At 39.0% G+C, this 144,179-nt stretch overlaps 10 protein-coding genes, 2 long non-coding RNA genes, 1 other non-coding gene and 1 pseudogene across 16 annotated transcripts; 10 read left to right on the top strand and 4 right to left on the bottom strand.

Moving 5' to 3' along the window:
* The first annotated feature begins 6,430 nt into the window (after window positions 1-6,430).
* LOC109157789 (probable RNA helicase SDE3) lies at window positions 6,431-11,002 on the top strand. 4 transcript variants are annotated; one of them, XM_019305651.1, is made up of 6 exons: window positions 6,431-6,621; window positions 6,792-6,907; window positions 7,353-8,193; window positions 8,279-8,449; window positions 9,080-10,540; window positions 10,633-11,002. In XM_019305651.1, the coding sequence occupies exons 3-6, from the start codon at window positions 7,408-7,410 to the stop codon at window positions 10,873-10,875; spliced, it is 2,661 nt and encodes an 886-aa protein (XP_019161196.1). In that variant the 5' UTR covers window positions 6,431-6,621; window positions 6,792-6,907; window positions 7,353-7,407; the 3' UTR covers window positions 10,876-11,002. The 4 variants fall into 4 exon arrangements, with proteins under 4 accessions (XP_019161196.1, XP_019161260.1, XP_019161370.1 ...); XM_019305715.1 differs by having other exon boundaries at window positions 6,431-6,672; XM_019305825.1 differs by lacking the exon at window positions 6,792-6,907.
* A 2,202-nt stretch (window positions 11,003-13,204) lies between these two features.
* Window positions 13,205-14,833, top strand: LOC109167977. The gene is made up of 3 exons (XM_019317068.1): window positions 13,205-13,216; window positions 14,274-14,628; window positions 14,757-14,833. Exons 1-3 carry the CDS (start codon window positions 13,205-13,207, stop codon window positions 14,759-14,761), a joined length of 372 nt encoding a protein of 123 aa, XP_019172613.1. The 3' UTR covers window positions 14,762-14,833.
* Window positions 14,834-16,570: 1,737 nt separating this feature from the next.
* On the top strand, window positions 16,571-17,080 carry LOC109167892. The gene has a single exon (XM_019316990.1). The coding sequence runs from the start codon at window positions 16,571-16,573 to the stop codon at window positions 17,078-17,080; it is 510 nt and encodes a 169-aa protein (XP_019172535.1).
* A 78-nt stretch (window positions 17,081-17,158) lies between these two features.
* Window positions 17,159-18,100, top strand: LOC109167831. The gene has a single exon (XM_019316920.1). It carries the CDS (start codon window positions 17,159-17,161, stop codon window positions 18,098-18,100), a length of 942 nt encoding a protein of 313 aa, XP_019172465.1.
* A 10,416-nt stretch (window positions 18,101-28,516) lies between these two features.
* Window positions 28,517-48,792, bottom strand: LOC109165042. Its single transcript, XR_002051482.1, has 4 exons — window positions 48,781-48,792; window positions 39,122-39,125; window positions 28,794-28,895; window positions 28,517-28,592 (listed from the first exon to the last, which is right to left on the bottom strand). It is a non-coding gene; the product is annotated as an uncharacterized LOC109165042 (long non-coding RNA).
* A 567-nt stretch (window positions 48,793-49,359) lies between these two features.
* On the bottom strand, window positions 49,360-51,181 carry LOC109164352 (non-specific lipid-transfer protein-like protein At5g64080). Its single transcript, XM_019312962.1, has 4 exons — window positions 50,765-51,181; window positions 50,650-50,676; window positions 50,488-50,547; window positions 49,360-49,786 (listed from the first exon to the last, which is right to left on the bottom strand). The coding sequence occupies exons 1-4, from the start codon at window positions 51,102-51,104 to the stop codon at window positions 49,548-49,550; spliced, it is 666 nt and encodes a 221-aa protein (XP_019168507.1). The 5' UTR covers window positions 51,105-51,181; the 3' UTR covers window positions 49,360-49,547.
* A 1,389-nt stretch (window positions 51,182-52,570) lies between these two features.
* LOC109164193 (non-specific lipid-transfer protein-like protein At2g13820) lies at window positions 52,571-54,549 on the top strand. The gene is made up of 4 exons (XM_019312950.1): window positions 52,571-52,978; window positions 53,087-53,122; window positions 53,360-53,425; window positions 54,165-54,549. The coding sequence occupies exons 1-4, from the start codon at window positions 52,654-52,656 to the stop codon at window positions 54,374-54,376; spliced, it is 639 nt and encodes a 212-aa protein (XP_019168495.1). The 5' UTR covers window positions 52,571-52,653; the 3' UTR covers window positions 54,377-54,549.
* A 6,289-nt stretch (window positions 54,550-60,838) lies between these two features.
* On the top strand, window positions 60,839-60,911 carry TRNAR-CCU. The gene has a single exon. It is a non-coding gene; the product is annotated as a tRNA-Arg (tRNA).
* An 8,764-nt stretch (window positions 60,912-69,675) lies between these two features.
* LOC109164932 lies at window positions 69,676-86,605 on the bottom strand. The gene is made up of 3 exons (XR_002051454.1): window positions 86,518-86,605; window positions 83,290-83,297; window positions 69,676-69,688 (listed from the first exon to the last, which is right to left on the bottom strand). It is a non-coding gene; the product is annotated as an uncharacterized LOC109164932 (long non-coding RNA).
* Window positions 86,606-90,927: 4,322 nt separating this feature from the next.
* Window positions 90,928-91,621, bottom strand: LOC109167566 (RNA-binding protein FUS-like). The gene is made up of 2 exons (XM_019316635.1): window positions 91,298-91,621; window positions 90,928-91,182 (listed from the first exon to the last, which is right to left on the bottom strand). Exons 1-2 carry the CDS (start codon window positions 91,619-91,621, stop codon window positions 90,928-90,930), a joined length of 579 nt encoding a protein of 192 aa, XP_019172180.1.
* Window positions 91,622-94,520: 2,899 nt separating this feature from the next.
* LOC109164842 (non-specific lipid-transfer protein-like protein At2g13820) lies at window positions 94,521-96,066 on the top strand. The gene is made up of 3 exons (XM_019313417.1): window positions 94,521-94,902; window positions 95,159-95,230; window positions 95,884-96,066. Exons 1-3 carry the CDS (start codon window positions 94,602-94,604, stop codon window positions 96,009-96,011), a joined length of 501 nt encoding a protein of 166 aa, XP_019168962.1. The 5' UTR covers window positions 94,521-94,601; the 3' UTR covers window positions 96,012-96,066.
* Window positions 96,067-98,542: 2,476 nt separating this feature from the next.
* On the top strand, window positions 98,543-101,379 carry LOC109164099 (late embryogenesis abundant protein D-34-like). The gene is made up of 3 exons (XM_019312892.1): window positions 98,543-98,894; window positions 100,100-100,405; window positions 100,967-101,379. The coding sequence occupies exons 1-3, from the start codon at window positions 98,574-98,576 to the stop codon at window positions 101,126-101,128; spliced, it is 789 nt and encodes a 262-aa protein (XP_019168437.1). The 5' UTR covers window positions 98,543-98,573; the 3' UTR covers window positions 101,129-101,379.
* Window positions 101,380-123,436: 22,057 nt separating this feature from the next.
* On the top strand, window positions 123,437-124,082 carry LOC109167421 (annotated as a pseudogene).
* An 18,066-nt stretch (window positions 124,083-142,148) lies between these two features.
* Window positions 142,149-142,835, top strand: LOC109167349 (F-box/kelch-repeat protein At3g23880-like). Its single transcript, XM_019316387.1, has one exon. The coding sequence runs from the start codon at window positions 142,149-142,151 to the stop codon at window positions 142,833-142,835; it is 687 nt and encodes a 228-aa protein (XP_019171932.1).
* The last annotated feature ends 1,344 nt before the right edge of the window (window positions 142,836-144,179 follow it).

The following is a 144,179-nucleotide window of genomic DNA, read 5'->3' as shown; positions in this document are numbered from 1 at the left end:
CATGGTCTCAGCCAAGGCCAACTACTTTCGACCTTGTACCATGGTCTCAGCCAAGGCAAACTTTCGACCTCTCAAGGTCGAACTTTCAACCTCCTTGTACCATGGTCTCAGCCAAGGCCGACTTTCGACCTCATCTCGACCAAGGTCCAAGGTTGAACTTTCGACAAACTCTTGACCAAGGTCGAACTTTCGACCTCCTCTCGACCAAGGTCCAACTTTCAAGTGACTTTGGAAAAATGATATCGAAAGTTGGCATAACTTAGCTCGCAAGGCTTGCCAACTCAAGCTTGAATCAAGCCTTTTTTACCTCAATTTAAGATTTGATTTGCAACAATCCCCCACATGAATGAAAAAATTGATTTCAGGGTATTTTGAAATCGGAAACAACTATGTTCAAACGGCCGATCCCTACATAGGATAGGTAGGGGGTACCGCACCCTTTGAACCTTCCCTTGTGAAGCCATGTTTACTCTACTGGCTATACGGTAGAACGCGATGTCTTTGAACTGACTGCCGTTTGTGTAGACGATGACATATCTCACACAGGAACCTCTCAACCATGCTCTGTTCTCATGAGTGTGCTCATTTTGGTTGTGGGTCACCGTTCCTGGTTCTGCGAGAGTTTCTAAAGAATTGTGCCCATCAATTCTCCTTTGAAGCGACCCTCACTTCTCTCTTACATAGGTGATTCTTTCTCGAGTATCCCGCATACTCACATATGTCGACCGACATTCGAATCATTAAAGCATCAACGTGCTAGCCTCGTGCCGGAGTCACTGTTTCTAACGAGGAGTGGTAGGGAGTTCGAGACCCCCACAGTGACACGCTCCGTTCCATAATTTAGTTGTCCCATTGAACCTAGGTGCCAGCTAGGTTGCGTATCCACTATAGAACTTTTAGTCCAAGGGCTTTAGACCCATTCCTCGTTCCAACTTCTCCATAACCATTTGTTTACCCTCGGGTTAGCGAGTTAGCGGCCGCTACGTTATCTTTTGACATCACGTAGTCAATAGAGATAACCCCTGTTGTGAGAAATTGCTTAATGGTATTATGTCTACGACTCACACACACAAATTGGACATACGAGTTTACCTCTAGGAACATTCCCGGGAAAATGGCATAGCCATTCAGCCTACTCGCTCGCGACACGAGTGTAAGGCTCTCAGCTTAATTAGATCCCGTCATGGATCTCAGCTATCACAAATCGTTTTGAGAATTTCCATAAAACCAACTGCACTGGCCTACGTAAACACGTAGCCTTTAATGGACTTAGCGTCCTTTGATATCTTTTTAACGTGATATACTTTCCAAATACAGCTAGATATCCCACGTAGTGCAGTCCAGAGTACGAGCATACCTTAAGTATCTCATAACTCACACTATTGTCTTCTAGTGCGCAACACTAGGGTTACTCGTATGTCTACCGAGTTCGTTAACCGCAAAGGCAATATCCGGCCTTGTACAACACATTAGATACAATTAAACTACCAATAATCTGAATGTATTCTCCATGAGAAGTACAATCTTCGTGATTATTGGCTAGTTGTATGTGAGTATCTAACGGTATCCAAGCCACTTGATTATCATCCTTGCAAAGATTCAATCAACTCAATGAGATTGGCTTAACACGAGACCATACGGTCTTCTCACGATTTCAATCCCGAGGATTAAATCTACCAAACCCATGCCCTTCACATTAAATATCAAATTTAACATGTTCCTGGTAGAATTGATCATTACTACCTACGATGAGTTCATCATTTATAAACAAACAGTGATATCCCCGTCTATCGTATGTTATACATAGACACACTTTCACTTTCGTTTATACTAAACTTGTTGGTCATCATTGTATGATCAAAACCTCACATGCCAAATACTAAGGCAATTGTTTCGAACCATACAATGATCTTACCAATTACACACTTTCTTTTCACAGCGTGGACCCACAAACCCTCAGGTCGTTCCATGTCTACTAAGAAAGCGATCCATCCATTTCGATGAACTTCCAAGTCTTGCTAAACGGCTGTGGCAAGTATCATTCTAATGGATTTCATTCTCATCACAAGAGAATATTTATATCGAAGTAACCGTGGCACTCGCGTTGCATGTAATCTACAGTTACAAGCCCGGCCATTATACTTCAATATATCCAATCGGTTTTATCTTCCGCCTAGTGATCCACTTAGGATCCAGAGGTTTTTACAACTCGGAGGAAGAACAACCAATTCCAAGTATGATTCTCGAAGATAGAATCTACTTCACCTCGGTAGCCTCTCTCGGGTTGGTCCTCCTGTAGAAGTCACCACTTCTACATACGTTCGAGGCTTATTTTCTAACAACCATGTCAGAAAATCTGGTTCATTTTCTAGTAAGCAAGTCAGAATATCACATCACACTCTAACATGTGCGTCAGAAAATATGGACCAAAGGATTTTTCAATCCTAGCTCTTTTGCTATGTCTAGCTTTGAGCTCGGGTTCTCTTTCATACCCTCTAACCATAGCTACGTTGAAAGTTCATTTCAGCGTGCTAGGTCCTTTATATTGGACCTTCACAGAAATACATCTTCAAAGAACGATGAATTTATTGATTCAATTTATCGTGTTCTTATGTACATCCAAACTATAGGACTCGTGTACTAAGAACCAATACACACCTTTGACAAGACACCCCCACATTTCAGGCATTAGTAGGAAAACTTCCTACGTACCCACAATTCGTAAGAATTTCATGCGGGTAACCTTATTTAAAATGTACTTACTTGTCCAAAGTATTGTCTCACCCTACATACTTTCAGGAAGACCCGAACTTATCAACGTCTTGATAGTTATGTTCGGCAACAACGTTCGATTGAGGTGAATACCGTGTCGTACGCTTGAGTACGATACCAACGCTTGCGCAGAAATCACCAATAGGTGTTTCATATTCACTACATCGATCGTTCATAACCACATTAATCCACGATTAATTTGGTTTTCTCTTTTATTCTTATAAAGAATAAACTTGTGCTACGCGTTAGCACATCTCGTAGGTGCGAACAGATCAGCACTTACGAATCCATTTGGGATTGACCGAAAGGTCAAAACCACGAATCAATGCGACAATGCAAGCGACTTAGCTATAGCATCGATGCCGAAGTAATTTACACGAATCGTGTAGTTACCACCAAATTGTCACAGATTAAAGCTTATACTTAAGCTTAATCAACTCGTAATTATATTGCATAATTACTCTTACAATTATGTGTTGACAATTCCAAAGCTAATTACATTTTCCAAGCACTCCACGAGTCCTAAGTAATTAGCACAACGAAGATTAAAGCTAATCTTAAGTGCTAAAGTAATTAGCACTTTCCAATGCAATTTAGTTTGCATTCTCCGTTAGTGCTACGAAAGCACTATTCAACAAATCATTATTTGTCTCAAATTTAATTTCACACTAGTACAATTTGGTATCAAGTTAATTATAACACAATTAACAAGAACAAATCAACCAAATTTCCAACTAGTTGAATCAGACTTATATAATCGTACCCAAAATATTATTTAAAATATTCAACAATTGAGCTGTGACGCTCACGATTATATAGCTATCCCAATTTTTGACAAATTGATTCTACTTTGAAATCTGTATCGTTCAACATGAACTAGAACCAAAGTCCTTACGAGATTTCAAACATGTAACATGCTTGTTACATTCCGTTTCGTCCGTTAAGCCATTCTAGCAATTTTTTTTTTCATATAATGCTACGTGATGCTTAAAGAATCCTTATTGAATCTTTTATATATTAAAAAATATCACACAAGAATACTTTAAAATATACAAGGTTCAATACACACAAATGGAACAATTCATTTTATTCAATAATAAAATGTATCACAAGGATACTACAACATTTTTATTCAAAATAAATAAATAGGAAAATACATTGGAAGCAAATTCCTTATTCCTATCTCGTAGTAGTCCTTCAACCCGTGTGCCTTGTTCCATTTTCCAATCGTCCACTCCACGAAGGGTGGTCCATAGCGCATATCGGGCGTACCTCGGTTGTGACCTCACTCGTCCAACCATCCACATGTTTTAAACATAGCAAAATTATCCTCAACCTTTTCACCAGGATGACGGTTCGCTTCATAGTGGCATTTCTCCTTCTTCTCATAATCTTCTAGAAAGCTAAGCTTCCGCTTGCCTTTCCTTTGATTACAGTTGAAGTCATTGGTCACACTACCATAGTCCTCAGACCATGTAGTGGTCACATAAACACTGGATCCTTCGTGGCTTTCAGCCGATCCATTAGGCATCACAATAGGTACCACTTGTGTGCCATTAGCCACTAGTCTACCGGATCGTGAACCGAAGTTCTCCGGAGCACTATCGTGTGATTTAGCAACTCCCACGGAAACATCATTTCCAACGTTGCTGCCATCAACGGGCATCTCAGAATGTGCAACATCGTTGTCGTTCCGATCATTTGAATGTGCACCACAAGCAACATTCACAGTTCCAATACTCTTGGAATCCATCGACTTGTTCATTATCAAAATAAATAAGGTTTTAAGATTGTTGGGGATAATGAACCAAATCGATTTAATATCCCGAAATAATATTTATATATACACACAAAAATATATAAAATATTATTGGATATATATCCGAAATATATATATACACACAAATATATATATATATATATATATATATATATATATATATATATATATATATATATATATATATATATATATATATATATATATATATATATATATATATATATATATATATACGGACCCAAATGTTATATATATACATATATCTACGAAAAAGATATACCGATATATATCAACAAAAAATTAGAACTTATAATCCTCAGATTATAATTCCAATCCAACGACTATATCAAATAAAGAGTGAGGATTTTTGCTTAGAAGCATAATCCAAACCGAAAGAAGGAGGAGATTGGCTCGTGTTTGGGTATAGAATTTTTAGCGCGAATCAAGAGATCACTCTTTCCTTAAAACCTTATTTGCCAACTCCCAAAAGTGCTAGGAGCGTTGTGGCCTAGGTTTCCCAGGATAAAACGTGCTACGGTTCGACGGTTGAGCACCCAAACGAGCGAACCCGACGAACTAGAGCAAAGCCTTGAACACAGTTAGGCAAAGAAAGGAGTAGGAGCAGAGTATTTTGGAGCTAAAACCGTGCAAGTGTGTATGCTTTCTTCTTGTTCTCTCTTGTGTAAAAAATCTGCTGTCCAACTCCCTTCTTATATAGGAGATGAAGGATCAATAGCATTCAAGTTGGCATTTAACAAATGATTTGTAACACCTGAAACAGCCACCATTAAGTGAGATTAAATTCAAATTTTAAAATTGGAATTAATCGACAATTAATTCCGTAACATATGAATTTAATCGCTCAGGTGCTGGTGCTGGTCCCTCTTTTGTGTTACTTTCGGCCTCCCAAGGTCGAACTTTCGACCTTGTACCATGGTCTCAGACAAGGCCAACTTTCGACCTCCTTGTACCATGGTCTTAGCCAAGGCCAAAAATGATAATGAAAGTAAGTTGGCATAACTTAGCCTGCAAGGCGTGCCAACTCAAAGTTTAGGATTTGATTTACACTCCCCTTGCGCGCAAGAGAGGGCTATGTTATACAATTTAATAAAACTCTAAAGGACTCTTGTATAAATAGTGGGACAAATCCGCTTCCCAAACCAATGTGGGACAAAAGCTCACTTTCTCAATGGGTCTACTTTGAGAATCAATATCTCATTCACTCATTATCCGTTTTGAGCGTATAATATAGCAATCTCTTCGTCTCACTACGAAGAACTCGAATCCACTTTGACCCGACCCAAATTGAAAGTGAACCCCACTGATAATTCTACTACAAAATAGCTACTTAAAATGTCATTTTAATGTTATTTTTCCAACATATTATAACTACTAACTATAGTTCTGATCCGTCTTCACTTCATTCCAGGTTAGGTTGTCATTCATTTTAGTACTGAATGTTGATATAAACACCATTGTTCCTAGGAAAATGGAAAAGTATTAGTATAGATTAGTAATTAAGCAGTAATTTAAAATAGGATGGTATACTTACAGCTGGATATTGACATGATTCTATTATTTTTCAACAACTTAATGTGAAAACATTTAATTTTTCGACAATCAATATTACCTAAAACAGTGTCGTTTTTATTGGACGCTTTATTATAGAGTTAAATTATATTAGATATATTTATCCCGTGTGGGACGATATCTAGTCAATAAAATATTTATAACACTTTTTTTTGGAATATTACTAACCTCCCACATGAAAAAGGTCATTACATAACATCCAAGCATAAGGTGCTTGACAAATATTTATAACACTAAAAATCATTTTTTGAGTTTTCATAAGAAACTTAATTTAGAATCAAATTACGCTAAAACCCTATTTTATTAAACTCTCTCATTAACATTCAAACTCACTACTCACTTCTGAGTTCTGATCAAAATATGGAGGTCCACCGAGATATTCTCTGAGATACCCAGGGAGTCTCCCGTCTCGTATGCTATCAAATTCTCACGCCTGCCCGTTGCCAGTACTCCGTTCTTCACGGCTCACACAATCTGTACTTCTTCTACACACAATTCTACTCTTTGAGAGAGAGAGTGAGAGATTGGTAAGCTCGGCTTCATGACCCCTAACCTCTTTTTTTCCCCTTAATTTTTTTTTTATTATCTCAGATCATCAATGCAAGAACATTAGTGATTAAATTCGTGTGTTTTCATTTTGTTTTAGTGAAAAACGGTTTCGAACTTTGAAGAAACATGGGTGAACTGTGACATTTTTTTGTCCAGCCCTGGATTTGAAGTTCTTACCCTTTTATTAACTAATCTTATAAAACCCAAATCGAGGTGCCGTGCGTTGTTCTCAACCTTGAATAATTTCATAATTTCTTGCTTCAGTTTATGCTACATGTCTACATTTCTGTTTTAATTTTCATTTGAATTTACTTTCTATTATGTACTTGTGTTTATAAAATGATTTTTTTTGAGGGTTGGGAAGGAGATGGATGAATGTGTATATATAGGGGAGAGATCATGTAAATCCATAGGGAATTGTGGTATGTTGAAGTTGAATTTGAAGTTTTGTGGCATTTTGTTTTGTTTTAATTTGATGTTTGGTTAGTGTCACGTTCTCTTGGCTGAAGAGCAAGAGAGATTTAAAAAATGGTTTTTATTTCTGAAACTGTGTGCTGTTAGGACATTCTCAAACTAATGTTAGTTTTGTTAAAAAATATGCTCTTGAGAGTTTAGACTATGACTTGAAATTTATTCGTTGCTATATGGGTAATTCCAGTTGAAGCGAGCAGAACTTTGCCTGCAAGGGGTAATTGAATTGTCATCTAGGGTTCATGGGTACAGTTGATGATAAATCAGATGATGAGTATTCTGTAATTGGTGATAAAGGAGATCTTGGGCACATTGACATTGAGGAACATAAATCTTCTGGTAGCTATGACCCAAATGGAGAGAATGAGAAATTTGCAATATCCATTCCATTTCCCTTGGTAAATGGAAGACCCACATCAGGCTCTGTAGGAGAAAGAATTGTCAATTCAATCACAGTAACGAGTACTACAGAAGACCCGCTGGAGTTATCAATTAAGATATATGACTCAAAACCTGAGGATTCGTTCACACTTTCTTTGATGGAACCTCCAACAGAAAATTCTAATGCAGAGTATATTGAAGAATTCATGGAGTCCTTTAGTGTGGAGGACAAAACATTGATGCCAGGAAAGATTTTTATGGTTTGGCTCTCTTGCAAACCCAAGGAAATTGGGTTGCACACATCAGCTGTACACTTTAATGTGGGTGAGGAGACAATAGAGCGACTGGTTTTTGTCTTGGCAGAGGACAAGGTTTGCCAGTCCTTGGTTTCAAAGAGGCCATACCACAGAGCAAGGAAGAAGAAAGTTGAGGTTTTCTCTGGTGATGGCTTTATTTTGGGCTCTCGTCCTTCAAGGGCTTCAAATCGGCCCTTCAAAAACCGGCTTCCTGAATATCCAATTCCAACAGAAATCATAGAGCTGGTAGAGAAAAATCAGAGGCCTGATGCTATCATAGAAGGTTTAAGGAAGGAAAACTATTTCGATTATTTCAGAACATTATTAGCAATTGAAGAAATGAAAATTAAGGTATACATTATTGCTTTGAAATTTGAATTACACATGAAAATGTTCTTAATTTACTTGGTATTAAACTTTGTACTTCTTTCATCAGCAAGATATGAGGGAGTATGATATGGAGTGTGTGACCATGAAGCATAGGGGCATGCAGTTTTTATCCCTTGAGGTCCCAGGTCTGGCAGAGAGAAGGCCTTCACTTGTTTATGGAGACTTCATTTTTGCACAGCCAGCATATCAAGATGCTAGTGGGATGAAACCTTATCAGGTGCTTTGTGCTTATAAATACATTCCATTCTTACTTTGGCTTTTTAAAGATTCCCTAAGTGTATAACAGATTAACACATAGATGCAGTTTACATGGTAGTGCAGTTATAAAAGTCAAAGACATGCTCTAAGTTTCAGGACATTTTATATTCTGGTATTTGTGCAATTATTTTGCTGCTCTTTTCCATGCTCCTCTGTTTTATTAATCTGCCTCACTCCCTTCCCTAGAAACCTGTTGGAGGAAAAGTAAAACCTACTTGATTTTATTGTAATTCTCTCTCTCTCTCTCTCTCTCTCTCTCTCTCTCTCTCTCTCTCTCTCTCTCTCCTGTTTTAACTTTTCTATTTACTTATGCACTGCTCCTAACATTTCTAAGAATTAACTGTAGTAATAATCGGTGCACAGTTTCTGATGTTTCTGGTAGTCTCTACTTTCTCAACATAGTGTAAACATGCTTTCTATTGCATTGTGCCTTTTTCACTATAAACATCTAAGTTTATTAAATCCAAGTCCCCACACCTAAGAATAAAATGTGAATGGGGTGGGAGGACGGCAGGGGTGTGCTAGGAAACCAACTAGTATCTGCAAAATTCTTCTCATACAAATTCAACTTTGTTGGTTTCTTTAACAGGGCTATATACATCGAGTAGAGGCTGACGAAGTGTTTTTAAAATTTGACAAAGATTTTCATGCAAGGCATAGAGTGGGTAATGTCTATAATGTACAATTCACTTATAATCGGATTGGTGTGCGGAGGATGATTCAAGCCATTGAATCTGCAAATAGCTTGACAAAGGAAGTTCTCTTCCCTTCTGAAGTATATGGAAGGAGAAATATTCCAACCACTCCGCTGAAACCAATATCATGTATGCTTAATGAAGAGCAGATGAGGGCTGTTGAGAAAATTCTTGGTTGTAGAGGAGGTCCTGCTTACGTTATCCACGGGCCTCCTGGCACCGGGAAAACAAAGACACTTATAGAAGCTATCCTTCAGCTATACACTGGGAGAAACAATGCTAGAATTTTAGTTTGTGCTCCATCAAATAGTGCTGCAGACAGTATACTGGAGAAACTTCTCAATGAACAGGCAGTTGAACTCCAGCACCATGAAATTTTAAGGCTTAATGCGATCACGCGTCCTATCGATGACGTCTGTCCTGATCACCTCGAGTTTTGCTTTGTTGAAGATGAAACTTTTAAGTGCCCCCTTCTGAGGGACCTGATTCGTTATAGGATCATAATATCAACCTATGCTAGTACCTATCTTCTTTATGCAGAAGGCATTAAGCGAGGGCAGTTCTCTCATGTTTTCTTAGATGAAGCAGGACAGGCTTCAGAGCCTGAGACCATGATTCCTCTTTCACATCTTTTAAGGAAGGAAACTGTGTTTGTTCTTGCTGGTGATCCTTTGCAACTTGGTCCTGTTGTTTTTTCGAAAGATGCTGAAAATTGTGGTCTTGGGAAGTCATTCATGGAAAGGATTTACGAAAGCCCAATATATAGAGGTGAAAATTATAGTACTAAATTAGTGAGAAACTATCGGTGCCATCCAGCAATTCTGAAACTTCCATCAGAAATGTTTTATGGAGGGGAGTTAATCCCATGCAAAGAAGAATTAGAAGATGATGAAAGGCCATCCAGGGCTGGGGTTGATCTCCTTCCTAACAATGAGTTCCCTTTGCTTTTCGTTGGAGTACAAGGTTTTGATGAGAGGGAAGGAAGCAATCCCTCATGGTTTAATAGGATCGAGGCTAGCAAAGTTGTTGAAATCGTCAGAAATCTAGTTGAAGACAATGGATTTAGAGAGGAAGATATTGGAGTGATAACACCTTACCGGCAACAAGTGCTCAAGATAAAAAATGTTCTTGAGAGTTTTGATTGGAATGGCATAAAGGTTGGCAGTGTGGAACAGTTCCAAGGTCAAGAACGAGAAGTGATCATTATATCTACAGTTCGTTCAACTGTGAAACATAATGAATTTGACAAAATTCACTACTTAGGATTTTTGAGTAACCCTAGAAGATTTAATGTAGCCATCACTCGAGCCAAATCATTGCTTATTGTTATCGGGAACCCTCACATCATTTGCCAGGTAATTTCATACCTTAAAAATATACATGCTGTGGATATATGAAGTGTAAACCTTATTATGTGTTCCGTTATGAGATGCTTAATATATTGCAGGATCCACACTGGAACAAGCTTCTGTGGTATTGTGTCGAAAACAAATCCTATACAGGTTGCTTTTTGCCTGCGAGACAGGAAAGTGTAGATGATGAATCTGTTGGAGGGAGAAATAATGAGACAAATGATCAGTTTTTTGATGGTAGGGGAGATACTGAGCTTATTAAGCATGAAGCCAATGGCTGGGAAGATCTCCCACCACCTGTTACTGATCAAAATGAATGGGAAGATGGTTGGAAATAACTCTAATGGTGAGAGAAATTAGGTTTACTTTTGGAAGGAGTAACTGCTTGTGGATGCTCTTCTGCACAAATCTCAACAAGATAAACTGCTATATATTGTTCTATGCTTCAAGTATTTTTTTTTATTATTATTTTTATGACTAAAATATGAACCTGCTTTTGTCAAGGTCGGTAAATGGCAATGCTATAGCTTAAGAGCATCTCCAATAGTGTATTGGTTTTTTTTTTTTTTTTTTTTTAAATATATTTTTAGGTGCAAGTTAGGAGAGAGAAGAGGGAAAGAGAAGAAGGAAAAAAAGGAAAAAAAAAATAAAAATACTGAGATGTCAGGATCTTGTAGAATTAAAAATTGTGGATTCTTTTTTCTCTCCTGAGTCTCACAAAAAACCATTTCTCATGCAAATTTAATTTCTTATTTCTCCTCTTTCATCTAAATAATCATTTCTCATCTGTAACACATCAAAAAGACTAAGAAAAAGCGCATTGATGTTGATGCTCTAATGCCTATATAATAGTTATTCATCAGATTTTGGAAACATTCGTTATTTGTTTGAAGTTGAACCTATGTTTATATATGTGTGTGCGCGTTGTGGAGCGACAAGATTATGTGAGAATAGGGTCTAATGTGAAAAATGAAAATTATTTGATGGATGATATCAAGACTTAATTGAAAAATAAGGTGGTATTTTTGTAAATATGTATTCCCTGTCCCATTTATGTGTTTGGTTCGTTTAATGAGGTTTGACTGAAGTTATTTTTAATTTAACTAGTATGATACCCGTGCGATGCACGCCTAGAAATTTGTAGTTAATGTTTTTTTTTTCATTGTTAAAGTATATTATGTATATATATTGTAAATAATGAAATTGACAGTTACATACGTTCATTAGAAATAATTATTATATAAATAAATATCATGGCTTTTAATACACTATTTTTATATATGGTAATTAATTTCATAAATACAATAAAAATTCTTAATTGCAGGGAGACTTTTGCGACATTCCAATCTGCCAAATAATTTTAAAATAATTTATTACATCATTTCAAACCTTTTAATAGGTTTTATATATATATATATATATATATATATATATATATATATATATATATATATATATATATATATATATATATATATATATATATATATGTAATTATGGAATTGACAGTTACATACATTCGTATACAAATAATTATTATAGAAATAAATATCCTGCCTTTTAATAGACTATTTTTATATATGGTAATTAATTAATTTCATAATTACACATAAAAATTTCTAAATGTAGGGAGACTTTTGCGACATTCTAATTTGTCAAATAATTTTAAAATAATTTATTATATCATTTCAAACCTTTTAATATGTTATTTTTAAATTAATATATTAATAGTATTCAAAAAAAATATATTAATATATATAATTAAATTATTCTACCCAATTATATATATCATTCCTAAATACGATCCTAATAACTATATGTGATGTACGATATATATGTATATAATAATATACAAATATAGTATTATCCTATTATACATATATGTAATTATGGAATTGATAGTTACATACGTTCATATGAAAATAATTATTATATAAATAAATATCATGCCTTTTAATAGACTATTTTTTATATTTTTATATATAATAATTAATTTCATAATTACAAATAAAAAAAATCTAATTACAGGGAGATTTTTGCGACATTCCAATCTGCCAAATAATTTTAAAATAATTTATTATAACATTTCAAACCTTTTAATAGGTTATTTTTAAATTAATATATATAATTAAATTATTCTACCCAATTAGGCATATCATTCCTAAATCTGATCCTAATAACTATATATGATGTACGATATATATGTATATATTTTTGGAATAATATATATGTATATAATAATATATAAATATAATATTATTTGGCATTCAAAAAAAAAATATAATATTATTTTATAATATCTACATGTAATTATGGAATTGACAGTTACATACGTTCATATGAAAATAATTATTATATAAATAAATATCATGCCTTTTAATAAACTATTTTTATATATGGTAATTAATTTCATAATTACAAAAAAAAATACAATATGAAAAAGTAATGTAAATCTTTAATGTAAAAAAAATACACAGAATTTCTCCACAAGAAATAACTTAGAAATAGAAAAAAAAAAAAAAAAAAAGAGAAGTAATTTTACCACTGCATAATTGTAACAACAACCGAATTGATCCTGACTCTTATTAATCGACATTGCATATGGGACAATTAAAGAGAATTGTATTCTTTGAAATTTAAAAGGCAATCTCAAGTCTGATAGAGTTAATGACATTCTTGGTATCAATACTTTCTCACCTACTGCTTCTAGAAAATACCTTTACTTCCATAACATGGTTTCCAAGTTTAGTAATGACTAATGACCATCCTTAGCTTTGCCATTATATAAACCAATTGAGTGGTCTATTCACATGTTAGGATAAACGAAGAAGTAATAAAATAAAATTCAAAGGATTTTCAAAAAAAAAAAAAAAACATTCAAAGGAAATTAAATTGTCTTTTGCCTACATTTTTATAAAACATAAAAAAATATTGTTAGAAAAATTAAATAAATAAACAAATAGTATTGTGTTTTGTTTAAAGTGTTTAACCACCAACACGTATTTATGATATTCTTATCCTAAATACTGCTCAGTAAACGGCAAATTATATTATGCACCGAGGTGCATAATCGATTATGCACCGCGCGTCTTTTTTTTTAAATGAAAATTAACAGTGTTTATTTTCGCCGTTTCGCACCCTTTTGCAAAAAGTAACTCTGTTATTCAGTGTCATTTTGTATACACTGCAGTTTCAGTTGAACACAACTACAGTTTCATTTCGATATAACTATAGTTTCATTCGATATTTATAGGCTCAAATATGTGAAAATGTTATTTAATTTTATTTTATATACACTATAATTTTATTAAAACACAACTACATGATCATTTTGATATAATTACAGCTTCATTGTACAATATACACTCAAATATGTGAAATGTTACTCAGTTTCAGTTTATATACACTGCAGTTTCATTTCACTATAACTACAGTATCATTTTGATATAACTGCAGTGTCGGTTTGGATATATTGTAGTGTCAATTAGTGTTCAATACACCAAACAAACGGACTCCGTTAACTCTAACGGCGGGCCGTTTCTTTACTTAAAGAAACGGCGCCGTATATGGGCCGCGGTGCATAATCGATTATGCACCGCGGTCTATAATATAACAACTGTCAATAAACCATTGAGCTAAGCATGTGTGAGTGTATTTATGATATTCTAATTGTACAACACGTGTTTTGAGCCAATATTATTATTATTATTATTATTATTATTATTATTATTAAAAGATAAATCAAACCAAATCCCTACCCAAACCAAATCCCCACCCAATTAACAATTCGTCATTCTCAGTTTCAGAAGCGCAGAAGGCCGACGACAAAGTTTGTGGTTCGACTGTGGCTGGCAACGATGGCAACGGCGGCTGGCAACATGGTGGTTGTTCTGGGCGTGGCTACGTAGACGAACTTCGTGTGACGAATGGCGCCGATTTGGTCATTATGAACAGCGACGAACTGGGCTGGTTTAGGGTGAGATTGCGGAAGGCGGTGAGGGCGATGTCGTCTGGCAGATGGCAGGTGGCAGTAATTCCGACGGCGTCGGGCAGCAAAGGGTGTCGACCTGAAAAGTATGAAATTGGCAGTGGTAATATATTTCTTGAAATGTATGATTTATATAGTGGTAGTAAAATTCATTAGATAAGATGTATATTAGGTAAAATAGTCTAATCAGAGAAACCACCGTGTATACTGATACAATGTTATATTTGGCAGATTGAAATAGTGCAGAAATCTCTCCACGGTTTATTGTCGCAGATTGGATCAATTTATTTTAATGAGAGGAATTTTATTTGTAATTATAGACTTAATTACTATATAATATATGTCATGTGTATACTGAATGAATTTTAATTTGTAATTTGTAATATTACAAAAATACCCCTAAGTTTTGGGGGAAAAAATTTTGTGCCAACCATTTTGCTTTAATATATATAGTGATAGAGATTTTTCATAGCATTAAATTTAGTATTAGTATACAAAATTTATATATTTAGAAATTACATTAAAAGTACTATTAAACATAAAAAATTGAATTTAAAAATAAGTAAAAAATACTAAAGAAAATAAACAAAGAAAAAATAGTTGATTTGACCAAATTTTTTATAACATTAAATTTAGTATTAGTATACAAAATTTATATATTTAGAAATTACACTAAAAGTACTATTAAACATAAAAAATTAAATCAAATTTAAAAATAAAAAAAAAAAAACAAAAAGAGTTGATTTGACCGGTGAATAGTAAGTAGGGCAGATAAAATGAGACTATGAGAGTATAATTTTATGAGAGAAAAAACATCATATCTGTTCATAACTAAAACATCATATCTGTTCACAACTACAAGAATCAATACTAATTCCACCGAGACTTGAAGCCATGCACAATCTCCACCTAAAAGAACAACTTGGTGCTATTAAACCACAAGGTCATTAGCTCATCATATTGTTAAATATGCAATTGTTTAAAGGAAACATGTGGTGTTTGAATATATTGTTTTGGCCATGAAGACATAAGGAAGACCAAAAATGTAGCGTTTGCTTATGAAAGCATAGGGAAGACTACACGTGCATTGTTTTGGATATTGTTTTTTACTTGCATTATTTTAAGCTAAATATATACAAGGTTGTAAAAATCGCGCCGATTAATCGGTGCCTGACCGCATCGAGAAATACCGAAATTGGCCTCCTCCGCAGTCGGACACCTAGGCGACTAGGAGGCGACGCCTAGCCGGTCAAACCGTCGCACCCCCTCCCCCCTCCCCACTCCCTCCAAATTTTTTTAGGGTGATTCGTGATTTTTCGCGACTTTAGACCAGAAGCTGCCTTGCCTCTCCAGTCTTCTATACAGTTCACTGCACGCTGCCTCCGCTCAGATTAGATCAGTCCTACACCTCTGCCTCCGCTCAGATTAGATCAGTCCTACACCTCTGCCTCCACTCCACTAGTTTGCCTAGATGCCTCTGCGTCCGCCTCCAGCAATCCGCCAAACACTAGATGGACTGAGTTGAGAGGAAACTGAGGAAAGAAGACGCTGTTAGAGGAGCTGAGAAGGTCGCCGATTTCGCACCCGAAGAGATGTACGCTAGAAAAAATAGGGATGACAATTTCAATCCGCCTCGCGGATATCCATCTGAATCCATCCCGCATGGATCGTTTTTTTTTTTTTTTTTTTTTGGGTGGTAGTGGGTGGTAGATCTTAAAAAAAAAAAAAAAAAAAAAAAAAAGTAATGCCGCAGCGGGTCGGGTTGGATTCGGGTGTTTTGCACAAAACTCACCTAAAATCTCACCCGACCCACCATGTGTTTCTATATATATAAATAATATTAAAATAAGTACTAAGGGTGGAATTGATTATGTTATGTGTAACCTCGGTGTCCTATAATTTTTTGGTTAATGGCTCACGCAGTGACACGGTTACACCCACTCGTAGTTTGAGACAGGGAGACCCTCTGTCCCCTTATCTTTTCATTATCTGTGCGGAAGGTCTCTCTTTATTATTGCAACTGGCGCAGGCTTGGGGTTCTATTCATGGTTGCAGGGTTGCTAAAGGTGCCCCCTATTTCTCATTTATTTTTTGCTGATGATAGTTTGTTATTTTTCAAAGCCAATGCCCAGGAAGCCAGTGAGATTAAAAATTGTTTATCTGTATATGAGAATTTGTCTGGGCAGGTAGTTAATTATCACAAATCCAGTATATGCTACGGCAAGAATACTAGTGAGTTTGACAGGAATGAAGTGGCACAAATCTTAGGTGTAGTCCAGGCTCCTAACTTTGGGAAATACTTGGGACTTCCCTCATTTGTTGAAAGGAATAAGAAAGCGGCTTTCTCGTATATTAAGGAAAAAATCAGACACATGATTGGATCATGGAATAAGAAACTGTTATCAGGCAAGGAAATCTTGTTGAAAAGTGTAGCACAATCCATGTCTACCTTTTCAATGAGTATTTTTTTGCTACCTATGACTGTGTGTACGGCTATTGAGAGAGTTATGAACCGCTATTGGTGGGGGACTGGTAATGATCAGGGGATACACTAAAACGCATGAGACAAACTATGTATCCCAAAGAAGCATGGAGGTCTGGGCTTTAAGGACCTCTGGGCATTTAATTTAGCCATGCTTGAAAAGCAGGCGTGGCGGCTACTTACCAAACCAGAATCCTTGGTGGCTTCTATTTATAAGGCTAGATATTACCCCAAGAATTCGCTTTTTGAGGCAGAAATGGGCAACAACCCCAATTTTTGCTGGCGAAGTATTATGGTAGCGAAGAGCCTAATTTGTAGTGGGGTCAGGCGCAGGATTGGAAATGGTGAGACCACACTTATATGGGCACATCCGTGGATACATAATGATCAGGAACCTATGGTACAGACAGAGATGCCTATGCAATTGGCAGAGGCGAAATTTGTGGGCTTAATTGACCAGGATACTGGTACATGGGATCATTCAATACTCACTGATTTATTCCAACCTACGGATGTTGAGAATATTAAAAAGATACATGTTTCCCAAGAATATGAGGACTCTTGGTATTGGCATGGAGACCCAAAAGGAATCTACTCAGTTAAGAATGGGTATAGGCGCATTATTGGAAATTATGAGCACAGTGATGAGGCATTTGATAAATGGCTCACCCTGTGGAGTCTCAAAATCCCGCCGAAATGGAAAACTTTTTTATGGAGGGCAATTAGTGATATCCTCCCAATCACTACAAATTTGATTATAAAGAGGGTGGATGTGGATCCAAAATGTGCCATGTGTGGGATCGTTCAAGAGGATACTATGCATGCTTTGGTGTTATGTGACTTTGCGAAAGCCATATGGGAACAATCTACCCTTCCAATCCCCAATATTGTGACGAATGTTTTTCACATTTGGTTTTCTAATCTTCTAAATATTCTAGACTTTAATGGAATATTACATGCAACAGCAATCTTATACCATATTTGGAGAGCACGGAACGGAGCAGTGTGGGATGCCGTCCTGCCACGACCAACAAAACTGTTAACCATGGCGGCCGTGACCATGCATGCATGGCGCAACTGTGAAACCCCGTGAATCCAAATTCTATTTGAGGATTAATTAAGTAATTAATCCTAACTTAATTGATAATTTATTCCTAAAATCCTGAAAATTCAATAGTCGGGGACTAGTAATTGACTAGTCAGCCCAAGTCAATGAGTTGTACTTAAAGCTTTGTGAATAGTTCCCTTGTCCCCTTACACTTTTCCATCTTAGTAAGGGTAATGAAAACATTTCACCTCATGATTGTATCCCAAGCTAACCTAGAGTCATCTTTCATTCTTTCCCTAACACTCTCAAAACAAAAGCTCCTTATTCTCACTAGAATTTAGCTAGCTTCTTCTTCAAGCCAAGTTTGGGCATTCCAAGATCTTCAAAGTTGGTCTCCAAGATTCCACCTTTCTTACTCTTGAGCATATAGGAGGGTAAGATCTTTGGTCCTTTAGTGTTTTTAGTACCTTTTAAGGTGTCTTTTTCTAAAGATGAAATCTTTGTTGCCTTTTGGTGTGTTTGTGAAGTAGAAGTTGAAGGAGAACCTTGTTAGAAGCTTGTAAAGGTGTGATAAGTGAAGGCTTAAGCTACAAGAGGTAACCCATGCTTTACAAAATCTATTTTACTTACCTATATGATGATTTCTTGGATTCTACTTGTGATTTTGCTATGAAATGTGAGTGTTGATGCATTGTCTTGTGAAAATGCATATCTAGAGCTTGTTATTAGGGTTCTTGTATGCCATTGCTTGGCTATTCCTTTGATTCAACTTAATTAAACTTAATTAAGCAAGATAACTAACCTCCAAAACATAACAAAACACAGCGGAAGTCTATATAAGCCAGAAAAAGGGAGTGCTATGCCACACTCACACCATTGTGAACGCACAGGAAAAGACCATCAACAACAATCTAAAGTATTGTTCAACATAAGGGGCACACAGGCCCAAAACACCACTAAAACTGTCTGGGAGACTAAACTAGTCATCTCTAACGCGCTCGCCGACTACTCGGAACCTAAAAAGCACATAAATAAATGGGACGACGCTCGGTCAGCAAATAATGCTGGTAACCCATCAATACGCGTCAATAGCATATATAGATAGTTATTACAAAATCATTTTCGAAACGGAATACAGTATATATATCAGTTCAAAATCATCAAGAGAGAAGTCAACCACAATGACTCTATACCACTCATAACAAGGATAAGGGAACACATCCCAAAACACATCAAGGAGTGACAACAATAACAAAAGTAAGACTCAAGGCGTATTCTACCATCACTCAATAGAATATCACCCGACATGCTCAACAAATGAGGATAAAGGAACACACATCGGCAACACATGTGTAACACCCCAGGTTTTCAAGACATTTAAAACTTATATAGCAAGGATAACATCTCATTAAATCCCAAAGTATAACATAAGCGTACGGGGTGCTATGCCACACCTGGGCTAGAGAAACCAGGTGCACATGCTATCTAACTAATATCCTCCGAAATATAAATGCATAACATGGCACGCAGGCCGAAAGGGAAGCTACTCTACTTCTACGCTCCAGTCTAGCGCGCTCCAGTGCTCTAATCCTCTGTGCCTGAAAGCCAAATACATCTGTTCAGCGAGAGATGCTGGTAACCCACTCCAACGCGTTGAAATACAATACATATAGAGATATATATAGGTATACAAAAAACCATTTTGAGCATGAAGATATATCCTACGAACTCTAGCTTTTAAAACCGGGAATGACTCGACAGATAAGGCTAGACACAAGCAACAGTTATAACAAGCGTATACAATCCACAACAGGCAAGACAGATAAAGCTGAGCACAATTAATAATCATAACCCAACATAACAATCCCCAGCATAAGTCCCGTAGTCACATCCCCCAAGATACTCATAATCACCACTCATCCATATCTCATCACATAGCACACTTTGTTGGCGCCACAGGACCAATCGCATGCCCATACATGAGGGTCAGCGCATATAGCTCTGACACGACCCCGCAGCACCCTGCCCCGTATCGCAACACGGAGGGGTCGATCGCAACCGACCGATGAACCGCAGCTCATCATAGTTTGATCGCAACCAAACAGTGGACCGCAGCCCAAGAGAATGTCATCTGACCGCAGCCAGGAAATATGAACCGCAGCTCATGTAGAAACGTTTGATCGCAACCAAACGGTGGACCGCAGCCCAAGAGTGTAAATCTGACCGCAGCCAGCTTCTGAACCGCAGCTCAGGAATAACCAATCCAATCGCAACCGGATTGGGGTATCATGCACACATAACACATAGCAAGCACATGCAACCCACATTATCACATTGGGAAGGGGGAGAAAACGTATAACGAAACCTATGCGTGATCCTTCACATACTAAGAATAATCCTAAGGGGTTCATACTTCTTCCACCTAGGTCAACGGGATACCAATTCAACTAGCATGCAATATATAAGACTCATACAACCTACGAACGGTACCCGAAATATCAAACTAGACATAGGCACGATAGACGGAGTCCGTTGGGACACCACGGGGATCGGGGAAACATCAAACGGGGAAGCCGGGGTCCCGAATGGGGGAGATTTCCAGCGGGTAGCCGGTGGGTGGGGGGCCACCCGCCGGCTGCCCGCCGGTAAGCACTGTTCCGGGCAGCGGGTCGCCGGCGGGCAACTGCCCGCCCGCCGGCTGCCTGCTGCCGGAGACGTCCCTTCTGGCCGCGGGTAGGTGGCGGGTCCCCTACCCCCCACTGACTCTTTACACACAAAACGCCCCGGGAACCATTGTGGAACCCGAAACCATGCTTAGACACTTTACAACGCAATTAACGATCAACACGTAGACAATTAACGGATCAAATACGAGAAACATACGGCACAACCTATCATGCTTTTCTAAACATAATCGACACCCAAACATGCGATTTCCCCACCCGATACACCAAGAATAATATCATACGATACAACCTAGGGTTCTAATCACTTTTATACCAACAAGAATACGATTCGTCTTCTAATTACAAGATTTGGTAAGAATATCACATAAGCATCAAGAACATCACACAAGCATCAAGAACGTCAACAAGAACATCAACCTAGGGTTCTAATTACTTTTACATCAACAAGAATACGGTTCGTCTTCTAATTACAAGATTCGGTACAAATAACACATAAGCATCAAGAACGCCATACAATTATCAAGAACGACATATAATCATCAAGAACTCCACATAATTATCAAGAACACCATAATTATCAAGAACCTCTCATCATCAAGATCACCCATGGAATTATCCCATCAATCATCAATAATAATAACACAAATCATCAATACACAATAATATGGGGAAATCCTACGGGGGAAATCATAGCTATGAAAATAGGTTTTGTTGAGACATGGGTTACCTCTTAGCCTTAATTAATTCCTTGGCTATGAAGGATCTTTCTTTAAGCTTTCTTGCTTTCTTGATTTCTTCTAAGGGGATTCTTGGAGCTCTTTTGGGGTGGTGGGGCGTTATTCTTGTGGTGGGAATTCTAGGTGCCTCCTAAGTTCCCTATTTATATACCTAGGGGTCTTATTTTGGGGTCTAATCCTTTTGGGATTAGGGGTTGGGTTTAGAGATGAGGGCCCACGGACTATGGTGGGCCTTTTTCCCTAATTAATCATTATAATTTATCTTTTCTCTTGGGCCATTGATTAATTAATTAATTGGTTTTGGGGGTCGTAACACGGGGCGTTACAACATGCCTTCGTGACATAACTCATCACGAATAGAGAAACACACATTGGCAACACATGCCTTCGTGACATCACACATCACGAATTCAATAATCCTTCCTTATGCCCAATTCCAACCTTATGGCTACCCCCAACCTTATAGCTAGTTCCAACCATTACCTCCAGGACGCCTATACATCCAAGTCTAACCTTATCCCTCCGGGAACCGTCGTTCCCATTCGCCAACGACCGCCAACAATTTCCACCAATTCATAGTATACGAGGGTACCGATCACAACACACGACCAAGCCCTCCCAAAACACGTGAACCCGACACACAGGTCACAAACTCCATAATCACGTCATGGCCACCACGAGGACCACTGCCGTACCTTGGTGACTAATGTCCCATTCCATTAATCGTGCAATCCAGGTACAGCCAAACAGGAATCAATCAATGGATCACACAAAGATATGAAACCATACTCAACAAGGAAATGATCACAATCCGACAACAATGATGATCAACACAAGTTATCATCCACAATAAGAAAGAACAAACCACACACGCTAGCATTTCAACATCGAACTAGCATGATTATCAAACGGGTAAACAAAACATAGTTCTGAAGAACACACAAGACTCATCATGGTTCAACGAATCACAAGGTTGAACACTTAGCACGATTCAAGACACAAAAACCTACATGGATTCGTACCATATAGTTCTAGACATACGAAACATCAAGAAGACGCTCAAATAGCCCAACAAAAGAACATCGGGGAGTCAAAACATCAATTACCGAGTCAAAAGAATCACGGGGAACAAATCCCCAACAACCAACATATATGTACCCGCGGGTGGGGCCACGGGTGGACCCCCACATGTGGTTCCGCCCGCGGGAACCACCTTCCCAAGGCCTTGTACCCCACGGGTGGGGCCGCGGGTAGAGCTCTGCCCGCCGTTCCGCCCGCGGGTACACGTCATGTACCAAAATTATCCCTTCGGGGATTTTCAACACCAAGACCAAATTCAAGTCCAAAACACCCAAAATCTCACAAAATACAACAATATGACTTGAATCAAAGGAATAACCAAGCAATGGCATACAAGAACCCTAATAACAAGCTCTAGATATGCATTTTCACAAGACAATGCATCAACACTCACATTTCATAGCAAATTCACATGTAGAATCCAAGAAATCATCATATAGGTAAGTAAAATAGATTTTGTAAAGCATGGGTTACCTCTTGTAGCTTAAACCTTCACTTTTTACACTTTAACAAGCTTCTAACAAGGCCCTCCTTCAATTCCAACTTCAAGAACACACCAAAGACCATAAAGATTTCATCTTTAGAAAAAGATACCTTTAAAAGCACTAAAAACACTAAAGTACCAAAGATCTTACCCTCCTAGATGCTCAAGAGTAGGAAAGGTGGAATCTTGGAGACAAACTTGGAAGATCTTGGAATGCCCAAACTTGGCTTGAAGAAGAAGCTAGCTAAATTCTGGAGAGAAGGAGGAGCTTTTGTTTTGAGTGTGTTAGGGAAAGAATGAAAGATGACTCTAGGTTAGCTTGGGATACAATCATGAGGTGAAATGTCTTCATTACCCTTACTAAGATGGAAAAGTGTAAGGGGACAAGGGAACTATTCACAAAGCTTAGAGTACAACTCATTGACTTGGGTTGACTAGTCAATTACTAGTCCCCGACTATTGCATTTTCAGGATTTTAGGAATTAAATTATCAATTAAGCTAGGATTAATTACTTAATTAATCCTTAAGTGGAATTTGGATTTACGGGGTGTCACAGTTATAGTTGGTATCAGAGCATAGGTTTGAGCCTAGGATGCTAGAGTCTAGACTTTATAAGAGGCTAAGTGTGGTTTGAGACCCTAAGTGGACCTTTAAGTATCTAAGAATTTAGGACTTAGGACTTATAGGACGCGTGGTGAGGTTGTAAGTTCTTATATCGTTTTCTGTTGTGTTGTCTGTGCTTTGTTTTCTTTTTAAGCTTTGGTTTTCTTTAGTTAAGGCAGCAGGTAAGGGTGCGGGCCCTAAGTTGCCTCCCGTTATCGTGCTGTTTCTGTAGAAGTCAAGGATGGCACCATCGAGACGTCGTGCAAGGTCTTCAGAAGCTGCCACCAACGGGCAGTTAGCTAAAAGCCTTCATCAACTGACGCAAGTCACCCAGATGCTGAGCAACGCCCTCCTCAACAACAACCACCCTCTTCAGAATGAGAATCGCGACGTAGTGCACCAAGTTTCAAGTCTCCGTCCTCCGGTCTTCGCCGGTGAGGAAGATCCCGCAGCGCTGGATGAGTGGATCCGGATGTTTGATAAGATCTTTGAGGTAGTGGAGTGCCCGAAGGATCACTAGGTGGAGTTGGCTACGTTCTACCTTCGGCAAGAAGCGGACTCATGGTGGATGCTTGAAAGGCTAGCTTGTAGACAAGATCCGGAGTTCAGTTGGGAAAACCTGAAGGTTAAGTTATGTGAGCGGTTCTATCCTGCTCAAGTCAAGGAGGCATACCTTTGTGCAGTTGACCTCTACCGGGTACAGCAAGTTCAGAAAGGAATCCAAGAGAACCGTAAGAGGAAGCTTGAAGGAAGTGTTACATCTGTGGTTAGGAGTGTGATGGCTACCGGTGCCGAACCATCAAGAAGTCTACCAAGAAACGGCTCTAGGAGAGGTAAGGCTCCCCAACCAACCCGGAACAACAAGGCTAAGGGAAGGCGCTCCGTTTCCAAGAAGTGTGGAAGTGACCACCCCGGCGTAGACTGCCTAGGGAAACCGATAGAGTGCTTTGCTTGTGGCAAGAAGGGTCATCGGTCCTTTGAGTGCAGGACTAAGAGGAAGACTTCAGCGGGCTCAAAACCAGTTGGTAGTGTGAGACCCCGGTCGGGAAGCAAGCACCGAAGTGGAAGCAACAATGGACTCAGTGGGAGTAGCATCCACGGCCTGTGTACGAAGTGGGGACCTCGGCAAGGCAAGATCCACAATCGTGAGGTTGATTCAAGTGGGAACCGTTGAAGTAAGTTCTTGTACCCTTTTGTTGCACCTCCCTTTGTCTATGTTTCCTTCCTTGTGTGTTAGCTTCGGGCGTTAGCCAGTTCAAGAGTCACCCTTGACCCTCCTTAATCTTTTCTTTCCCCTAAACAAATCCAATCAACCTTTTTGCCAAGTGAACTTTTTCTTCCGAACCTTGTTCTTGTTTTCTTTCCAAATCACCTTGTGCAAGACGGCGGTGTCATCAGCTTATGAAGAAATCTGGCAAGGTCTAAGAGTTAAGCCGCGTCTGAGTCGTGGTAGAAAGCCTTCAATTCGACAAGCTTAGTGATCAGCGCCAAGCCGGAGCTTCGCCGGAAGTCGAGAACCCTTTCTTCTCTTGAAGCAGATCTTCCTCTCTTGCCCTCGTCAAATCCCTTGCCCCTTCTCGAGAAATCCTTCCTATCTTTTCAAATCCCGTTCTTGTTTTCTTCTTGATTTGACTCTGCTCAAGGTTACAACCTCATCTTTCCTAAGTTGTGACTTTGAAAATCTTGATTCCCTTCCTAATCAGCGCTATTCTTGAGCTTAAACCGGATACCCTCCGTGTGGAAATCCTTTTCAAACTCTCTTAACCCTCGCTTGGTTACTTACTTCCTAAGTTGTAGCCCTGTTTACCTTTCTTCTCTTCTTAACCAATGTGATCTTCGAGTTTTCAAACCTTAAAACCCTTCACTCTAATCTTTTCCGTTGAATCGAATCTCTTCTTGTAAGCCCTCTTCTCCCTGAGTTACCTTTCTCCGTTGTTACCATTCCTGCTTTGGACCTTTCATCCGAACCGAAGTTTTGAAGTTTTCAAGCGTTTCCTTGCGGTGAGTTGGGGGTTGTGTGTTTATGCAAGTGTTAAGTTAGCAGCCTGCATCAAGATAGCCAAGAGCTAGGAAGAAGGAAATCATGCTCGTGTTTTGGAGCTGGCAATTGCAGCCTTTGTCTGGAAGTGACGAATCAAGTTCAAGCGGATGCCGAGCTCAAGTTGTGTAGTGTGAGTACCTTGCTTCCTTGGTTGAAGAAGTCAGCGGAGAACAGTTGAAGACGCTATCTTGGTTCTTTGATCCCGTGTGATCTAGCTTAGGGTTCTTGTGGTGCCAGTTTTGGTTGTAGCTTGTTCCTTAGTTGGGACATTAGTTTTGGGTAGATCGGTGGCTAGCTTTAAGCAGGGAGTTAAGCTTAAGGTAGAATTAGTTTTCCTTTCCGGTAAATCTTCTATCTATCACCTTATCTTCTTTCTTGCCTTACCTTTGTGAAATCTCAGCTTATTTCTAAGCCTTGTCATTCGTTTTTTTAACCGATGGTTTCGGAGTTGAAATTCGTTGTGTCCAAGCCTATCAATCTTACCACCTTAATTTGAACCCTTGGTTCCTCTAACCTTGGTTAGTGGCGAACACCTTTATTGTCTAAAACCTCCTTTGCAACCTACCTCTTAAGCTTTGTCACCCGTTTCGCAAGCCGATCATGTTGTTGTGCTAGCTTGTTTCTTCTCTCGTTTGTTGTTGCTGTTTAGTAGTTGTTGTTGGTTGGCTGTGCTTAGTTGTTTTCTCTTGTTTACCTTGGTGGTTAGTTTGTTGTTTGGGTAGTTGGTATAGTTGTTTTGCCAAGTTAGAATTCAGTTGTTTGAGTTTAGGCGTGGTTTAGAAGGCTTTTAGTTGTCGTGTTTTAGCCTTAGCATTATATTGCTCAAGGAATTTCTCTTGTGATCTTTTAAAATCTTGCAATGTCTTGACTTCTTGACCATTTTACACCTTTTTGAATTCTTGAAGTTTTGGTCAAAAGATGTTCTTGACTCTCTTGTCAAATTGTTGTTTCATGTTGCCGTTTTGTTTGAATTCGTCGTACCCAAGCTTCGGGGACGAAGCTTCTTTTAAGGGGGAGAGGATGAGACACCCAGTGAATCCAAATTCTATTTGAGGATTAATTAAGTAATTAATCCTAGCTTAATTGATAATTTATTCCTAAAATCCTGAAAATTCAATAGTCGGGGACTAGTAATTGACTAGTCAACCCAAGTCAATGAGTTGTACTTAAAGCTTTGTGAATATTTCCCTTGTCCCCTTACACTTTTCCATCTTAGTAAGGGTAATGAAGACATTTCACCTCATGATTGTATCCCAAGCTAACCTAGAGTCATCTTTCATTCTTTCCCTAACACTCTCAAAACAAAAGCTCATCCTTCTCGTGGGGAGTGGTTCCTGCGGGCGGAACCACGGGTGGGGGTCCACCCGTGGCCCCACCCGCGGGTACATGATGTTAGTTGTTGGGGATTTGTTCCCCGTGATTCTTTTGGCTCGGTAATTGATGTTTTGACTTCCCGATGTTCTTTTTTGGGCTATTTGAGTGTCTTCTTGATGTTTCGTATGTCTTGAACGTAATGGTAGGAATTCATGTAGGTTTTGGTGTCTTGAATCGTGCTAAGTGTTCATCCTTGTGATTCGTTAAACCATGATGAGTCTTGTGTGTTCTTCAGAACTATCTTTGGTTTACCCATTTGCTAAGCATGCTAGTTTGATATTGAAATGCTAGCGTGTGTGGTTTGTTCTTTCCTAATGTGGATGATAACTTGTGTTGATCATCGTTGTTGACGGATTGTAATCCTTCCTTGATTGAGTATGGTTTCATATCTTCGTTGTGATCCGTTGATTGATTCCTATGATGAGGTGTGTGTTGTCTATACCTGGATTGCACGATTAATGGAATGGGACATTAATTACCAAGGTACAGAAGTGGTCCTCGTGGTGGCCTTGAAATGATATTATAGAGTTGTTTTATGGGCTTCAGGCTCACTTGTTGGCGGTTGTGTGATTGAAATGAATGGTACCCTCGTATACCACTTGTTGGAGGAAATGTTTGCGGTTGTTGGCGGTAGAATGACGGTTTCCAGAGGCATAAGGTTGGACTCAGAAGTACAGGGGATTCTCAGAGGTAACGGTTGGAACTGTAATAAGGCAGGGGTAGGCATAAGGTTAGAACAGGGCATAAGGTTGGAACATGTGACATGTAGTGTCACGGTGGCATGTGTTGCCAATGTGTGCTTGCCAATATTTTCTGATGAGCATGTTGAGTGGTATTCTACTTTGTGATCAGTAGAATACACCTCGAGTTGTACTTGTTGTTGTTGTTGTCTTTGCCTTGATGTTTTCTGCTTTGTGATCAGTAGATTACATCTTATGCGTGTTGAGTGTTCCGTTGTTGCTCGTGTCTTGATGTTGTCTTGGGATGTTGATTCCCGTGTCTGATTTGAGAGTGGAATAGAGTCTTTGCAGTCGACTTCTCTCTTGATGATTTTAAACTAATATATACTATATTCCGTTTCGAAAATGATTTTGTATTAAACTATCTATATATATGCTATTGACGCGTATTGATGGGTTACCAGCATTATTCGCTGACCGGGCGTCGTCCCATTAATTCTGTTCACTTTCATATCATTTGAAAAAAACCACAATGGATTGCTGGCATTAAAAGTTACAAGCAACATCATTATACGATCAATCCAAGAAATAGTAAACGTGGAAATACGTTAAGAAAATACTTGAATGTTTTTTAGCTGTCCTCGCTGAATGCCGAATTGGAGTTATATCAACAAATTCTTTGACATTACTTTGATCTTCTGTAGAATCATTTTCTTGTTCATGTGTAGGAGACTCTTGTTTAGCTGATAAATACTTAACAAAACACACGTTCGTTTTCCTAAAGTTCATCCTACCGTCTATTTGAGCCATCTAAGATTGATGCAACAGTTCAGTTTTGAGGAAGCATAATCTGAAGATATAACAGAGTAACAGATAGAACACTTTGAATTCTGAACAATATCAGAAAAGATATCCCAAATTTTACAGGAATGTGTTGCTTCCATGCAATGTTAAGGGCAGTTTTTAGAAAATGCATAAGATAGTTTTGTCTAAAAGTGTTCAAGATAAGGTGAAAGCTAAATGAAGAAAAAGCAAAAGACAAAAAGCATACCAGTTCTTTGTTTCACATAAATGCAGACAGCTTTTGGGAAAAGAACTTTCTGGACTAAGCATAAAAGATCTGACAAATCTGGAGAATCAACTTGAAGTGAGCCTGAAAGGTATTTGAACGAGAAAGGTAAAGTACTTGTCTACTTGGCAGATATCTAATTTCATCAATTTAATGAACAATCCTAAACAAATCCTTGTTTCTTGTAGGAGCAAATTTTGGCTGATGAGATCAAGGAAACCAAAAGGTGTTGTTGGATAGATACTGGAATGATCCATTCTACATTGTACTTATGCTTATGCTGAATATAAGACTCTTGTCCAATGCAGGAAAGTCTTGTTCATCAAGAAAACATAGAACTCTGTAAGAACCTAAATCTCATTTGTCAAGAGAATACAGAATTGCAGAACAAGTTAATTGCTGTAAGAACCTAAATCTCATTTGTCAAGAGAATACAGAATTGCAGAACAAGTTAATTGCTGGAAAGTATTGTCATAATTGAGCATTGACACTATAACATGCTAGAATTGCACTAGCCAGCACTGTGGCAGCTATTAGTCTACATCAACAAGATGCATAGCAAGGTGATATTTTTGGGAATTATGCTTCTAACTTGGATAAAAGACTGAAGTTAGCCAAGTATGATAGCCATCAGATTCAGCTTTGCTAGTACACGAAACAGCTTTGCTAGTGTTAGTAATAATATATAGTTGTGTTATACTATATAGTTTATATGTTTGTGGCTGTTATTTAATTGGCTAATCTAGTCTATTGTATAGGAGCTTTTAGTGGTAGCTTTCCTATAGGACTCTAAGTTTGTAATCTCTTTCCTGATTCAATGAGAATTGTTATTCATCCGCTCATCTGTTATCAGTTAGCGTTAGGCTTGTTATCTTATCCAAAATTTTCTCCTTCTCCCTACCATGTCAACAAATTCCTCTGAACGTACAGTGATAACCACCACAGTCCTTACTCAAACCACCACAAATTCCTTGAATGTTGCGCATCACTATGTCTCAATAAAATTAACCAACCGAAATTTTCTCTTCTGGCGTACCCAGATAATACCATTCTTGCATGGGCAGGGATTACTAGGCTTCATCGACGGTGGCTCTCCCTGTCCTCCGGCGACAATCCCTGCGGCGACGCAACCAGCTGACTCCGGCGCCACCGCTGCTGGTTCGACGGTCGAGAATCCGGCACACGCCGCCTGGATTAAACAGGATCAATCGATCCTGTCTCTCCTGATCTCGTCACTCTCCGACGAGGTTATGCCACTCGCTGTTGGCCGGGAAACTTCTCGCGACATATGGCTCTCCATCAACGAGACACTGGCATCATCCACGAGAGCCCGGTGTCTCAATTTGCTTGGTCAATTCCAGACTCTCCAGCAAGGCAACAGCTCGGCCTCGGAGTATCTCGGGAAGGCGAAGATGCTTGTTGAGGCATTGTCTCTCGCCGACCACCCTCTCTCCCTCGACGAGCATGTGTTGTATGTGCTACGGGGCCTCCGGTCGGAATTTCGGGCGATGGCCAATGCCCTCACGGTGACCGGAACTCCAGTCACCCTCTCCCAGCTTGGCGATCTTCTGCAGGCGCAAGACTTCATTCAGGCTGACGAATTCCCGCAGATGGATCACACCGGATCCACCCATTCTCCGATGGCGCTATACGCCGGGCGCGGCAGACAGTCCAGTGGTGGTTCTGGACATGGCGGCCGATAATCCTCCAACCATCGAGGTCGCGGAAGAGGGCGGCAGTCCGGCGGCGGTCGTGGACGAGGCAACCCGCACTGTCAGATCTGCAGAAGCCATGGGCATACTGTTGTGTACTGCTTCAAGAGGTACTCGGAACCGGCTCTGCATGCAAACGTGGCCGTCGCAGGTGGTTCGCCGGTGGACATACAGGCTGATGCTTGGTTCCCCGATACCGGCGCTTCCACGCATGCCTCACCGGACGAGCAGTTGGTCGGGCAGTCCGAGACCTATACCGGCAGCGACGTCCTAAAAGTGGGCAGTGGCGTAGGTTTGAATATCTCCCGAGTTGGTCATACTGTTATCCCATCTAGTTTTAAATTATTAAATGTGTCCAATATATTACTTGTTCCGAACCTATCATTATCTCTTTTATCGGTTTATCGTTTTACTAACGAGAACGATGTCTTTTTTGAGTTTCATAAGGATTCTTTTTTTTTTTGTGAAGGATTGCACTACTCGGGTAGTTCTTCTTAAAGGTTCCACGGTAGGCAGTTTATATAAATTGTTGGTGTCGCGGTCGCATTTTGCGTATTTCACGGCAAAAGCTTCGCCCTCAATTTGGCATCAACGATTGGGACACCTTCATAAGCAAGCCCTTCAACGAGTCCTAAAACACTGTCTGGTCACGTTAAATAAAGCATGTGCGTCAGAAGTCTGTTCGGCGTGTCAACTTGGCAAGTCGGCTCAGTCCCACTAGATAGAGTTTCTACTTCAAGTTTAAATATTTTAGATTTGTTGTATACGGATATCTGGGGTCCGTCCCCTGTTCTTTCAGATTTTGGCAACTGCTATTTTGTGTTATTCGTAGATGATTGTACACGGTTTTGCTAGTTTTATCCCTTACGGTTAAAATCAGAAATATATAAAGTCTTTGAATTGTTTCGGGTGATGGTAGAACGGTGGTTTTCCCGTTCTATCAAAGCCATTCAGTCGATCTAGGTGGCGAGTATTGTCGCCTTCACAAAATATTTGAATCTCTAGGCATTACACACAGACGATCGTGTGCCTATACCCACGAACAGAACGGGCGAGTTGAACGCCGGAATACACATATTGTCGAAACTGGTTTGGCCCTATTAGCCGAGAGCTCAGCCCCTCTAAAATATTGGGATTATGCTTTTGAAACAGCAACTCAATTAATTAATTGCTTACCTTCATCAGCTATCTCTTACCAAAGTCCTCATTTCCGTCTACACAAAACACCCCCGCAATACACCTTCTTTCGTGTCTTTGGGTGTAGGTGCTACCCTTATCTTAGTCCTTACAATCGGCACAAGATAGAGTACCGCTCTACACCCTGTGTCTTCCTAGGTTACCCAGTTTCATTTAGGGTATACCGTTGTATGGGCCTAACTACAGGGAAGATATTTATCTGTCGCCTTGTGCAATTTGATGAGTCGATCTTTCCGTTTTCTTTGCAGACTCCTTTGCGGATTGACTCCAGTACGAAGCCCGCTCCTGCACCCTGGGGAGCTATGCCTGTGGTAGTCCAAACCGGCAACCCTCCTGTTCTGGATGAAACGCCACTTGCACAGCAGCCATTACCTATGGCTGTTGAGGGACCACCCGCGGCTGTAGCTTCACGCGCCCAGCCACAGACGGAAGGGGCATGTCATGCGCACCAGGCACAAAAATCAGGGTACAAGCGAACATTTCTTCGCTCTTAACACCACTGTGGACCCCACTTGTTACTCCTAGGCCGTAGGCCACCCGCAGTGGCGGGACGCCATGGATCAGGAGTTTAATGCCCTCATGCATAACAACACATAGCAACTCATACCAGCTACTCCTAATATGAACATTATTGGGTGCAAATGGGTCTTCCGCACCAAGCGCAAGGCCGATGGGACCGTTGAGCGCTACAAAGCCCGTCTAGTGGAAAAGGGGTTCAATCAGGTGGCCGGAGAAGATTTCTTTGACACCTTTAGTCCCGTAGTCAAACCGACTACGGTTCGCATTCTATTTTCTCTTGCAGTGTCACACAAGTGGGTTCTGCGACAACTAGATGTCCACAACGCCTTTTTAAATGGGCACCTATCTGAAACAGTATATATGAAGCAACCCCCAGGTTATGAGGATCCCACACACCCAGGGCATGTTTGTCACCTCCAGCGCTCTCTCTATGGGCTCAAACAGGCACCTCGGTCCTAGTTCAATCGCTTGCACGAGTTCTTGACATCCACTGGTTTTCTGGCATCCAAAACCGATGTCTCACTCTTTTATTATATAGCAGGTGACTCTCGGGTGTACTTATTGGTCTATGTCGACGACATCATCATGATGGGCAACGACTCTGTGTTGATTGAGGCTCTCCTTCGTCAGCTGTCAGTGACTTTCAAGATTACGGATCTGGGCACGCCCAACTTCTTCCTGGGGATTGAGACGGTGTCATATTCTAATGGGCACATCCTTTCTCAGCGATGGTACATGAAGGACATTCTCACTAGTTCAGGAATGAAAGACTGTAAAGCCCTGGCAACCACCCCGGCTGCAGTCACACAACCTGCAACACCCTCTTTTGATCCCTTCAATAATCCGACACAGTACCGTCGGATCGTGAGGGCTCTACAGTACCTGACTATCACTCGGCCTGATCTCTCCTACTCCGTTAACAGATTGTGTCAGTTCATGCACTCTCCCACTCATGATCACTGGCACTGTTGAAGCGGGTTCTACGGTATATCAAGGGGACTCAGGACTACGGGCTCCGACTGACTCCATCACTGTCCTCCGATCTTCATGCTTTCACGGATTTTGACTGAGCTGGATGTCCTGTAGATCGCAAGTCCACCAGTGGCTACGCCGTGTTTCTCGGGGACAATCTTGTTTCATGGGTCTCCCGCAAGCAACGCACCGTGGCCAGGTCCTCCACTGAAGCCGAATACAAAGGGCTCGCTGATGTTTCTGCCGAGGTTACATGGGTTATCTCCTTACTGCATGAATTAGGGCTACACTCCGGCGCCCCGGCTACGCTTTGGTGCGATAATTTAGGCGCAACTTATCTAGCGGCTAATCCAGTTTTTCACGCCCGTACGAAACATGTTGAAATCAATTACCACTTCGTCCGGGACAAGGTCGCATCTGGGGATTTCATTGTTAACTTTGTCTCAACAAAGGATCAGCCGGCAGACATCTTCACCAAACCTCTTCCGGCTCCGCGTTTTCAGACTCTACGAGACAAACTCAATGTTGTCGCCCTCCAACCTTGTGTTTGAGGGGGTGTGTTAGTAATAAATATATAGTTGTGTTATACTATATAGTTTATATGTTTGTAGCTGTTATTTAATTGGTTAATCTAGTCTATTGTATAGGAGCTTTTAGTGGTAGATTTCCTATAAGACTCTAAATTTGTAATCTCTTTCCTGATTGAATGAGAATTGTTATTCATCCGCTCATCGCTAGTACACAATGTCCGTATTATCACAGATAATTCTGTAGACCTGTATACTATCAGGAGGAGCAGTATCAGTAAATTTAGGACAAATCAATTGCAGACAAGGACACTCTGCAAAATCTATTGCAGGCTTGTAGCAATCACATCAACTTAGCAAGGAGCCAAGGAGAGAGATTGTCCACAACTAAAGCACATTAGTGCAATCAAAGAACTAAGACAGTTAGTTCATAAGAATCTAGTAAGATATATTACTGCAAGCTCCCCAACTTAGGGAGAAAAGCAATCCAAAACTAAAAATACGTAGATGCAGTCATATGACTAATGAGAATCTATGGAAATATTTCACAGTGGACCAACAAAGAGGAAATACTCTGAAACAAAGTCTTTAATTCAAATAATTAAAATATAAATTCTATACACATGTTATGAGCTTTCATTTTTTTTTTAAAAAAAAAAAATTGCATTTGGCATTTCAAACACCACAAGACATCGAGTGCATTTAATAATTGATTACAGCATTCAGAAATACTAACAATGTTGCAAATTTCACGCAGAAGAAAGGACACATGTAAAAGGGTTTGAAGATGGAAATATTATACACAAGAAAACCAGGTTCAACATCCTTTACCTGCCAAAGCAAACTAATACAACCTAACAGATTAGTTCTCTAAGAGAACAACCCTAACATTATAAGCAACACAAATAAAGCATAATGGGCATTTAAATACTCAAAATCTGGTAAAGATAAATTAAAAATTAGCGGTCAGTGCACAAGCTTAGGAAATGTACCTGAACTAAAATCTACATTTAAACAGCCTCAACCTCAAATTCTAGTGCTTGAACTAATGGAAGTTCACTCTGTGGATAAGAAACAAAAACAAAAACAAAACAAAACAAACAAAATGAGAGAATGTCAGAAACTCTAAAAACTAGACCAACAACCAATAAGCTTATATTTACACAAACTAGCAGTGGTCTCGTAGGAATGGCGTACCTATGAAGGTTGCTGCTGATTTCCTGACCCAGAGAAACCCTTCCCTGTGGTCGTTGACCTTCAGTAGCCCTCCAGTAGAAATTAACCTACTAGAGTTGCGATTTCTTCACTTCCCAACGTACCTATGGAGGTTGGTGCTGATTTCCTGAACTATGGAGGTTGCGGCTTACGGCAGTGGTGAAGCACGAAAACCCTTTGCCGTGAAACTCTAAAAGTGAAAACAGAGATACCCTTTGCCGTGAAAAAAATGATGTCTTTAATCTTTATCTTTAATAATTTTTTAATTGAAAAGAGGGAAAAAAAACGCGGTTGTCTTCCATGAGTGAGGCGCCAAAATTTCAGCCAACAATTTTGTTTTAAATTAATTTATAAATTTATTGGTAGGGAATACCCCGACCGACATAGTGTTACCCCGACCCCAGTGCCTTCGTCCTTATCTTCTTGTCTTTGCAGGTTACAGGTCGGGTTACTTGTGAAGAACCCGGTTGGTTCCCGACCGGGTAATGCCCGATTGGCGTTGCCGACCACCGAGCGGTAGCCCTTTAGAGAGAGAGCTGGTGAGAAACACGTGGCGACTCTACGCGTTGACAGGCAGGGCACCCGGGAAGGCGACACGTGGTTGCTACGTGGGAGGCATGCCAGACGGCCGGATTTGTGTCTCCAGCTCCGCGGCTATAAATACCCGCGATAGCGACAGTGTGAGGGATTTTTGGACGATCGATAGTTTGTTGTTAGAGAAGCCCGACCGCAGTCAGTCGGTACTCAGAGCAACCATTTAGATTGTACTTAGGGCCTTCACTGTGATCAATAAGAGTTATTTAATTGCTTTATTTGGTCTCATGTTTATTTTATTACCGCATTACGTGGCAATTAGTACTATCATTTTGGCGTCGTCTGTGGGGAATCGTGCAAGCAAGCCAACGTTTGACGAGCACCTGGTCTCTTAGCAATCATGTATCCCTGGGCACAAAATCTCTTCGCCGACGATCAAGCGGATGCGGCTAGTTCATCCGATCATCAGCCGAGCCAGCAGCAAGGTCAGGCAATGGACCTCAATCTCAATCTCTCACCACCCCACCCGTCAAATACATACCCGGTTGCCCAACAGCCGGTGAACTACATTCAACCGGGATACCCAACACCCGGTCAGCAATACCAGCAGCAGCAGATGCAGTATCCCGGCCAGTACGCATACCCGGCTCCACCTCAACCGTACGGGTACTGGCCTGGTCAACCGATGTACTATACACCACTGGTTGGCTATCCACCACACACGCCTGCGTACATGGCTCCAGCCGCCGCCCCTCCAGTTTACCCGACCGCACATGTAGAGCCGCAGCATCAGCCCACTTCCCGGGCTCGACGCTCGGCTTGTTCGCGGTTGGGGTCGGGGGGGTGCTGATGCGATGGAAGTACCACGGCAGGCCCCTCAAGCACCGGAGGTTCCGACCCGAGCGGAGGACCCCGAAGAAGTTACACGGGCGGTAGCTTTTGATCGTCTCCGACCGGCGATGCGACAACGTTTGGGATCCCAAGACCAGAGCCGGCAGCCAGAAGATGTACAGATGCAGGAGGCTAGCCAGGAGGCTTCATCCGGGCATAGCGGGTCGAGATCTCACCGTCGGCGACGCGCTCGGGAGTCAGCCCAAGCCGCCCAGACGACCGAGCTCAACGAGACCCGAGGATTGCTCTATAACCTCCAGGCGGAGTTCGCTCGGTTCAGGAACGAGCACCCCGTGACACCCCCGGTCGACCAGTCATCTTTGTTGAGAACGCCCTTCACTGCGGAGGTAATGGCCCAGCCATACCCGCTCGACTTGAAGGTCTCCGGGGAGAAGAGTTATGATGGTCGTACGGACCCTGAGGTCCATGTCAACGATTTCTACGGCAACATGATGTTGAAGGGCGTATCAGACGCCGTAATGTGTAGGGCTTTCTATTCCACGCTCACTGGTCGGGCGGCGGAATGGTTCCGAACTTTGCAGCCGGGCTCAATTGCTGATTTCAACGCCCTGGCGATCAAGTTCGTGAGGAAGTTCATCACCTCCAAGGTGGTGAGGAAGCCCTATATGTATCTGGAAAAGGCCAAGCAGCTCGAAGGGGAGAGCTTAACCGATTTCCTCGTCAAGTGGAAGGCAGCGGTCGGGGAAGTCGAGCCAATGGACGACGCCACCGCTACCCACATGCTCCACATTTCCCTCCGGGCGGGTTATTTATTCAGGATTTCATCCTCCATCCCCCGGCCACGTACGAAGAGGCCCTTCGAAGGGTCACAGATTATGCCAACGTCGGCGAGGCGAACGCTGTGAAACGCTCGCAGGAGGTCGGGTCCTCGTCCCGTAAACCGGCCGGCCAGGCGGAACATCGATCGGGTGACGACCATCCCCGATCCCGCACCAGGCCTGGTGAGTTTACGGCCCTGAACCGATCCGCGGCGGAGGCCATGCAGTACGCCCAGTCTTGCAATCTCATCAAACTCCCCCATCCTGATCAAGACGGCCCTGACAAGAGTAAGCATTGTGCTTACCATCGATGTGCCGGGCATGACACTGAAGAGTGTATCGACTTGCGCCAATTGTTGGAAGATCTGCTCAATCTGGGGAAATTGGACAAGTGTGTAGGGAAGAGAGAATAAACAAAGAAGAATATCGATCGGAGAGATCATCGACGATCCCATCACCGCTCTGATCGTTCTGATCGTGATGGACGTTCCGATCGGTCGGGTCAGGACCGAAGAGATGATCGAAGAGATGACCGTCGAGATGACCGGCGAGATCCTGACCCCCCAACCAGTAGCCGACCGGCAGGCAAGCCGACCATCCACGTAATCTTTGGTGGATTGGATGACGCTTCCCGACCGAGGGATAACTGCCCGGTCGCCATAGTGGATTCCCGAGACACCGGGAAGAGGCAGAAAATGGAATCCATAACCTTCACCCTCGAAGATCAACCTTGTAGCGGTGACCACGGCATGGAGGCACTCGTGGTCACCATAGACGTGAAAGGGATGGACGTCTAGAGGCTTATGGTGGACACTGGGAGCAGTGTCAACGTCCTTTATTTGGACGTGTTCGAGAAGCTTGGGCTCGACAAGAGAGAGCTGACTCCGGTCGCTGTACCATTGTCGGGATTTACCGGGGCTCTTATTTACCCCGAGGGAAAAATCACGCTCCCAGTAGAGATCGGCACTTCCTCGAAGTCGATCAAGACGGAGTTGGAGTTCGTTGTGGTCAACCTACATTGCGTCCACAACATTATCTTGGGCCGACCCGCGATTATGAAGATTGGTGGGATAATTTCAATGCCCCACCTGTGCATGAAATTCCCCACCCCCAATGGGGTCGGTGTGGTCCGTGGCGATGTCCAATCCGCCCGGAAGTGTTACACCCGAGCGGTCAATAGGCGTGACTCCGGTCCGTCTTCCCGGGTGAACACGATTGCGAAGGAAGAATCCAAAAACCGGAAGGAACAACCCGAGCCTTCCGAGGAAATAGAAGAAGTTCCCCTGTCCGAGGACCGACCGGACAGGAAGATAAAGATTGGCCGGGCCCTCACTCCCGAGCTCCGAGCGGAAGTTTTGGCAATACTCTGAGAGTTTGCTGACATCTTTGCTTGGGGGCCCGAAGATATTCCCGGGATCGACCGGACGGTGATTTGTCATAAGCTAGCCGTCGATCCCGCAGCAAAGCCGGTCCTGCAGAAGACCCGGCACCTTTCATCCGATCACCGCGAGTTCGTCAGAAAAGAGGTCAAGAAAATGGCGGCGATCGAGCACATCCAACCGGTGATCTATCCCGAGTGCGTGGCCAACATAGTCCTTGTTCCTAAGCGCCCAGCTTGGAGGATGTGCATTGACTTCACCGACCTCAATAAGGCCTGTCCGCTCGACCCGTATCCGCTACCGAGCATCCACCAGATGGTCGACGAGACGGCCGGGGCCGAGTTGATGAGCTTCATGGATGCATTCAAGGGATATCATCAAATAATGATGCACCATGAAGATGAGAGCAAAACAGCCTTCGTGACCCCGGACGTGCTGTATTGCTACCGAGTGATGCCGTTCGGCCTCCGTAACGCGGGAGCGACCTATCTGAGGATGGTCAATATGCTCTTCGCCGATCTGTTAGGCCGAACGATGGAGGCGTATATTGATGATATGCTGGTCAAGAGTCGGGACCGATCCGACCACACTCGGGATCTCCGGGAGTGCTTCTAGATCATGAGGAAGTACCAGTTGAGGCTGAACCCAACCAAGTGCACATTTGCGGTTCAGACCGGGAAGTTCCTCGGCTATATGATGACCAAGAGGGGAATCGAGCCCAACCCGGCCAAAGTTAAGGCAATTCTGGACATGCAACCACCTTCAACCGTTCGGGAGGTCTAGCAATTGACCGGTCGGTTGGCTGCTCTCAGCCAGTTCCTCTCCAAATTAGCCGAGCGCGCTTTACCTTTCTTCAAGGTATTGCGTAAAGTTAATGGTTTCGTCTGGGATGATGACTGCCGAGCGGATTTCGACGAGCTAAAGGAGTATCTCATGTCACCAATAGTGTTGTCGAAGCCCGAGCTCAGGGAAGAGCTAGACGTGTACCTCGCCGTGTCCGATCGTGCAGTAAGCGCAGTATTGTGCCGAACCGATCCGGAAGGGGTCCAGCGACCGGTGTACTATGTAAGCCACGCGCTACATGGTCCCGAGCTCCGGTACTCCCGGCTTGAGAAGGTCGTCTACGCCCTATACATTGCCGCGAAGAAGTTGGCTCCCTACTTCCAGGGTCGAGCAATTCGCGTGTTGACCGATCAACCGATCGTGCCAGTCCTCCGAAATGCTTCATCATCCGGTCGCCTTGTCAAATGGGCGTTAATGCTGACCCAGTATGCGATAGAATACCGACCAAGACCAGCCATCAAAGGTTAAGCCCTTGCAGATTTCTTGGTCGAGTGCACCGCTCGGGATACCCGACCCCCCGAGGTCGTGGACCCTGAGGCCGAGTGGTGGTCCCTAGCTACTGATGGGTCGAGCAGCAAGAAAGGGGCAGGAGGAGGAGTGGTAGTCACGAGCCCGGAAGGATTCAAGGTCTATTTTGCCCTTATGTATCAGTTCCATCCGACCAACAATGAAGCCGAGTACGAAGCCTTTGTTAACGGCTTACAGTGTGCTCGGGACTTGGGGGCTGAATATATTCGGGCTCAAACAGATTCCGCGCTCGTGGTCGGGCAGGTTCTCAGGGATTATGAAGTGAATGGAGAACGATTACAGCTATACCGAGACCTGGCCATGGAAAAGCTTGCCCAGTTCCGGGGGTATACCGTCCGACACATACCCCGATTGGATAATACCGATGCGGACATCTTTTCCAAATTGGCCCAAGACGCCCCGGAACATATGTCGAAGATCGCTCGGATTTTGGTGATCCCAAGACACAGTATCCACCGATTGCCGGTTAATCCTATCCAACCGGCAGAAGACGATTGGACCACCGATCTGAAGGAGTTCCTTGAGCACGGTCGACTCCTAGACGACCCCCAGCGTGCTCGGAACGCCAAGCTTAGAGCCCCGAGGTTCCAAGTCTTGGACGGTCGTCTCTATAGGCGATCGTATGGAGGCCCTCTTATGCGCTGCTTGACCGCATTTGAGGCCGATCTTGTCATGAAGGAATTGCACTCGGGCATTTGTTCGTCACATCAAGGAGGCCGATCCTTAGCTCGTCGAATCATGCTGATCGGGTACTATTGGCCGTCCCTCCAGCTGGACTGTGAGAAGCTCGCTCGGGAATGTGAGACGTGCCAATTGTTTGCCCGGGTGCCTGGACGACCGGCTACCTTCTACCAACCGGTCACGACTGCAATTCCCTTCGCAAGGTGGGGGTGGACATTTTGGGACCCTTCCCTCAGCTTTCCGGCCGAAGAAAGTTCGTCATTGTCGCCATCGATTACTTCTCAAAATGGATCGAGGCCGAGCCGTTAGCCACGATCACCTCTTAGCAGTGTGCTCGGTTCTTATGGCGCAATGTGATTTCCCGCTTTGGTGTGCCCGTGCATCTCATCAGCGACAACGACCGCCAATTCGTAAGCCAATACTTCCAGAATTTCTTGGCCACGATCGGGACGACACACGTCCGGTCGTCGGTGGCTTACCCGCAGGGAAATGGACAAGTAGAGAACGCCAATCGGACAATTCTAGAGGGTCTGAAAAAGAAGCTACACTCGACTGGTCGTAGTTGGGCCGATGAGTTGCCATATGTTTTGTGGACTTATCGGACGACCCCGAGGGAAGCTACTTTGGAGACTCCTTTCGCCCTTGTCTACGGAGCAGAAGCCCGACTCCCGATCGAGGCATGGATCCCGACCGACCGCGAGCGAACTTACAATGCAGAGGAGAATGAACACTCGATGGTCGTGGATCTCGATGGGGTCGAGGAAAAAAGAGAGCTAGCCGCTCGGTGTATGGCCGAGTATCAGAAAAGAGTCAAGAGTTCAAAGGACGTTCGGGTTAACCCTCGGTATTTTCAGGTGGGAGATTACGTTCTACGTCGACGGGAGGCCAGTCAACCTTTGGAAGGCGGGAAGCTAGCTCAGAATTGGGAAGGGCCTTATATCATCAGTGCCGTAATCCGGTCGGGAACATACCGACTGGAGACAACAACCGGTTGGGTAATCGAGGGGACTTGGAATTTCGAGCACCTCGTTATGTTTAGGCATTAGCCTATTTTTTGTAATTTTAGACGAAGTGGTGGCTCGACCTACGAGTCGGTTCCGTTCGTCGTTTGTTTGAAAATTGTTGTATATATTTTTTTAACCGCCTGCGAGCGGGAAGGTTCAATGTATATACGATCGGTGATTGCTCGACCATTTGCACACGGCGGCCCGATCGGATTTTTTTCCTTACCTTCGTTAAACGCAGGTTAAGTCATCACCACGCTATCTCGACCGGGCGAATCCGTCGACCAGTCAAATGCGCTCCTCTTCGGCGGACATCTGGGTCACGCCACCGATCGGGAAAGCCAGAGCCCCGATCCGTCCAAATTCTTTCCACTATTGCACCCACTCGTGCCTCGAGTGCACAATAGTGTGGGGGCTAGGATGAAGGAAGTGCTATAGGCCCGTCGCTCGGGAACACCCCGACCGAAGAGGCTTAATAGTTTTCAAAAATCGACAAGGCCAGGATATCAGGTAAACCTGATCGGGTAGGCCAGCACAACGTCGAGGTTCCGGTCAAAAAATGCACGACTAGGCCATAAGGCCGCGAGGTCGGGCATTAGACCGATCAAAAGATACACGACCAGGCCATAAGGCTAAGAGGTCGGGTGTTGAACGAGTCGAATGATGTACGACCAGGCCATGAGGCCGCAAGGTCGAGCATTGGATGTTCGGCATGTGTGTAATTGAAAGTGAAAGAGCAAGGGAAACGAGCGGTACAAGTTGAACAAAAAGTAAATTTTATTAAATATAAAACGTGCCCGGTACAAACTCGGGACCGGGCTCCCGATTAAGTACATTACAAAGCGAAGAAGTCAAGTCTACTTCTTCGAAGGCTCCGCTTCGCTCGGGGTAGCTGCAGCAGACCCGCTCGGTTAGGCCGTCCTCGCCTTCGGGTCAAACGGCGCTGGCCCGGGGTCGGGAAGGTCCGGAGGAAGTGTGGTCAGGACCAGTTGAAGGTCTTCTCCTTCGAGCGCCTGTTCCATAATCTTTTGCGTCTTTTCACGCATCTTCCTCTGACCGGTCATAAACGCCCACCGCCCGAATGACCAGATTAGCTCATCCCCGACCGTTACACCCCGGACCGCCTTGAGGAACTGCGTGCCCGATTCGTTGTCCTGGAAAAGGAACCGGGCCAGCTCGTCCGGTTTGTTCAACCGGGCCTTCAATTCCGCAACCTCCCCGGTCGCCTGTTAGGCCACCGTCTTCAGCTCGGCAACCTCTCCGATCGCCTGTTGAGCGACCGTCTCGGATAGCTCCCGGTCCTCTCGGCTCTTCTTCAGATCCTCCTGGGCTTTTGTCAGCTCAGCCTGGAGGTCCTTCACTTCCTGTAGTCGCCGGTCGGCGACCTTCTTCAGAGCGGCGGCCTCGTTAGCCTGCAGGACCCGTCGCTGTAGGAGTTGGGTCGCTCGGGAGATCTACAGAGCACATACGATCGGGGTTAGCCCGAACGGGGTTACTTGCATAAAAAGATTAGAGGAAGGAAACGTTACCTCGGCCAAGTCGTAGCCGATCTTCTCGGCCACCTGGGTCGGGGTCAGCTTGCTCAAGTCCTCCTTGGCTGGCCCGGCGTTGCCGATTCGGGCGAGAATGGACGAGCCGTCCTTGCTTCCCCCGGTCGAGAGACTCGGGCTGCGCTGTTCCCGCCGGCGCTTCAGTGCGCCACTATCAGTTGCCCTTTTCTCGGGCACCTTTTCTTTGCCCTAGGCGACGGCCACCCGGGCAACCAGAACATCAGACGCGTCGACTACATAGCCTTCCGGCGTAGTGATGGTCGAGGCGCCCATCGGTCGGGCAAGGGGGATCTCCTTTTCCCCGGCCGGCTTAGTCTTTGGCCTCTTTTTGCCAAGCACGATCTTAGCCACCGGGGGTAGAGGGACGTCATCATCACCAAAACCGGCCATCTCTGCAAACAAATAAGAGAAAGACAGTTAGATCGGGAATTAAAGTCGTTCGGGGTGTTAAGGTCGGGGAGGAATGGTTAGTGTTAGACCTTTTGCTTTTCGTTTGCCCCGAGCGGGCGCCTTGGCGATCGTTACGCCCATTGGCTCGGGTTTATACTTCTCGGTCAGATCGTAGACCGGCTCGGGTAGTTCGGCCGCCTCGTAGCTCTCGGCCGTCTTGAAGATCTGGTTCTCGTAGATCTCGCCCGAGATCTTGGTGACCGCGTCCTTGAGGGCCTGTGTCTCGACCGGCACGACTTGTTTCTGGAAGCGTTGGCTCCAAACCCTCTCGACCGGGAGGATCCACGGGTCGTATTTAACCGAGAATATCCAGTTCTTCCACCCCGGTTGTTCCCGGGCAGGCCCTTGATCGAGCACATATCTGCTCGGGATTGGGTCATTAGAAACTCGCCCCCATACGTGGCCGCCAACACCTTCACCTGGTATACGAAGTTAAACAGCTCCATGGTGCAGGCCAAGTTGTGCCGACCGCATATCTGAGGAAAGCACGCGATCATCCGGTGCGCGTTCGGGCAGATCTGTCCGGGCACGACCTGGTAGTAGCCCAAGAACGCGGTGAGAAGGCTCAAGAAGGGGAAAGTGATCGGGGCCATCAGGGAGTCATAGTGCATCCCGATCCACTTTCCCCGGTGACGGTCTATAATGTTCCCGAGCTGGCGGCTGGTATCGAACTCGACCCGACCGCTGAGTGTTGCGGCGATCTTAGCCGCTTCTCCCTTTGTCAGCTTGCTCATCTAACCTTCCACGCTCTCGCTGTTAAGGAATTCAAATCCGTCCCCGGCCGGCGCTGCCTGCCCGGCCGGGTCTTCCTCGTTCGGCTCCGCAGCGTCTTCCCGGTCGCCCTCCTGGGGCTCGACCTGAGGGTAATCCCCAATTACCCTCGTAGGCGTTTCCCGAATGCCCTCGTTTGGGGAATTTCGTCCGCTCGTGGACGTTTCCCCGCTCTCACCGCTCGAGCTCCCCGATCCGCTGGAGCTCGATCCCGACGTCCCAGACGAGCTCGATGACCGTTGTTGCTCGGGGGCTCGCTCGGGAGTTTGTTGTGGTCGTTGAACGACCTCCGGCGAGTAAGACATTATATCTACCTCCTCGCTGGCTTGCTCGATCTCGTCGTCATAATCCGCGACTGATATATTCTGGCTGTCCGATTCTGACATTCTTTCTACCTAAAGGTCGGTCGGGATTAGTGTGGGGCTCGGAACGTTTGGGTCGAGGTTAGTCTTGCCCTACCAACCGCTATATGAAAACGTAAAGCGAGTAATAAAGCAGAAGGTTAGAGAGCTTACCGATTGAGGAGACTTTGAGAAGCTCAGAAGTTGGTTGCTCGACTGGTCTGCTAAAGTACTTCGCTCGGGACTCTCTGAGTATGTCGATCGATTCAGAAGATTGAGGAAAGTTCAAATGAGGGCCTCAAGGGCCTATTTATAGGAGAGCGTTTGGGCGGGAAACCAGTCCACTTGCGTGACGCGACCCGTGCTGATTCCGAGGCGACCGTTGCAGTCGCTGTAACACCCCGTGTTACGGCCTTCAATCCCGGATTAATTATTTAATTAATCCCGTTAATAATAATTAAATATGATTTAATTATGTTAGGTTCACCTTTAATTAATTAGTAAGGTCCACCATGAACCGTGGACCCTTGCCCGAATAAGAGTCTTAAGCCTGTTAGGAATAATGGAAGTAGGCCTTTTACTATTCAGATTATGATTAGGATCCTCTTTAATTAATATGGTCCACTATGGACCGTGGACCATTATCCCTAAACCAAACCCTAGCCCTATAAGGAATAGAATTAGTAAACGCATACCATTCAGGCCCTAACTAGGAATCTTAAATATATAAATAGGGAACTTAGGAGGCACCTAGAATCCCCACCACAATAATCTCTCACCACCCAAAGAGTTCCAAGAATCCCCTTAGGAGAAATCAAGAAATCAAGAAAGCTTAAAGAAAGATCCTTCATAGCCAAGGAATTAATTAAGGGTAAGAGGTAACCCATGTCTCAACAAAACCTATTTTCATAGTTATGATTCCCCCTTAGGGTTTCCCCCATATTATTGTGAATGGCGAGATCTGTTGATTATTATTGATGCTTGACGTGATGATCCCATGAGGGATCTTGATGATCTTGATATTGGGAGATTCTTGATAATTATGGTGTTCTTGATGATTATATGGAATTCTTGATGATCATGTGTTGTTCTTGATAATTGTGTGATGTTCTTGATGCTTATGTGTTATCCTTACCGAATCTTGCAATTAGAAGGCGAATTGTATTCTTGTTGACATAAAAGTGATTAGAACCCTAGGTTGTATCGTATGTTATGATTCTTGGATTGTGGGGTGGGGAAATCGCATGTTTGGGTGTTGATTATGTCTAGAAAAGCATGATAGATTATGTGCCGTTCGTTTCTCGTATTTGACCCGTTAATTGTCTACCTGTTGTCGTTAATTGCGTTGTAAGGTGTCTAAGCATGGTTTCGGGTTCCGCAATGGTTCCCGGGGCGCAAAAGTGATGAAAAGAGTCAGTGGGGGGTAGGTGGGGGGGTAGGGAACCCGCCACCTACCCACGGCCATGAAACACCGCCCGGCAGCGGGTAGCCGGCAGGCGGGCAGCTGCCCGCCGGCGACCCGCTGCCCGGAACAGTACTTTCCGGCGGGCAGCCGGCGGGTGGCCCCCCACCCACCGGCTACCCGCTGGAATTTCCCCCACCTTGGGTTCCCGGCTTCCCCGTTTGATGTTCCCCTGTTCCCCGTGGTGTCCCAACGGACTCCGTTTATCGTGCATATGTCTAGTTTGATGTTTCGGGTACCGTTCGTAGGTTTATGAGTCTATTATATTGCATGCTAGTTGAATTGGTATCTCGTTGACCTAGGTGGAAGGAGTATGAACCCCTTAGGACTATTCTTAGTATGTGATGGATCACGCATAGGTTTTGTTATGCGCTTTCTCCCCCTTCCCAATGTGTAATATGGGTTGCATGTGCTTGCTATGTGTTATGTGTGGGTGTTATCCCAATTCGGTTGCGATCGGATTGGTTATCCTGAGCTGCGGTTCAGAAGCTGGCTGTGGTCAGATTGATACTCTTGGGCTGCGGTCCACCGTTTGGTTGCGATCAAACGTTTCTATACGAGCTGCGGTTCGTCCTTTTTCCTGGCTGCGGTCAGATGACATTCTCTTGGGCTGCGGTCCACTGTTTGGTTGCGATCAAACACTATAATGAGCTGCGGTTCATCGGTCGGTTGTGATCGACCCCTCTGTGTTGCGATACGGGGCAGGGTGCTGCGGGGCCGTGTCAGAGCTATATGCGCTGACCCTCATGTATGGGCATGCGATTGGTCCTGTGGCGCCAACAAAGTGTGTTATGTGTTGTGACATGGACGAGTTGTGATTACGAGTGTCTTGGGGGATGTGACTATGGGATTTATGTTGGGGATTGTTTATGTTGGGTTGTGATTATTGTTTATGCTTTGCCTTATCTGCCTTATCTGTTGTGAACTGCATATGCTTGTTGTAACTGTTGCTTGTGTCTGGCCTTATCTGTCGAGTCATTCCCGGTTTTAAAACTAGAGTTCATAGGATATATCTTCATGCTCAAAATGGTTTTCGTATATCTATATATATCTCTATATGTATTGTATTTCAACGCGTTGGAGTGGGTTACCAGCATCTCTCGCTGAACAGATATATTTGGCTTTCAGGCAGAAGATTAAGTCACTGGAGCGCGCTAGAACTTGGAGTGTAGAAGTAGATAGTCTCCCTTTCGGCCTGCGTGCCACGTTTATGTAATCACACTTCGAGGATATTAGTTAGTTAGCCTGTGCACTTGGGTTCTCTAGCCCAGGTGTGGCATAGCACCCCGAACACTTGTATTATATCTTGGGATTTAATAAGATTCTACCTTTATTATAAGTTTTAAAAAGTCTTGAAAATCTAGGGTGTTACAGTCGCAGAGGCCGGCAGTCGTCGACACGTGGCAAGGGAGGGAATGACAGCTGGCCGGTCGGTTTGGTGGCTGACGGTTGGGCTTCTTCATCCCGTCCCGTTTTTTCCCGGACGGTCAAAAAGGCACAGGCTGGGGGGCTCTTAGTAGGGAATACCCCGACCGACATAATGTTACCCCGACCCCAGTGCCTTCGTCCTTTTCTTCTTGTCTTTGCAGGTTACAGGTCGAGTTACTTGTGAAGAACCCGGTCGGGAGCTCTTGGTAGGGAATACCCCGACCGACATAATGTTACCCCGACCCCAGTGCCTTCGTCCTTTTCTTCTTGTCTTTGCAGGTTACAGGTCGGGTTACTTGTGAAGAACCCGGTCGGTTCCCGACCGGGTAATGCCCGATTGGCGTTGCCGACCACCGAGCGATAGCCCTTTAGCGAGAGAGCTGGTGAGAAACACGTGGCGACTCTACGCGTTGACAGGCAGGGCACCCAGGAAGGCGACACGTGGTTGCTACGTGGGAGGCATGCCGGACGGCCGGATTTGTGTCTCCGGCTCCGCGGCTATAAATACCCGCGATAGCGACAGTGTGAGGGATTTTTTGGACGATCGATAGGTTGTTGTTAGAGAATCCCGACCGCAGTCAGTCGGTACTCAGAGCAACCATTTAGATTGTACTTAGGGCCTTCACTGTGATCAATAAGAGTTATTTAATTGCTTTATTTGGTCTCATGTTTATTTTATTACCGCATTAGGTGGCAATTAGTACTATCATTTATAAATCACACAAGTGAATTAAAAATCACTTCAATATTTTTTAGGCAAATGAAAACACATTTCAAGCAATAATTAAAATAAGCAATCAAATAGTTTAAATTTCAAATCTAAACAAAAATAAACATTAAAATAATTGAAATGTAAGATCTAATTTAAACTTTACCCTCGTCATCTTCGGATTGCTCAATATTATCATGCACTGACAGTGTCGGAAAAGTTGTCGGAAAATCACTGATTTCCAGTAATGACCTAAGCGACGACATGCAAGAGGGCTGCAACTCCTATCTCCTGTAGTCCTTCGAGAGATTAAGAGACAGAGCGAGGCAGAGAAGCAAGAGATGGTTGCAGGCTGGTCGGCGGCGGCTGCGATTATGATTTAGGGTTCACGAACGAAGAGTTTCTAAGCGGCGCCAAAAACGAAGTTTTGGTGGGAATTAGATTTTAGTGAATTTAGACATCAATACTGAGAGTAACAACATCTTTTCTATCAATAGTGAGAGTACACTTTTAAAATAAATATAAAATTAAAATTTCGTCATTAAATCATAAACCTTGCTAGAGTAATTTTTAACCCTCACAAAAACTATGCAAATAATACATTTAGTGAGGGGGTTTTCTACCCGTCACTAATTTTTTGTCGTTAAAACTTATTTTTCTTGTAGTGAATGGACCATTTCGATAATTAACTCTTTCATTCGGCAAAAGTTATTACTTTAGAAGAATATTTAGACCAATCACCCCAAACCTCTATATATAAATACTTTCTTTATTTGTAATTAGTGGAAGAACATTAAATATTGTAAAAACTCTGTATTAATTAAGAGGCCTCAAACACACTCCGTTAGCACCTACTATTCCTACTAATTAGTAACACATGGTCAAGATTTTCTTGTTCAACTAATCATCCTCTATTCACCTACATTTTGTTTAGATTCTTTACAAAATAGTATCCATTCTATACTTTTTCAAGCATTTTTAACACAAAAAAATCGAAATACCGAAATGATAAAAGAATATATGGTAGTTGGCTATATATACATCACTATAATATCAAAAAGATTTGTCAAAACCTCATCCAATATAATAGTAGAACTTGATTACAAAATAACGAACGATGCAAAAAGAATTCAAAAAAATTGCAAATAGAACATCAAAGAATTTATATGCAGTAGTAGTACATTTATAACCCAGCCAGAAAATTAAATGGGAAAAAAAAAAGTAAAGAAAAAGGACAAAAAAGATCAGTAAAACTTGAGAAGGCTTGCTCCAAGAGCTGCGAGAAGAAGAGAGAATGAAAGATTGATAGAAGGTGGGGCGGCATCTGGTGTCAAATCAGGCTTGAATCCTGGACTTGAAGTTGGGAATCCAGAGTTGGAGTTGTCTGTTGGAGTTGATGGTGTCAAGCCTCCTGTTGGTACATTATCTTCTACTGGTGGTGGTGGCGGCAGCGTCGGCGTAAATGGAAGAGGAAGACCTGAACCTGCAATTTATCATTATCATTAAAAGTCTTCCATTGTTGGGAGGGTGTCAGTGAATGCCAAATCTAGCACCAGGTGAATGAGGAATTGTTAGGCACATAGGCGAAGGCCAGTAAAGAATTTAAATGGCCAAGTTTAACACTCAACATCTCGAAAATGTGACGGCGGTCTAAAAGGAAATAAAGTTGGGTTTTCGCTACTAGCTCTAGCTTTTGACGTAATGGTAAGCGTTTGATCTTAACCAGTGGTATCAAAGGATTCAAAGCTAGATCACTAGTCCCAACACTAGTTGGTGGTAAGAGGGAAAATTGTTGGCCGGAGACCAATAAAGGCCAAGTCTGTCACCCAATGGAGAGAATTGTTGATCCTCCGTGTTTGAGGGGCTAGACTAGTTGCTATTGGGAGGGGGAATTGTTGGGTGCATAGAGGCAAGTAAAGAACCCGATGTGAGGAATTGTTGGGCCTGTTTGAGGGGTAATTGTCGGTGCTAGACTAGTTGGTGCTGAAAGGAGAAATTGTTAGACAGAGGTTAGTAAAGGTCAAGTCTAGCACCTGGTAAAAAAATAGGACGACCCAATAAATTAAGTTGCGTTTTCGCTACTAGCAAATACAATAACAACAAAGTAATTAATTGCAGGACTTACTTATAATAACCTGTGGACTTTTTAATTAAAGGGGAGAAGAAAAACAGAATTTAATTTACCTCCTCGAGGACTAGGTGATGTAGGTAAGGGTGATGAAGTTGGTCCAAGGGCTGCAGGCCCTGAAACATATATCATGTTTTAGAAACTAATCAATTATATATACTCAATCTGGTAAACAATTTTGATCCAATTCAAAATGGATAACTTAATATATATAGTACCTGGAGCTGGAAGAGGAGCAGCAGAAGCTGCATTTCAATCATGAAAACAACAGTTACAAATCCATCAGAAACACAAACTCAGAGATTATTTATTATAATGTCAAATTAAAATCACCTTTGCACTGGACAGGTACACCAGAAACACCACTGTTCCTACAAGCTTTAGGGAGAGAAATAGCCAATGTTCGGTTAATCGGAACACGAAAAGGAACATTTCCAGTGACAATGAGGCAAAGGCAATCTGTGCCATTGCTCATCAGATACTTGAGTGATTGGCAACAAGTAGAGGTTGGAGACGATGAGGCGCCGCCGCCATTTGTAAGGAAACTTAGGCAAGGAGTGAAGCTTTGCAGCATGGAGGCGCTGCAAGCCGTACTGATCTGCCCATCAACTCCCAAAACAAACACCACAAAACCAATAGCTAAAGCAGCAGGGATTAACCTTCTTATAACCATTTTTTTTTTTGGTTTTGTTTTGGAAGGAATTGAAATAAGTGTGTTTTCTAGGAGATTTTGGGTGGCCTGGGGAGGTAATTAAGCAAGGGGAAGTTGTGATTTGGTATGAAGAAATAGAAAATGAAGATTTATGGGTTTTATAGAAGGGAAAGGAAAATTCGTTAAATGAGAAAAGAAGGAAATAATTTAATTATTTAGATTCAATAATTGATTGGAAGTAGTTTAGGGGCTCAACTACCTTAACAAACTTCATGCGGCGAGACAGTTTGGTTAGGTGACCTTGCAGGAATTTTTGTTCTCTCTTTTTCTTGCGTGTTTCCGACAAACACATGCAAGCTTTGGACTGGTGACTTGCACACCTAATTAATCAAATTAAAATATGTAACATATGAATTGAAATACTTTTTGAAATATTATTTCCGTCTCATATAATTCAAATTAAAAAATGATAGAAACCATAAAAGAAAATAAGAAAATAAAAGTTAATTTGACAAATTCATAGTAAAAATGACGGGTAAAATAAAATAGGAACATGTTTTAATGAACGTAATAACAGTCAAATAAGGCTACCAAGAATGTGAAATTTGAGTAGTATAGTAGATGATTTTAATTCTCATTAATAACTTAAAGAGGTAGACTTAGGGTCTATTTGAAAACTCGCAAAATGACTTTCGAATTTTTAGTGTTTGGGTACTCAAAGAAAATGAAGTGGAAGAAGAATATTCATTTTAGTCAACTGAAAAAAGGTTCAATTTGACGAAAAATGTCTTTTTATTTTTTTAGTTGGAATACATTTTTCGGATTCTTTATTTTCCGTCTCTCTTCCACCTCTTCTTTTTAAAGTTAGTTTCCGGATTATTATTAGTACCACCATCACAACCGCCAAACCACTAAAATCACCACCACCACCATCACAACATATTATTATTATTATTATTATTATTATTATTATTATTATTATGTTCATTTTCAGAAAAATGAACTAAATAGGAAAAATGTGATTTCTTAACTTTTAGATAAACAGAGAAAGATAGTTCTAGAACTTTAGGTAACCTATGATTTTTAGTAATCATATTTTCCAACCTGAGCGGTCTCACAAGATACTCATCGTATAATATTTGATATTTTAATTAACAATTTTTTTTTTGATTACAAGGAAAGGGGACGCCCATACAAACTACGCCTACAACAAGGCTCGAAACCTAGACCTCTCACATAGGGGAGCAATCCGATACCAATGGACCATAAACCACTTGGTATATTTTAATTAACAATTGATAAATCATGACAATCACCCCAACAAAATCCTTTCAAAAAAAAAAAAAAAAAACCCCAACAAAAAGCTATTGAGAGTTAGCAAAGTTAGTTAAAGTTGTTGAACTTCAAAACCTACTCATGGCGGCCAATATTTCTCTCCCCTCTCTTTACGTCAAACTTTTCCCCTATAAATATCCCCGACCCATTATCTCCCTTCCTATCACAAACAAGAAATCCTTTTTAACAAATCATCAAAATCCATCCCTCACAACCGATACTCAAACTCAAAACAATGGCTATTCATCGTCTTAGTCCTTGCTTGGTTATTGTTGCATTACTACTCTTCCTAACTTCGCCCCTCAACGGCCAAATTGTCAATCTGCCCTGCTCTCCCTCAACACTCACAAGTTTCGCTCCTTGTTTGACTTTTGTCACAAGCAACTCCACATCACCCTCTTCAAGTTGTTGCAATATTCTCAAGTCTGTAACAAGCAATGGCACGTCTTGTCTTTGCTTCATTGCCTCTGGTGCTCCTTTTCAAGTTCCAATTAATCGAAACCTTACCCTTTCCCTTCCCCGTGCTTGTCAGATGCCCAGCATGGCCATCCAATGCAAAGGTTTTCACAAATTCTTATTTTCAAAACTATTTAATTTGTGTTTTTTTTTTTTCCTGTACTTGAATATTTATGTATTCATGGGTTTAATTTACTTTCTTCGAATTGTAGCTTCTGGAGTCCCTGGTGCGCCAAGTCCTGCTTCAAGTATGTTATCATTCGACAAATATTATTTTAAAATAGTCATATATTGCATAATAAAAAATATATATATATACATTATATCCAATTAGGTTAAAATGCACTTTTAATTTGGATTGAATTAAACATACCAACTACAGCTAGCTGAATATTAAAATAACCCATTAATGATATGATGATTGATGAAAATCAATACAAATTGCACATAAATTACTTTTTTGTTGACAAAGATTTGATGCACAGGTCCTGTTGCTGAGGTACCCACTTTGTCACCGAAACCGGCCCCTGGTCCTTCTAGAGACCCCACAGGTACTATGCAATCCTTTGTTTTATTTATTTATTTTAATTTTTTTTTTTTGTGCCTAACAAATTTTCAGGCAAATTTAAAAGTTTGAATGTCAACTTAGACATTGTAACTAGGCATGATTTTAAAGATTGAGTTAATGTCATCTGGGATCCTCTGAGTACAGTGATTTTGTCACGGTTAGTCTTAAATTTTCAAACTGATCACTAGTGGTCCTTCTACTTTCAAATTGTTACCATCACTAGTCTAAGTTAACACCCACGATCCTTCAATTTTGAAAATTTAACCAGCCGCTGGCTCTTGAAAGGACCACATGTGGTTAAAATTTGATAGTTGAAGGATCATGGGTAGTTAACTTTGACCACTGATTATAACAATTTGAAAGTCGAAGGGCCATGAATGGTAACAATTTGAAAGTTGAAGGACCACGGATGGTCTATTTGAAAATTTAAAACTAAATGTGACAAAATCAGTACAATCGAATGACCTTAGATAGTATTAACTCTTTAAAGATTCAAAAGTAAATAGCCTCATTAATTGAAACTATTACTTATATATTATTGTAGTTTATTAAAATAATGAATTAATTCGAATTTTAGTTACAACTTTACGAATTTAAATTAGTATATTTAAATTCGTAATTTGAGATTAAAATAATGTTTTTTTTGTTTGTTAAAAAAAGAAGAAGTTAAAGTTGATTAATAATTTACTCTTGCCATGTTTATTACTTTAATTTATCGATAGGTGATGCTGTTCCAAAGTCAATGTCACCAGCTGCAACACCAAAATCTGATGCTAATCCTTCTGATCAAACCCCACCGCCCTCGACAGCAAATTCCGGAACTCCGGCTAAAAATTCCGGCAATCCTCCGGCACCATCCGTTGCGTCGTTTATGAGTGTTTCACCTTTAATATCGCTGGTAGCATTTGGAGTGGTTACATTGAAGCTCTATTAATTTGAAATAATTTGTATTACTTTTTGTTTTGTTTGGCTACCTTGTTCTTGGAGCTTGGATTATACGATTGTTTTTATTATTATTTTTTATGTATTAATATTTAAAGGTTTGGATTAAGATAAAACTCTTTGCATTTGATTGGAAATAATTAAATATAATTGGTTTGTTCCTTATATGCAACTCCATAATCTTTTACTTTATTTTTAAGAAAAATATATTAAGCTTCAAAAAATATATATATATATCTACATACAATTCTAATAAGAGCCAATAATGTTAGGCCCTTAACTGAAATAAAAAAAATGTCAGTACTACTTGTTTCTTAAAATGAATGATTCATAGTATTTTGATTTTAGTATTTTTAATGATTTTCCTTATTTATCCTTTTATTATATTATTTTCTTTCCTTAAATAACCTTAAATTCCGTTAGTATAAACTTTATTAACGGAATATTCCGTTAACTATTTACTATTATTAACTTACTCATTAATTTCTATAAGAAAGGTCTTAGGTTCAAACCGCATTCCAATTAGAGTTAGCATAATTGTTAAACATATACTATGAATATGTTAAAATGTATTAAAAAATAAAATATAAAACTTAACATAAACTTTGGTCAAATAATTAGCCCGAGTAAATACATAGCATTCAATGATTATAAATCAGGAACTTTGATAATCATTTGATTTTCTTTCATTAAAAAAAATAATAAATTTAAGTTCAGTTTTTTTTTTTTTTTGTTTAATTAATCTTCTTTTGATTATTGAGAACAAAACTTAATATTTCAATTATGCTTTTAACATGCATGAAAACTTCTAAAGAAATTTGTAAGTTAATTTTTACTATATTATTATAATAATATCTATTGTAACCTTATATTTTGAATTATTTATTATCATCATCTATTGACAGCAATTGTCATTGACAAACTCTCAAAACAATTTGTCTCAACAATGAATGGAAATTTAAAAAAAAAAATCAATGATTTCATTATTGTGGATGAAAAGTATGTACGCCTACTATATTCAATTGTTATATTGTGGAACTGTGTCCACCTTGCAATGTGGACGCAGTTCTATGTTCATAATTATAAAACTATATATTCATAATTTTTGAACTCCATATTCATAATTATTGAACTCTATATTCACAATTACAGAACTCTATGTTCATAATTACTGAACTATATGTTCATAATTATAAAACTATATATTCATAATTTTTTAAATTGATATTCACAATTATTGAATCTCTATATTCATAATTACAGAACTATATGTTCATAATTATGTTCACAACTCTATGTTCATAATTATAGAACTGTATGTTCATAATTTTTGAACTATATATTCATAATTATAAACAGTTTTGGAACCGTGTCCACCTTTGTCCACCTTGCAAGGTGGACACGGTTCCATATCATAATTTTCCCACTTGATTGCTCTTATTGCTTAAATTAAAAAATAAATTAGTAGCTATAACAAAAAATAATGCATATGCATTTAATTAATTTAGAATTAGATGTCTCACAACACATGAAACATGTAGGGGAAAACTACCGCTACCAAATATCAACATGTGCTTGTAAGATAAAGAGTTCATAGCACAACTAAGATCTCAGTCATATACACAACAAGACAAATCTAAAACTTCATACACCATAATCTCATTGCATGATGAATCCCTCTATGATACTACCAATAACCCAATTGCACATGACACACTACCAATAAAAAAAAAAAAGACATGTACTGAAGATGAAAATAATAACAATGCTACCTAAAAGAGAATTAGAAAAATTTAAACCAAAAATAGTATTTATTTAGACTATCACTTTTAGACTTAGTACTTAGATTAGCATTATTACAAAGTTGCAAACATTTATTTTTGTGACAGTTATATATAATCAATCTCTCATATATTATTTTGCATTTATATACTTTAAATTACCGATTTAAATAAACAAATTTAACATTTATTTACCTATGCACAAACATCTTCTATATAATATTGCATTGATATACTTTGAAATACTTATTTAAAAATAAGTATTGGGCATTATCCTATTCGCGCAAAGCGCGTAAAAAAAACTAGTATATATATATATATATATATATATATATATATATATATATATATATATATATATATATATACTAATTTAATCTCAAATTACCAAAATTTCAAGAAAAGGCCCCTAAGGTATTAGTCTAATACATACGAAATCTCACTTTAGACTTGCTTCAAGCGATCAATAGTTATTGCGTGGACTGTGATCCACATAGCTGTGTGGACTACAGTCCAAAAACAATTGTCGTTTTGCTTAATTTTATTTTTTCTTGCGCTCAGCTGCAACATACATTTTTATAACTCATAATGTACATTATTTTAAAACACAATGTATATAATTCTAAAGCATAATGTACATTATATTACCTTATATATTTCATTATTCTAACACAAAATGTACATTATTCTAAAACATAATGTACATTATTTTAACACGTAATATATATTATTTTAAAAGATAATGTATATTATTCTAACACATAATATACATTAGTTTTAATTATAATATTCACGAAAATATTTTGGACCGTGGTCCACACAACTGGTCCACGTGGCCCACACAATAATTTGCCTCAAGCGATAAGGGCGCAAATTATGCCATGGAATCGTGTTCACCGAGAATGGTGAACACAAGGCAAAACGACGTCGTTTTTAGGCAAAAAAATAAAATTTCGCGGATGTGGAGTTAACGGCGCGCTTTTGATCAAATTATGAATTTTCTGTTATGAGATTATGAATTTTATGAAAATTCATAATCTCATAACAGAAAATTCATAATCGCATAACAGAAAATTCATAATCTTATAACAGAAAATTCATAATCTCATGGTTCCAAAGTGAATGTGTAGGCATGGTTCCAAAGTGAATGTGCAGGCATGGATTCATAATTTATGAATGTCCATGATTTCGGACAGGAATATGTAGGCATGGTTCCAAAGTGAATGTGCAGGCATGAATTCATAATTTATGAATGTCCGAAATTATGAATGTAATGAAAATTCATAATCTCATAACAGAAAATTCATAATCGCATAACAGAAAATTCATAATCTCATAACTGAAAATTCATAATCTCATAACAAAAAATTCATAATCTTATAACAGAAAATTCATAATCTCATGGTTCCAAAGTGAATGTGTAGGCATGGTTCCAAAGTGAATGCGCAGGCATGGATTCATAATTTATGAATGTCTGTGATTTCGGACGGGAATGTGTAGGCATTGTTCCATAGTGAATGTGCAGGCATGAATTCATAATTTATGAATGTCCGAAATCTTTGTTCACTTCAAATTTAAGTGAAACCGAAAAATGTGAAAATAAAGAAGAAAAGTCACGCAATTAATTAAGAAAGAAAAAAAAAAAAAGATAACGGTATACTAACACCGTTGGAACTGTGTTCACCATGAATGGTGAACACGGTTCCATGGCATAACGTCCCCGATAAAGGGGGCTTCTATTCCAACCATGAACATTTGGTGGATTGGATTTGGGCTGGACTCATTGTGCAGTACAACTATGTTGAGTCTTTGAAGTAATAGTTATATCGTAGATCGCATTCAAAAAAATTATATCGTAGATCAGGTTACATATAATGGTAAATTTTACTATGGATTCGCAAATTATGCTATGGACACGAGTCCAGAACGACATCGTTTTTAGGGAAAACGACGGCATTTCAGTAAAAAAATAATAATTTAATTTTGTCTTGTCGTTAACGACGTTATTCGTTTGTGGAATTATGAATGTACAGTTATGGAATTATGAATGTACAGTTATGGAAATATGGATGTACAGTTATGGAATGATGTAATTATGAACACAGAGCTCTGACATTATGAACTTACAATTATGAACATATAGTGATAAAATTATGAACATAGAGCTCTAAAATTGTGAGCATAGAGCTTCGAAAATTATGAATTTACAGTTATTGAATTATGAATGTACAGTTACGGAATTATGAATGTACAATTATGGAAGTATGAATGTACAGTTATGAAATTATGAACACTGAGCTTTGACATTATGAACTTACAATTATGAACATATAGTGATTAAATTATGAACATAGAGCTCTAAACTTGTGAACATAGAGCTTCGAAAATTATGAATTTACAGTTATTGAATTATGAATGTACAGTTACGGAATTATGAATGTACAGTTATGGAAGTATGAATGTACAGTTATGGAATTATGAACACAGAGCTCTGACATTATGAACTTACAATTATGAACATATAGTGATAAAATTATGAACATATGCTCCTATAACGAAGTGGTCTGAAATTAAAAAGAAAAAAAAAACTGGAAGATAACGGTGCCACTAACGGCACCGTTACTGTGTCCACAATGCATGCTGGACACGGGTCCATAGCGTAACGATTTCTATGGATTAGTGTGGACCATGGTCCAAAATGGTTCCGTTTCTTTTGATGAAAAATGACAACACTCGTTTCGTCTAACTAATTCTGTTTTTGTGACGTATTCAGTTTCATTTTATATACATTATAGTTTCATTACAACACAACTATACACCCAATAAGTGAGACATGTTATTGAATTTTATTTTATACACACTGTAGTTTTATTACAATACCACTAAAGTATAATTCTAATTCAACTACGGTTTCATTGAACAACATACACTCAAATATGTGAAACTTGTTATTTAGTTTCATTTTATACATACCATAGTTTCATTACAACACAAATAAAATATCATTCTAATTCAACTACAGTTTCATTTGACAATACACACTCAATATGTGAAACATGTTATTTTGTTTCATTTTAGATACACTGTAGTTTCGTTTTGTTCTAAGCACATCATAAATATGGGATTAATTAAGCATAACGGTTGCCGTTTCTTTTTACTTAAAGAAACATCGTCGTTTTTTAACCATGGTTCACATAGTTGTATGGCCTATGATCCACCGTATAACAATTAGCATGTAACATGTGCCCTAACACATCCCTGTAATTTATACATATACATTTTCTTCAATTCAACTTAAATTTATTTCTATATTTTCTTTTTGTACAAATGAAATTAATGTATATATATATATATATATATATATATATATATATATATATATATATAAAATTCAGTTCCCATGTTGTTGGGTGTTTTCCGCGCAGTTAAATCTGAACTATTCATATTGTCTAAATCAACATACAGAATTAACACTGATTAAAAAATACGGTGACACAATTTGGTCTTTTCAAGTTCATGGCTGTTATGTACTAGTGTATTCTAGTTTTGTTTTTGCTTCTAATTAGCTACTTCCATTTGCCCACGTGATACAGTAGATACTCTATTGGATCCAAGTATTTTATTCTTCCAAAGTCATCTTAATAAATTCTTCAAAATCACCAACTATTTTCTTCTTTTTCTAAATTTGCCCTAGTATTTCTTGATTCACAAAATAGAATAAAATGAGTTCAATTAGGGCACTTTCCACCAACAATTTAGCCATAATCCTCAATCAAAATATCACTACGACTTACCAATGAATCAAGTCCCTAAATGTGATCCAATAAGCTACCCTTTTGGACATGAATCTAATGGGTAGGTTATGAATGTGAACCCAAAACTCGGATAGTTATGAGGTTCTCATTTTCACGAAGTCATTACATAATTACCAATTCTTCTTAATTCATCCTTAAGGATATGAGAAACATCAATCTTGTGAAAGAATTAGAGCAAACACAAGTTATATTGCAACTCTGGTGCACTCACACATTTTCCTGGATTCCATGTCACCGCTAAGCTATCATCCAAGATATGGAACTAGATTGTCTATAAGTCAAAATGTTTCTTGCAACTGTGAATATAAAAGTTTCTATAGATAATTAAATTTAATTTATTTCATAATTCCCAATTTTGATCCGCCCTTCATCTTCCTCCTCCTCCAACGTATTTACGTAAGGCCGACCAAGACTTTATCAATGCTAATGCCACGACTCAATGCCATAAAGAAATTCCTTCAAAATGAATTATACTACATGTATTTCTAAATTTTACTCTCTCAAATTTACTCCTTTCATGTGGCGGGTGCTAATAGGTTATTTTTTTCATGTGGATCTCTATAAAAGTGTCTAAATCAAAATTTTAAGTGTGAAAGTAAAAATTGAGAGTAGAAAAAGGGAGTACATATAATATTTTCCCTCCAAACTTGATGGAGACAAACAAGAAGCACAGTAAGAAATTCATTCATAAGGAACAAGAGAAAAAGCTTGTTATGGAGGATAAATTATTAACATCATGAAAATGAAGAAGTTAAGACACGAGATCTGGAAAAAGGGTTGAGAATTCCACCCCTAAAGTTCAATATATATTTACATGTTATACGACTTATAAAAACAAAAGAAAGGGAGACGCAGCAGGCGTCTGTAGCTCAGTGGATAGAGCGTCTGTTTCCTAAGCAGAAAGTCGTAGGTTCGACCCCTACCTGACGCGTTTTTTATGTTGAGCAAAGTTACATGCTGAAGGGATATAAATACGTATTGTTAAAGTAATGGATAACTGCTGACAGGCGTCTGTAGCTCAGTGGGTTTAGTGTATGTTTCCTAGGCATTAAGCCATTCGTTCGACTTCGACCCCTTTCCGCTGCGTTTTATTTTTTGAGCAAAGTTAAATACGTACAGTCGAGTGATGGACAAGTGCTTTGCTCTTTTGTAATGAACTCATGAAATTTGTTGACAATCATAATATCATAGCTGGAGTGATTTAATATAATGTGCTTTGCAGCAATCAACTTCTGCTAATATACATATTTGTGTTTGAACACCCCATCTATATGCAGAAAACCTCAAATAATGCCTAATTCAAGAGTCCAATTTCTTCAGACTTCTTCTTGCAGAGCTAACTCCCAAATTTGCTTATAATAGTTGTGTTGGAGATTTAAAATAGATTCTTAAACTTTACACGAGAAGTTAATTAGACCCTTGAACTCAAGTTCTTTTTTGGGAGTTATATATATATATATATATATATATATATATATATATATATATATATATATATATAGATTTTGGATCCGGTGAGGTTACCTTTGTCAGGTGAGGTGGTGAGGCTTGATCTGGTGCGTTTATTTGGGTTTTTGGATGGATTAGATTTGGATGAATATAATGCCTTATGCGTGTGATTTATTTGCATGTGGGGGTGTTGTTGTCTTTTTGGTAGTGTCTTAATTAGGGTGTAATAATTAATTAGCAGATTTTATGGGCTTGTGCACTACTTAATTATGGTATTGTATCGGGTGTGTGCAATTTGTTTTCCTGTGTGTGCATTTGGCTTCAATTCTTTGTTATGCTGTGTGTGCAATTTGTTTTCCCGTGTGTGCGTTTGGCTTAAATTCTTTGTTATGACGGGTATGATCAATCAGCGGTATGGTTGTGGTTTTTGTTGCATGTTGATTCCGTTATTCAATTTAAAAATTAATGAACAGAAGTTTGCGTTGTGTTATGAAGTTTTTCTGTGTGCATTTTATGTGTTCAGCTTGTGCGTTGGGTCACAAATAGGTTGACAAGTTTTCAGGCCAAATATCTCTTATTTGGACTGTCAACTAGAATTGAGGCAAACTTTTACCATATTTTTATAGCTTGGTTTTTGTTTTTTTACATAAAGCAATTTTGGTATGTGTATTTAATTGTAACATGTTATGATCTTTTAACTGTTGGTGTGTTGTTATTTTATATATTTATTTGGTGCTTTTTGTTGTTATGGTCTGTGCGATTGGGGTTTACAAGGGGTGTGTGTGTGTGTGTGTATTTTTTTTTTTTTTTGGTTTAAAATTTACACTGGATTCTAGTAGGTCAGACGTTTGTTCGGTTTAGTTTTTGGACTTGTGCGTTGGGTTCTTAACTCAACGCACCGACTTAACTAAATGGCTGCACAGACAGAACATAATCCATAACACACTTCTATTAAGGTTGCACATACCTCTTTCCGGTTGCACCTTCATTGTTGAGGAGATATCCTACCGCAAAACACTATTGCTGAGTACAAATGTTTAAATACAACTCACACTCTATCAACAATAATTTATAACCGTAAATATATTATTCAACACCATAATTAGTTGATCCTTAGCATGAAATATATTCCAATCTATTCCTAACCATATATAGCTCTAATATTACAATTCCTTATACACCCTTATGCATATACTACTACCATAGATGGAAAATAAATCTCTTTCAATCTCACCCTTTAATATGTTATGATTTAATGGATGAGATGAGGCCCCATTATCTCACTCATCTAAGTGACCTCATGGGATCCGAAGCCTATATATATATATATATATATATATATATATATATATATATATATATATATATATATATATATATATATATATATATATATATATATATGCTGCGGTTCTCATGAGATCTCCATGATAAATGAGATCATGAGGTCTCATCACATCCATTAACGCATTCCCAATGGATGGTTGAGATTGAAAGATTCTTTTAAACTAATTAAGGATATTTTTTTAAAAAAACATAATTAAAGGATTAAAAAGTAATTCTAGTATTGAGTTTATTTTTGGTTAGGATTAAATTGGAATCTTGAGCATAATATTAGGTAGAATATTAAAGGTAACAACTAGTAATAATTTGTATAGAGAGCTGATAAAAAAATAAAGAAAATACTGGTATGTGCATATGTAATGTGTTTTTAGTTGATTATGTACGACGGTGTGTGCGTATATGTGATATGGCGTGTACAAATCTTATGGATTGGGGCTTTGAATTTTTATTTATTTATTTTTTGTATTTTTACGAAAATAGTTTATATGTGTGTGTGTGAATTCATATATATGTTTTTTTTTAAAAAAAAAAAAAAATATTGTAAGAGTACTACATGTTTTTATTTTTTTTGGACACCGGAGTTGAACTTACGGTGGTGTGTGCGAATATGTGCTCCAACGTGTGCAAACCTTAGGGATGAGGGCATTGCTATTAATTTTTTTTAAAACAAACATTGATATAAGTTGTGTGTGTGAATTTTTGTATATGCTTTGTTTTTAAGAAAAAAGACTGTAAGTGGAGATGTAATATCTCTCTCAGTTAGTTACAAATCCTCCGCTTTTTTGACGCTTTTTCGTTTCCGATGGCGGCACCGCCGGGGGCCGCCGAGCCCCCACCACGCACGTTCGCAGATGTTCTCTCGAAATCTTCTTCTGATTCAAAGGCATGTACTCATCAATTTTGATCTAGAAACTGACTTTCAGAGGTGTTGGCTCCGAAAATCTTGGTCAGTTCGAGGCTTCATCATGAGGATCTTTAAATGGTCACCGGACTTCAGACTAGATATAGAATCCCTAATCGTTCCTGTATGGATTGCTTTCGATGGACTTCCGGCTCACCTGCAGGATAAAATGGCTATTTACTCGATCGCCAACCTCATAGGAACCTCGCTCAAGGTGGATTCTTCAACTCTTTTGCACAACAGACCATCGTTGGCCAGGGTTTGTGTAGAGTTGAACGTTAGCCAAAGCCTTCCGGATCAGGTCTGGATCACAAATGGATCATACGGTGGATTCACTCAAAAAGTAACCTATGAATACATCCCCCCATATTGCATGGGATGTCGAAAATTTGGGCATCTTTCGTCAGATTGTAGAAGCAACCACGTTGATAATCGCCCGCAAGAACCATATCGGGAACCCCCTAAGGATCCCCCGCAAACAATCACTCTACCTGCCCGTCAACCTCAGATTGTTCCTCCTAGAAAATGCTGGCGACCAGTTGAGAACTTGATAGCTGATCCCCAAGAAAACGTTTCTGCAAATGCACCAACTGAACCAGTTTTGAATGACTCAGGGAGCTCTGCGTTGCCACCCAGATGCCAACGCCTCGCTTGGGCCTGTTCTCATTGACGATCATGGTGTCCGCTCCTCATCTCGTTCAGACTCCCAGCCAGGACATCTATCGGAGGGTGATGAAGTCTCCGAAGCTCAAAGCTTCTCAAAATCCTTGCTAGAGTCATGGAAGGAAGCGAGTAAAGTTTTTGCCTCCAAGATTAGGAGATCGCGCCCAGATGACTATATAACAGTAACCAAGAAAAAGAGTCGGCCTCGGAAAGACTACTCTGCAAATACCCCCTCAGTAACCACCCGGCTAGCTGCGGGGAAAATCGCTCGAGTATCCTTCTCTCACCGTCTCAAATGAATCTGCTCATCTGGAATGTTAGAGGCCTCTTCACCTCACGGCGCAGGCTGAAACGAATAATTCGCCGTGAGGGCATCCATTTGGTCACAATAATTGAACCTTTTTTACCAGCTGATCGTTTGCACAGTTACATGCAAGAGTTTAACTTTGCAAGTGGCTATGCTTCAGAAAATTCAAAAATTTGGTTACTATGGAGTGATTCTTTACAAATAAATATTGACCAGGATTGTGAACAATTTATCTCTTGTACTGCTTGCTACTCCCCCTGGCAGTTTACCTTCGACTACATAGCTATCTATGCGAAGCATACGAGATTGGAACGGGCACAGCTATGGGCACAACTTGCAACAAGACTAAATGTAAATAGGCCTACTCTTATGGGCGGTGACTACAACGTGATTTCGAGCATCTCTGAGTACAGAGGCAATGCATTTCCAGACCTGGGCAGCATATCAGATTTCTCTGATTTTATTAACGATAATGGCCTACTCGACCTCGCAACAAGCGGAGGTCTTTACACTTGGCATGGGGTTCGTAGCGCAGGAGCAGTTTGGAAAAGATTAGACCGCTTCTTAATGAACTCGACTTTGCGGGATTACTTCACGGGTATTCGAATTTCTGTGCTTGGTCGTACCTCATCTGATCACTCCCCCGTGCTTTTTAATGGGTCGAACATCGCTTTGACATTTCCAAAGCAGTTCCGTTTTCAAAATATGTGGAAAACCCACCCCAACTTCTTAGATTTCGCACGGGCCAACTGGGCCGAGCCTGCAGATGGGGGTGGCATGCGTGCTTTGGCCTTCAAGCTTAATCGCCTTAAACAAGCCCTACGATCGTGGAACAAAGAGGTTTTCGGGAATGTTTTTGACCGGGTTCGTAATTTGGAGACTGCTGTGACAGAAGCAGAAGGAATTTATGAGGACTCCCCATCAGCTGAAAACAGAACCTCCCTCCATAAGCTCCAAGCAAACCTCTTGCTTGCTCTCAAATAGGAAGAGGCCTACTGGAAGCAGAAAGCACGGATCAAATGGCTTAGGGAGGGGGATGCGAACACGCGTTTCTTTCATGCGATGGTTAAAGATCGACATCGAAGGCAGGCCATTTACTCCATCAAGGATAGCTCGGGTTCTATTTTGTCGACCCCCGAGGCAATTCAAGCGGAGGCAGTCCAGTACTACTCCAGCCTATTCACAGCCGAAAATTGCCCCGGTATGGATTCCCTTTTGATGTGTCTTCCACCTTGCTTGGAAAATTCAGATGTGATCGCTTTGACCTCGCCGATATCGCGGGAAGAGGTTAAAAAGGCCGTGTGGATGCTCGACCCTGACAGTGCAGCCGGTCCGGATGGGTTTCATGGATCCTTTTTCAGACACTGCTGGGAATTTATCCATGAAGATGTTTATCAAGCAACTTTAGACTTCTTTGCAGGCGTTCGGATTCCACGAGCACTAGCCAGTGCACAAATAGTGCTAATTCCCAAAAGGAATAATCCAGACACGTTTGCGGACTTTAGGCCGATTTGTCTTTGCACCTTCATCAGCAAAGTTTTTACTAGGATCCTGGCAAGCCGTCTGAGTCCCATTTTGCCGAAGCTAATCTCGAGTGAGCAGGCTGGTTTTGTTAAAGGGCGCAGTATACAGGACAATGTTTTGCTAGCCTTTGAGCTCCTGCAATATATTGATAAGAGATGCCGGGGCTCAAATGTTGGAGTTAAGTTGGACATGATGAAGGCTTTCGACCGGGTCTCGTGGCCTTTTTTAAAGGCAGCCCTTACCAGGTTTGGATTCCCACCCGGGTTTATCGGTTTAGTCTTGAACAACCTGGAAGCTACAAGGTTATCCGTCTTGGTCAACGGGGTCAGCTGTGGCTTCTTTCAGCCGAAAAGGGGTGTAAAACAAGGGGATCCGCTATCGGCCCTTCTTTTCATACTTGCTTCGGAGGCTTTGTCACGTTCGCTGGTTCTAAAAGTGGGTACAAGATTGATTTCCCCATATTCCTCAGGGTTGCAGTGTCCATTAATCTCCCACTTGGCCTTCGCAGATGACATCATCATCTAGTTAATGGCTCATCGAATTCGTTAAAGGAGTTATCGAAGCTCTTGAAGGATTATCAGGCAGGGTCCGGTCAGAAAATCAACTACAACAAAAGCTTTTTTGTAACTTCTAAGCACTGCTCTAGCCAAAGGACCGCGGCAATGTCACGGTTACTAGGCATGCAACGTTCCTCTTTGCCGTTTCGCTACTTGGGAGTGAACTTGTTTAAAGGGCGCAACAGGCCATGCTATTACCAGCATCTCCTAGAAAAGGTGGACGGGAAACTAGCAGGTTGGCAGCGAAAGCTTCTATCACCCGGGGGCCGTCTCACTCTAATAAAGCATGTCTTATCTTTGATCCCACAATACACGATGGCTTCTTTACTCCTTCCTCGCCAAACAGAAAAGGCTTTGGAATCTAAATTCGCCCCGTTCTTCTGGGGAACCTGTGATGGCCGCCCGAAAAGGCACTGGGCTTCATGGGGAAATATTTCCTTGCCTACTGTCGAGGTAGGCCTTGGAGTCCGAAATCTGCACACCATACAACAAGCTTATTCGGCCAAGATTTACTACAGCTTCTTGTTGGGGGGAAGTCTCTGGAGCAGGTTCATGACTGCTCGCTACCCAGATGAAAACGTGAGGGCTTCAGATTCGTTAATACGGCGCAGGATGTGGACCATGAAAGCCTTTGTGGAGGATAATCTCGTGTCATCTGCAGAATCCATAATCTGGGCTCCATCTACATATGGGGACTTCACTCTGTCCTTAGCCTACGATTTTTTGCGACCAAAGAGGGGACGTTGTCTTTCGTCGGCCAGCATTTGGGGAAGGATTATTCCATCTAAAATCTCAGTTTTTATGTGGAAGCTACTGAGGAGGCTCCTGCCTTTCCCTGATGTCATTGAGAGATTTGGTTACTGTGTGCCTTCTGTTTGTCCATTTTGTGTTGCTGCAAGTGCAAGCCTGGAGCATTGTCTGTTTGGCTGTAACGAAGCACAGAGAGTGTGGACTTTTTTCAGCAGATTATCCGGATTAAATCTGGGCAACTCATCCACCATTCGTACTGCCTGTCATGCATGGTGGCTCCTGGCTGCTCCAGATTCCGCGGTGGGAAGCTTTTCATGCCTGTTGCCTTGCCTTATTCTCTGGTTCTTATGGGTGGCATACACAGATTGCCTCTACAACGGGTCTAGGTACTCGTCTTCAGAAGTTATTAGGAAGATCAAAAGGGAATCCTATCTCATCTCCTTAGCTTGTCCACCTCGCAACATGGGAGCACTTGGATTTTGTCTTCAAGCTGAAGGCTTGATTGCCAGATTTGCTATCCCTCCGCGGCGTACAACACAGTGGGTCAAGTGGTTAGCGCCACCATCAGGACGTCTTAAACTTAACACCGATGCTCTCCTTTCATCAGTTGGTGCGGCGGGTGGGGCATGTCTTCGAGACTCTCGGGGCCTGTTGGTTGCTGGAATCTGCTTCCGTTTGGATGTCTCTTCCGCTCTTGAGGCTGAAGTGCTAGCTCTGCGGAAAGCCCTACAATGGTGCGACACTATGGTGTTACGGCCATATATCATTGAAGTAGACTCTCTTCAGCTTGTCCGTTTGGCCTCCTCTTCGGACGCGATGCCATGGAAACTCCAAGAAGCTATGTTTTACATCCGGACGTACGTTGCGGCTTGGGGTGCAGTGATTAAACATGCTTATCGGGAAGCAAACAGCGTAGCAGATGCCCTTGCGGCAGAAGGCTTAGTCGCTATTACTCCCTCGATCTTTCGCTCCTTTAATGCTTTGCCTACCAAAGCCAAATTGGCTCTCTTGTATGATTACAGGGGGTTTACTGCCCGCCGAACTATTCCTCAATAAACGATTCTTTGCTTAAAAAAAAAAAAAAAAAAAAAAAGACTGTAAGTGTACTATTCCTTGGTTTTTTTCGTGCACCGGATTGGTAATGTTCGGTGGTGTGTGCGTATATGTACAACGGCGTGTGCGAGTTATTAAAATGCGGTCTTGGCATGAAAGTGTTATTATAAGTTTTTTTGTTTGTCGAATTTTCGTTTTTGTTTAAAAATAATTGTTACTAAGTGTGATAGTGGTATGCGCATTTGTGTGGTATGTCGTGTGCAAAATTCTGAGAATTACGTAACCAATAAAACACAACTATATGTGTTTGTTTAATCGGTTAGGCGTGTACGTATGGAGTAGTGAGTTGGTGCATATGACGGGGTCGGTAATGAAACTGTGGTAATGTTATGGATTACGTTTCGTTTGTAATGTTAATTTGGGTTTACATTGTTGTGGCGGTGTGTGCGTTTGACGTGTGCAAAATTCTAAAATTTATGTAACCAATAAAACACAACTACATGCAAACACAAAAGCAAAACAAACGAACCAAAACTGGGTAAATGCAAACACCATACAACTGCAAAGCATAGTCCTAAAATCCCACCCTCCCATCCATCAACTACTCAGAAACAACACAACAATATAGAAATGCACACACTGGCCAGTGGAGTTGCACAAATGTTGGCATAGTAAAAGAAACATCTTTTTATGAATCTAATAGTAAATAACAACTGTTCATGTTTACATATACAACAGACTTTTCATTGCTATTAACATTTGTAAAAAAAAAAAAAAAAAAAAAAAAAAAAAACTAACTGTATATGTGAAAAGCAAAGCTTCATATAAAAACAAGAAGCTTTGGCGTACGGAATAGTGACTTAGCTCTTAAAAACTCGAGCTAAAGTCACACACTTGTCAAACTATACACAAATAAATAGCATATAAATGTACATAATGAATGGTTGTGATTTGTGAAGTATCACCAGACATTGACAAATTGGTCTTGATGAAGAGGTAGATTGATCAAGCTAGAGGGGTTTTTGTTGTTGAATTCTTACAGCAATATGATGAGTGAACTGGCCTTTAATACTCAAAGCTTGCACACACCTAAAATACTCAAAAAGAAAAATAGAACAGTAAACCCCACAAAATATATTTCGAGACATTTGTGCACACATCTAAATTTGGTGCATACTCAGCTTAAAACACAGAATTAAAAACCCGAACTAGAGTAGATGGGTTCTCAAAATATTTGCGCACACACTCAATTTTGGTGCGCACACACCTAAAATAGTCTAAAAAATAAAACACAAAAAATTCATGAATAGTTAGTGCGCACCCCTCTAAATACACAAAACACAAAATTAAATACCCAAACTAGATTAAACAGGTTCTCAAAATAGTTGCACACACACATGCATTTGGTGCACACACACCTAAAATACTCAAAAAGAAAAAATAGAAAGGTAGTCCCCACAAAACATATAATGAGAAATATATGCACACACCTAAATTTGGTGCGCACCTCCCTAAATACACAAAACACAAAATTAAATACCAAAACTAGATTGCACGGGTTATCTAAATGATTGCGCACACCCCCAAATTTGGTTCGCACACACCTAAAATAATCAAAAAGTACAAAGAGAAAGGCAATCCCCACAAAACCTATATTGCAACAAACACGCACACAGATAAATTGGTACGCACAGACCTACATACAATAAACACAGAATTAAATACCCTAAAAGTATATTAAAAGGGTTCTGAATCTTGTATATTCCAGAATAATGCAAGAACTAACCGAAAAGAAACCTACAACCCAATAGTGAAACAAACAACAATTCAAGGCAAACCCCAATGGGGCAATATATTATAAAACACAAACTCAGACTAAAAAGCTAATTTATTTCCAAATTTCAATAACTAACTATGCAAACTCTCTGGTTGATGAGAGAAGAAATCAAGGATTCTCCAATTTTCTGGGACTTGGGATTCGGTTTTAATTTAGTTCATGGACCATGTCTGGGAACTTCATTCCATCACGAATAAAAAAAACAGGGAAATTGTTTCCCACCAGATCAAAGTTACCCTACATAACCAAATAAATCACTAACATTAAGTAAAGATGTCATTAAAAAAAAAAAAAAAAAAAACATAGAAGAACATCCAGCAATAGAGAACTATACAAAGAATGAAAAAGATCAAAAGCTATAAACATTAACAAAATGTATTAAAAATTAATTGGTGATCCCATGTTCAAGAGAAACAAGATAACTTCACTGCACAAGAATGCTATGAACCTTGGAAATAAATCATCAGCATACCTCCAATGTAACATACACCCATCCCTTGCTTTCCCTCTAAGTCCAAGAATCGGATTATTAAAAAGAAAAAAAAAAACAAAACAAAAAAAAAAACCTGGAGACAAAACCCTATTACAATCGTCAATCACCAGAACACCCCCCCCCCCCCCCCCCCCCCCGCCACACCAAGCCCCCCGGACTCCATAAAACACCAGTTACCGCCGACCACTACCGGCGCCACAGGCCCAAAAAGCCGAACATACACACATCCACTGCCAGTCGAAACCCACCCTCCCCGCCACACCAAAACCCACCGTACCGCCATGCGAAACCCCACCAAACAAACAACAATAACTGAAAGAAAACGAAGAAGAAACAGATAATTGAGTATGAAATACCTTGACCAACACCGGAAGAAGTACTCCTTCGACGCTTTGGCCGCCAGATGGAAGAGCCAGCCATGGAGAATTGGGTACTACGGCCACCGACGCAAAGGATTTGAAGGTGTTGGGCAACGTATGCTCTTCTGCAATTTCACCGAGAAGAATGGCGTAGCTGCGACTCGTTAATCCAAATAACACAAACACAAAAGGAAATAAAAAGCCTGTACACGAAAACAAAATAAATGCGCCTAGGAAATTACAACACTACCCCTAATTATATTCCATACCAGCCATTTTCAAATAAAAAAAAACTATATATCTAAACCGTTAAAATATAAAAATGGATGCTTATGATCGAATCTCACGATCTCAGCTAACTACTGTGATCTCAATGGATCCAATAAATAAATAAATATATATATATATATATATATATATATATATATATATATATATATATATATATATATATATATCTACTATACTAATAAGATCTCAAGAGAGTTAGGCCTATAATGGGTAGAAAAGATGGCGGTCAAGTTTTTTAATCAAATGAATGACTCAGATTGATCAGATTTTATTTTTTTTCTTAAGATTGACTAATTTATCCTTAATGAATATGATTATCCGTTAACTTTTCCGTTAAATATTACCTTTTCCGTTAATTTCTGTTAGTTCACCTTTAACTTATTCATTGATTTCAATAAGAAAGGTCTTAAGTTCGAAGTTCGAACCCCATCCCAATCAAAGTTGGCATATTTAGTACTCTATTTTACTTTTATTAAATTAAATAATAATTTAGTAGTTACAACAAAAAATAATACATATGCATTTCGATCTTTAATTTAGAAGTATGTATCTACAATGTTTTTATTCAAAAAATTTATTTATTATCAATAAATTAAATAAGAGAAATAATTTCATTAGTTATATTGTCTTTATTTTTCTCCAATATAAAAATTCTTTACATTCAAATTCATCAATTGATTATATTCGCTACATTGTCCCTACAGGTATTTATTAAAAAAAAATTATTCATTATCAATAAATTAATTAAGAGAAATAATTTTATTATATTATATTGTCTTTATTTTTCTCCAATGTAAAAATTATTTACATTCAAATTCATCAATTGATTATATTCACTACATTGTCTATTATCTTTTTTTGTGCACTATTTTTTTAAATTAAATATCAAAGTTATAACACAAAATAATATTATATATTGAGAAAATTACTGATTTGGTCCCTCGACTGTGAGGATTTCACCAATTTGGTCCTCGACTATAAAAATTACTCAATTTGGTCCTCGACTATGACATTTTTACCTGATTTGGTCCTAAGTGTATTGTTATTTGCAAGTCAAACCTAAAGGACAATTTTGAGATTAAAAAAAAAAAAGTATCTTCCTTCTTCTTCCCTAAATCTAAGTAGTCTGTTTTATATAGATAAGGTATTTGATTTCGATAGCAGTTGCAACTTCAATATGCAACCAAAGTGTCGTGAATCATCTTCATCCAGCTATAATAATCGAATGATGTTCAAAAATTTGCTGCCTTGTGCCAACATCATTTTCATCCAACTATAAGCATCTCCATTTTTGAATAGTTTACTCTGTGATTTGTGGTGATGTAGTTGTGTTGTGCAACTTAATATGTCTGATTCGTTTATTTTGTGATTTATTCTGTGATTTGTGCTGATGTGGTAGTGTTGCAACAGAATGGCAGGCAAGATTACTAGCAAATGCAGATGGTGCTTCAAGCTTTGGGAAGTTAAATGGTTGAAAGAGTACGACCATGAAGACGAGTGTATTGACAACCCTCGCCCTGCCAACCCTCACCGTGGCAACCCTCACCCTTCTCATGGAGGGCCTATCAACCGGAAATGGTGAAGTACATAGCAAAGCTAGGTTCAAGAGTTTCTTGATTTCTTCTAAATCTCGCGGGGATAAATTCATCTTAGGGTCAACAATTTTATACAACTCATCACCAAAACCATTTGTTTCTTCTTCAATTATAATGTTAGATGCCCATTTTACCATGTTGTTGTCATCACTAAAGCACTCATCGTTAGGTCGTTTCCCACCTACAAAGCTTTATCAGAGCAAAAAATAGCTTATCAGAGCTCGTCACATCACAGAGTAAAATTATCAGAGCAAAGAATAGCTTACCTTCTTGCAATACTCGTAATTCTTAAGGACTGTGGAAAAGAGTACGATAGAATGGAGAAACTTGAAGATCACAAGAATAGGTGTGCTGCGTTCCAGAAGGCAAAACCCAAACATGTGTCGAAGCACAAGCCAAAGCCGGCTAAGTAGCGGGCTTTGACTGCTGGGTAGCAACTTGACAACCCTTCTCGTGGAGGGTTTATCAACCGAAAATGGTAAAGTACATAGCAAAGCCACGTTCAAGAATTTCTTGATTTCTTCCAAATCTGGCGGGGATAAATTCATCTTAGGGTCAACAATTTTATACAACTCATCACCAAAACCATTTGTTTCTTCTTCAATTACAATGTTGGATGCCCATTTACCATGTTGTTGTCATCACCAAAGCACTCATCGTTTGGTCATTTCCCACCTACAAAGCTTTATCAGAGCAAAAAATAGCTTATCAGAGCTCGTCACATCATAGAGTAAAATTATCAGAGCAAAGAATAGCTTACCTTCTTGCAATACTCGTAATTCTTAACTCATACATTTTGAATTAGAAATTTTAAGTTTGATTTTGTTATTCGGTGTGTAGTTTCAAATTGCAGATTCGCGAAATTTCATCTCTCCTCATAGTAATCCATAGGCAATATTCGGTGGTAAAATCGAGTTACAATTTCTAAATTTTCGTTTCATTTTGTTATTCGTTGTATATTTATCAACTCAGGTTTTTTGGAATTAAAATTTGTTAGTTTGATTTCTTACTTCTCTCATTTCTGCTAATCGCCTTGCAGACCCGCGGAATTTCAACTCTCATCATCCAAATCATCATCGGAATTTTCATCGGTAATCTTAGTTTGCTGGAAGCATTGATTCTTTTCTATACTTTCATTCCTCGATTCATTCTCAAAACTTTGTACTCGAAGTTATCTTAATGTTATGATATTTTCTTAATAGAAAAAGTTAAAAATAAAAATGATGTGGATGGGCATTGGGCAATGATACTTTCAATTGCGGCCATAGTATATATTTAGCTTTTCAATTCATTTATTTGTAATATAAATTTGATTTTAAATCTCACAAAAAATAAATTTGATTTTAAAGTTTTTAGTGAAGTAATGGGTTAAATCAGTAAAATTAATGTTTGGTTAATAAGATATTATGGATCAAATTCAACACTCTACTAATATTAAAGACTACAATTATTATGTGAATAAGTACTGATTATAATTGAATAACAAATGTTTTTTTTTTTTTTTTTGAAAGGGAATGACAAGTGTATTTTTTTTGGTTGATATGTAAAAGTACAAGATTTTGTCATATTGCAAGAAGGTAAGCTATTCTTTGCTATGATAATTTTACTCTGTGATGTGACGAGCTCTGATAAGTTATTTTTTGCTCTGATAAAGTTTTGTTGATGGGAGTAAAAGTTGTGGTAGAAAATATGATTACACATATATTATAAGTAAAATTTATCACTTTAAGGAATTTTGAAATATAATTTGAATTAAATTTTTTTATTAATATTTTTATATTCGACATGAATTTTTTGGAGAGGAATGAACAAGCTAGAATTATTACTGTCAATAGCCGATTTACTGCACTGTACAAAAAAAATTAGTTTTTCATTCATAACTCCATAAGTATGTTAACACTAGAGCAGGTTTGGGATAACAGAAAGAACAGATTCTTTTATTAGAATAGGTTATTTCAACCAACATCAATATACATAAATCACTAAATTGAAGACAACCAACATTAACATGCATAAATCACTAAATTGAAGACAACCAACATCAACATGCATAAATCATTAAATTGAATTGAGTTTTCAGTAAATTAATCATTAGACAAACTAACATCAACATCATAAATCACTAATCAATCATTAGACAAACTAATATCAACATTTATAACTAATTTTAACAGAAACAAACGGGGAGACTAAGAGTTATACAGACTACCTGATGAGGAAATGATCGAGTGAGTGAATGAGTTTTCCAGAAATCAAGAGCTCTGGACGTTCAACCTCCTTTCTTCTTCGCTTTTTCTCCATCCTTCTTCCCTAAGACGACTTCCAATCAGACATATGGACTGGGCTGAATATGCAGTACTGGCCCTAGGCAAGGACAGGCTGGGCCCTTGCCCAGGGCCCATGTTTGCAAATATAGTTGTGCCCTCTTTTGTTAAGAACATAATTATGCATATTTTCCTTGACAAAGCTAAGGGTAATAATGGAAATTGTAGTTAGATTCTGTTAACTAATTAGGAGAATTTCATTAACTAATTAATAAATTTTAAGTTAGTAAAAAATGGACCTTAAGGAGAGGAAAGATTAAAATTCAAAATGACAATATAAGTTTCAAAGGTTAATGATTTGGAAAGTTCAACAGAACAGAGGAAACAAATTAAAAGGGACAACTTTCAAAAAAAAAAAATTAAAAGGGACAAAAAACCAATCATAGTTGATACATGTATGTGAAGGCATTGATCGATTTTAGTATTTCCACAGCAATTTGTATACAATTAAGAAGCTTTAATTTTTACATTCAAAAAAAAAAAAAAGAAGCTTTAATTTTTAATTTGCTATTTTAATGTAACTTTCACTATTTATTGCTAGTAAAAGTTTATGACCATAGAGGGTATCATGTCACAAGACACTACAATCATGACTTCCCACCAATCTGTCACACCCATTTTAAAGAAAGTCATACACCAATTTTAGTGTCATACTAAAACATTTCTTTCCTTTTTTACAAGAGAACAATATCATAGATAACAAACGTCATTGATAAAATCTTATATATATAACATTCTTTTATATTAATAAATAATAATGAGACGTGTAATTTATAATGTGTTCTCGCGTTAATTACCAATTTGGTCCCTCGACTATGAAGATTTCACCAATTTGATCATTACTATCAAAATTCCTCAATTTCGTCCCCGATTATGTCATTTTACCCAATTTGATCCTCATTGTAATTTACCGGTCAAACTAAAAGGGCAAATTGAAAATTATATATATATATATATATATATATATATATATATATATATATATATATATATATATATATATATATATATATATATATATATATATATATATATATAAAACATATTATTCTTCCCTAATTGTGGATTTCTGTTGTATTATTTCCATAATTCTTAACCACCATAGCCCGCCTCCGCATCATCATTATCAGGGAGGGGGCAATGGCTACTGGGGATGGGGAAGAAGCTGACATCCATATTTTCTGCTGCATTTTACACATTCACGGACATTAAGTACAAATCTCAGGCACATTAAACACAACACTCATGCACATTGAGTACAAATCTCACGCACATTAATCAACCGCACAACCGCACGAGAAGCATTCAACCGTACGGGAACCTTTAACTCTATATATATATATATATATATATATATATATATATATATATATATATATATATATATATATATATATATATATAAACTACCCAAGATACTTAAATCGTATATTTTTTAAATTTAATTACATTTTAGTATAGGCCTAAATTGAACAAAAAAACTTTATAAATTTTTAACACTAAAACATGCAAACTGACACATCTAAATCTAAATCTAAATCTAAAATAAAAACATAATAAGTGTGAATGAAAATTATACCCCTGATTTATGTCCGTTTTTTCCGTTATGTTTTTTGTACATTATGCTATAAAGGTTGTACATTAAAATATTTTGAACGAACATACCCATACCGTTATAACTTCCGTTATCTTTTCCACTATTGTTACCATGCACATGCATCCACCATATATTTTCTTATCTTCTTAATTAATAATAATATATACACATTAAATATTTGAGTTATATGTTAATTATTACATAAATATAAATATCAAATTTATAAAAATGATTAACATTATTATTATTATTTAGAATAATTTAAATATCTAAAATTTAAATAAATTTAAAATTTTAATATAATGTATTAATATTGGGCACTTAGTTTTTACGCATCGCGCATAAAAAGTACTAGTATATATATATATATATATATATATATAGGATTCAAGTACGGGTATAGCTTTCCATGCAGTTGTGCAGTTGACGCACCTTAAGCATTAAAATGGTGCACCTTAAGTAGTACACAAACAAAGCACCTTAAGAACACAAACCACGCATCTAAGGTTTTAAAAAGGCCCACCTTAAGTTTCACACAACTAACGCACCTTAAGCATACAAATCACACACCTTAAGAAGGAAAACAATGGACCTTATTAAAAAGGAAAACCATGCACATTATGTTTTAGCAACTACTCACATTAAGCACAAACCACACGCAAGGGATAAAACTAGTTAAATCGTGAATAATCATCCGCAAATAAAATGAAATATTTAAAACCGTTAACAGAAAAAACCGGGGATGGACCCCAAATGTCCGTGTACACAATGTCCAATACATTATTAGCAAAATTAAAAACTCGATCTAAAGGGAAACGGGAGGATTTGCCTAGTTGGCAAGCCGAACACATCCCCGACGAACCAAATTTATTTGTAGAGAATGGACACTGTGACAAAACCCAGTTGAGGACTTGAGCATGCGGATGCCCCAACTTGCTATGCCATATAGTGGGAAACGCCCGGGCACACAGAAACGCGACGGGAGACCGTGGAATGGACAATTTGTGAAGGCCACCCGCACTATGACCTTTAAGCAGAATTTCCTTGGTGATTGAGTCCTTGGCAACAAAATAATTGTTATGAAACTCAAAAAATACACCGTTATCGTTAGTAAAACAATGTACAGAGAAGAGAGCCACAGATAATTTCGGAACATGAAAAATATTTGACAAAAGGAGATTTTTAGAAACAGATGAAACAGATGCATGACCGACACGGGAGATACCCAAACATGTACCATTGCCGACCCACAAGATGTCGCCGCCAGTTTAATCCTCGGACTTCCCGATCATCGACGCGTCCAGTGTCGTGTGAGAGGTGGCGCCGGTGTCCGGATACCATGCATCGATGGTGGCAGTGGCTCCTGCATCTTCGACAACAGCGACGTTCGCCTGGGCTGGTGGTTGCGTTGTGTACCACGTAATGTAGTAGACGGCAGTGTGTCCGTGAGACCGGCAGATCTGGCACCGGGGAGCTCTATTACCGCACCCACGTCCCTATCCTTCGCGACCTCGCCCTTGCCTCTGGCCGCCACCGCGACTACTTGATCCACTATCTCCCGGTTGCTGACTGCCACGACCAGCGTACATCGCCGTGGGCAATCCATCCACATTCGCCGCACCCGCCATGGAAAAATCATCGGCATAAATAAATTGTTGCATAATATATATATATATATATATATATATATATATATATATATATATATATATATATATATATATATATATATATATATATATATATATATATATATATATATATATATATATATATATATATATATATATATATAACACCTACGATCTTAAAGATTGAAGGCACAACAATGTGCTATGGAAGAAGGGACAGTGTGCACTAGAACTCTAGAAAGACAAAATGTGCATGGTAAGGTTTATAGGTTTAAGGCACAACAATATGCACTATAATGCACAACAATGTGCTCTAGAAGAAGAGACAATGTGCACTAGAACTCTGGAAAGGCAAAAATGTGCATGGTAAGGTTTAAAGGTTGAAGGCACAACAATGTGCACTGTAAGATACAACAATATGCTCTAGAAGAAGTGACAATGTGCACTGGAACTCTGAAAAGGCAAAAATGTGCATGGTATGGTTTAAAGGTTGAAGGCACAACAATGTACACTGTAAGACATAACAATGTGCTCTGGAAGAAGGGACAATGTGCATTGGAACTCTGAAAAGGAAAAAATGTGCATGGCAAGGTAGAAAATATGAAATAATTATTGAAAAGACTAAATATAAAGCATGATCTTCAACGAACACTAATCATAAACGATCACAGTATTCAACTAAAATTAGTAATTAGTGATTCATTCAAGATCTAATGCTCTTTAAAAGTATATATAACGATCACCTATGCTCTTTAGTACAATAATTCCACTGCGTTTTTTTTTAATTGCTTCATTCTGGACGTTGATCTGATCTAATTCAATAGATGAGATTACATCCTATTTTTCACCTAAGGCTTCTTTTTCACTTGATCCTTTATATATATATATATATATATATATATATATATATATATATATATATATATATATATATATATATATATATATATATATATATATATATATATATATAGTGTTGCATTCACATGCAAACACCCTTAAAATACAAACTTGTGGATAAAATGGGACCATGGGATTAAATGGTTGGGCGGCTAAGATTAAGAGGGTCATTAGGTAGCTTTTATGATTGAAATTTTAAGAAGGGGTAAAAAAAAAAGGCAAAGCATGCAAATTTAAATAAGGATATAATATTAGAAGACAATATCACAAAGGATTCTCTACGAATTTTAGTAGTGGAAGGATTCAAATTTTCCTCTGTAATACGTAAGGCGGCGGACGAAGACTGCACAATGAGCGTTCCAGGAACAACGTGAATCGAAGATGGCTACGGCAGAAACGGGTAAGCACTCCGGTCCGATTGAAGTAGTGTTAAAATTGGTACATGAGTTTGCATTGTTTACTGTAAATCAAACGTGGGAAGGTTTTTAAGATTTAAGAAAACAAGAACATGAAGATAGGATGGGAAATTGATCATGCGGGGGGTTGCATGACCAGGGGGGTAAGGTATGTACACATGTAGAAAAGGGAATAGTCAAAACTGGGTGTAACCATGGGTAATCAACTGAATAAACAAAAAGATATAGAAATTCTTGACTAATCTAAATTCAGGGTGTGATAACGGATGCCATGCACATATCCTAATTCTGGAGTGCACACACGTCGTACCCCATGCCACACAATGTTTACACAGAAATGGAATCCCGTTCATGGTAGGTTAGTAGTTGTCGAACAAGAGAAGTGACATTAAAGTGCTTATTGTGTGCGTTCATGGCCGGATATATGTGTTTAGAAGTCATGCAGAGTGACGTTTTATCAAAATCATAAATACAATAACAATATGGTGATGATATGCTTGGTTGGTGCGGCTCACAGGTGCCGAGCAAAATGTTGGTGGGATAGATGAATGTGTAATGGACATTTCTTCATATGGACGTTATTATAGTAACTATTTTTTAATTCGTGTTTCACATTCATGAGTTACTGTGTGTGCACATTAGCTGGTTAGTGAATGCACACGCTGATCTAAGAGCGAAATAATAGTCAGAATTGGATTTCCACGTTTTGTGCTATGTGCATCTGAATATTTCCGTGTGTGCACGTACTAAATATCCGTACAGTACAGTGTGCATTTTATTACTCAAGTGTGTGCACTAACAAAATTGACGTGGTCTTCATACATATACAAATTAGTCTTTGTCCCATTCAATGAGGTGGATAACGACAAGAAGTCAATTACATTTGGAGTGGGCCTTATTGTTAAAGAAGACATAGACTCTTATGCATGGCTTTTGGGCAAATTTAGGAGCATATTTGCAAAGACTGCATAGTTTGGGGATGTAATAACTTTTGTTGCAACATACGGGACGATCAAGAGCATTAATTGTTTACAATTTTTTTGAAAAGGTTTACAGTTAAGTTATTATACTAATAGTATTCAAACCGTGATTAACGAACAAGAGACACTGGGTGTCCACGGTGGCTTATTGGTGTGTGCATAAGCAGTTCAAAGATCCAGATTACAAAAGTAGAAACACAAATATCCATTTAGTACTGTGTGAATTGCAATTCTCCTCTTTGTGCACTAACATAAGTGCCTTGGTTATACTTTTGCTGTGTGTGCATACTGGCATTTAGGTGTGTGCACAGGCAATCAGAAGAAATGAGTAACATAGACAGTATTGAAAAGACTAGTTTAGTACTATGTGCGTTCTGATGTTCATGTGTGTGCATGAACAAGGTTGCAAGAGTATTGTTGCTCTACAAAGCTACATTGTGCACAAAACTGTACACCACATACATCGCCAAGAGAAGATTAATGCACCGACCAAAATAACAGGGTAATAACATATGTCAAAAAACAAGTCACCCTTGTTAGTAATGTTATATTTCCTATTCATTTATTATGTAACTTAGCTTGTATTATTATTATAGTTGAATTAGTCCTGTAACTGATAGCTACTATATAGGGGTAGTTAGATAGGACTCTAATCTCCTTTTGTATCTCTGTAACTTAACGCAGTTTGAATCTACGACAATTATTCACTCATCTGGTATCAGTTAGCTAGGTGATCTCTCTCTCTCTCTCTCTCCTTCCCAAACTATGTCGACAAACTCTAGCGAAAGAACGGTCACCGCCGCTACACCACCACCCCCGTCCACCCCCAACACCCTAGCCTTGGCTCACCATTTTATATCCATGAAGCTGACCACGAAAAACTTCCTCTTCAGGCGCACTCAACTAGTACCCTTTCTATGTGGGCAAGGCCTTCTTGGATTCGTCACCGGCGACACGCCATGTCCGCCGGCTACTCTCGAAACTCCGGCATCCGGCGAAGCTGCTTCCGACGCCACGACAACGAAAACTATAGTGAATCCGGCGCACAGCGTGTGGGTGCAACAGGATCAATCGATCCTGTCACTCCTCGTGTCCTCGATGGCCGATGAGGTTCTTTACCTCGCCGTCGGCCGCACGACGTCGCAAGAAGTTTGGACGTCCATTACGGCGGCGCTCGGTTCATCGACTCGGGCGAGGTGTCTAAACCTCCTCGCTCAGTTCCAGTCGCTCAGACAAGGAGACAACACCCCCGCAGAATACCTCGACCGAGCACAGCTGTTGGTGGAGGATCTTGCGTTGGCCGGTCGTCCGGTCTCGCTTGATGCACAAAACCTTTGGGTTTTCCGTGGAGACCAGCCAGAGTTCCGGTCGATGGCGTCGTCCCTCGCGGTGTCCGGCGCACCGGTGTCGATACCTCAGCACTCGGATTATCTCTAGGCCCAAGAATTCATCTGGGCAGATGAATTCTCCTTTGCCGGTGGTCCATCAGCCGGCGGGCCACACACGATGATGGTTGCTGGTCGCGGCTACGCACAGAATCAGGCGGCAGGCGGAGGTCCCCGGCACGCTGGTTCTGGACAATGGCGAGGTCGGGGAGGCGGCCGTGGACGTGGAGGGCAAGGCCGAGGCCGTGGTGGTGGCGGTCCGAGGTGCCAAATCTGCCGCTCGCACGGACATACGGCTCTCCATTGCTTCAAGCGCTACGCCGGCGCACTATAGCCGCAGGCTCACGCGGCAGTCCCCGGTGATGATGGCGCAGTGGAGGCAGACGCATGGTACCCGGACACTGGGGCTTCGTCACACACTACACTCGATCAGTCGATGATGGCGCAATCCGACCTCTACTCCGGCGGTGATGTCCTCCGCGTGGGCAATAGGTCAGGTTTGGTTATAACCAGTATTGGCCATGCATCACTAAACTCTCTGTCTAGAACTTTAAAATTAAACAATATATTACATGTCCCCTGTCTTTCTTTACCATTATTGTCTGTTAATCGCTTTACAATTGACATTGATGTTTACTTTGAATTTCACCGTGATCATTTTGTTGTGAAGGATTGTCACACCAAGGCGGTGCTCCTTAGGGGTCCTACCACGGGGGGATTGTACAAGCTACCCATGTCTCGGTCACATGTTGCGTTAATAACCGCTCGTGCGCCACCTGATGTTTGGCATCACAGGCTTTGACATCCGCATAAACGTGCCCAAATCCGTGTCTTACAAAAATGCCCGGTCACACAATCCAAATCAAGTATGCCGCAGTTGTGTTCGTCGTATCAACTCGGGAAATCGTCTCGTTTCCCACTAGATAGGGTTCTTTCCTCTAGTAATAATGTACTCGACTTGCTGTATACTGATATTTGGGGACCGACACCCGTTGTTTGTGCCGGGGTTTTAGATATTTCGTTCTTTTTGTTGACGACCACACACGTTTTTGCTGGTTTTACCCTTTGCGGTTAAAATCAGATATTTATAAAATTTTTGATTCTTTCCGTGTCATGGTAGAATGCCAATTCTCGCGTTCTATCAAGTTTATACAGTCCGATCTCGGAGGCGAATATCGCCGTCTGCATTCAATTTTTCAATCTCTTGGCATTGTGCATAGGCAATCTTGCGCCTATACGCATGAGCAGAACGGCTGAGTAGAGCGTCGGAATAGGCATGTTGTCGAAACCGGTTAGCTTTACTCGCTGACAGCTCAGTCCCCATCAAACACTGGGACGTCGCGTTTGAAACAACTTCCTATCTCATAAATTGTCTCCCGTCGTCTGCACTCAATTTTGTCAGTCCTTATGAGTCTATCTATAATAAAACTCCGCCATACACTTTCCTTCGCATGTTTAGGTGCAGATGTTACCCTTATCTACGGCCCTACAATCTCCATAAGATAGAGTATGGTTCTGCACCCTATGTCTTTCTAGGCTATCCTATGTCTTATAGTGGGTACCGACGCGTGGACCCAGTATCTGGGAAGACCTTTATCTGTGGCCTTGTTTGGTTTGACGAAAGTGTGTTTCCCTATGCCACAGGTACATATGAGCAAAGCGAGACTGAGAGCACTCCAAATACCGTCCCTTGGGAGTCGGGTCCCATAATTCTGCTGCCACAAGCCGCACCGCTTAATGAGCCTCCTCTGGCGGTCCAGGTGCCACCATTGGCGATACAACAACAGTCGGCCGACAGAGTGGCCCCACGGCGTAAGCCCCGAGCCCGGGCCCAAGCTACAGCACAACCCCAGGATCGGGGTCATGTCATGCGACTCCGGCACATGACACGAGGCACAGACGAGCCCTTTCAAGCTCTAACCGCCTCAACTGATCCAACTTGCTACACTCAGGCCGTGGCACACCCACAGTGGAGGGATGCTATGGATCAGGAATTTAATGCACTCTTGAATAATAATACATGGTGTCTCACCCCGGCCAATCCCGGTATAAATGTAGTTGGCTGCAAGTGGGTCTACCGCACCAAACGGAAGGCCGATGGTGCTATAGAGCGTTACAAAGCTCGCTTAGTGGCAAAAGGGTTCAATCAGGTCGCTGGTGAAGACTTCTTTGAAACCTACAGTCCAGTAGTCAAGCCAACCACGGTTCGCATATTGCTCGCCCTTGCTATATCACGGGGCTGGACTATGCAGCAGCTGGATGTTCACAATGCCTTCTTAAATGGGCATCTGGCAGAAACAGTCTATATGCGACAACCGCCGGGGTATGAGAACCCAACCCATCCGGATTATGTCTGTCGTCTCCAACGGTCTCTTTACGGTCTTAAACAGGCCCCACGTGCCTGGTTTAAGCGGTTACATGATTTTCTTTTGACTACAGGTTTCATGGCATCCAAAACTGATGTCTCGCTTTTTTACTACACACGAGGCACATCACGGGTTTACCTGCTCGTTTATGTGGACGATATCATCATGCTTGGCAACGACACAGAACTACTTCTTTCACTTCTCAACCAGCTATCTACCACTTTCAAGATCCGAGATTTGGGCACTCCCACTTTCTTCCTCGGCATTGAAACTATTCCGCTGAAAGATGGCGTTCTGCTCTCCCAACGGCGTTACATGGCCGATATTTTGACTCGCGCAGGCATGACTGACTGTAAACCTTTGTCCACTCCAGCTGCGGTCACACAGGCCATATCTCCAGTCACGAGCCCTTATGAGAATCCTACTCAGTATCGTAGGTTAGCTGGGGCCCTACAGTATCTCACTATCACTCGTCCGGATCTGTCTTACGCCGTCAACAGGCTTTGTCAGTTTATGCACACTCCGACTGATGAGCATTGGGGTTTGCTTAAACGGGTCCTTCGGTATGTGAAGGGCACACAAGCGTATGGTCTGAAACTGGCTACGTCACCTTCCTCCGACATCCATGCTTACTCTGACTCGGACTGCACTGGGTGTCCGGTATATCGTAAGTCCACTAATGGTTATGCTGTATTCCTTGGGACGAATCTGATCTCTTGGTTTTCTCGTAAACAGTGAACTGTGGCTAGGTCCTCCACCGAGGCTGAGTATAAGGGCCTAGCCGATGTAGCTGCAGATGTTACTTGGGTTGTATCCCTACTTCGGGAGCTTGGTCTACACTTTAGGAATCCTGCGACTCTATGGTGTGATAATTTGGACGCCACTTATATGTGCGCAAATCCTGTTTTTCATGCTCGGACGAAACACGTCAAGATTGACTACCACTTTATTCGAGATAAGGTAGCATTAGAGGAGTTCCGGGTTAATTTCATCTCCACCAATGACCAGTTAGCTGACGTCTTCACCAAACCACCGCCATCAGCTCGCTTCACCTCGCTGCGGGAAAAGCTTAGTGTTGTGTGCACACCACCTTCAGCTTGAGGGGGAGTGTTAGTAATGTTATATTTCTTATTCATTTATTATGTAACTTAGCTTGTATTATTATTATAGTTGAATTAGTCCTGTAACTGATAGCTATTGTATAGAGGTAGTTAGATAGGACTCTAATCTCCTTTTGTATCTCTGTAACTTATCGTAGTTTGAATCGACGACAATTATTCACTCATCACCCTAACACCAAATGATAAACAGTAGGTAGAAGGGTGGTGCAAATGTCAAAACTAAACAACCTACGCCAACAACCAACCAAACCCAACATCAGTATAGTTATCCTAAAAAACTAAGTAATCATAACGAAGTCATAAACTGGAATAGGGTACTCTTATCTAAATAGCATCCAACGGAGTAAAAATAAACTAAAACGCCTGAGACAGGTTCCTACTTTTGTGTAGATTGAACTCAGAGATTGCAATTTCCTTCATGTAATGCAACCTGAGCTAGTGCAGCTTAGTACTATCACCTTTGGTAAGGCCACACTCTCATTTGACCTCTTCCACAATGAGTTCATAATCTGGCGCATTCCACATAGGGTCTTGTTGCAGCCTCGCAAGGAACGCCAAAGGTGGCACCACAAAATCATCGTCAATATCAGAATCCCTCGAGCCACCAGTTTTTGAATGCGATACCTTGTTTTCTTACCTATAGCAACAAGCCAACACGCAAGGAAAAATCAACCACGCACGAATTCAAAAAGACAATTCAAATACACACAATAGATTGGTAAAGAATAATTCATTGTTTTCATAACACATCGTATTAATCCAATATGAAATGATAACTCCTCGTATTTAATTTATCTAGTCCTAAAGGTTTAACCATTTCATATAATTCCAAATAACAACTAATTAACAAATAGTAATCCACATTCCACGAACCCACCTTACCTAGGCTTTAAAGTCAATTATTAGTCAGAACAACTTAACATTCAAATAATTCTATATTCTAATAGGATGCTCCTGCATTTTATAAAACAATGAAAATAAAGCTAATCATCATTGCTGGAGACATATATGGCGTACTAAGGTTCCACCTAGCGTGCAGAATTTTCTGTGGCGTTACTTACAGGGAGTTATTCCTACCTTGGTTGCCTTGCAGAATAGAGGAGTGGAGGTCGATGTGTTATGCCTGTTATGTAGGCAATCACCAGAAACGTTGCATCACCTTTTTTGTGAGTGTTCTGAGACCACTCCACTTTGGCAGAATTCAATATCCTTGCCGGACCACCATGACGATTTTGCCGACTGGTTTATAAGATGCCTATCCAACACTGATATGTCTGCTAAGCTGAATTGCATTGATGTTTGGTGGAGCATCTGGCGTGGAAGGAATGCTGTAGTATGGAGTCATAAGCTATGGCTGGCAGCGCAAATCAAAATAGAAATTGCCCGCCTCATGCATGAATGGTTTCAATTGGGAGAAACGTTGGCTGGTGGTGGTGATAGACGTCATTCTTTGCAGCGGACTGTTCAGGGCTTAACCCAATGATACAATGCAGATTTTTGTTGATGCTGCGGTGTTCCTAGAAACTAATGAGGCTAGCTATGGAATTCTCATTAAGGATTCAAGCGGTGTGTATGTAGCAGCTCGCCATGGACCTATGAGTTTCTTACTTGATGTTCACCTCGCGAAGTCAATGGCGGTTAAGGAAGCCTTGTCCTGGGCTAAAGATTTGAATTTTGTGAAGGTTATCGTTTTGATGAGAACTGATTGTATTGTATATACTGAACTTGATTACAATGAGATCAGATGATGTGAACATATAGAATAGAGAGTCACAGTGTGACAATGATAAGAAGTAGAGAGTCACAGTGTGACATGGATAAGAAGTTCTAAACAGACTCATATACATAGAGTCCTAATACTCCCCCTCAAGCACAGTGTATACTAGTAACTTGTAGCTTGTCCCTTAAGGATGAAAATCTAGGTCCAGGCAGAGCTTTGGTGAAGATATCAGCAAGTTGATCTTTTGTGGAGATGAAGTTGACTTGGATATCGCCCGAAGCTACTCGATCACGAACAAAATGATAATCAATCTCCACATGCTTGGTGCGCGCATGAAAGATTGGATTGGCACTCATATATTTAGCTCCTAGATTATCACACCATAATTTTGGAATGGAAATACCCAGAATCTTTACCTCACGCAGTAATGACATAATCCATAGAACCTCAGCACAAACATCTGCAAGAGCTTTGTATTCAGCCTCAGTGGATGACCTAGCAACAGTTCTCTGTTTCTTGCAAACCCATGATATAAGATTACTCCCCAAGAAAACAGCAAAACCACTCGTGGATTTTCGATCGTCAGGACAACCAGCCCAATCAGAATCATAGAAAGCATGAATATCTCTAGATGAACACAGTCATATGCGTAAACCATGATAAACTGTTCCCTTAACATACCTGAGTACCCGTTTGAGCTGCTCCCAGTGTGATATGGTGGGAACATGCATATGCTGGCATAACTGATTAACTGCAAAGGATAGGTCAGGTCGTGTGACAGTGAGATATTGCAGTGCTCCAACTAAACTCCTGTACTGTGTGGGATCATCATATAGATCTGAATTGAAGGGGACAGTTTTCGAGACAGAGATATGTGTAGAAAGGGGTTTGCATTCAGACATTCCAACTCGTTTTCAAATATCATTCATATACCGTTGTTGAGATAAAATAATCTCATTGTCACTCTTAACTGCTTCAATACCCAGAAAGAAATTTGGTTCACCAAGATCTCTGATTTTTAATGTAGCAGACAGTTTGGACAAGAGCTGAGACATAATACCCTGATCACTTCCCATTACAAGAATGTCATCCACGTACACCAAGAGATAAACCAAAGCAGAGTCTTTAGAGTAATAGAACAGAGAGACATCTGTCTTGAATGCTTGAAAGCCAACCGATAGTAAGAACGTATGTAGTCGATTAAACCAAGCTCTGGGAGCTTGTTTTAACCCATACAGAGATCTTTTTAACAAACAAACATGATTTGGGAAGTTAGCATCAATATAACCAGGGGGTTGCTTCATATAAACTGTTTCAGCCAGATTACCATTCAGAAAAGCATTATGAACATCTAGCTGTTTGATAGACCACCCAGATGATAAAGCTAGAGATAGAAGGAGTCTTACAGTCGTAGGCTTTACCACTGGACTAAAAGTTTCGAAGAAGTCCTGACCTGGAACCTGATTAAAACCTTTCGCAACCAGCCTGGCTTTATGCCTTTCAATAGCACCATCAGCCTTTCTCTTCGTATGAAACACCCATTTACAGCCAATATATTCATACCTGCAGTGGGTGGAACTAGAGACCATGTGTGGTTATGCAGGAGAGCATTGAATTCTTGGTCCATGGCTTCACACCACTCAGGATATTTGACAGCTTGAGAGTGACATGTGGGTTCCGTGGGATGCAACTGAGCTGCTAGAGCAAAAAGAGGAGCATCTGCGTTACTGCGAGTGGCCATAGAGTGAGTATGGACATTGGGCCTGATGGACCGCCCACGTGGACGGCCTCGCCGATGAGCAACAGGCTCCACAGGATCACCCGACGAGGCAGCCTGTCCGGGATCCACGGCTGGTTCGAATGAAGCAGGTAGCGGCGGTTCTGGCAGCTCATCATTGGACACGACAGGAATAGGTGTGCTGTGATTGAGAACAGATTCCGCCCAAGGTCCAGAAAACGGAGTAGATAGATCCTGCAAAGAAGTTTTAGTAGCAAAGGGAAAAACTTCTTCATCAAATCTGACATGCTTGCACGTGTAAATCTTATTAGTATGTAAGTCCATGCATCTGTACCCCCTAAATGACTCAGGATAACCTAGGAAGACACATGGAGAAGACCTGTATGACATCATATGACGATTATATGGTCGAAGATGAGGGTAGCATAAATACCCAAAGACACAAAGAAAAAGATAGGAAGGATGGGATTTATGTAACAGGAGATGAGGACTGGAGTTATTTAATACAGAAGATGGCATTCTGTTAATTAAATAGACAGCAGTCTCAAAGGCAAAATCCCAAAATTTCAAAGGAACAGAGTCATGAGCTAGAAGAGCCAGACCAGTTTCAACAATGTGACGATGTTTTCGTTCAACACGACCATTCTGTTCAGGTGTATAGGCACAGGATTGTCTGTGTTGAATTCCTAATTGAACAAACGAAGAATGCAACTTTTTGTACTCAACACCTAAATCAGACTGAATGGCCTTTATTTTGCAATTAAAGGACCGCTCAACAAGAGTACGAAATTTATCAAAGATGACATAGAGATCAGACTTTAATTTCATAGGGAAGAACCATGTATAATGGGAATAGTCATCCACAAAGATCACAAAGTAATGGAAGCTAGATGTAGATAAAGTGGGCGCAAGACCCCAAATGTCTGTGTAAATTAGATCTAGTACATGAGAACTAGAGGAAGCAACACGAGGGAGGGGAAAATGGGCAGATTTGCCTAATTGACACGCATTGCATAAAGAATTAGTACAACGAATATTATCACGAGATTCACTAACTAAACAAGATCGAAGTATATGGCTAAGAACACGGTTATGAGGATGACCCAGACGATTGTGCCAAGTGGAAGCCGAGGCACAAGCGGAAAGAAAAGCTGACGGAGACGAACTAGGTAATGGAAGTGTGTATAGTCCCCCAGAACTATTGCCCCGAAGAAGTATTTCCTTGGTATTGATATCCTTCACAACAAAAAAAGAGGGGTGAAACGCAAAAAAAAAAAAACTTTATTATCGGATGCAAACTTCTGAACAGATAATAAAGAATTAGACAAACATGGAACGTGAAGTATATCAGATAATGTGAATGATCTAGAAGGGGTGTTAAAAGAAGCATGGCCAACATGACTAATAGATAAACTCATACCGTCACCGACACGCAAGGTGTCATTGCCAACATATTCTTCTGAGGTGGTCAAAGCAGCAATTTCTGGAGTAACATGATTAGTTGCCCCTGTATCTGGGATCCATGTCTGAGGAGTACCAACATCTGAATTATCTTGATATGTTAGATTGGGCTGAGGTGGGGAATCATACCGGTTATAGCATACATGAGCCTCGTGACCAGTCCGCCTACATATCTGGCACTGAATCTAATTGCCACCACTGTTGCGTCCGCGACTGCGGCCACCACGCCCACGGCCACCTTGCTGTCTACCGCCATCACTACGATTGGACCCACCGTTGCCACCGCCTGCTCGTTGACCACCACCACGGTTTTGACCTCCGCGACCTGATCGGCCGCCACCGTGCTGAACAGCAAGAGCCGCCGGAGCACCGCCGTAATCACGGTTGGCGATAAATTCCTGGGCACCGAGGAAGTCCGCCAATTCCTGGAGGGTGACCGGCTGCCCACAGACGGCAAGAGACGCGGTGAGCGCACGGAATTCCGGTCACAAGCCGCGAAAAACAAAGAGATTCTGATCGTCGAGCCCCGGCGAGGGTGAGCTCTTCAATAATCACCTGAGCTCGCCCGATGTAATCCGCAACCGACGAATCACCCTGTTCCAGTCCCTGCAACTGGCCGAGAAGGTTTAACGCGCGGGCGCGGGAGGAAGACGACAACGTCTGAACAATGGCCTCCCAAAGGGCACGACTCGTGCGACGTCCGACGGCGATTGGCATGACCTCGTCGGAGAGGGAGGAGACAAGCATGGACAACAATGCTTGATCTTGACGCATCCAAACGGCATAGGCGGGGTTCGGCTGTGGCATGGCGTCGGCGGTGTCGGTGTCGGCAGCAAGAAGAACAGCCGATGAGGGTTTCGTACCATCAACAAACCCCATTAGGTCATGCCCGTGAAGAAACGGGACGACTTGCGTACGCCAGAACAAATAATTCTTGTAGGTTAACTTCGTACTGATGAAGTGATGTGCGGTGGATAGCGACACAATTGACGACGAATTTGACGACATAGCAGCATCAGACACGGTCCGTTAGGAGGAATTAACAGATCCGTCAGCCATAGGGACGAGAGACAAAGAAAAAACCCTAGCTTACTGATACCAGATGAGAACTGATTGTATTGTATTTACTGAACTTGATTACAATGAGATCAGATGATGTGAATATATAGAATAGAGAGTCACAGTGTGACAATGATAAGAAGTAGAGAGTCACAGTGTGACAAGGATAAGAAGTTCTAAACAGACTCATATACATAGAGTCCTAATAGTTTTCTCTGATTGCCAAACGGTTTGCAATTTCGTTAAAAGCTCTTTGCCTAACTATACTTATACGGGTTGTATAATCAACAAGTGCCGGAAGTTTCAACGAGACTTTGATTCTATGTCTCTTCAATTTATTCCTAGATCAGTGAACACAGTTGCTCATGCCTTGGCTAGAGCTGCACGTTCATACTCTGGTCCCCTTAGTTATTTCAATTCTATTCCGCATTGTATTGAACATTTGATTTAATGAAATTTGGTTCCTTTGGTTTTCAAAAAAAAAAAAAAAAGAATACAATTATCCTTTAAAAAAAAAAAAGGAATACAATTACCATACAAACCACAGAAGTATGAAACAAAAACCCCCAACTAAAAAAAAAAAAAAACAGAAAAAAAAACAACACAAACCCACAACTGTTGGTAACTAGAGCACAAAAAAAAAAAAAGAAAAAAAAAAAAAAACAAATCAAATGAAAATGCACTTCATTAATCTGCCAAGACTAGGGGAAAAAAAGAGTAAATACCGAAACAAACCCCCAAGAACCAAAACGAAAAATACCCATTGGGCAGAAAATGCAGTACATTAATCTGCCAAGAATACGAAATAAAAAAAAACCCTAAACAACGAAACAATAACCCCCCCCCCTCCCCACCCCTAAAACCCGAAGCCAATACCCATAATCTACTAAAAAACTCCCATGCAATGAATAATCCGGCAACCAATCCCCACCCCCATAGCGACTACCGAGAACACAAATATTCTTACAAAACACCAACCCAATTCTGTCAAAAACCAACGGGAACAACAACACAAAAACAACAAAAAATGGGGGAAAAAACCCTACCCCTTGCCTCGACCGTGGTCCCCAGGCGGTACCATCTGCATTGTTGGAGAAGCGCAACTACGAACCAAGAACTTCGCGATTGAAGGAGCTTGAAGCAACGCAAAGAATAGATCACGATAGAACACAGATGGGCGGCAAACAGAAGAAGCATGCATGATATTAGCGATGAGAGAGAGAATAAATTAAGAAACCCCTAAAAGCCCCCATTAACAATTAAAAACAAATAAAAACACTCTACACGACTATTTAAAATTAAAATACCGCAAGTATTTTACCTTGTTAGCATTGTTAATTTCTTTTGATTGATGAAGAAACCTCGTAGTCACTATTTGAAATTGTACACTCGGTAAACATCTCCCTATGATTCTAGTCGGTAAAGGATCACAAGATAAACTAGTCTAAATTGCTCATCATAGTTGATCGATTCAAATCAATTCAAGGAGATCAATAGGCCAAGACTCTTCTACTAAGAGTCTAACTTGTAACATTGTGTTTACCAAACCAAGAGTCTAAGCAACTTGAGAATGAGCCAAAAGAATAGCTAGTCCAATGAGTGAGCTAGAGAGGATGGTTAATGTCAAATTATTCTGTGGACCCGGATCTACCTTGGGTCTAAAAATACACAATAATTTATATACTGAATGTTCACAATTTACATACTAAATGTTTACAATTTAAATTGTGAACATTTAGTATATAAAATAAATTGTGAACATTCAATAGGTAAATTGTGAATATTCAAAATATTTGGGAGAAGTGAATATATATATATATTTTTTAAAGAACTGTGCATTTATTCCATATAGCAAAGCAAAGCGTCTACAAGTATACGCCATAGCCCCAAAAGTGAGCTATGGCTCAAACGAGTGTATGGCCATTTTGGCCGAATGTATATGTACAAGGGGTGACCCAAAAGTGGTTACCCCCAAACTACAAGCCAAGAGCCCCCAGCTCTTAAGTACTAAATCATCTAGTGAAAAGGCCGAAGCTCACACTCGAAGGGATTGCTAGGTAATTTCTAGTCTTAAAGCCTCATTCTCACCAATCCTCCTCTCTCAATAGTCATCAATAGGCTCCCCGTCCCACACAAGTGATGGGAACGATGCCTAAGCTCAAAAAAGATCCAACTACCCTTTGCTAACTGGGAGAAGTGAATATTCAATATATAAATTGTGTATTTTGACTAGGATTCACCTTGCAAGGTAGATCCGTATCCATGACATACCTATTTGTTATTAATGATGCTAGGCCTCTTCCAATGAGGATTATTGAAGTAAATTTTTTTTTTTTTTATAAAATGCTGACTTTAATTTAATGACCCGGTCTGGCCTATTCTTTGAATTATGTTATTACAGATTTACAGGATCCCTATTTATCAAAATTTTTACATAGGGTTCCAGCAAACGAATAATCATTGAGTCCTCATTTGCTATAACACATTGAAAACTTCTCATATAAATTAAACTGATATTCGTTCATTTTTATTACTCGTATTTGCTAACAATCATTTCAGATTCAACGAATTAATTTAATGTTCACAACATATTACTGGCCACTACACATCATAACTAGATCCAATTATTTACTTATTTTTTTTTTTTTGCAAATTAAACTACATAATTAAATAGCTCTAGACCTTTCATCTCCCATTCTCTATTAATACCAAAAATAAAAGCACACCGTTACAAATCATCTTGGATAACACATTACATTTGCTGTTAAACCCTAAAGAAAATGTGAAAGAATTGTTTGAGATGGGGATAAAGGGAATCAAAATGGGGCTGTGTTTTGCAGCTATTATGTTGGCGGCTTTGATTGGGGAATCCATGGTTCAACCACCTGATCCGTGCATTACTGTGATCGCTACGATGTTACCGTGCCTCCCTTTCCTGATCGCCGACGAGGCGACACCCACCGCTGGTTGCTGCGCGGCGTTTTCCGGCGTACTTCTGTCTCAGCCTAATTGCCTTTGCGCCGTCGTGAACGGCGGCGGTCCGGTGCCGCTGTTAAACCTCACCTTGGCGCTCCAGTTGCCTTATTCGTGTAATGTCAAAGGTATGACTGGCTTCTACGTAATGTCCATGTGAAATTTTCAAAAAAAAACAAAACAAAAGCAAAGTCAAAAGTTAATTATTCATTTTTTTTTAGAGATTATACTTTATTAAATATTTATTGAATATAAACTTTTTGATACTATAATATTTATTATGTTTAATAAAGTGAATGTGAATTGAAATAACATATATTTTTTTAATTATTCTTGTTGAGTTAAAATTGAATTATATAATATGTTTTATTTTTTTTGGTTCAGGTAATGACTCGGCTAGGTCTCCATGTCCATCAAGTACTCCGACGGCCGCCCCTTCCCCAACACCACCTTCAGGTAAAGTAAACCACATACTTCTAATTTTTGATTTATTATTTTGAAACTAATTAGACATAAATAAGAATTAAATGCTTTTTACAGTACTTTAAAACCATTTTTTTTTTTTGAAAGTACTTTAAAACCATTTAGTGTACTTATATTATACATTTATTTTTGAATTTTGTCAAACCAAAATTTATAGTTTAATTTAGTTGGCTAACCAGATTAACAAAAAAAAAAAATGCATAATAATGTTACAAAAATAACAGGTTGTAAACTTTATAGTGTAACCTGATAACCGGTTAAGATTTATGGTGCTTTCATATACCTCAGGGCCTTGGGAAAGATATTTTCCTATAGAGCTGTATATATAAACATACATGAGTTATATATTTTTATTAAAAATTTCGATTAGTTATCTTTTTGAACTGAATTAATTGAAAATTGAGAATGAAAATCTTAAAATGTTAAAATTGCTACCAGCTTAATTGTTAACACGTTCAATTATTTTGGTTCGATTGATCGAACCATTTTTAACTAAATTTTGCACCCAAGTTTATGGATTAAAAATCTTCTAAATTTTTTCACAAATCATAACATAACAACGAAGAATCCAGTGTATGATTTCCTTATATTGATTATATCTATGTTAATTAATGGATTTTAAGCAGGTGGAACAAATAATAGAGCTCCAAGTACAAGCCAGTCAGGAGGAAACACCATAACAGTAATGCCTCATCACATTCAACTTATTGCCTCTTTCCTTCTTGTGGCCATTGCTTCAGATCAAGTTCTGTAGGGATTGATTTGTATATCTTAATCACCATCTAAAATGCAAGACTAGTTTCCATTTTCTTTTCCTGTTTTATATATGCAAAAAGCTACTTTCGACTTTCGCCATAATAATCACTAAGCTATCAGATTATTAACAACTCATTAAATAATGAGGGAGCGTTTGGTTTATGTTATATAAGATAACCAAAGTTATATTTGTTTGGTAATATAAGATTCTCATGTTTGGTTTAGGTTATTTAACTTTCTCAGACAATATCAAATAACCTTCGCATTAAGTTTTTAGCTATTGGAAGGGAATGTGAGATACCCTCTAATTTCTTAGGTAATCTTACATTCCCGTGTCGTGTACTCGTGTTACTAATGTTGGGCTTTTTATTTTTTAATTAATTTATCTTATTACCGTTGTCTTATTTACATATCTTAGTTTTAAATCAAACACAGAAATCTAACATTTTCAGTAGTCTAACATTCACTAAGGTAATCTAACATTCCGTGAACCAAATATCCTTGGAAGGTTATGTTTGGTAACATAGTTAGTCTATCAGTCAATTTTGGCTTGTTTGACCACTATTAACTATTTGACTTGGTTAAATAGTTAATATGAGTGTTCGATTAAGGGAAATTCTATTTACACCACTTGTTTTGCTATTTGCACCACCTATTTAGTAGGTCAAATAACTTTATAGGTGGTGTAAATGCAAATTTACTATTTACACCACCAGCATTAAATGTGGTCAAAGATTATTATTTGTTTTTCATTTTTTTTTTAATTTTTTTTAAAAAAAAAAATACAAACCTCCCTCCCTCCCGTCTCCTTATCCCGTGCTCACCGGAGAAGGCAACTGGGCTTCCTTCTCCGGTGAGAAGGCAGCCCAGTGGTTGCCTTCTCACCGGAGAAGGCAACCCAGTGGGTTGTTTAACCAAAAAAAAAAAAAAAAACAATGAAGGAAACCATCGCCTTCTATGGACATGTCTTCTCACTGGAGAAGGCAACTGGGTTGCCTTCTCCGGTTAGAAGGCAACCTAGGGGTCGCCTTCTCACCGGAGAAGGCGGGATTTTTTTTTTTTAAATAATTTTGAATTAATTAATTATTATTTAAACATAATAAATGTGATTTAATTAAGGTGGTGCAAATAGCATTTTGATCACTCATTAGGCTATTTCCACCACCTATGTATTTATTATAAGTTTTTAACTTTTTATATTTTCAATGTACTTTTTACCCCATTTTAGTCAAAGGGGTTGCAAATAGCAACACCCTTGATTAATTAGCTTTTTGTAACAATTTATTGTTTCAAAATGTTAAAATTCAAAATGTTGCTCAAAGTTACTTTTTCAATAAATTTTGTTAAAAAAAGTCATTTTATATGTAATCAATTATCTGTTAACAGTTAATTTACTATTTAAATATCAACTAATCAAATTTGTTAACCTAATCAGATAAAAGCTATTTACTAAATAGTCCTGAAAACTATTTGAATTAGGAGGATGTGACTCGCCTTCTCATCGACTCTAGTTGTTGTTTTGAAGGGAATTTTGAGTTGGGCGTCAAAATTTGAGTTTTATATTTTATTGGCGAAAGATTATTATTTTCCCTTGTACTGGAACTCAAAAAATTTCATCAAATTAAATTCTCTTGTGAACTGTCTGATGTCAAAATGCATGAGATGTATCTTAAAATGAGCTCCTCAAATTGGTGGAAGTGTATAAATTGATTCCTTGTTTATAGAATTAACGATAGGAACTGATTGAGAGACTATTTGAGCAAATCGCAATTTACCTCCTCTAATAATTTTTGGATAGGTTCCAAACAGAAAATTATGCTAATAAACATCATAGAAAATTGAAAATATTCTTAAGTTAGTAAATGGTTCTTAAAGTTTCAATTCCTCCATCTTCAGCCATTGTCACCAACTCTACCCCTCAAAAGACAATAAGTCTGTTTAGTAAATGGCTGTTAGCTTTTAACTGCTGATTGGGTTAGTTAAAAAGTATAATTAGTTGACAACATTAGTTGATCGTAGAAAATTATTTAATAAATTAACTGTTAACTGATAGCTGTTTGCTATAATTTATTTTCTCAAAAAGTTAATTGAAAAAAATTGTTTTGAATAGTTTTTTGAATTTTAGCATTTTAGAATTACAAAAAACTAATTAATCAAAAATATATATTAATTTTTTAATCAATTCAAACAATTAATAATTGTCAAATAAATTAAAATTGGTTGATAGTGTAACATTTTACCAGTTGCCAATGTCTATGGATAAACATATATATACGAGGGACGGAGTGAAAATTTGTCGTCGCAAAATGTATTTGTACTGTAGTTCTAGAAAGTGGCTGCCGCTTCGCCCATTGCTCCGAAACTGCGAGGAAATTCCAGGAGAAGCTGCCACCTCTTTAAACTGCCACTTTTGCACAAACCCAAATCGCCACGTGTCCCCCAAACGCACACGTGGCGGAACCCTCCCCTAGAACAATAGTATAAATTTTCCCACATCTTCTAATTCCACACTGCAAGACTTGACAAAAGTTTAATTTACACAGACAAAGTATACGTAAAAATGAGTCAAGAACAGCCTAGGAGGCAAGAACAGATGGAGCCAGTAAAATATGGCGATGTGTTTGGCGTTTCCGGCGAGTTGGCCGACAAGCCCATCGCGCCTCAAGACGCCGCCATGATGCAGAGCGCCGAAACGGCGGTCCTGGGTCAGACGCAGAAAGGCGGTCCAGCCGCAGCCATGCAGGCCGCAGCTAATGTTAATGTGAGGGCCGGTCTTGTGTCGCCGGATGATGTTAGTAACCCTGCCGGCGAGCAGGGTGTCACGGTGACGGAAACTGACGTGCCGGGGAGCCGAATAATCACTGAATCTATCGCTGGCCAGGTACCCGCCCTCTTTATGTTTTGGTACGGTTAATCTATTTAATTTGTTAAAAGTTAATAGGTAGGTATCCTTTGATTAATCAAGGGCTTATCACTAAACTACGCCTTAATTAGTTTAAAGTGGAATTTTATTTCTTTATTTGATCACACATTTTTGGGCCTATTATTGTTTTTTTCAACAATTCTTTAGTCACATAGTGTTGAATTTGGTCATTATGGTCTCCGTTCAACAATTTTTCTAGCTACCCAACACTTTTTTAGCTACATATAGTGTTGGACTTGGTTCCTTATCTCTATCAACCATTTGTCAATAATTTTTTAACATTACATATGTACTCTCACTTTTTATTCTCTGTTGAGGTGCGTCGTTCTTCGGTTAAATTTAAATAATAAAGTGGGTCACTATTTATTCATTCACTTTTATTTACCCAATACAATTTGTATATGTGGTGGGAGTTATACTTTATAGGAGTACATATATCATTTTTCTTAACTACCCAACAATTTTTCTAGATACATGGTGCTGAACTTGGCTCCTTTTTTAGTCAATACAATTTGTATATGTAATGGGAGTTATACTTCATAGGAGTACATATATCATTTTTCTTAGCTACCCAACAATTTTTCTAGATACATGGTGCTAAACTTGGCTCCTTTTCTAGTCACATTGTGCTTGGTTCTTATGAATTTTCACCCAATAATGCCCCAGCCTGGCCCTTTGATTTCTAATAAGAATAAATTTTTTACACTATAGAATCTATTTGTCAAATATTTTACCTAATAGGAGAGAAATATCCAAAAAGATTTCTTAGGAATCGGTCTGATTCTGTCTCTTTTCGTTCTCTTCTTCTTTATCAATTGGACTAATTAATTGAAAATTATTAGTCTCAATTTGAGTCTTTTGATTACTGCTGGGAAGGAAAACACATACCTATTGAATTGGCAGGGAAACACATAGATACCCAATTTGAAGCGATCTCAATTAATCAGTTACTGCTTTTTTTTTAATTTTATTTCTTTATATTATCACATATTTTTTTTTTTTTTTAATTTTATTTCTTTATATTATCACATATTTTCTTAGAATAAAGTGTTGGACTTGTCATCTTCGTGTAATAATTTTTTAACATGATCTTGGACTTGACTCTGGCCGCCCATTTAACTCAAAACATTTTGTATTGATAAATAATTTATATATATATTCAGGTGGTTGGACAGAGTGTTGAAGCTATGCCATTACCGAATTACCAAGCAGGAGGAGGAATAAACATGAATAGCGCCCTGCAGGCGGGAATCACGATTGGACAAGCGCTGGAAGCGTCAGCACAGGCACTAGGAAACAAAGCGGTGGATAGGAGCGACGCTGCGGCAATTCAGGCGGCTGAAGTTAGGGCTACTGGCACTAACGTCATCACTCCCGGCGGTGTCGCTGCCACGGCTCAGTCGGCTGCTGCTTACAACGAAGGGCTCATCCGAGACCAAGACAAAGTCAAACTTGGAAATGTCTTGGCTGTAAGCAATTCAATAATTTACTACTTATTTTGCATTGTTTGGTATCATTATATTAAGCCATTGCCAAAAAAAAAAAAAATCAGAAATACATTTAATTTGTAGCTAATATAAATTTATTAGGTGTCATGCAATTTTGCATTATTTTTTTTAAAGCTAGTTTTTCCCCACGAAATTCATTCCCTTCACCCTATACTATTACACTAAGGGAGTATAATTAATTTTGTATAAACTTTTGTTGGTCGGACTCTCTTAAAGGTAGAGTTAAGTCTATCAATTGGTACTTAGAGGGGATAGTTAAGTGAAAGATACTTGAAACGTCAAGTTCAGTATTTGGTCTTTCTGGAAGATGTGGTAGCAGTATAAGTCTAGCGATTATCAATTGTTGTCCATAAATTGATAGAAGTTAGGTCAAGTTTAACATCTAGTCTCTAAAAAATGGTCAAATCTAACATCTGGTCTCTCAAAAATGGCCAAATTCAACTTTTGGTCTTTCAAAAATGTAATACAGAAAAGAAGTTGGGTCGTACTTAATGATAAGTGTTTAATCTTTGATAATTACAGGATGCTACACAAAAGTTACCAGCAGATAAGATCGCAACAAGGGAGGATGCAGAAGGAGTGGCGAGTGCGCAGCAAAGGAACAATTTAGACATGAGCAGCACTCCCGGTGGTGTGGCGGCATCAGTCGCCGCCGCGGCAAGACTCAACGAAAGGGGCCTGTGATCCATCCAACTGGTGACAAGACCATCCAGTTTGCTTTCTGCTTCTTTGGGTTAGGGCTTGGGAACATATTGTACGTACTATACGTAGTACTGCATGTGCTCTTGCATCTTCATGTTTTATGGAAAATAATTATATATGTAGTGATGTTGGCCTGGCGCACGTTTTCCTGCAATAATTTTTTCGTTTTAGTTTGTTTTGCTTGACGTACTAAAGAAAGTGTCACGTAATATATATATATATCTTTCTAAGAATCCTCGCGCCTATGGCAAATGTTTAATCATTAATTACTACGTTCATTTTTATCTCTGTTCCCTAATTCGTGTGCATTCCTGATGGACTAATCTAATCAGGAAGTACACTGCTGATGAAAATGTTCGATTTTTGATTTTTCGATCACTACAACATAGTCAGAAATTGCTGTTTTGGTAGAAAATTTCAGTTTTAATCACATTTTCAATTACTTTGGGGTATTTGTAAAATCTTTTATCTTTATTTTCGATTACTGCATGAAGATTGTGAAGTAGTCAAACAAAAAGTTAGTTGGGTGAAGAAGGTGTGAGTGATGCATAATTTTTTGACTAATTTTTTACAAGTGCTCGAAAATTTTCATGAGGGAAAATTTTCAATCACTTTTAATGGTTGAAAATAATTAAAGTAAAAGAAAAAAGAAATCATTTCGTTGTTGGACAGCTGCATTAGATTAGATCTGATTAAAGTGTCCTTTCAGCTTTTTTTTGTGGAATTTGATCAACATGCATTCCTTCCTTTTGCTTCAACAACGTTCTGGATTGTAAGCATTAATACAGATGAAAGAAAAAGAAGCAAATTTTGCAAACTCAAAAGGAGCGGGGAAAGATTTGTCATCCAAACTCAAAAGAAACCAAGCAACCAAGAATGAAACTAAAGCAGGAAGGAAGAATGGTGAAAATTTTAGACAAAATTAAACATTAATTCCAGCATTCAGATCTGAAATTAGAAACAAACCTTGTTATACAAAGATTTTCTAGAAGGTATCTTTCCGTAGTTCACTAACTTAATCCCATTCGAGTAAATGGAGCATTTAACAAAATTTACAACCGAATTGTTGGAAAAAATAGTTTAAAATAGCATAAAATGACATGTTAAGTGGTTATTTTGTGGTTCAAAGTAAATTTGGGTTCTTCGTAGTAAGACGAAGAGATCAATATATTGTACGCTTAAAACAGATAAGGGGTGAATGAAATATTGATTCTCAAAATAGACCCATTTGAGTTGGAAAATGAAGAGAAAAAGTGAGCTTTTGTCCCACATTGATTTGGAAGAGGATTTGCCCCACCATTTATACAAGAACTTTTTTTCAGACTTATTGAATTGTATAGCATAAAGGTTCTCTCTCGCGGTGCAAATCAAATCTCAAACTGAGATAAAAAAAAGGCTTGGCTCAAGCCTAATCTCGTGTGCGCCCAAACCTCGGTATCATTTTTCAATTCTTCCACAAGGAATGAAACTAGCACGAATGTCGTTTGGAAATTGACAGGTCATCTCGTGTGTGCCCAAACCTCGGTATCATTTTTCAATTCAGCCACAAGAAATGAAACTAGCACGAATGTCGTTTGGAAATTAACAGGTCTTGTGGGTTAAGTTATGCCAAACATCGGTATTATTTTCCAATTCAGCCACACGAAATGAAACTAGCCGAAACAATAGTTCCGTGGGGGTGGTTTCAGCTTGGCCGAAAACAATCTTTCTTGTTTGGTGAAATACAGTGTTTCTTGTTTGGTGAAATGGGTTCACCTTGGCGCAAAATAATATAACAATATTATATTATATTATTTCTTGTTTGGTGGTGAAATAGTTTCACCTTGGGCCGAAAGAAATGCATGGCCTAAAGTTGGTGTTTCGGCCTAATGGCCGAAAGTTCGGCCTTGCCATGGCCGAACTAAAGCTTCTGTTTGTGACTGTTGGGATTTAATTCAGCTGTTACAGGATTAATTCTTTGAATTAATTTCAATTTTAAATTTTGAATTAAAATTCATTTTAATGGTTGCTGTTACAGGAATTGTAGGGGTGCCCTTAAATGCTTAAATTAAAAGCTATTCAACTCCTCAACCCCTATTTAAGAAAGAGTTGGGCAATAGAATTTTACATACAACAAGAAAGTTTATTTTCAGCCTCAAAACTCTCTGCTTCTACTCTTTCTTTAGCTTACTATGTTCATAATCTTGCTCATGTTCGCCGGATTCCTTGTTTGGGTGCTCAAACATTGAATCGTAGCAAGTTTTATCCTGGAAAGCCTAGGCCACAACGCTCCTAGCACTTTTGGGATGTGGCAAATAAGATTTTAAGGAAAGAGTGATCGCTTGACTCTTGGTAAAAACCCTACACCAAACACTAGCCAAATTCTCCATCTTTCCTACCCTGCTTCCTACAGAAAAATAATAATCTTATTTTATAGGATTATTTTCCTTGAAGAAATGGAGAACCCCGTTCTGCCTATCGTTAACAATGGGGAAGAGAATCTTGTTGAGAACAACAATGGAGGGAACGGCAACAATGTTGCGAATTCCCAGGCACCACCAGTGAACGTTGGTTCACAAGATGGTGGGAGCACCGAGGGATATATTCCCATGACTCGGGTACCTTCGGTACCGAGCGGATGGGCTGAAAGGCCAGAGAAGTTCACTGGTGTTGGTTTGAACTTCAAGAGGAGGCAACAAAAGAGTTGTTCTACCTAGCAACTCTCGGCTTGGCAAGGTTCTTGTCTGAGAGTGTTCCTGAGTTGAAGGAACAAGATGCACAATCCGTGATGGCAGTTGGCTATTGTAAGGATTCTGACTTTCTTTGCCAAAACTACATCTTGAACGGATTGTGTGAGACGCTATATGATGTATATCGAAAGATAAGTACATCGAAAGCGTTGTGGGAAGCCTTGGATCATAAGTATAGAAATGAGGATGCCGTCGCAAAGAAATTTGTGGTTGGCCGATTCCTCGACTTCAAAATGGTAGATTCCAAGACCGTGCTAAGTCAGGTAGAAGATTTGCAACTAATCTTCGACGAGATCCGTGACGAGGGCATGGTGCTAAGTGAAGCCTTCCAAGTGGGATCTGTGATCCACTTGTTGCCTCTAGGTTGAAAGGACTTCAAGAACTACCTTAAGCATAAGCGAAAAGAGATGAACCTGGAAGACCTGATCCAGCGACTCAGGATTGAGGAGGGGAACGACGAATGATAGGAAAGTTCCTGTCATAGATGGCGCTAAGGCCAACGTTGTGGAACGCGGTAAAAACTCCAAGAGGAACAAGAAGGACAAGCGAAAGCTAGGTCCGAAAGGTGGTGTTACCAAGAACAAGTTTCTTGGTGAATGCTACAATTGTGGCAAGCCTGGCCACAGAGCGTCTGAATGCAAAGCTCTAAGGAAGAAGAACAAGAGTTCTTAAGCCAATGTTGTTGGAGAGAGCAGTCAGAAGGAGGTCGAGATTAGCCTTTCGGCTATGGTGACCGAGGTGAACCTCGTGGGCTCAAACCCTCACGAGTGGTTTATCGATACTGGTGCAACCAGGCATTTATGTTGCAACCGAGAGATGTTCAACACCTTTGTGACCATTGAGGGTGAAAAGGTGTGGATGGGAAATTATGCTCAGTCTGCTGTAGAAGGCATGGGAAAAGTGGTTCTGAAGATGACTTCTGGGAAGGTACTGACGTTGAACAACGTGCTGTATGTTCCAGAGCTGAGGAAGAATCTTGTGTCTGGCTCTCTGTTGAACAAGTATGGCTTTCGCATGGTATTCGAGTCAGACAAAGTAGTTTTGTCCAAGTTAGGGATGTTTGTTGGTAAAGGTATGTAACTGATGGGCTTTTTAAGCTCAGTGTAATTCCTATTATCAATAAAAGCAAAGTTAATTCTATTTACTTACTTGAGTCTTCTAATTTGTGGCATGGTAGACTAGGTCATGTTAATTTTAATTATATACGTAGATTAATTAGCATGGACCATATTCCTAACTTTCAAATTAACACAAATAACAAGTGTGAAATTTGTGTTGAGACAAAACTAACAAAAGTACCTTTCAAGTCGGTTGAAAGGGAAACTGAACCACTAGAATTAGTCCATAGTGATTTGTGCGATTTTAGATCGATATAAACGACAGGTGGTAATAAGTATTTTATCATATTCATCGATGATAGCACACGATACTGCTATGTGTATTTGCTTAAAAGGAAAGATGAAGCCATTGATAAATTCGTTCTTTATAAGAATGAAGTGGAAAACCAACTTAATCGGAGAATTAAGAAGGTTAGAAGCGATAGAGGCGGTGAGTACGAAGCACCGATTGGTGACTTCTGTGCAAGTGTAGGTATCATACACGAGCGTACAACACCTTACACACCTCAATCGAACGGTGTTGCCGAACGAAAGAATCGTACATTGAAAGACATGATGAATGTGATGCTTATAAGTTCGGCCTACCTCAAGATGCGTGGGGTGAGGCGATTTTGACAAGTAATTACCTTTTTAATAAGGTACCCCGCAAGAAGCTCGATAAGACTCCTTATGAGTTGTGGAACGGTAGGAAACCTTCCTACCAGTACCTGAAAGTGTGGTGGTGTCTTGCCAAAGTTTTGGTGCCAACACCTAAGAAAATAAAGATAGGTCCTATGATGGTGGACTGTATATTTATTGGCTATGCACATAATAGTAGTGCTTATCGGTTCTTAGTACACGAGTCCCATAATCCGGACGTACATGAGAACACGATAATAGAATCAAGGAATGCATATTTCTTTGAAAATATATTTCCTTGTTGGTCCAACGAGGTACAAAGTACGTCAAAACGGACGATTGATGAAACTATGGATAATGATAGCGGGGAATCTGAGAAAGAACCCGAGCTCGAGCCAAGACGCAGTAAGCGGGCAAGAGGTGAAAAATCATTCGGTCTTGATTTTCTAACTTACTTGTTAGACTATGATTCGGGCCGAGTACTCTAACTTGTTTATTAGAAAATGAACCTGAATTTCTATCTTGTTTGATAGAGAACGAGCCTCGAACGTATGTAGAAGCCGTGACTTCTACAAAAGGACCAATGTGAAAAGAGACTATAAAAAGTGAAGTGGATTCTATCCTTCAGAATCACACTTGTGAACTTATTGATCTTCCTCCGGGTAGTAAACCCTTAGGATCCAAGTGGGTCTTTAAAAGGAAGATGAAACCGGACGGTTCAATCGAGAAGTATAAGGCTAGGCTTGTATAAAGGGTTACAGGCAACGTGAGGGCCTCGATTACTTTGACACATATTCTCCCGTGACGAGAATAAACTCCATTAGGATGATACTTGCCATAACCGCATTGCGGAACTTGGAAGTTCACCATATGGATGTGAAAACCACTTTCCTAAATGGCGAATTAGATGAGGAAATCTATATGGAACAACCCGAAGGGTTCGTGGTTCCAAGCCAAGAAAGGAAAGTGTGTAAGTTGGTTAAATCGCTCTATGGTTTGAAACAAGCGCCTAAGCAGTGACACAAGAAGTTTGACCATGCGATGTTAACTAACGGGTTTAAAATAAACGAAAGTGACAAATGTGTCTACGTTAAGGAAACGATAGACGGCTATGTCATTCTTTGTTTATATGTCGATGATATTCTCATTGTTGGTAGTAATGATCGGATGATCAAGTCTACCAAAAACATGTTAAATGCGAGATTTGACATGAAGGATATGGGCTTGGCTGATTTAATCCTTGGGATTAGGATCATTAGAAGACCTGAGGGTCTTGTGTTGAGCCAATCACATTATATTGACAAAATCCTTGCAAAGTTTAACAAGGATGATGATCATTTGGCTAGAACACCGTTTGATACAAACGTTCATCTAACCAAGAACCACGGAGAAGGTATTTCACAAGTAGAATATGCCCGGGTTATTGGTAATCTGATGTATCTTATGAGTTGTACTAGGTCGGATATTGCCTATGCGGTTAGTAAACTCAGTAGATATACGAGTAACCCCGGTGCTATGCACTGGAAGGCAATAGTAAAGGTTATGAGATACTTGAGGTATACTCGTGACCTTGGACTGCACTACGGGAGATATCCCGCTGTACTTGAAGGGTATAGCGACACGAACTGGATATCTGATATTAAGGACTCTAAGTCCACGAGTGGCTACGTGTTTACACTAGCCGGTGCAGCCGGTGCATGGAAATCCTCTAAGCAAACTGTGATAGCTAGATCCACAATGGAATCTGAGCTGATAGCCTTGGACAAAGGTTATGAAGAGGCTGAATGGCTACGCCATTTTCTAGAGGATATTCCAAATTGGGAAAGACCAGTACCTCCAATATGTGTGCATTGCGATAGCCAAGCCACAATTGAGAGAGTACAGAGTCATATGTATATATTGGTAAGTCTAGACATATGCGTCGGAGACATAATACCATTAGACAACTGCTCACAACTGGTGTTGTCTCGATTGACTACGTAAAGTCAAAAGACAATATAGCGGATCCGCTGACCAAAGGGTTAGGCAAAGAAGTTGTGGAGAAGTTGACACGAGGAATGGGTCTAAAGCCCTTGGTCTAAAAAGTTCTATTGTGGATACCCAACCTAGCTGGCACCTAGGGGGTGCATCACCAGGTCTAATTGACTTAATCCCGCCAATAAGGCCTTCAATGGGACAACTAAATTATGGAACGGAGTGTGTCACTGTGGGGGTCTTGGACTCCCTACCACTCCTCGTTGAAACAGTGACTCCTGCACGAGGCTAGCATGTTGATGCTTTAATGATTCGAATGTCGGTTGACATGTGTGAGTATGCGAGATACTCGAGAAAAAATCACCTATGTTAGAGAGAAGTGAGGGTCGCTTCAAAGGAAAATTGATGGGCAACAATTCTTTAGAAACTCTCGCAGAACCAGGAACGGTGACCCACGACAAAAACGGGCACACTCATGAGAACAGAGCATGGTTGGGAGGTTCCTGTGTGAGATATGTCATCGTCTACACAAACGGTAGTCGGTTCAAAGACATCGTGTTCTACTGTACAGCCAGTAGAGTAAACGTATCTTCACAAGGGAGGGCTCAAAGGGTATAATGACTCCCTACCTATCCTATGCAGGGATTGACCGTTTGAACACAGTTGTTTCCGATTTCAAAATACCCTGAAAATCAATTTTTCATTCATGTGGGGAATTGTTGGAAAAAATAGCTTAAAATGACATGTTAAGCGGCTATTTTGTGGTACAATTATCAGTAGGGTCCACTTCAGAAATTAGTCGGGTCAAAGTGGATTCGGGTTCTTCGTAGTGAGACGAAGAGATTGATATATTGTACGCTCAAAACGGATAATGGGTGAATGAAATATTGGTTCTCAAAGTAGACCCATTTGAGTTGGAAAATGAAGGAAAAAAAATGAGCTTTTGTCCCACATTGATTTGGGAAGAGGATTTGCCCCACCATTTATACAAGAGCTTTTTTTTAAGCTTATTGAATTGTATAGCATATAGGCTCTCTCTCGCACGCAGGGGTGCAAATCAAATCCCAAAACGAGATTGAAAAGGCTTGGCTCAAGCTTAATCTCGTGTGTGTCGACCCCTGTAGTCCGAAAATTTTGGCAGGTCTTGCGGACTAAGTTATGCCAAACCTCGGTATCATTTTCCAAACTAGCCGAAACAATAGTTCCGTGGGGGTGGTTTTAGCTTGGCCGAAAACAATGTTTCTTGTTTGGGGGGGGGGGGGGGGGGGGGGGTTTTAGCTTGGCCGAAAACAATGTTTCTTGTTTGGTGAAATACAATGTTTCTTGTTTGGTGAAATGGATTCACCTTGGCCCAAAATAATATAACAATATTATATTATATTGTTTCTTGTTTGGTGGTGAAATCGTTTCACCTTGGGCCAAAAGAAATGCATGGCCGAAAGTTGGTGTTTCGGCCTAATGGCCGAAAGTTGATGTTTCGGCCTAATGGTCGAAAGTTCGGTCATGTCATGACCGAACTGATGCTCCTTTTTGTGACTGTTGGGATTTAGTTCAGTTGTTATGAGATTAATTCTTTGAATTAATTTCAATTTTAAATTTTGAATTAAAATCCATGTTAATGGTTGCTGTTACAGGAGTTGTAGGGGTGCCCTTAAATGCCTAAATTAAAAGCTATTCAACTCCTCAACCCCTATATAAGAAAGATTTGGGCAGTAGAATTTTACATACAACAAGAAAGTTTATTTTCAGCCTCAAAACTCTCTGCTTCTACTCTTTCTTTAGCTTACTGTGTTCATAATCTTGCTCATGTTCGCCGGATTCCTTGTTTGGGTGCTCAAACATTGAATCGTAGCAAGTTTTATCCTGGGAAGCCTAGGCCACAACGCTCCTAGCACTTTTGGGAGGTGGCAAATAAGGTTTTAAGGAAAGAGTGATCGCTTGACTATTGGTAAAAATCCTACACCAAACACTAGCCAAATTCTCCATTTTTCCTACCATTCTTCCTACAGAAAAATAATAATCTTATTTTATAGGATTATTATTTGTTTTCACCAATGGAATTTCCATCACAAATATTCAAAAATGCACCCCTCAACGTTCACAGAAGTATTAAATCCGCGAATAAGATTGATTCACCAACAGAGGAATAAAAATTCAAACTTTGAGGGAGAGAACACTTAGTGATAGAGGTGGCCATGGGCCGGTTCAAGGTCGAACCAACTCTGAACCGGCCCGGAAAAAAGGGGTCTGGGCCTCAATGGGCTTGAGCCGGGCTTAGCTCGAACCGAAATCGACTTGTTAAAGGCCAGTTCAGATCTTTTTTTTTTTAATTTTTTTAATTTTTTTTTATTTTAAAGAATTCGAGGCCCAGCATGGAACCTGCCCATGGCCCAGGCACGGACCTAGGCCCGGGCAAACACTACCAATTTATCCCTATAAATACCCTTACTCAATTTATTATTTTCACACAAAAATTCTTAATCCTACACTCTCTTACTTCTACTCACAACAATTCTTCATAAATTAAAAGCAAACCCAATTTAAAAGTCTTTTATACATTTTTAATTTATCACTCTAACATAATTTAGTGAGTATAAATCAAATGAACTTTATAAACCATACTATATTTTATAATATTTATAAGTTATCAAATAATTTTACACGACTACAAGTTTAAATGTATTTAAGTCTTATATAAAGTTTTAATAGTACAAGACTACAAGTTTAAATGTATTTAACGTCATTTATAAATTTTAATTTAGTAGAAAATCATGTTAATTTTAGATTTTGAGATTAATAATTAAAATATTATTTTTAACAAAAATATTAATGTGTATGTGTATATACATATATTAATGTGTAATGTGTATATAAATATATATATATATATATATATATATATATATATATATATATATATATATATATATATATATATATATATGAATTAGTATTGATGTATCAAGAGGTTGTAGTAGTTTAATTGGAGAGAATTTAAATTAGTTATAATGAGGTCAAAGGTTCAAATTTTATTTGAAACAAAAATATATCAATTTATATATTTAAAAAATATAAAAAAAATTACAGGCCCAGCTCGGGCCCCAGCTCGGATTAGGTCGGATACGAGACTGGCCCTAAATACTATGGGTCAGTTCCGACGGGACTGGCCCTGAATACTATGGGTCGGTTCCGAGCTGTGCTGACCGAGGACCGGACCAAATTTATAAAAAATTTATATGTTTACAAAATATAACAAATTATGGGCCTAGCCCGGGATCGGCCCACATGAATCCCCGGCCCCGGCTCAGACTAGGCCCGACACGGGACTGGCCTTGAATACTATGGGCCGGTTCCGAGCTGTGCTGACCGAGGACCGGACCAAAAATATATCAATTTATAAAAAAATTTATATGTTTTCAAAATATAACAAATTATGGCCTAGCCCGGGATTGGCCCACATGAGTCCTCGGCCCAAAATATAACAAATTACGGTCCTAGCCCGGGATCTGCCCACATGAAGCCCCCGCCCCGGCTCGGACTAGGCCCGACACGGGACTGGCCTTGAATACTATGGGCCGGTCCCGAGCTGTGCTGACCGAGGACCGGACTGGGCCCGGCCCAGGCCCGGGATTTGGCCAGCTCTATTTAAAGGCAATCGTTATGCTATGGACCCGTGTCCAGCATGCATGCTGGACACAGGTAATAGTGCCGTTAGGCACAGATCTTCTTCTTCTTCTTCTTCTTCTTCTTCTTTTTTTTTTTTTTTTTTTTTTTTTTTTTTTTCTTTTTTTTAAATTTCAGACCGCTTCGTTATAGGAGTATATGTTCATAATTTTATTACTATATGTTCATAATTGTAAGTTCATAACGTCAGAGCTCTATGTTCATAATTCCATAACTGTACATTCATACTTCCATAACTGTACATTCATAATTCCGTAACTGTACATTCATAATTCCGTAACTGTACATTCATAATTTAATAACTGTAACTTCATAATTTTCGAAGCTCTATGTTCACAATTTTAGAGCACTATGTTCATAATTTTATCACTATATGTTCATATTGTAAGTTCATAATGTCAGAGCTCTGTGTTCATAATTTTATAACTTACATTCATAATTCCATAACTGTACATTCATAATGTCATAAGTGTACATTCATAATGCCATAACTATACATTCATAATGGCACAAACGAATAACGCCGTTAACGGCGTTAACGACGAGACAAAATCAAAAAATTTTTTTTTTAACTGAAATGACGCGTTTTCCTCCAAAACGAAGTTGTTTTGGACTCGTGTCCACAATGCATTGTGAACACGAGTCCACTGCATAATTGGCGACTTAAAGGAGACAACTTCAATTCAACAGGATATTCGAAGGAATTCTAGGGGAATGATCTTTATCAAATCCTAGACAATTTTCCTTTTTGAGTTTCTAGAAAGGGATCCCACAGTTTAAGAATCTGACTTTCTGATTCTCTAGCATTTATGTAATTGTTGGGTTATTTTGCATTATTCTGTCACACACTCAGGTTCTCAAAGGAAAATTTAGAAAGAAGAGGTCAAGAAGAAGAGAGAAATAGAGATAGGTCAAGAGAGAAATTTTGGGGAAGAAAAGGAATTAGGGTTTGATTCATGAAAATGCAAAACATCCAGAATAATCCATTCAAAGGAAAATTACATAATTATAAAGATGACATAGCTAATACTTCCAAAAAAAGCCTAACAACCTCCGGAGTCCGCGCCGGCTAACCTCCTCCATGCCCAGCTCTTCGTTCTCAAGTGTCAAGCTTCAAACGGTGCCGTTTGGCTTATTTCGAACTGTCCTCCAACGGCTATCTTCCAACGGCGTCGTTTGGTTAAGTATAACGACTTAACTAACTCGGGTTGTGAAACGACGCCGTTTGAGTCCTTCAACTATCAACACTTAGCTTTTGGCACTTCTCTTCTACACTTTTGCCTCCCACCTCAGCATTTTCTCCTTGCTCACTTGCCATGCTTGTGACATTACCCCCTCCATCACCTGATCCTTGTCCCCAAGGATCAAAATTTGGGAATTGTTTGGTGATGTGGTGGAACCCTTCCCAGGTAGCAGCCTCCTTGGGCAGATTTGCCCATTGAACAAGTATTTCCACTTCAGCTTTGTTGTTCTTTTTAACCAGCCTTTTGCCAATAGCGGCCACAGGTTGAGTTAATACCATCCCTTCTGGATCAGTGAGAGGTAAGGTCGACTGGGGAGCCACTCCTTCACCAATTTTCTTCTTGAGTTGTGAAACATGAAATACTGGATGTATGGTAGTGTCAGGGGGTAATTCCAGTTTGTAAGCTACTTCTCCAATTCTTGCTAAGATTTTAAATGGGCCATAAAACCTTGCAGTAAGCTTGACATTGGATCTAACAGCCAGGGATACTTGTTTGTAGGGCTGTATTTTCAGATAAACCCAATCCCCCACCTCAAGCTTCCTCTCACTTCTATGCTTATCAGCTTGCTGTTTCATCCTTGCTTGGGCTCTTTGCAGGTTTTCCTTGAGAATAGCCACCATAGCGGCTCTTTCCCTGAACCACTCATTCTCTTCTGTGTCAGTTATTTGATCAAAGGTAAGGGTTGGGGGTAGATAGCCATAAAGAGCTTGAAAAGGAGAACATTGCAAGGCTGTATGATAGTTTGTGTTGTACCAATGCTCAGCCAAGTGTAGCCACTTACTCCATACCTTAGGTTTGTGAAAGATCATACATCTCAAATAGGTTTCCAAGCACCTGTTTACCCTCTCTGTCTGTCCATCTTATTGAGGGTGATAAGCTGATGACATGCTCAAGTTAACTTGCAACTGCTTGAACAAAGATTGCCAGAATCTGCTTACAAAAACTTTGTCCCTATCACTTACAATGTCATGTGGAAGTCCATGGAGTTTGTAGATGTTTTCCATGAAGACTTCAGCCACCTTTTCAGCAGTGTATGGATGGGATAAAGCTAGGAAATGGCTGTACTTGGTGAACCTGTCCACAACCACCATAACCACTTCCTTTCCATAAGACATGGGTAACCCTTCAATGAAGTCCATTGAAATGCTTTGCCAGGCTTGTTCTGGAATCTTAAGGGGTTGTAGTAGCCCTGGGTAAGCCACATTCTCCTCTTTGCATCTCTGACAAACATCACAGGACCTAACAGTTGCTATCACTTCCCTTTTCAACTTTGGCCAATAAAAGAGTTGTTTTATCCTGTGATAGGTCACTTGTTGGCCTGAGTGACCTCCTAGGGGTGAACTATGCATCTGTGTCAAGAGTTTACCCCTTAATTCCCCCTTCTGGCCTACATACAATCTCCCCTTATACCTGATTAGCCCCTCCATAACAGTGAATAGTGAAGTTGCCTGAGGATCAATCAACTGCTCAGTTAACACCTTAGTAGCTAGCTCATCCCCTTCATAACTGCTAAGGATCTCTTCAATCCATAATGGTTTACAAACTGAGATGGCATTCAGGGTGATTTGTGGACTATCTCCTCTCCTGGATAGGGCATCAGCCACACAGTTTTCCACCCCTTTCTTATACTGGATCACATAACTCAATCCAAGCAATTTAGTTAAACCTTTTTGCTGCATTGCAGTGGTTATTTTTTGCTCCAATAGGAATTTGAGACTTTGGTGGTCAGTTCTAATAATGAATGGTCTTCCTACCAAGTAGGACCTCCACTTGTCCACTGCATTAATAATGGAAAGATACTCCTTCTCATAAATTGACAAGCCCAAATGCTTGACTCCAAATCCCTTACTAAAATAGGCTACTGGCCTCCCCTCCTGCATTAGGACTGCCCCCATACCCTTGTAACATGCATCTGCTTCTACCACAAAATCTTTGTTAAAATCAGGCAGGGCCAACACTGGTGCATTACACAAGGACGGTTTCAATCTCTCAAAGGCAGCCTCTGATTCTTCACTCCATTGGAAGCCATCTTTCTTTAACATGTTGGTTAAGGGCCTACTGATGACACCATAGGATTGTATGAACCTCCTATAATACCCAGTGAGACCCAGAAACCCCCTCAGTTCCTTAATGTTGGATGGCTTAGGCCAAGCTGTCACAGCCACCAATTTAGCTGGATCAGTGTGCAGTATCCCCTCAGAGATGATGTGGCCCAGATATTCCACTTCCTTTTTGGCAAAGGAACACTTGCTTAATTTGGCTAGAAGCTGGTTTTGTTTCATGATTTGCAGAACTTCTCTCAGATGCCCCCAATGGCTGCTCAAGGAAGGACTATATATGAGTATGTCATCAAAAAACACCAACACAGTCTTCCTTATCAAAGCCCTGAAGGTGTGATTCATGAGAGATTGAAATGTGGCTGGGGCATTGGTTAAGGCAAAAGGCATTACTCTAAATTCATACAGGCCTTGATGTGTCCTGAAAGCAGTTTTATATTCCTCCCCTTGCTTCATCCTAACTTGATGGTAACCAGCTCTTAAATCCAATTTGGTGAATACCTTAGCATTGGCTAACTCAGAGAACAAATCTTCTACTAGTGGGATTGGAAATTTGTTCTTAATTGTGATATTATTCAGTGCTCTGTAATCTATGCAGAATCTCCAAGAATTGTCCTTCTTAGGGACAAGAAGAACTGGTGATGCAAAAGGTGAAGTACTATGGGTGATGATTCCAGTTGCCAACATCTCCTTCACCATCCTCTCTATGGTATCCTTTTGTAAATAAGAGTATCTGTAGGGCTTGTGGGAGACTGGTTTAGCTCTTTGCACCAATGGTATTTCATGATCAAAAGGCCTCCTAGGAGGCAATGTCTTAGGATCCCCAAACAATTCCTTGAAATCCTGAAGGATTCTAACAAGCTCAGGGGGTTTGTTTTCCTCTTCAACTTGGTATAAGTGCCCCTGAACTAGGCCTTGCAACCAATATCCCTGCACCCCTTCCTTTTTCCATCTCATCATCTCTTTTTTTGAGGCCTGTTGCAGTGAGATTTCCCTGGTGAGTCCACTTAACAGCACCTTCTTTCCTTCTTTGTGGAATGATATTCCTGGGGGTCTGGTGTGGAGCTGGATTGGGGCATAATTGTCAATCCAATCCATACCCAAAACCATGTCACAGCCTCCTAACTTGAGGACCCTCAAATTCTTCTCAAACAACTCCTTCTAAACCTGCCATTTCAACCCCTTACAGATGGAGTCACAAGTCAACTTCTCTCCATTTGCCACAGTCACCATCAAAGTATTTGTCTTTTCAGTGGGAATCCTTAGCTGATCCAACACTCTAGGATCCACAAAACTATGTGTACTCCCACTATCTACCAATATGGTAATTGGCTGCCTGCTTATAATTCCTACTAGCTTAATAGTATTAATCCCATCTCCTCCAATTACTGCATTAAGAGTTACTTCCCCCTCTTCTACTTCAGGACTTCCCAGAGGTTCAGATGCTTCCTTTGGATCCTCACTGACCTCCTCCTCATCATTCTCATGAAAGTCAGTGCCCTCTATGATATTAAAGGTAGGGCTCTTGCATCTATGCCCAGGGTTCCAAGGTTCAAAGCATCTAAAGCACCTGTTCTGCTCTCTGAGTTGGTCCTTGAACTTATTGATCTCAGGTGATTTGTTGGTGGAATGTGGGGTATTAGAGGCTGTGGTTTTAAGGGAGTTCTGGCTGGTATGGGATCTGTTAGGTTCTGTGGCTTTTGGGTTATAGGGCTTGGAAAAGGATTGGGTTCTGTGGGTGGTATAAGCTGGTTTGTGGGAGAAAGTTTTCTGTGGCTCACCTACCTTTAACCCCTTTTCAAACTGTCTAGCCAACCACATGGCATCCTCTAAGGTATTAGGTTTAGATGTTCTCACAAAACACCTAAGCTGCTGCTTCAACCTTACTACATAGCTGTCCAGAAAGTACTGATCTGTTAAGTATGGATAAATCTGCAACAATAAGCCCTTATATTCTTCAAATTTATCAGAATAATCAACCACATTCCCCCATTGTTTAAAGCTTGAGAATTCCTCCATCACATCCATGCTATGTTCACAAAACCTTTTACACACTGCCCTTGCAAACATAAGCCATTGAAACCCTTCTCTCAAACCATTGAGGTATCCCTCATACCAAAGGGCAACCTTCCCAGATAGATTCACACATAAAACATGCATTATTTCCTCCCTAGGAATCCTAGCCAACATAAAGAATCTCTCACATCTCACAACCCACAACCTAGGATTCTCATAGTCAAAAACAGGGAATTCATGTTTATACCTCATCAGCTGCTCATTTCCTGGCCTTGCTTCAAATTGAACACTTCTGCCCATCCATGGCCTGCCACCTCTCATAGGGTTATCATATTGGGTGAACTGGTTCTCATCCTGCCCTTCTTCATCCTCAGAGATCTCCTGCAAGCCAGCTGGATTGTCCACAGCAGGTTCCTTACCTGCCCTCCTCCCACCTTCTGCACTGGTCTCTCCTGGACTCGGGTGTGGGGGGTTGGCCTGACCCTGAACAGAAGAGGGCTCCCTAGCTGGTGGTGGGGGCCTATTGAGCCTCAATAATTCCATAACTTCTTCCTTCCAGCCTACCACATGATCTCTAAGCTCCTGGAAGGAATCTCCCAATGTCTGCAAGCCAGTAGTAAACTTCATATCCTGCTCTAACAGCTGAGCCTCCATCCGACTCATTCTGTCCTCCATTGAAGATGTAGGTTGTGTCCCCATTACGGGCTCTGATACCAAATGTCACACACTCAGGTTCTCAAAGGAAAATTTAGAAAGAAGAGGCCAAGAAGAAGAGAGAAATAGAGATAGGTCAAGAGAGAAATTTTGGGGAAGAAAAGGAATTAGGGTTTGATTCATGAAAATGCAAAACATCCAGAATAATCCATTCAAAGGAAAATTACATAATTATAAAGATGACATAGCTAATACTTCCAAAAAAAGCCTAACAACCTCCGGAGTCCGCGCCGGCTAACCTCCTCCATGCCCAGCTCTTCGTTCTCAAGTGTCAAGCTTCAAACGGTGCCGTTTGGCTTATTTCGAACTGTCCTCCAACGGCTATCTTCCAACGGCGTCGTTTGGTTAAGTATAACGACTTAACTAACTCGGGTTGTGAAACGACGCCGTTTGAGTCCTTCAACTATCAACACTTAGCTTTTGGCACTTCTCTTCTACACTTTTGCCTCCCACCTCAGCATTTTCTCCTTGCTCACTTGCCATGCTTGTGACATATTCACGGTAGTGTTAGCTTACGGATTACCACGAGCTGAAACCAACATTGACGCGGTGTGTGGAAACCATGCATACGAAAACTCATGTGCCCTAGAGCTAGATTGATCGATTAGAACCATAGTTTGCACTCGCTGGAATCCCCGTCCAATTTTTTACTCCTATAGTCGTGCTAACTACGAGGCCAATTGAGGTATGAAGGAGCACCTTAGCCGTCCAAATTCCCATGAATGCTCAGTGGACTCCAACCACAGCTCTGTTCAGTTGGCCAATGGAGACTAACCATCGAACGAGGCTTCGCCCACGCCGCCTGACGTGCCACCCGCGCGGACGATTGTTTATGTGATGACTTGCATGCTGGACATGAGGCTATGCAACGAAGAAGACTGCTGGCGGCCATTCTTAACCAGGAAAGCATCGCAGAGACTCCAGCCCATCGAGCGAGGGTCAAAACAAATGTGGCCATCTGGCAAAGGAGATCCGTGACCTCCGCCAGAAGATAGAGGGGAAGGAAAACGCCACGGCTCGTGCTGGCAAATTATTGCATTGACCATGGTTTACATAATTGTGTGGACCATGAATATCAGGTACATTTGTAATATATTAAGGGTACATTATTTTTGTACTGATGGTACATTATTTTTGTATTAAAGGTACAATATATAAAATAATATACCCTTACTATATTAAAAATGTACTCTATGTACATAAATAATGTACCCTTAGTATATTAAAAATGTACTTTTTATTTATGGTTCACATAATTGTATGGGCCATGGTCCATGCAATAATGATTGGCTCGTGCTTTATTGGTCTCATCGCCCTTCTCTCCTGAGATATTGGCATTTAAGGCCATGACAAACTTCAAACCCCACTACTGGAAATTATGGAATTTCCGACCACCTGAAAGTGATCCTAAATCAAGTTGAAAGCAAAAAGTGGTCGGAAATAGCAACAAAGGTTTTTCCGGATACCAAAAGTGGTCGGAAACAAGGCTTTCAACTTGATTTAAGATCACTTTCAAGTGGTCAGAAATTTCAGAATTTCCAGTAGTGCCCGAGCACGCCTCCTATCATGACTCAGGTAATCCCCACGACGCTAGTAGCGGATTGCAAGACTCTTATCTCCCTTTGCGGTATCACTAAGATCTCAAACACATTGAATGAGGGTAATAGATGTGAGGAGACGCTAGTAGCGGATTGCAAGACTCTTATCTCCCTTTGCGGTATCACTAAGATCTCTTACACATTGAATGAGGGTAATAGATGTGATGATCTCCTCACCACGATAAGAAGGGAGCTAGGGTACTTTAGTGTTGAATGGCCCACCATATAGCATGGGAGAAGTTGTATAGGTTCATTCTAGGGATGTCAATCGCGTCCGAACCTGATGGGCCCACTACTAGAAATTATGAAATTTTCGACCACTTGAAAATGATCTTAAATCAAGTAAAAAGCCTTGTTCCGACCACTTTTGGTATCCGGAAAAACCTTTGTTGCTATTTCCGACCACTTGTTGGTATCAACTTGATTTAAGATCACTTTCAGGTGGTCGGAAATTCAATAATTTCTAGTAGTGGCCGGCCCGATAAAATTGAAACCAACAGGACTATAGTCCGAACGGGCTAGCTCGATAAAAAACATTAGCCAGATAGTCCGATAGGGCGAACTTGAAATTAAATGGGCTAGTCCGAAATCCCGAACTATTGAAAACCATTCTTTATTATAGAAAGGGAAAATGACACTTTTTCCCCCTGAGTTATATACTTATAGTACTTTTTTCCCCTGAATTATTTAAGTGGCTCTTTTTCCCCCTGAAATGTTAAATGGACATATTTACCCTTAAAATAAATATTTAAAATAAATAATTCATTTATTTTTCTTCTGTAACAAATTATTACTATAATTTGGTTCAAACCAAACAGATACTATAGCAACCAAACCAAAATATTCCAATTACAATTTATAATCAAAACGCGATATTTAGAGTTTATTAAAATCGCGAACCGGAATAGCCGGTTCATGTTCCGAACTGAAAAAATAAAATACATTTATTGTTGAATTTAGACTATTTTAAAATAAAAAATAAAATTTTAAAATAAAGACGGTTCAAAATCGCGAATCGGATCCGGAACCGCCGGTTCATGGTTCATGATCCAGTTTTTTTTTTTTTTTTTTTTTTTTTTTTTTTTTTTTTTAATTCTTAAATTTAATAAATTGAAATCCAAATATTGGGTTCTAGATCTGAATCATAACCAAAAACTTTTAATTCGATTGCTATAGTGTCTGGTTCAGTTCGAACCGAACCGTGGTAATCGCTACATATACGCAATAATTAGTTGGAGAAGTAAAATAAATAAAATGTTTACTTTAAGGGTAGAAATGTCATTTTAATATATTAGGGGAAAAAACCACCACTTTTAAAATAATTGAGGGGACTAATGTGCTTACATAAATAATTGAGGGTGAAAAAGTGCTATAAATATATAACTTAGGAGGGAAAAGTGTCATTTTCGCTTATAGAAATGATGTGAAACATAACATACATGAAATTTATAGGTGAGTTCATCTTTAATATTTTTTATTACATTTTTAAATAAAAATTTAATAAATATATTACAATAAAATTATTTTTAGTTAGTATTTAGAAATGTCAATTTAGATTAATTGAATGAATTATGTATAAATTTATATTTATTAGTGTATACGTCCTAGTTCGAATTATACTTGTAATTTTTTAATATTGACATAATTTATTATGTAATATTTTTATTTTTACTTTATAATTATAATATTATTAAGTTATGAAGTTTATAAAATGTATACTTTATAACTTTACTTAACTTATAGAATAAATAAAATTTACATTAGTTATATATATAATTATATTAATATTAATATAAAATTACAATTAAACGAATTAATTAATACATGTAAAAATTAATAATTATAATATGACTAGGTTATATATATATATATATATATATATATATATATATATATATATATATATATATATATGGACGGAGGCACCTTAGAGCAGCAGGGGGTCTTGGCCCCCCCCCCCCCCTCCCGCTCCCCCTCTCCCATTTTTTTTAACTAGTATTGTAATATAATTTTTTTGTGGCCCCCATCATCAAAATTAGACAGTAGACCACAGTTCAAAGCCGGATTTTTACTTCATTTGCTGCAGTGTGAGAGTCAAAGAGAAACCAAACAAATTATATTTTTTCTTTGCTTTCTCTTTCCTTCATTTTGGCAGAATAAAAATGCAACCAAAAAACCCCATTTCATAGCCTGGTTTTTCCTTCATTTGCTGCAGTGTGAGAGTCAAAGATAAAACAAGGAAACCCATTTTGCTTTTCTTCATTTTAGTTCGGCAAGAAGGAAAGAGAAAGATCATTTCTTTTAGTTTTTCATCCCACTCTTCTTCTTTGACTTTCCTTAAACTCTTGGGTTTAAAATTTTCTAGTCTCCATATTATCCCGGAGGTGACTAAGATATAAGGATCAAAAAAGTGAAATATTTTGTTGTTCATTTGAATTTGTGAATACATCTACAATAAAATCAAGTAAAGTTTGTCTTTATTTTGTTTTAATTAAAAATCCGTGATCATAAATATTCTTTAGTTGGTTAATTTGATTTACATGCGTGTTAATTGTGCTTCCGCATTTAAGTTATTGCACATTTCTTAATGATTATTTGTTAGTATACATTGAAAAACAATTTAGTATAATGTTTTTTTGTGACATGCAAGAGAGATGTTCTAAATTTTAGTAGATTTGTAATATAATGAATTAATGATAATATTTTGAAATATGTTAAATGGATATTAATGGATTTTATTATTTTCTCGAATTGTGGTTGGCCCCCCACACCAACAAATCTTGGCTCCGTCCCTGACGGTATACATGTCGCGGGAACGGGTCAAAGCCTAGTTGGGTGCCCTGGGTCGGCTCCAGGTCGCATACATTGGTCAGAATTGTCTTGGTCTAGATTGCCTTGCTTTCTCTGGGTCGTCTTCTTTGGGCTCGGGTCACCTTCTTGGTCTGCGTTGCCTTCTTGGACTCCAGGGTTCTCATTCTTGGGTCTAATATCTCTTTCACATCTATATACAACGTCATTTCATATATTTTCCTTAAGTGTATTTAGGCAGTTTTATACGCATACAATTTGTAGGTACGTGATTTAAATGTATTTACGTAAATGCAGGAAGTTCTCTGTTCTGTATCTAATAATTCGTAAACATTTAATTTATGCAGACAGTTGTGCGCATATACAATTAATAGTTTTATAGATACTTGTTCAAAAACGGATCTATGCATCCCACAACAAAGTCCTTTCATAAATGATCGCCATTCCAATCTTGATTTGCAATGACCGCTGATCTACAGAACTATATTATAATTATAATTATTAGGAAATTAATAATTAAATCATTACGTGAATATATAAGTTTTTTTAGTACTACTTACTCTATTAGTATCTATCCATACATACTTTGTCAACCTATTGAAGCACGAGTCAATGACTCAATTGGAATTAAGGTGTCATCGCCCTACAAGCTACTTAATACATATCTCTATCTCTATATATATTAAAGCAAAATGATTGGCAAAAATTTTTTCCCTCCAAAGTGTGAAAGCAATAATAATAATAATAATAATAATAATAATAATAATAATAATAATAATAATAATAATAATAATAATAATACTAATTATTCTTATTAAATCATCTCCATAATTCTGACAATTCTAAACTTTGTCTAATAATTATTTAATAATAACAATTACTTACCAATAATAATAATAATAAACAAAATAAGTACTTACCTTAATAATACTTATTATTCTAGTGTCATCTCGCACCCTGAACTATAATAGATTATTCATGCCGCACCCTGAACTTTCATAACATCCATTCCGATCCATTAACTAATTATTTTTTTTCATCTAGAACTTTTTACAAGTTACCTCCCAGTACAGGTAATTATATGATGACATGGACTTTTATTTTTCTTTTTTTCTGCGCTCATGCATGTCTTCCTCCCTCAAGTTTCTGACCCAGGCCAGAACCGATTTACGCCTCCGCAGGAAATAATATGCTAATCTTGGCCTCGGCTTCGACTTCTTCGACTGCGTCGTTGATGGCATCGGTGATTTTGTCACCGTCGGCGTTGATCCTGACGTTCCTCCCTAATTTTGAAATCTCGAGAGCGGGGAATAAGCTCAACAAGGATCCGCTCTCGAACTTGGCCGGTATTGCCGCCATCGCCGCTATAAAGATTCTTGACATGCAATCTGTCGGGCAAGTTCCAACCATATTACCGGCTTTGAAGAAAGACCGTAGTGGGCTCTGCTCACCAAACCCCCTACCTTGCCGTAATTAAGAAGCGAGGATTTGCATATTCGATCTGTCATACCAGAAAGTTGCCGGAGCTGGGAATCAAATTGGACGTCGGAATGGAACTATCCACACAGCACACTGGTAGTCTCTTGAAGCCGCTATCCGCGGCGACGTCCTACATCCTCCACCTGTCTACGGACTTCGCCACCGATCGCCGTGGAGACCAGCCTCCCCTTCAGTAATCACAACATCGATCCTCCGTCTCGCACCGTCGAAGAGAAAGAGAAAGGAGTTTCCATGCACTTCTATAAGGAGAATGGATTTTTCAGCGGCCATGGGATCGTAGGGGCTCAGGTTCCACTAGGTATTGGATTGGCGTTTGCCCTGAAGTACTCAAAGGAACAACATGTCTCTTTCTTCATGTACGGAGATGGTGCTGCGAACCAAGGGCAACTGTTTGAGGCTTCGAACATGTCGGCTCTCTGCGAGAACAATCATTATGCCATGGGGACAGCAGAATGGAGGCCAGCAAAAAGTCCTGCCTATTATAAGAGAGGGGATTATGTCCATGGTCTGGTATTGATGTCCATGCTGTGAAACAAGCATGCAAATACCCCAAGGGGCATGCTCTAAAGAATGGACCTCGATCTTATTCTTGAAATGGACACCTATAGGTATCATGGGCACTCCATCTGTATCCTGGAAGCACATATCGCACACAAGATGAGATCTCTGGAGTGAGACAGGAGCGTGATCCAATTGAAAGAGTCAGAAAACTCATACTAGCTCATGATATTATCACTGAAAAGAAGCTAGGATATTGAGAAGGAAATCAAAAAAGAAGTATATGAAACCATTGGGAGACGAAAGGGAACAGTGGGGGTTGCGGGTTCGCCTCGCCGAGAATTTGAACCCGCGCGAGGAGGTTTAGCCATGGATTAGGGAGTTTGTTCAATTCACCGGGAAATTTGATCTGAAGACGGCCATTGAAGGATGAAACTCTCGCTGGAAGAAGAAAGAAATTCACCTAAAAATAAAAAGGAAAGAAATTCAAGGTGCCATGTCAACAAGTCAACATTAAAATTAATCAGGTCAACAAGAAAGAAGCTTAACATCAGCTAACAACCGGTGCCATGTCATCTTGCTACCTAGAGAACCCGTGAAAAGTTCTAGATGAAAAAAAATAATTAGTTAATGGATTAGAATGGATGTTATGAAAGTTCAGGGTGCGGCATGAATAATCCGTTATAGTTCAGGGTGCGGGATAACACTTTAGCCTATATTAAATGCTCTCCATAATTCTAACAATCCTAAACTTTGTCTAATAATTATTTAATAATAATAATTACTTACCAATAATAATAATAATAAACAAAATAAGTATTACTTTAATAATACTTATTATTATTCTTATTAAAGCTATTCATAATTCTGACAATTCTAAACTTTATCTAATAATTATTTATTGTTTAATAATAATAATAATATAACAATAATAATAATAATAAGAATGATAATAATAATAATAATAATAATAATAATAATAATAATAATAATAATAATAATAATAGGTCAAATGAGATTAGCAATATGAATATATTTATTGTGTTCGCATTTATTGGTACAGTTTTATACTAAATTATTACTTTATAATATAATTTTACTTCTATTACATCATTATTATTATTATATTAAATATTAAATAAAATATATTATTATGCCCTAATAATATATATATGTACGTTACATATGTTGCAACACTAATAAATAAATATACTATAATTTGATTAGAAATTAATTAAAACCAATTAATTAATAATAATTACTTACCAATAATAATATTAATAAACAAAATAAGTACTTACCTTAATAGTACTTATTATTCTTATTAAATCCTCTCCATATAATTATGACAATCCTAAACTTTGTCTAATAATTATTTATTATTATTTAATAATAATAATAATATAATAATAATAATAATAATAATAATAATAATAATAATAATAATAATAATATAGTAATAATTTGATTGGAAATTAATTAAAATCAATTAATTAATAATATTTCATAATTACACTTTCCTTTTCGAAAAATTATACAAATTTATAATTCTCATATTTTCTACCTATAAATACAGTGGATTGGTGAGTTTGGAAATCATAATTTTTCATTTTGCACTGTTTCCCTCTTCTTCCCATTCTCTCTGTGGAATCATATCTTGGTGTTGCACTCATTAAAACGTAAGTATTTTTTTACACCTTTCAAGATTATGATGATGATGATGATTGATTATTATTATTATTATTATTATTATTATTATTATTATTATTATTATTATTATTATTATTATTATTATTATTATTATTATTATTATCATTATTATTATTGTTAAATACGTACATGATTAGAGATTATATTAACCGTACAAAATTTAAATTTAAATATTGTACATTATGAAAAAATATATTTGACCAAATATATAAGCATCCAACTATATTATTATATATTGTCCATTTTAATATTTTGTTTTTCATTTTTTTAATTTAAATTCATAATAACAAAAAAAAAATAAATTTGTGCAACACACGTGTACAACACTAAAAATTCTTATTATCAGAACATAACATTGCTCGTGCATCGCACGGGGATCATACTAGTATACTATTATATTAAAAACAGTATCCATTATGGGAAATTAATTAGTACACACTTGTAGTGATTCAAAATATATATATAGTTATTGGATTATATGAGAATAAGTTCTTAAGAGAAAACTAAAAACTAATCTCAGTCTTACATCTGAAAAAATTGGATGAATTAGGTCTTTATAACTGCTAATCAAAAAAAGATTTTTATGATGACTGAGATTGGTTCTTAGTTTTCTCCTAGGGGTGTGTTCTCATGGAACATAGCTAACTCCATGGGACTTTATGGCAGTTGATCCTTGGACAGTGAAGTTCAAGGCAACATGGCGGACCACTATTATTTGAAAGACTTCTAAAACAAATTTTTAATATTCAATAATTATTTAAAATATATCAAATCAGAGTGGCGCAGTGGAAGCATGGTGAGCCCATAACCCACAGGTCCCAAAATTGAAACTTGGATATATTTAGATTTAAAATGTCTTTTAACCTTACGTTTAAATAATAATTGTTGAATTACAAAATAGTACACTGAATAACTGAATAGGATATCTGATCAAAAAAGAAAAGAAAAGTGAATAAGATATGTATGTTACAAAATCTATAGTAAACTGAATAAGGATGTGTATGTTACAAAATATATAGTACACTGAATAGGATATGTATGTTATTAGTTTCTTTTTAAAGTTCCCCATGAGGTTTAAATTTGTTTTAAGATACCAAAATATTACCTTATATGTAGTGAGTAATAATTGTTGAATTACAAAATAGTACACTGAATAGGATATGTATATATGTTAGTTTCTTTTTAAATTTTACCCTTGAGGCTACACTTACAAGCAATTATTGTTAAATAGTGGAGTATGATTTCTATAAATACCTAAAATGTTACAAGTTTGGTTATTGTTAATACCCTTTTGGTTGAACCGCTTTTATGTGCAATTAAGTTGATCCAGTGCACACTCCCTAAGTTGTGACTACTAAAGGCTTGCATGACAAGGTGAATTGCAACCGCTGAACAGCCAATCACACTGCCTCACATGGCGTGACTAGCATAACATCTTTCTGAAGCCGATAGGACAAATGCCGTTTTGGATTTCAATATTTCGATAGGACCAGTTGAAATTACTTCCCACGTTTCATCGTGTAAAGTCGATAAGTGTACCTGCATATGAGCTTTCCAATCATCAAATTTATCATGTGAGATTCTTCTACATCTCTCTTAGTTGCTTCTAGTTAGTCAGTCACCAGGTTGATAGAGTCCTTGCCAAATTCATCTCTCATTGAAAACGTTATTAGATGAAATTTGAACATCTTCTTCTAGTTGCTCATCTCCTTCCAGATTCTCCCATGCCTCCGAAATTTCAATAGTGGCTCCAACTTCTTATGATTTCTCCACTCCTTCCGAAACAACAGTTGGAACATAAATCTATTCCTTTCGGACCAACTTCTTCTGATCTCTCTATTCCTTCCGGAGTAACTTCAACTTGTGGCTCCCCTCAACCATTGACAGGGAAGACTGTCCAGGCACCACTGTTAGCTTGCATCATGTTCAAATTTGGAGAGATGGATGGCATCTTCTATATTTCACTGATCATAATTATCTTCGTCATCGTCGTCAACCTTTTTGGTTCAAGAATTCTTCTAAGGGACTAATTTTGTTAGTCTTTTAGATTCACGTGTGTTTTATTCTTCTTTGTTGAATCTTTCATTAGCAATTAGGCATTCTATTACATTTGATACATCACGGATGGTTTTTAGGCACATGCGAACCATAGAATTGGAAAATACAGCTTGTAGGAATGATGAGAACATTGGGTTTTAGAGTAAGATGTTAGATAGCTACTACCATTCAACATCTTGAAATTTTATCTTTGATATTTGGACAACTATCAAACTCAAGGCATATACAAGACATTGAATTAAAAGAATGAGAAGATGATGATGGCCCAAACATATGTTGTACCGGTCTTTTATAATCTCTAAGGAACATTTGCTATAATCCATCAAATGTTTTAGAACATGGGATGTGCCATGAAATTTTGAACCACATCCTCGCATGATGCCATGTATGAAACACTTGTATGATCTAATGTGGTTTACCCCAAGCGACGTGCTAATGTTTGTGTTGACTCAAAGTATTTTGTCAAAGTTATGTGCAAAAAGAATTCCAATTCTATAAAGGAATATCAGTCCTAAGACGAATAGTTATTGAAGAATACTAGTTCTAAGGAGATTTGTTGTTGAAGATTTTCTAGTTCTATTTTGATTAGGAATAGTTTGTTATTCACGAGTCTGTTAGGAATAACTACTATAAATAGGGGTTGTCCTTTATTGTAGATTTCAAGCATTCAACATTAATCTTGTGAGGTACGAGAGCCTTTGAGAATAGGATACTAAATTCCCCTAGAAAGTAGTACATGTGTTTAGGTTTCAATAGTTTGGTAGGAAAGATTATTCTATTGTGTAATCTCAGGTTCCAAACAGTGTACTTTAAATATTGAGCTTTTAGTGGATTTAGGGAAGTTCTCAAATTGAGAAGTGCCTCGCAGATTAGGGTTGTTTGCCCGAACTGCGTTACAAATCGTTTGTGTTACAACGTCAGTGCTGCGTGTTTGCAAATTTCAATTGGTATCAGAGCCAAACTGCTTAAATTATTAGCAGGATCCTAATGGAGTTTCCCAGAGAAGGACTGTCAAGCACTAGGCCCCCTGCTCTCTTTGGTACAAATTTCTCATACTGGAAAGCTAGAATGAAAATCTATATTTTGGCACAAGGAGAAGGAGTTTGGGAAGCCGTTGAGAAAGAATGGAAGAATCTAGTTGATGATAAATGTAATCAAAAACCTAAAACAGAATGGAACAAAGAAGAGCGAAGAGAATATAATTACAATTCAAAAGCAATGATTGCCATCTATGGAGCGGTAAGTGAAGATACTTTCAAACTAATCGCTACCACTGGCATAGCTAAAATTGCATGGGATATACTATGTGATCATCACGAAGGAAATACTTCCGTTAAGCAATCCAAGCTGCAAATGATACAAACACAGTTTGAGAATTTAAAAATGGAAGAAGATGAGGATATCTCACAGTTAAGTGCAAGAGTTTTAGGGATTGCTGGAAATGCGTTTAACCTAGGCGAACTTATTCCTGAACCTAGGCTCGTCAAAAAGGTCCTACGTTCCCTACCTGAGAGATTTATGATAAAGGTTACAGCCATCCAAGAAAACAAAGATCTAAACACCTACAAACTCAGTGATCTAATGGGAAATCTTCAAACATATGAGCTTGAGATACTGCAAAAAGGGAAAAATAATGACAAAGGAATTGCGCTCACTACAAGAAAAATGCACATAGACAACGGTTATTAACCGTTGTCGTAGGGGTATAATTTCTGTTGTTGAAGCCAGTGTTGTTGTAAGTCCCGCGCATAGACAACGGTTTTTTAACCGTTGTCTTTTCTAGAAACAACAACGGTTTTTTAACCGTTGTCTATTCAGTGTTGTTGAAGCCGGTGTTGTTGTAAGTCACGCACATAGACAACGGTTAATAACCGTTGTCTTTTCTAGAAACGACAATGGTTTTTTAACCGTTGTCTATTAAGTGTTGTTGAAACCGGTATTGTTAAAAGTCACGCACATAGACAACGGTTATTAACCGTTGTCTTTTCTATAAACAACAACGGTTTTTTAACCGTTGTCTATTAAGTGTTGTTGAAGCCGGTGTTGTTAAAAGTCACGCACATAGACAACAGTTATTAACCGTTGTCTTTTCTACCAACGACAACGGTTTTTTAACCGTTGTCTATTAAGTGTTGTTGAAACCGGTGTTGTTAAAAGTCACGCACATAGACAACGGTTATAAACCGTTGTCTTTTTTACCAACAACAACGGTTTTTTAACCGTTGTCTATTAAGTGTTGTTGAAATCGGTGTTGTTAAAAGTCACGCACATAGACAACGGTTATTAACTGTTGTCTTTTCTACCAACGACAACGGTTTTTTAACCGTTGTCTTTTAAGCGTTGTTGAAACCAGTGTTGTTAAAAGTCACATACATAGACAACGGTTTTTAACTGTTGTCTTTTCTTTAAAAGACAACAGTTATAAATTGTTGTCTATTGTGTGTTGTTGAAATCGCTTTTGTCACACCCATAAACTGTTGTCTTTTGTAGAAAAGTCAACGGTTTCTAACTGTTGTCTATTGTAAAATAGACAACGGTTTTTAACCGTTTTTCAACTGCTTAAATTATAATCATATAAAAAAAAACAATTTATCCATTCACCATATGTTTCAAAGTGTAGTTACATAATTGTGCACAAGCTAATAAGGTTCAAAATAACAAGTCAAAAGACTTCCATGACCAATTCTAATTATCATCCAAGTCATAATACTACTACACAAAAAATAATTCCCCGAACCAATTCAAGTCCAAATAATCACAACGTTCTAATGACCAAATCATACCTACTCTATATGACTTGATAGAATATCGGCCCATTCAGAACGCACCATATCAATAACCGCTCTGTCATAATCAACTTGTTGAAACTACATGTAAAAAGTAAGAAAATAAATTAGTATAGATATAAATAATTTGCAATGAAATGCAAAATAAGTTAGGAGTAATTCGGAAAGCTCTCCAATCTGGAAGGTTATAGTACAGAAAAGCTAGATAGGAAACACTAAAATGGCAACTTGCTAGACAGGAAACTAAAATGGCATACTAGAGTCTATTCATGTAGAGTAAAATCAATGCATTGGCAATACAAATCTCTTCCTCAAGGCCCAAGCAAAACAAAACACATCCTCTATATAATGCCACTGCAACCAAGAACTTGACAATCTGGATTGATGAGAATCCTAATTTGCTCTTTAACTGTATGCAAATACTATCAAGTCAAATAGGCTCTATACCAAAGTTGGTTGACTTGTTTCTATATTCTGCCATATTTCCATGAAAAAGATCAAATCTTTGTAATTGAGTGTTTATAAGCCGGCCGGATTTTGACACTTAACACCAAACCACAAAGATTAAGCACACTTTAGTTTATAAGACAAACATGATTAAATAAAAGCTTCACATTATATTTCTGCCATAGCACCATACATTAAGATAAAATTAAGACTTCTTGAACGATACTACATTGAAGTGCAAAATCAAACCAACAAAGAGAACTATATTGCAGTAAAATACTTGGACTATACTATTTTGTGTACTTTGAACCTGCAGATATACTATTGTAGGTTTCCCTTAAGGAAAAGTTTCTTCTTGATGTGTCTTTGTAGATGATACTTATCCACTTCTACTGCTCCCAGTTACCCACTGATAGTTGATAAACAACAGGTTTTCTTATTACTGCCCTCAACTTAGTTAAGTGTTATCTACATTAGTTGAGATTATTCATTAAATACTTACTATGTTCTGTATAGGCGGTTTGTTTGGATGCTTGCAAGAAGCTCCATGAGATAGGAACATTTACTGATATGCTCTTGCCAGATAAGGGAAGTGGCACAGAATCTGAAAAGGTTGAGGAAAATGATGAAGGTGATCCCCTTCCTGGAACTGCCAGGCATAGGGAGTTTTATCCTGAAGGTGTAGCTGACATTCTCCGGGTTAGTTTCACTTAGTTTTGTTTTTTTGCTTTTTGCTTTTTGCTTTTTGTTTCTGTTTTTCCTTGTTTGACACTTCTGAACAGGTATTGGCCAAAATAATTAGGTGGTAGAAATTGAAGGGGAAGAAGAAAACCCCACAGGATCATTTTCTGATGCTCATGATGTGTGATGACTTAATAAGATCTATTGTAATTACTTGCAAAGCAGACACAATTGTCTATATAGTATTTTTCTTGTAGGTGAAGTCATTTTTTTCTAGTGAATTCTTTTTTTAGGTCCATGCAAATGAAATTAAATGTATTCCAAAGTTCCAAAGGGTCTAAAGTTGCAACTTGCAGCTCAATGACAAGTTTCTTATGCAGCACTTTGCACTTTGACAAATAAACAACTCGAATACAATGCGAAAAAAATCAAATATCACAGTTTGGTGCAGAGTTTAAATTACAAGGTTCTTTATTTTGTAGTTTAAATTTATTTGTTATAGTAAAAATCATTAAACAGATGATATGAAGAACAAAGTTGTCTCTCATTCTCAAAGACTTAAAGTGTATATATACACACGATGAAGCTAGAATAGGAAAGGAAGCACTAGCTCATGAAAAAAGGATTCGAAAAGAACTTGAGAAACAGGATCTTTTAAGGAGAAAGGTATATTTTTATGTTCCTTCAAACCTTTGGATTTTATTATTATTATTTTATTATTTATTATTATTATTATTATTTTTTTGCAACTACTTTCTGCAATTTTACTTTTGAAATCTGAAACAATTTTCTTTTCTCACTTAAGAGGGAAGAACAAGTGAAAAAGGAAATGGAAAGACTGGATCGTGAGAGAAGGAAAGAAGAACAAAGGCTAATGCGTGAACAACAGAGGAAGGAAGAGAGGTTTCAACGTGAGGAAAAGCGTGAAATGGAAACACGAGAGAAATTTTTGCAGAGAGAGCTTTTGAGGGTATGTTTGAGGGCGGTTTTATTTTAGTTTCTCTCCTTAAACTTCTGCTATATTCAGTGGCTGATAGCTACCATATTTCTTGTATATTGAGTCCAGGCTGAGAGGAAAAGACAGAAAGAAGAGCTTCGCAAAGAGAGGGAAGCAGCAAAACAGAAGGCTGCTATGGAGAGGGCAGCAGCACGGAAATTTGCTAAAGAAACCATGGAGTTAATTCATTTGTTTACACATTATCAAAATATACATGTTTGTTTGACTAAAAAGAGCATAGCAGATTACAAAGTAACCAGTTGAGGAAGCATAACTAGGACAGCAAGGCTATGAAGCCATGTGTTGTAGAAAATTTAGGGAATAAGAAAATTCAACGATCAAGAACAAGCAAAAGATTGCAACATCACTGTCACTGTATCAAGCACGGATCCTCAGAGTTTCTAGTGAAGAGTTAATGAGTAATTGCAAAAATTATTATGCAATAGCCAATAGAAAAAGCAAGCAAGGAGTTGATAATCAATCAAGGATATGCAAACAACTGAAACACAAAACACACCTAGTAATATATACTTGTATACACCTGGTAATACAGAGTTGTATAAAGAAGACAAGGATTTTGGTTTAAAAATTGCATAATATCTAATACTCCATAGCCAAGTTCGGTTGTGAGGGAGTTGGAAAAATTACTGCAAAAACTATTGTCAGTACAAAACAGAAGAGACAAGGAAGCAATAATTTGATTATCAATCTGGGATATGTAAACAACTCAAACACAACATAATACTAGCAATATAGACTTGTATACCGACAAGGATTTTTGGTAAAAAGAAAACATGTAGTATCTAAATGCCAAGCCAGGGGGAATCAGAACTTGGAACATCAACCTTGATGAGCTGAAATCTTATATTCATGGTGGATGATACACTCTGAAGATAGATGACATGAAAAATATGCACAACTGTGTATCACAGAGACATAGACAGACCTCCAACATAGTATCATAAGAAACAACAGGGAAACTCAGGACAAAGTTCACATCATCAGTGTCCTTTGACTCCCTTCATATGGATAAAACACCCCAAACAACTACAGCCTATTCAAGCAATTCAACACTATAAAATTTCCAGGAGTAGTCCACATATTTCAAGGTTTCTTCAGGTAAAGAAACCCAAACAGAACCATCCACTGATTCATATATAATATAGACACACACACTGTATTAAAAGCTTTTAACTAAAGAAAGCTCAAAACTGCAAATTCAAACTTTCAAAGAAGACATTTTAATATTTCTACCTCACGCAAAGCTCAAGGTAATACAATTAATTTAGGGAGTAAGAAAATTCACAACCTAATAATCCAACAATTAATCTAGGGTTTAGGACTAACCTGTAGGTTTGTGATGGGGAATCCAACGGTGGAAGAGTAGGGAGGAGGAGATGGCGGTAGAGGAGGGAAGAGGTGTAGGTTGAGAGCGACGCTGACGGGAGACGGCGGCGCAGCTGACCGCGGAGGGCTTCTGTGTTGTCGACGGCGACGTGGACTCAGCGACGGCGACTGCGGAGAGCTTCTCTGTTGTCGACTTCCACCCAGGCTCAGCGACGGCGACTGTGGAGAGCTTCTCTATTGTCGACTTCCACCCAGGCTCAGCGACGGCGACTGCGGAGAGTGGCGGTCGGCGGAGTTTGATGGAGTTGTATCTGAACGAGTTGTTGTCTGATATGAGAGGGAAATTTTGTCTGTGCGAGTTGTTGTCTGATCGGAGAGTGGCGGTCGGCGGAGTTGTTGTGCGAATTTTTGTCTTAGAGGGAAAGACAAAAATTTCATTCCCAATTTTGTTTTAGAGGGAAATTTTGTCTTAGAGGGAAATTTTATCTTAGCTTAGAGGGAAATTTTGTAACAAAATTTTAGTTTAATTAATTACTTGGGTCGCTACATCCGGTTAATTAAAATAGTTCCGGGTATATAGGTACAAAACACGAGATTCATAGATTTCTATAATGTAGTTAGATTCATAATAATTTCTATATAGTATATTTCTAATTTAAATACAGTTGTATAGATTAATAATTTCTATACAGTAAATTCATAATTTCTATACTGCAGATTCATAATTTCTGTATTGTTGATTGATAATTTCTAAACTGTATAGTTATCAACAATTGGAAATATGCATTTCAATTCAAAAATTATGAATATATAGTTTGGTATTTATGAACATAAAGCTAATTAAGATCGCGGCAAAAGAAATGGGATATAGCTAACTGTACAGCATCGATCAACTACTCTTTCATATTCATTCTCAATGTGTCCCAGGCATGCCGGAAGGGTCGATTACCAACATATAGCTAACCTTGTTAGTCATGCGCTAGCCGGAAGGGTCGATTACCAACATAGCTAACCATGTTAGTCATGCGCTAGTCGGAAGGGTCGATTACCAACATATAGCTAACATTGACAGTCACTAGCCGGAAGGGTCGATTACCAACATATAGCTAACCTTGTTAGTCATGCGCTAGCCAGAAGAGTCGATTACCAACCTCGGCCCCTATCATACCGCCCGTAACCCTACACATCATACCGCACCATTATTGTTTTTTATACTTGATAATTATTATTGTTTTTTAATTCCTAGATTGGTCTTAATTGTAATATAATTAAAAATAAAACTTTAATAATGAATTATTTTGAAATTTTGGTGAATAATTTTATATATTTAAATATGAACGAAAATAGAACTATTAAATTAACTTTTGAATTGTATTCTTTCTTTGTTAAATTATAGGTAAAAGATAAGGTGTAACACTTTAATACATAAGAGTTGGTGTGGCTTGGTGGATTTAGTTTTGTTTGTTATGTTATGTTAAAGGTCTTGGGTTCTATCCTTCGTGGTGGTATTCTTAACCTATTTTATACAATCATTGTCTTGGTTCTTAAAGACAACACATAAACAAACTGGTAATATACTAGATGTTGCACTCAAGTACACAAGTGTTGGTGTGTCTTGGTGGATTTAGTTTAGTTTACTATGTTAGAGGTCTCAAGTTTTATTCTTTTTGGGGGGAATTCTTCAACTATTTTCTAAAATTGTTGTTTTGGTTTTCACAAACAAAACAGAAGGAACCCAGTTATATACCAGATGTTGCACCTTTAGAAATAAGAGTTGTTGTTGCTTAGTTGGTTAGACTGCTTGCTTGTTAAGTTTGAGGTCATAGGTTCGACTCTTGTTGTTAACATCCTAGTTTTTATTTTATATACCTGTTAAATAATAATGCGCAAAGACAACAGAATTTTTAAAATCGTTGTCTTTGTAGTGTTGTGTATTTAAATACGCTTAAAGACAACATACCAAAGACAACGGTTAAATAAAACCGTTGTCTTAAACAAATAAAGAACACGCAACGACAACGGTTATATAAAACCGTTGTCGTTATAGTGTTGTGTATTCGAGTGCGCTTAACGACAACACACCAACGACAACGGTTAAATAAAACCGTTGTCTTTTTTTAAAAAAAGAGCACACAAAGACAACGGTTGTTTACAACCGTTGTCTATCTAGTGTTGTGTATTCCATTGCGCTTAAAGACAACACACCAACGACAACAGTTAAAAAAACCGTTGTCTTATTTAAAAAAAAACGCACATAGACAACGGTTTTAAAAAACCGTTGTCGTTGTGGTGTTGTCTTTTCACAAAATACACAAAGACAACACACTTATAACAACGGTTAAGTAAAAACCGTTGTCTTTGACAAAAGTGTTGCATCAAAGACAATAGTTTTGGACTAAACTGTTGTCTTTTATACAAAAGACAACACTTTTCTTAAAAACTGTTGTCTTTCTAATGTTGTCTATGTGCATTTTTCTTATAGTGGCTCCAATCAAAGCAGAAAGAGAGTCCGAAAATTGATACTGAAACCATGAAACAATCAATTGCTCTCCTAACAAAGAATTTCAACAGAGTTCTCAAAAAATTCAACAAATTTAGAAGCAAAAGTGCTTCAATCAATCAAGGGAGCTTCCCAACTAGAAAAAATCAATCTATTTCAAAAGGAAGGGAAAGTCCAAAACCTGAAGGAATTCAGTACTATGACTGCAAAGGGTTTGGACACATCCAGTCAGAATGCGCAACATACTTTAAAAGGAAGAACAAAACATATGTGACAACACTAAGCGATGACTCAGATAGTGAAGAAGACACCAACACTAATTTCGTAGCATTGACCGCAAATCATGAGAATGACAACGGAAACGAAAATGATATGCAAGAACGGCTAGAGTCATATTCCCAACTGCATGCTAAATGGGAACAAATCATCAAAGTGAGTCTAGAGCTCAGGCAAAAAAATCAGTTTCTAAAAGGTGAAAAAGAGAGAGAAGAAAAACGCCTCAAAGAAACTCAAAATGAATTATTAGAATCTAAAAACAGAGAGGCCAAACTGTTACAAGAAATCAAGGCACTAGATGGAAGACCTAGATCTCCAAATCCAGTGTCTAGTGAAAGCCACTCTTCTGAAAATCCTGAGGTGTCACAACATCACTTTCAACACCAAAGGAGAATCAGATGCTATTACTGCCACAGATTGGGACACATAAAGGCGTACTGCTTCAAAAGATAAAATGATCTCTATTACAGACAAAACAATAGAGATTGGGCAATACAAAGCAAAAATAACAGCAAGAAAGTATGGGTAAGAAAGGAACAAACACAAGCTGTTGCGTATACATCAGAAACAAGCCAAGAACAAAGTGTTTGGTATTTTGACAACGGATGTTCAAGACATATGACAGGAAATCCACATTATCTTGAGAATATCCAGTACAAAAATGAAGGGCATGTTACTTTTGGAGATGGAGGAAAAGGACAGATTATCGCAAGTGGTACCTTGAATGTCCATGGACTGCCCAGATTACCAAGAGTCTTTTTGGTACAAGGACTCAAAGCAAACCTTATCAGTATAAGTCAACTGTGTGATGATGAACTCAAAGTAGAATTTTCCAAAGAGAATTGTAAAGTCTACAACAAAAAACATGACTGTGTTATGATGGGGAAAAGATCATCTGATAAAAGCTACACATGGGATGGTGATCTAACCTGTCATTAATCTACCATCAATCAAACACCACTGTGGCATCAACTAAGGGGGAGAAAGAAAGAGACCAAGGTGTTTGCAAAAAATTTGACAAAGGGGGAGAATGTTGACTCAAAGTATTTTGTCAAAGTTATGTGCAAAAAGAATTCCAGTTCTATAAAGGAATATCAGTCCTAAGAGGAATAGTTATTGAAGAATACTAGTTCTAAGGGGATTTGTTGTTGAAGATTTTCTAGTTCTATTTTGATTAGGAATAGTTTGTTATTCACGAATCTGTTAGGAATAGCTACTATAAATAAGGGTTGTCCTTTATTGTAGATCTCAAGCATTCAACATTAATCTTGTGAGGAACGAGAGTCTTTGAGAATAGGATACTAAATTCTCATAGAAAGTAGTACATGTGTTTAGGTTTCAATAGTTTGGTAGGAAAGATCATTCTATTGTGTAATCTCAGGTTCCAAACAGTGTACTTCAAATATTGAGCTTTTAGTGGATTTAGGCAAGTTCTCAACTTGAGAAGTGCCTCGCAGATTAGGGTTATTTGCCCGATCTGCGTTACAAATCGTTTGTGTTACAACGTTAGTGCTGCGTGTTTGCAAATTTCAGCTTGTGTGCAAGGCAAGTAACATAGTGTTGGCTCATCGCGCAAAACACGTAACTCTCGTTTAAGCTTTCCAACATGGCTAGACCTCTAGCCTTATCTCATGCCACACCTTCTACCAGATTAAGGATAACCACATCCTAAGAGCATGAACAATGAGAGGAAAATAAGGAGAAATACCTAATTCACGATGTGACCCAAAATGCGCGTTAGAATGAAAGATCTTTCAGCCTAAAATTAGTGCAAGAGATTGCCCCACTTTCGTGATGCCTCAATCCCAAACTCTTAAGCTCAAAGGCATTCTTGGGTCTTAATCTCCCAACTTTGAAATGTGAGATGGGATTGTCAAGAAGGAAGCTCGAGTTCCTCACCCAACTTTCATTGCGGTGGTTTACTCTCCAAAAACAAGCTAATCCTTGTTGTGCACCAAGAATCAACAAGATTCAAAAACAAACTTCTTCATCAGAAGAGTGAGCCCTAGAATTGGGTATTTCACCCTTTATGCAAAATCTAAATAACTAGCACTTACGAAAGGGATTAATCCCTAATCCAAACTCCAAATTGAACTACTCGCACTTTATAAAGAAGAACAAGTAAAAAGCACATATGAATACTATGAACATTGTAGAGGAAATAAAAGAAAGAGTATGTAAAGGTTTTCTATGAAGATGCAATGTTGAAGTTGAATCGACTTCAATCCGAGATTAAAAGATTGGATAATATGTTGATGATATGTAATCTAAGCTAGTCTAGTCTAGCCCAAAAAGATGAAAGGAAATAAAGGGATGCTGATTGAAATTATCTAGCTAGGGTTCGCCTCCCCCAAATTACAACACAAAACACGTTTCAGTATTGTTCAGATAGATTACGCACAGTGGCACGACCAAGGGCATGGTGGTGCCTTATTCGGCCTAAAATGAAGTGTACACTGCCTCAATTTGGCATGATGTAAGGCATGGTTGTGCAAAATATTTCAGGAACGGCCTTGACCTAGTGGCCATGCCCCTTGCCATGTTAATTCTCCTAGCGTGCTCCTCGATCTTCGTTTGTTGTTCCAAAATGAACCAGAAATGCCCCAAAATATTTCCTTTAATTTTTGTGAATAAATGTGCCAAAGACAATAAAGCACGCAAATAAGTGTCAATATGCACACATGATTCAGGGAACTTTATGCACAAAATAGGCTAAAGTTTGGAGTAAAATATAGTTAAAGAATACGTGTTATCAATAAGTATTGGAGAAAAAATGCACTCCAAAATTTAAAACTTTAATAACACGTTTGATTCGTTGAATATGTTTAAAATGGTATAGAATCCCTGAGTTCCCTTATTTGATCATTTTTTAAGTTTATATATTCTTGAAAAATACTATTCACAAGAATATGCTATCCTTGAGAATAAATATCTTTTATTATATATGGTATTTCAATAATTTGAATACTTACATAATTTCTATTTCTAAAACGAACCAAAACCTAAATACAATTCCTAAAATATATACATTTCAAGAACCAAAAATGAAATATATATACTTCATATTCTATAGCTCGCTTTTCGATTCCTTATTGAATATTATTCTTTTTCCTCCAAACACAATTATGTAAACCAAATATACTTTAAAGGCTACTTTGTATGGAATTTTTATTTCCATTTCCATTTCCTACAATTCCATATTGTATAGTCCTTACCTTTTCTACATTAAAAACAAATATACCAAATTCTTTGAATAGAATTTTTTTTTTCGGGCATCCAATTTCCTGTAACTCCAAATGTCTAAACCCTAACCCTTTATGCTCGTTACCATTTTCCCCATCTAACATCCCGCTCTCTCTATTAGCACCAAAATCCTCTTTGTTAAAATTCCATTTCCATTTCATATATTTCCCTTATTTATACACATTACCTTTTCTAAATGCAAAACAAATAGGCCCCATTCTCTATATCGAATTTGTTTTTGTCTGCCAACCTAATTTCCACCGGTCTAAATGTCTAAACCCTAACCCTTTATATACTCTGTGACACCCCGAAATCCAAATTCGGTTAAGGGATTAATTAAGTAATTAATCCTATTTCAATTTGTAATTTAATTCCTTAAATTCCTAAAATTTAATAGTCGGAGACTAGTAATTGACTAGTCAACCCCGAAGTCAAAGTTGTACCTTGAGCTTTGTAAGGAGTTCCCTTGTTCCTTACACCTTTCCATGTTAGTAAGGGTATTCTTGACCTTTCACCTTGTGTTAGTATTGTAACCTAACCTAGTAAGAACATCCTCATTTCTATCTTTACACTTTCCAAAATCCTAGCTCCACCTTCTCTCTAAAAAGGTGGATAGCTTTTCTTCCAAGCCAAGTTGAAGCTTTGTCAAGACTTCAAGAGTTTTCTCCAAGATTCTACCTTTCAAACATTTGGGCATCTAGGAGGGTAAGATCCATGTCCATCTTGTGTTTTTAGTGTTCTCTTAGGTGTCTTTTCTTAAAGATAGGATCTTTATGATCTTTTGGTATGTTCTTGAAGTGGGTTTGGAAGGTGAGCTTTGATAGGAGCTTGGTGTGGTGTTAAGTGAAGGTTTTTGGTCTACAAGAGTTAACCCATGCTCTACAAAATCTATTTTGCTTACCTACTAAATGATTTCTTGGATTCTACATGTGTTTTGCTATGAAATATGAGTGTTTATGCATTGTCTTGTGAAAATGCAAATGTTTTTTTTTTTTTTTTTTTGGTAAAGAAATTGAAATTTGGAAAACATAGACAAATTCATTTTGAAACATATTTTATTGAATACATTTTCTATTTTTCCTAAATTTTGGTTGCTTAATTAATACTCCCGCATTTACAAACTTGTCCGCAATTAAATGGGAGAGAGAAAAAAAAAACCTACCAAATTTCAAATAGCTTTTAGGCTATTTTGATACAATTCTCACTCTCTCTATCTCTATCTCTCTCTTTATCTCTCTAGGATCTTTATATCTGTCTATATATATATATATATATATATATATACTTCTAAACAAAATTCAGAAGTTTTCATTTTCATTAGAAAGCTATTAAATGTGTTCAAATCTATTTATTTATCAGTGTATAAAATATGAAATTAATTGACAATAAATTTTTTTCTTCATAAAGCAATACAAATATAGTGACAATTGATAAAAGTATCAAGTAATATTGTAACTATGTAGGTTGTTATGGCCTTGTGCTTAGGTAGATGCGATAAAGTTAGAAATAATTGTAAAACAAGTAAAAGATATATGAATCAGATAAATGGGATGATGGATAGTATGTAGAGATAGTGGAAAATAGCTACGTGTGAATAGTTTTATTTTTTAAAATTCTTATTCCCAGTTGATTAAAAATTAAGTATTCATTTATTCTTATAGATAATTAGTTAAACACAAAATAAATTAATTCTATAATAATATACATACTGAAATTAATCAGTAATGTAGCACTAGCAATATTTATTGGAATCTTTTTGTAATTTGTATGGCTTTTATTCCTTTTGTACTTACATTCAAATTTCTTGTGGATAGTGGGAAGGATTGGAGTTTGGTATAAATATATAACTTTTTTTTTTTTTCTATTTTCAGATAACAAAAGCAAAGGAAGTTTAATCCAAGACACACAATCAAGATGTCATTCCCTACTCCTAAGCGGAAGCGCCATATGCAACAATCAAATTTGAATCAAGATATTATCCCAGAAATCCTTAAAAGGCCGCCTGTGAAGTCTCTTCTGCAATTTAGGTATGTTTCAAAAGATTGGCGTGATTTAATCTCTGTCTCCCGAATTTGTCAAATTGCACCTACATTTTCAATCGAAAAAGGATAATAAGGTCATGACATATAGCAGGTTAAATTGGTTTATTAGTCTTACGACCTTGTTTTCTATTACAGAAAATAAGTAATCATCATTTCGAAAGTTTATTACATATGACCGCTCAATCTTTACCCCTGAAGATGGTTTCGAATTTTTGGGTTCTTGCAATGGGCTTTTTTTTTTTTTTTTTTTTTTTTTTTTTTTTTTTTTTTCGTGCTAAACCGTATAGAATAATCATTTGGAACACCTCATCGAAAGGAAACATCAAGAGAATCCCAAATGTCTGGAAGTCGGGCTACATGGGCAATTTTGGATTTGGATACGACGAGCATAATGACGACTATAAGGTTGTTTATGCTTATTGTGCTAACTATGGTGATGAGAATGTTCTTATGGTGTACAATTTTAAGCATGGGTCATGGAAACAAAGTGATAGAGTGCTTAGTACCACTGGGTTTGTTAATCCACGAATTGCTGTGTTTGTGAGTGGTAGTCTCAACTGGTGCAACAACAACTTTCAAGGTAGTGACTGGAATTGGAACATAATTTCTTTCAACTTAACCACTGAAACTGCTAAAGCTATAGCTTTACCCAGGCATGAACATGGGGTCGCTATTTGTATAAGTGAATCTAGAGGATTGCTTTTTGCAGGTTTTCATCACAAACGTCAAATGGAAGTTTGGGTGATGAATGAGTATGGAGTTCAAGGATCGTGGACTAAACTAGTTTGCATTTCAAACTTACCATTTCATCATCCACTTCCCCGGGGTGTTGAGAACACTGCATACATGGATATATGTAATGCTAGACTCGCAATTGCACATGTTTTTGAAAATGGGGATATTCTAATCAAGGTTGGACATCAGCTAAAGCTCCATAGGCCTAATGCTAAAGGGGGTAAGAATTTTAATATCTGCTATGCTCATGGTTATATGGTAACTAGTTACGTGGAGACCCTTGTTTCACCGGCCATGATCGGTCCGTAAATGATGATAGATGAAGTGCGCTACCAGTAGTGGTTATTGTGTTATTTGTATTTTAGCATTGTTGTTGAGAACTTGCAATGGTTGTTGAGAACTATTGATTTTTGTGAATGCAAAATGATTCTAAGTTAAATTTCATTGCAATTTAAAATGTACCCGCACAGACACACTGTTTTCTATACATTATGACAGTAATGTTTTAACGCCAAATACATTATGAATTGTAATTTTGACGATAGAAGAATGGAGACAAAGACGAAAGTTTGAAACATGAATATGGGGTAAATTTCTCTCGTGGAGGGGGGGTTTTAATTTATTGCATGCATGGAGCTAAAATCTATATATCTGTAAGCCCAAGGCAATCCCTCATCTACCCTCCCGCCCCTCTCTCTCTCTCTCCCTCTCTGTAAGCACCAAAATCCTCTTTGTTAATCCTCCGTTTCCATTTAATATATTTCCATTATTTATACTCATTACATTTTATAAATGGAAAACAAATCGGCCCAATTCTCTATATGGAATTTGTTTTCGTTGGCCAACCCAATTTCATCCCGTCCAAATGTCTAACCCTAACCCTTTATATGTTCTTTACCATTATCCCCCTCTACCCTCCGCTCTCTTTCTTTCTCTCTCTCTCTCTCTCTCTCTCTCTCTCTCTCTCTCTTTCTAAGCACCGAAATCCTTTTTATCTCTCTCTCTCTCGCTCTCAATTTCTTTTAACTCTAGTCTCTCGATTGGAAAAAAAGTTTCTATACATCTATCAACCCGATCTCTTCAATCGTCATCGCAACTCCTTAGATTGAGAAGGTAATCTCTAGTCTCATCCACTTTACTAGGTATAAGAGTTGATTTTTTTTTTAATTAGAACGACAAAAAAATTGTTTTTTTTTGAAAAGAAATTGAAATTGTGAAAACATTGACAAATCCATTTCGAAACATGTTTTATTGAATACAGTTTCTATTTTTTCTAAATTTTTGTTACTTAATACACCCGCATTTACAAACTTTTTTGCCATTAAAAGTGATAAAGTGATTAAAAAAAAACTACCAAACATCAAATAGCTTTTGAGCTATTTTGATACAATTCTCTCTCTATCTCTATCTCTCTCTTCATTTCTCTCTCTCTCTCACTCTCTCTCTCTCAATATATATATATATATATATATATATATGTATATATATATATATATATATATGTATATATATATATATATATATATATATATATATATATATATATATATATATATATATATATATATATATATATACACGTACACACACACACACGCACACACACTATACATCTAAAAAATTTTCAAGTTTTCATTTTCATTAGAAAGCAAT

Source organism: Ipomoea nil, unplaced genomic scaffold (genome assembly GCF_001879475.1).
Source record: "Ipomoea nil cultivar Tokyo-kokei standard unplaced genomic scaffold, Asagao_1.1 scaffold0117, whole genome shotgun sequence".
Lineage (NCBI taxonomy): Eukaryota > Viridiplantae > Streptophyta > Magnoliopsida > Solanales > Convolvulaceae > Ipomoea > Ipomoea nil.
Note: the sequence above shows the minus strand (reverse complement) of the source record. Positions and strands in the feature narration are given on the sequence as shown.

Excerpts from the sequence above, each read along its gene's own strand:
- LOC109164193 (XM_019312950.1), top strand. The coding sequence starts at position 52,654 with ATGGCTATTCATCGTCTTAGTCCTTGCTTGGTTATTGTTGCATTACTA. Across the intron at positions 52,979-53,086 it reads CATGGCCATCCAATGCAAAG|CTTCTGGAGTCCCTGGTGCG; the intron begins GTTTTCACAAAT and ends TTCGAATTGTAG. Across the intron at positions 53,426-54,164 it reads TCCTTCTAGAGACCCCACAG|GTGATGCTGTTCCAAAGTCA; the intron begins GTACTATGCAAT and ends ATTTATCGATAG.
- LOC109167831 (XM_019316920.1), top strand. The coding sequence starts at position 17,159 with ATGCTTGAAAAGCAGGCGTGGCGGCTACTTACCAAACCAGAATCCTTG.
- LOC109167892 (XM_019316990.1), top strand. The coding sequence starts at position 16,571 with ATGGTTGCAGGGTTGCTAAAGGTGCCCCCTATTTCTCATTTATTTTTT.
- LOC109164352 (XM_019312962.1), bottom strand. The coding sequence starts at position 51,104 with ATGGTTATAAGAAGGTTAATCCCTGCTGCTTTAGCTATTGGTTTTGTG. Across the intron at positions 50,548-50,649 it reads TGCTCCTCTTCCAGCTCCAG|GGCCTGCAGCCCTTGGACCA; the intron begins GTACTATATATA and ends TATATGTTTCAG. Across the intron at positions 49,787-50,487 it reads ATCACCTAGTCCTCGAGGAG|GTTCAGGTCTTCCTCTTCCA; the intron begins GTAAATTAAATT and ends GATAAATTGCAG.
- LOC109157789 (XM_019305825.1), top strand. The coding sequence starts at position 7,408 with ATGGGTACAGTTGATGATAAATCAGATGATGAGTATTCTGTAATTGGT. Across the intron at positions 8,194-8,278 it reads TTGAAGAAATGAAAATTAAG|CAAGATATGAGGGAGTATGA; the intron begins GTATACATTATT and ends TTCTTTCATCAG. Across the intron at positions 10,541-10,632 it reads ACCCTCACATCATTTGCCAG|GATCCACACTGGAACAAGCT; the intron begins GTAATTTCATAC and ends AATATATTGCAG.
- LOC109167566 (XM_019316635.1), bottom strand. The coding sequence starts at position 91,621 with ATGGGGTTTGTTGATGGTACGAAACCCTCATCGGCTGTTCTTCTTGCT. Across the intron at positions 91,183-91,297 it reads ATTACATCGGGCGAGCTCAG|CCGGTCACCCTCCAGGAATT; the intron begins GTGATTATTGAA and ends GTCTGTGGGCAG.
- LOC109164842 (XM_019313417.1), top strand. The coding sequence starts at position 94,602 with ATGGGGATAAAGGGAATCAAAATGGGGCTGTGTTTTGCAGCTATTATG. Across the intron at positions 94,903-95,158 it reads TTATTCGTGTAATGTCAAAG|GTAATGACTCGGCTAGGTCT; the intron begins GTATGACTGGCT and ends TTTTTGGTTCAG. Across the intron at positions 95,231-95,883 it reads TTCCCCAACACCACCTTCAG|GTGGAACAAATAATAGAGCT; the intron begins GTAAAGTAAACC and ends GATTTTAAGCAG.
- LOC109167349 (XM_019316387.1), top strand. The coding sequence starts at position 142,149 with ATGGGCAATTTTGGATTTGGATACGACGAGCATAATGACGACTATAAG.
- LOC109164099 (XM_019312892.1), top strand. The coding sequence starts at position 98,574 with ATGAGTCAAGAACAGCCTAGGAGGCAAGAACAGATGGAGCCAGTAAAA. Across the intron at positions 98,895-100,099 it reads CTGAATCTATCGCTGGCCAG|GTGGTTGGACAGAGTGTTGA; the intron begins GTACCCGCCCTC and ends ATATATATTCAG. Across the intron at positions 100,406-100,966 it reads AACTTGGAAATGTCTTGGCT|GATGCTACACAAAAGTTACC; the intron begins GTAAGCAATTCA and ends TGATAATTACAG.